The 143,238-nt window shown below is 43.5% G+C and overlaps 2 protein-coding genes and 1 long non-coding RNA gene across 7 annotated transcripts; 1 reads left to right on the forward strand and 2 right to left on the reverse strand.

The window, feature by feature from the left end:
- Window positions 1-6,832: 6,832 nt before the first annotated feature.
- Window positions 6,833-18,818, reverse strand: LOC135413981 (uncharacterized). Of its 4 annotated transcripts, none has more exons than XR_010430527.1 (6): window positions 18,251-18,818; window positions 17,644-17,716; window positions 15,564-15,704; window positions 11,408-11,787; window positions 9,940-10,029; window positions 6,833-7,138 (listed from the first exon to the last, which is right to left on the reverse strand). It is a non-coding gene; the product is annotated as an uncharacterized LOC135413981 (long non-coding RNA). The 4 variants fall into 4 exon arrangements; XR_010430529.1 differs by lacking the exon at window positions 6,833-7,138 and having other exon boundaries at window positions 9,841-10,029; window positions 18,251-18,382; window positions 18,529-18,818; XR_010430528.1 differs by lacking the exon at window positions 6,833-7,138 and having other exon boundaries at window positions 9,841-10,029; window positions 18,284-18,818.
- A 13,245-nt stretch (window positions 18,819-32,063) lies between these two features.
- RASSF8 (Ras association domain family member 8) lies at window positions 32,064-114,572 on the forward strand. 2 transcript variants are annotated; one of them, XM_064654167.1, is made up of 7 exons: window positions 32,064-32,283; window positions 68,187-68,284; window positions 93,336-93,531; window positions 104,976-105,865; window positions 108,192-108,336; window positions 109,452-109,607; window positions 110,522-114,572. In XM_064654167.1, exons 3-6 carry the CDS (start codon window positions 93,429-93,431, stop codon window positions 109,571-109,573), a joined length of 1,260 nt encoding a protein of 419 aa, XP_064510237.1. In that variant the 5' UTR covers window positions 32,064-32,283; window positions 68,187-68,284; window positions 93,336-93,428; the 3' UTR covers window positions 109,574-109,607; window positions 110,522-114,572. The 2 variants fall into 2 exon arrangements, with proteins under 2 accessions (XP_064510237.1, XP_064510236.1); XM_064654166.1 differs by having other exon boundaries at window positions 32,066-32,283; window positions 109,452-114,572.
- Window positions 114,573-127,543: 12,971 nt separating this feature from the next.
- BHLHE41 (basic helix-loop-helix family member e41) lies at window positions 127,544-131,372 on the reverse strand. Its single transcript, XM_064654168.1, has 5 exons — window positions 131,149-131,372; window positions 130,828-130,891; window positions 130,433-130,540; window positions 130,098-130,209; window positions 127,544-129,975 (listed from the first exon to the last, which is right to left on the reverse strand). The coding sequence occupies exons 1-5, from the start codon at window positions 131,208-131,210 to the stop codon at window positions 128,966-128,968; spliced, it is 1,356 nt and encodes a 451-aa protein (XP_064510238.1). The 5' UTR covers window positions 131,211-131,372; the 3' UTR covers window positions 127,544-128,965.
- Window positions 131,373-143,238: the final 11,866 nt, after the last annotated feature.

Raw genomic sequence — 143,238 nt, forward strand, 5'->3', positions numbered from 1 at the left:
GGTGAGTGCTGGATGAAGGACTCACCTGCCTGCGGAAAGTGAGGATATGTGACATTCGTCAAACCCAGAGGATAATGTAGCAAAGCTAAGCTTCTACACCATCGAATCCCTGCCTTCGCAGCACCTCAAACCTGGCCCTGCCATGGTAAGGCTCTGACTGATGGAGTGTAAGATCCAGCTCCCCTTTCTCTCCTGACATCTAAACTATCCAAACTGTGAAGCTTTATATTCCACTGCATCGCCCTGCTGGGCCCAAACAGTCCTATGCCCCCAATCCAAGAGTGCAGACTGGTCTGTCACCCTGACTGAGGATGAGACTGCACAACTTAGTGTAGAAACTTCTGTGTCATCCCCAAAATGATCCACTCCTCTGAGATCCATGTGGGGAAAAGCTACCTTTCCCCAGCACTTTTAAAGATCATTTATTAAGCTCACTGAATAAGCACAGGGCAAAGCCTGCAATATGAACTTTCATTAATGTAATGCAATCGTTTCTAGCAGTAACTGGCAGACCTGAAGCACATCATGTTCCCCACAATCATCAAGCTCTCTGCTGCAAGGTAGAGTCTTGTTTCACTTTGAACAAAATCCCACCTCGCTTCTAATATGAAACTCTCCAGAGGAGAGAAGGCAGAGCTTTTTCTGATGTAGAACAGCTGCTCCAACCCATTGATTCATGTGGGACACCTAGAAACAGGCACAATGGTGCTCTGTTACAGATGCTGTAACACAGATTGTTAAAAGCAACACAACATTAGCACCTCAAAGCTTTGAGAACCAGGGCAGCGAAGAGAGCAGGCTGGTAAAATACACACTGAGAGAGAAACCCTTCTCTGGACAGATGACAAACTTAAACTTGCAAGGCAGAACGTTTTATGGAGTTATTTTGATGTTTAACTGGAGGGCAACTAATGTAGAGTGAAGAGAGGTTTCCCACAGGAGTGCACGTAATAAATTTGGTTGCACACACCTGGGTCTTCAGTTAATGTTTGCTAATGCAGCTCTTGTGAATTAGATGCAAGATGTAAGCCTACTCTCACCTGAAAAAGAAGTATATGGAACAAATCCTATGTTTTCAAGCACTTTTACCAAGTGTTGGTACCTTGATATCCCTGACTTCAGTGCTGCAGCAAGCACAGGTGACTCCCAAGGAACTGATGCACTGCCTCTTATATATGGAAAGAGGGTGAAATTCACTCTGAAGCAGAAGGGTCTGGGTATCACATCTCACTTCAGCCTTCAAAAGACACTCCAGCTGATACACAGATGCTGAGAATAAATTGTATCCCAAGACAGCAGTGTATCAATACCGACATCTTGATGTACCAACTTCTCCAAAGGAACCCCAAAACCCCAGCAGGACAAGAAGCAGCTTTTATTCTTGGCTAGGAGTAGCTATGAGGATTGGAACATGATGACAAATCTAAATCCTGATGAAAAACTGCCAGGGGCCCACAAGGCTGCCAAAGTACAGTAGGCAGGCTTTCACATAATTGCAAGTCTTCCTTTCTCAAATGCCCAACCTGATTGACCAATTAAAGTGTTTAATTCTCTGAGAAAGAGTCTATCATTAACTGTAATTTGTTCTAGTCTCACCGGTCCTTTCATGACTGCCTCTGGTGAAAGAACCATTATGTATGATCTCAATCTCCATATTACAATGTGGAATTCTTGATAGTTGGCTATAAATAGGAATTGATTCATAAGGAGAATAATGAATTCATTGCTAGTCCTTTACCAACTACTTAATGACTGTCAAGATACATTAAACATTCTTAGCCCTACACTAGGGCCTGAGTTTATTCTTGGCTAACACATCTGACTGCATTATGCACTCAGTGAATTAATGCCAAGTGAAAAATAGTCTCAGTGACTACAAATAAATTTTAGAGTGCTTTATTTCATCATAAATATTGACACTGATCATTATAAATGCCTTCCAAAAGAGGTGATCTTATTCACCGGATGATTTATCATAATTAAAAAGAAACAGAAAACCAAAACCAAACAAAAAACAAACCTCAAACAAACAAAAAAACCCCCAACCCAGTCCAGCATATCATGTTATCATCATGCTCTCCTGGTTATTCTCATCCGAAAGAGCTTGACATTGTGCAAGGCCCTATAAGAGTTACAGGCACTTTTTAAGCTGTATTACTTGACAGGTGATTAACAAGGCAGTATAAACTCATCTGTATGTTTAATTTTGTCAAACCTCACTTCCATGTCATGCCCATGCATCAGTGTAATTACCAAAGTGTATTGACAACTGCATTTAACTTGAAAATACAGCAGGCATTGCTCAAGAGTCACATCCCCTGCTCTTGCCCAGCTTCTCCTCACAGAACCAGCTGCAAAGATTGAGCCCAGGCTCTGAGAGCTCCTTAATTCCTGTGCTATTCAGGGGTTCCCTTATGGCATGCTCACAAGTCCCCAGGGAAAGGTGCTGTAAAGGTGTTCAAAAAAGACTGAGATCCGGCCATTGTGACAGGGAGAGCCCAGGGTACAGGAAAAATGTTTTTGAAGGCTGTGTGTCTCTTACAACAGGATTCATTCCCAGCTCTTGCATTTCCAAGGCCCAAGGAGGAGAGCATCTGTTATGCTACAGGAACACAAATCCATAGTTCGTATTTTTGAAGCGAACAAAGCAGAGCCAGGCACTGTGGTCTAGAGGGAAGGTCTGTGATGTACAGTTACACCACAGAACATCCACTTGCATAATGGATGTTGGTACTGGGAGCAACCTGGAGGCTTCTCTGTGATTTTGTACGAATTCAGCATGAGAGCTCATTATTTGTTGTATGCACTGGGTACATACAGTGTGTCAGTTCAACAGCAGGCTTCCAGGGAGCACAGGGAGGATGGATGACTACAGTCCAGAAAAGTCTCTCAATACACCTCCAGGATTACTAAATTGCTACCTTTTCTATTTCCTTTCTCCAGTCACTTTAAATAGGCCAAGAAAGCACAGAGGAAAGATAAAGTTCGTTGATATCTTCAAAGACATTTTCTAAAAGAAAAGGGAACACACTCAAACTTTAGAGTCTACACCAAATAGGAAGTTAGAACTAGCTAATGAAGCCATTTTCTGAAGGACCTAAGGGACTTGAGCACAAATAACTGAAAGCAGCTTGTTTTCTACTGGGAGTGACTGTTGTAGCCAACCAATTGCTCAGGAAAATTTGCTTGGACCATTCCTGCCTTTTCTTGCAGGAGCAGTGCCAGCTCTACCTGACTCATGCTCAAACAGGGCATCCTGAACAACCTCTGACCTGTAACTTCTTTGCTGGGAGCCAACCACTTTCCCGAGTGGAGCCTGGTTCCTCACATTCCCTCCAAGGTCCCACCTCATTAGGTAAGAAGAGCATCAAATCTGGGCACAGAACATCTATTTGTGACTTCCATACGCTCATGCTAATCCCTGCAATGCATTTTCCACTGTGGCTCCTGGTCTCCCACTGATCATATCAATGTCAAATTAAACTTATCCCTGCAATTTTTAATGGAAGTCACCCATGACATTTGAACACCATACAGACACTTGAAGCTTTGCTTCATTTCAATAAATCAGGAAGAGATGGAATAACAAGCCTTGTAACCTATTACCAATCCAAGAGAAAGGAAGGTCTTCGGTCAATATTCCTGAGGCAAAAGCATTAAAATACATATGTTACCTTGTATATATCATGTTATATATTAAGGCTAAGGCTTATATACAAAAAGGAGCTGACACAGCTTGCTGGCAAGTAACACTAAAAATATATATATTATATACAACATACATTATATATATTATATATACTCTATATAAAATATATATTATATACAATATACATTATATATATTATATATATTATATATATATATAAAGAGCTACTGTCTTGGTTTCTTCTTGGAATTTCCTCCAGAAGCATTCACAAACTAGTGAAAATCCACAAACTGTAATCCTACTAAATTAACACTGTTTGCTAAAATAGAGATTATCACATTCAAAAGACATTCTTTTCTAGTTATAACAGGCCCCATGTCCTCCAAAAGCTGCCTGCACCCAGCAACAGCACAAGTAGGAAGAAAAGATTGGAAATCCAATTATTTAAATCCTGATTCAAATGAGGCTGAGGAAGCCACAGTAATAAATCACCTCAAGGCACAAAATACACTTTCATGGAAAATCCAGCATAGGTAAAGAAGCAGCAGACAGTGTGGAAATAGACCCTTCCTGGTGCCCCCAAAAGAGGAAATTTATACAATAGATAGATAGGGTCTAATGTTTACACAGGTACAGAAGAATGATGTATTCCAGTTAAGCCCAACTGCTATTTAAAATGTCCAGTGACTGTTGGTGTGACAAAGACTCTGATTGCTAAGTGCCATTTATCTGACAGGGGACAGGAAGGCTTCAGTGACATCATTTACATTTCCCTCTCCTTTGTACCCCTTCTCAAAGGAAGTGTTCAGCAGACAGCAGCAGAAGAAAGACGTATGGCTCTAAATAATGTTCCTCACAGTCTCAATGCCTCAGCCTGCAGCAGAACCTTTCCAGAGGATGCTTAAATCCAAATAACAGCAGCATTTTTCAGCAGATATACTATTATCAGGCTAGTTCTCCACTCTGGGAATAAAGACTATTCCTGCTATTGGAGCTGTCTTGGGAGCACTGATGAATGTCTTTCTTCCTGCAGAGGGCTGGGAATGGACAACAATCCCAGTCAAGTGAGTGGATGGCAAGGAGCAGGACTCTTCTGGGCTCTGCAACCCAGGGCATGCAGGGAAAATCACCTCATATGTCTGAGCCCCAGATGTTCTAATGATATGACAGAGATAAGAATTAGAGTTGTCTGAAAGCTTGTGAAGCCAAAAGGAAGCCCTGGGTAGAACAGATGCTGTTTGCAAGAAAATTCCTATTTTTGTATAAATGTTTGGGCTGTTTGTAATAAAAAAATCACAAAAGACAGATTTGTTTTTTTCCTTTTTTTATTTCTCTTTTTTGGCATGGAAAATGCTTAGATTTCCAATGAAGTCCAAGGGAAAAATAAAAAATATCCTTTTCCCCTAAAACCTTCCCTTTTTTTTCGTGAAAAAACATCAACAACAATAAGATAAATCTTTGACTGGACTTAAAGAATCTTATCATAGAAAAATATTTTGGCTCAAAGGCAGCATATGAGAGCCAAATACTGTTATAGATCAGCTCTCTCTTAATGGCACAGCTATGCTGAAGTCACAGTCCAGCTGACAGCATCCTGACTTTCACAGGTCAGGCTGGTCACGCAGGTGGAGACAAGGTCAAGTCGTGCTGAAAGCACATTAAAGTCCCGTGCTGCACCATTTTGCTCCTACTTACACAGGCAAGATTAAACTGAGCTGTGTCAAGGTTAAATGACTATTTTGCTTGAGCCAGTGACTCAGACATTAAATCAAATGGGGAGCTGATGGCACCTAAAAACTTTTTCTCGTGATGGTCAAGGAAACCATGTCAGCCCTCTGCTTATTAAATACTTGTTTAAACAGTTCTCACCAGCTTCAGTTTCAGGCACAGTGAAGGCTCTGAAAAGACTGAGGAACCCAGGGTTATCTTAGCAGACCACTAAAAACAAACCAACAGTATCATGGTCTAAACCACTTCCCTACTCCAATACACAAAAGTAGCCTTATTATATGAAATATTATAGCAATGGCTACAACTACACAACACTTAAAAACACAAGGTGTTTGTATGTTGGGACACCCAGGAGCACGGAAATATATTAGCAGTGTTGGGAAGGAGAGATGAAGGGATCTCACATTTATTTCCTTAGCACTTTCCCAAAATAGTTCTAATGGATGGTTATACATTCTTCCCCCCCCCCGGGCCTTCATTTGGATTGCCCAGGGTAAATGATTTTGATAATGTTGCCTCTGCTTTCTGTGGTTTGAAATAGAGCTATTATTTCCAAATGGACTTTCCAAATAACAGTGGAGATGAGAGGCCATCAAACAAACATCTGCTGTGAGCCTTGGGGATGCTGACTGGAAACAGTGTCAGAGGCATTGTTTGAATAGGCAGTCAAGAAAATACCCATCTTGATTAATGTGTACAGGCATTAGTATCAATCACCATTTCCTTCCAAGAGAAAGACTTGGAAATGCAGCACTTGAACCCAGCTGTATACACTGCTTTGGACATGTTCATAATGTCTCTTTGAAAACAGAGCTTGCTGGGCTACTTTCCTTGACCTGTCGGAAGAATAGACAATGATCCGAAGTGTCTTAAATGCAGTTAATTGCTCTAAACTGTGTCTGGGCACAAAACAGGAATAAAAGGCATTTCTCTCTCCCAGCAGAAGTCAGCTATTTATGTAGGGGAGAAAAGTGTCAGTCATTTTACATAAATCAGTTCCCTTTGGTGTTTGCAAAACAGAGCAAGATCATAACATGTGAGCAGACTGAAATTACAGCTGAATAAATTTATAGGCTTGTTTTCATTCATTATAAAAAGAGATTGTAAAGTCTAAAAGCAATCAACTGACAGTTTTGGTCCACTTCTGTCTAATCAGTGCTTCAATTGATGCATCTCCTAAAAATACTTGAAATGGAAACCATCAGATGTTAACAATATCTCTTCTTCTGCCATTAGATAATATGCAATCAGTGATTATGGGCAGCAATGAAGCTTCTTAATTCAATGACTGTGCACCACCTATCTTTGCCATTTTGCTGACGGAAGATCCAGCTGTTTCTGTTCGTATCAATGCACTTCAAAGACTGGCAAGTATAGCTACAAAGCTAAAAATAGGAACACTCTGCATCCCACTTCAGTCACCCTCTTGTAGCAAAAAAGAATTTCAGAAAGTTCTTGAATAGACCAGAAAGAATGGAATTTATTTTTAATAAACAGTAGACACTCACACTGGTAATCATTGTGATATATTTTCTCCAAGTGACAAAAAATGACAACATTACTGGTGGATGAGTTGACTCTTGGGCTGCTTTGCTTCCAAAAGAATTATCCTATGCAGGGAGACTCTTTTATGCTGCTACATCAGTCTTCAAGCTCCTACCTGCCTGCAAAGTGGGTTAACATTTCGTCCATGGAGACAAACTGTTCAGATGTTTTCTCTTCTGCTGTGTCATGGCTTCATCTGTGAGGTTACATTCACTGTAAAAGTTTAAAGTAACGAAGTATTTGGGAAACTCAAACCAGAGACAGCAGATTTGCCTTGATTGACGTTGGGATTTGTGCCTTTCTTGATGTGAAAGGTAGTGACATAGCACATCAACGCTCAGGCAATTATTTCTGTAACCAAAGAGTGATCCCACCCTACAGATCTCACTGCTGGGGCTGCATAAAGATGAGTTGGCACAAGCAGGTGTCAAAATGGCTGCACAGCAAAATCAACTCGCAATTAAATAGGTCTGCTTTGAGGATAAAAACGTTATTAACTTTAAAATGTGCTAAAGAAGTGTCTGACCACTGAATTCCAAGAGCAGAGGACTGTTTTGTCCAAGGTGTGTGCATGACAACCCTGGACACTGTGTTGACTCAAGGAAATTTGTTTTAATCACTGCTATTTTCAGATGCCTGTGAATACAGGTTCCTTGAAGCAGTGACCATGATTACTTTATGCATTTATTCAGGGTTAGTGCATTTATTCAGTTTGTGCAAGATGCCAAGCTCCATTGACACATGTACTCCGAAGTCAGAGAGCACAAGGGCAGTATTGATGTCTCTCCCACTTCCTAGAGTAGATGTGCTTCTCTAGATCTCTCTGTAAGTCCAAGAAGCTGCTCTGATTTACAACACACTCACCTGGCTGCTGTCAGCTTTCCTGGGGCACAGGTTTTCAGTCTGTAGTGGGCTCAAGTCATTCCCTCTCTGTCTCCCAGCCCTCCCACGCTGCAGAGGGAGTGAGGAAGCAGTGTGGAAAGCTGTGACATGCTCTTGGATGGGGAGATCCCCTAAGGTCCTCCCAACCGCCTTTCTGTGATGAACAGAGACCAAAAGGGCTGCAGTCTAGCCTGAAGTACTTTATCTGACTTTTCTCTAGTAAATACCACAGTCCCAATAGCAAATTCTTGCAGAGAACTATTTATGGTCAGTTCACAGCCTGGAGAATAAATGCCATTATAGAATTAAAATACTTTTGAATTACAAAGCCGAAGAAATTTTGTTCTGCTTTCAGAGACCACATTAAAAAAAAAAAAAAAAAAAAAAAAAAAAAAAAAAAAGCTGCCTTCATTGCACAGCCTTTACTTCCAAAATCTTGCAAGGACAGGGGAGAAAAGTAGCACCAGCACTGCCCTCAGGGATCTGCTACAGGGTCTGCCAGGTCATCAGGGTCCCTAAGAGCCCCAGAGCCTGTCCAGGAACATTATACTTCCCAGAATTTGCTTCTCCCTAGGCTGGCTTCAGTCAATTCTGTGAAGTTGTTTGTTCTCCTTTTGTCACCCCCCTTGGGTGCAGATTAACTACTAGGAGCAAGTTGTCCTGAGCAAGGAATGAATCCCAAAACAAAGAAGAATAAATTCAGAACACATTTAAGCCTATCTGAATGCAAGTCACAGGTATGAATTATACTTCCCAAAGTCTAGCATTTGTTTGTACACTGGGTATTCATCTACCACATTGGCACTCAGAGGGCTCATAGGACCTACCCAAGGACTGTGTGAGACAGAAATATGGGAGAAACCAGCACTGAAACCAGACTCTCCAAAACATGGCAGCTTCTGTTCACAAAGATTTGTCAGGCCACCTTCACTCTGGGCTCAAAACTAAAAAAACAGAGCTGAAATAACCGGATTTACCCAGTTTCCATGGCATGGTTAGAGGGCTGTCCCCACAGATAGGTTATATGTTAGGGACAAAGTTCCCCCATGTGAAGCAAAGCCGTGTTTACTTGTGCTGGAAACAGATGAGTTCTCAGTAGTAGGGCAACCAAACAGGAAATTGGTATTTTCTGAAGCAGATAGGAGAGTTGAAATTGCTTTAGCTCTGCCTGCTTCCTTGTATATCTTTTACAGCTAAGTCCCTCTATCCTAGTCTCAGGTTTTGCTAGATATATAATCTAGATCTGCTAGACACAACTGTTTTTCTCCCTCCCGGCCATATTTAGAGCCTTTACATGGAACCACACGAAGCTTTGTGTGCTCATGAATTAGCCTTTGCTCAAATAAGATTTTCCTCAATTATTAAATGTCCTTCCCTTTTCCCCTCCCCACTTGATTCTTTTCTATCTTTATGCTCCGGGGAGATTTCCAGAGGTCTTGTGTGAGGATTACAAAAGCAATAAGCGGATTAGGGAAGAGTAGCTTTTTGGTGTACCCAGCATAATACAAATTAGGATTGTTTAGAACTTTATTCCCTTACCAGTTATTACTGCGTGTATGCTGATGTACTTTGAGGTCTCCAAATAAAATGAGAGGGCCAAAGGTAACTGAATTATTTTAATTGGCACATTAAGGAACACACATGCCAAAGAAAAGGTCATGTGTACAACTCTGCTAACAAGCAAAATTTGTCTTATTATTATTAAAAGAAAGTCTGGAAAAGGGAGTAATCTTGTGCAGAAGGACACAGGACTTTGGCAGGTCTAATTTATCGGTCTGTGAAAAGAAGTCCCTGATTTTCATGACTCTGGTCATGAAGTTTTAAACTCTTCAAAGCAAGGAGTGCCTTCTTACCTAGCCCAGCAGAATGAGAGTTTGAGCTTGATGAAGTCTTCATAATGTTCATGTATTGCTAATTAAGAATAATATTGTTTAATATTTCTCCCTATATCTGTTGGGAAATTTACTGCATACATTCGCTTCATAGTAAATCTAAATAAAAACATAAAAATTCAGCACCCTATCACCAGGAAGTCCAAAGAATGCAAAACAGTGTATTTTATTTTAGGCTCTTCCACTTTTGCCTTTGCAGCACCTCCTGTGTTCAGAAAGGATATTGGTGCCCAGACCTACCAAATGATAGACCAGACACCCAGGTAGTAGAACCTGTTCTGGTAAGTAGCAGTTCCTCTGACTTCAGGTGTTCCTGTAGCTTTCAGACAGCTGTAAAAAGAGAAGGGGGAAGTTAAAAATTAATTGATCTATCAGTGAAATGAATATATGCTCTGGTATTTGATTGTCCAGCAGAAGCAGTCAGGCAGTTATTTGTATTGCTAAGAATGTCAATAACAAGGAGCAGTGCACTGCAATGTGGTTTTGTTAATGAATTGATGAAAACAGAGCTATTTTTAGATTGTGAATAGGTCTGAGGAACTGAGCTCTACAACTCTTCAGGAGAAAAAGTACCCACTGTGTTCAGGTTTACCGGTATTGAAAACCATTCCCCCATCTCCTGATAAAGAATACGAGAGTAAATGTCAAGCCAAGCCAGTGCTGACCTCTGACTTCTCTGAAAATGCCGCGGTTCTTTAAAAAGAGCAGTAGGAGGATAGGCTGAATGACTAACTGGCAGATCGTGCCCCCTGGAAAATCCCGAAGATGGTGTTGAAATTGCTGAACTTCCCTGAAGGCAGGATGAGTTGTACTGAGCAGAGATGCCGGGATCTGCATAACAACAGCTCTGCCTGCCTCCAGCACCACGACAGGCTCCTTCCCCACATCTGGCGCTCAGGGGAGGAAAAGAATGAAGAGAAATCCTTCCCCCTTGAAACCTGAGCTGGTTTTGAAGTGTATGTCCTTGTTTTCCTTTCCCTTCCTCTCCACCCCCTGTTCCCAAAGGCATAGGTGTTAGCACAGGGGCAGCTGCTGAAACCCACACTGCCCTGACCTGGGAAAACATTTTGGGTTTGGGAGGGTCAGAATCCATAATCCCGCTGCTGACACCCACCCTCAGAGTCTGCTGCACTTTTTTTAGACCCTCTCCGAGGGAGGCAGCAACTGGTCGGCGGATAAGGCTTTCGAATGGATATAATTTCATGTGCATTCCTGTGCATTCCTAATTTTGCAGCTCGTGCTGTCTCATTTCACCGTGGTGTAAGGAGACAGAAGGTGTTTCCAGGTGAGCCTAGAGAGGGTACTGCAAACACAAGGACTATCTGGGTCAGGTATCCAGAGTCAGAGATGGTTTCCTAATAAAAAAATACAAATAGACCACACACCCCCCATAAATATGCTATAAATAGATACATGTATCTTCCCCTTACAAGGTGTTTAAGGTTTTACATAACAAGTCAGCAATAATATACTTCAGGCTGTTAGAAGGGCTGACTGTGATATGTCCACTCCTGCAGATTTTTGAACCAGAAGAAGCCTTGCTGAGGACTTACAACACGCCTCCCCTCCACAGCTGAGACAAGCACCTCGTGGTCAGTAGTTTCCAGACTCACTCAGGATCTCTTTCTGCTTTTAGTGACAGCGACTGGGGTGCAGCCAAGCTGGAGGAGACCTCCATCTCACCCTGAAGACATTACTTAATACTTACTTTCTCTCTGAAAGCTCCTACAGGTTGAGTTTTCCTGATGCCAGGAATCCTCAGCCGAACATCAGCACAGCGACAACCACGCACTCTCCATCCCCGCAGTGAACTCGGGCAGATTTGTTGTTGGTTGCTAAAGGCAACTGGTTCTGATTGATGGTTTCCATGAACTTTCCACCAGCAGGGTGGAGCCTGGGCTATCGCGTTTCCAGGGCTCTGCAGACAGGCAGGGGCAGTAGGAGAGAAATGGGGAAAAATAGGGAAACGGAAGGCCTTAAAAGGTACCTGCCCTCATCATTCAGACTTCTGCTTGTGCGTGGTTTGTAACAACATCTCAGGGGGGCAGAGACTCTCTGTGGGAGTTTGTAAGTGATACGAGTTGCATGCTGTATAAAACAGAGTAAAACACAACATAAAACAAAGAGTTTGCAAAAGCTCTTTCAGACCCATTAATATTAAACCCCTGCTCTTTTCTCTTTCTTGTACTAAAGTCATCTCGGTGAGACAAATCACTTTTTAAAATATTTATCAGAAGAAAAGCAAAACGGCAGGAAAGGGATTTGCACAAAACCTGTTTATCAGTCCTGGGCGTGTGAGCCAATCTATCAGCCCTGCTGTGACTCTGGGTGTAGTTTTCTCTGCCTGGCTCTTACACTTCAGATGATATGAAAGGATTTCAATGTGCATTTGAAACATTTTTTTTCTCTGATTTATCCTACCAGCATTTTTCTCTAACATGAGTATTTGTCTCTTTTAAGGTCTGCTTTACATTATGTAGTCTCTTTGTATTCCATGCAGATGAAAAGCACATGCATCCCCACTCCTCCCTCATTATAATGCTACTTTCTGAAGAAAAGCATCTCATGTGCTCTAAAAAAACCGCTGTTATTACAAAGTTTTAAAAAACCTGTTGATGACTCACTGGAAAATAGTGAACAATATAATTTTCCCAGCTTTGCCTTATATCCATTCAATCTTAGATCTTTCTGCCAAAAGGGTGCAAACCACTTCTTGTAGGTGGGGCTGGCAGCTCTATTGTTAATATTGCTTAAGTACATTTACCAAACATTAGATATTTTAGCTAAAAATTTCCACACTGAATATTTACCTAAACTTGAATTACATTGGAAACTCTTAACCAGAAGTCTCTCTTATCTCTAAGACCAGGGCTTGGTTATATTTTGCCTTGTCAAAACACCCTGGTAATCTTTCTCAGAGAGGCTTTAATGCCCTTAGCCTTTGAAAAGAGAACACGAAATTTGCCTTTGTGAAAGCCTGCCCCAATTTAACTACATTAGGAGGCTTTGAAAAACTGCAGGCACTGTCTGACCAAACCCAGAGACTGCAACACTCTGACCAGCTTGTCGAGGGAACAGGATGGGGAGGTCCCTGCCCGGCTCCTTCTCCTGGCCAGGGTGTCTCAGCCCCCTCAGTGTCACTTCTTGCTCTTATCAGTCTCCTTACACAGCTCACTAATCTCACAGAAAATGGCTCTGACAGCTGTCAGAGGTAGGTCCGAGGGATAGAAGCACTGGTGAAAGACAAATGGTGGCAGAAGCCCTCGGGAAGAGGAGGTAGGGAGCAAAGAGGAGGCAGGGAGGGTAGAGGAGGTAGGGAGACCTCCCACTTGCCGGCAGTGAGCTCTTAGATCAGCACACAAACCAGCTTCAATAAAGCCTCACAGCCTGATTTTCTATAGATTTAATAAAGCTCATCTGCACTACGCACTTGGCATCCTAAGGGCGAGCAGGACTTTCAGTTCCGTTGCAGTTCTGGATTTGTGGCTGCCCCATCCCTGGAAATGTTCAAGGCCAGGTTGGATGGGGCTCTGAGCAACCTGGGCTAGTGGAAGGTCCCATGGCAGGGACTTGGAATGAGGTGATCTTTAAGGTCCCTTCCAACCCACACCATCCTAGGATTCTGTGGTTGTGGCTCCTTTAGCCTGTGGATGGGACACCAAAGCAAAGAGCAGGCACTCCTTCCTTCTTGCTTTCCCAGGATTTATCTCTTCCCAAATATACCCCATGAAGAAGGAAGCTGCCAGAACTGCACAGAAGTGTGAGGAGGCTGTGGTCACCAAAGCACATCCCTATTTGGAGGCTGGAGAGGAAATCAAGAGTCCACTGTTTTCTGCTCTCAGCAAATACCTGCTCCAAAGCGCGTCACAACTCTCCAGTGGCAAGTTTACAGTCATTATTGGCATTCCATAAGCCCAAAGAACAGAAATGCTTCAGCAGAAAAGTGTGTCCCTCTCCTGCTGCTGATCACCCTGGACAGCTGTATAATGTTCTGTTAACAAGGCTTGGAGGGGCAGGGGAAATGCTAATCCAGTGTAAAAATAGGTACTTGAATTTCAGAAAACTCCGGTTCTCAATATAGATAATCTTACTTCGTGTTCTTTATGCATATGGCAAGGTTCACTGGAGTAATACCTTTTTATTTCTGTCCTTGTGACCCTTAGCACACAGAGAATGGGTGTGCAATAGGGACCAGTTTGGTCAGGTTTATTTAATGAGGCTGTTGCTTTTCTACAGCAAAAAAAAGTACAAGGTCATGGAAGTAAGGACATGTTCAGAGTGGCTGTGAACAAGGGACCAGATAAAGGTTTCAGTAGCCTTTCCTGGCCCTTAAAAAATTGTCTTTTCAGATTAGAAATGATTTTTTAATGGTTTGTTTAACATTTATGCTCAGTCACACTGTTACGCCACATCACCCTATAACCAACCCCCAAAGGTTTAGAAGCAAATGTGACCCCAAAACTGCCATGTTGGCTGCAAGTTCCCAAGATTTCCCCTCATTTAGCAGCCATGAAAGGCTCTTTGAACTAAGCCATGGGACTAACCCCTGAAACAAATGAACAGATGAAACAAGTGCTTAAATTCCTGCAGTTCTGCTCACATTGCTATATTTCAGCTGAACACCTCAGCATGGCTGTGGACTAGAGTAATTCAATCACTTTCAAAACTGACAAAATTGGTGGAAATCAAAGGGCAGACCTCATCTAAGGAAGGCAAGCTAAGTAACTTCATGTAGGCTACCAAGCATTTTACAAGGAGAAACTTCAGATTCTTCCTCATTTGGAGTTGGGTCTGAATTTGTGATTCAGAACTGAAAGTCTCTGTTTCATGGTTTTAATATCCTCAGATATTTAACCTTATCCAAACTGCAACAATTAACAATTTCTTTCCAATGCCAAAATGCATCTTTAGGCTTGTCTTTTTGCCCACCAAACCAGGCAACCAACACCGCAGCCACTCCAGTTAATAACGCCCTCAGTTAAGGCTTTATTTAGAGGAACCCAACCAAACTAAACAGAGTGACCCAAACCATTAGACAAACAGCCAGGGCAGGTTCTTCAGGTCAGATACTAGCAACGCTTGGTGAGTTTGGGGCTGAGGGAGAAATCTGACCTGGCACACAGGAGAACCTCCAGTTCTTTTGAGCACTCCCTTCAGGCTGGATGTAGTCTAAATAAAACACCTAAACAATGTCCTTTACTTTTTTCCCAAACCCTAAATGTCACCCTGTCTCAGAGAGAGCCTTGCTGCTTTCCCAAATCCTTGAAATCCTGTTACTGCCTAGGCACCAGGCATTACTGCAGTGGGGAAGAATGGTGACAGTACTCTTGTTGTGGTCAAGCTGTCCGTGGTGGAGTGGCAATCTGTGATTTTCAGTTCCCATTGTGTACAGCTGGATTATTCTGCAGGTTTGCAGGGATTTTTGTGGTGTTCTGTCTCTTTGCATCATGCAGCTCATCATCACTTCCATCTGCTGCTCTTTACAGTCCCGTGATGACTCTTAGGACCAGACCAAGCACAGATCTTTCACTCCAAAGCTCCTCATCCATCGCCTCCCATTACCTGTCAGGCTAACACCTTCTGCCTTTCCCCTGGACTGCCTCCCTTCATCACACAGCTCACCAAATCCCTCCTTCCCATTTTTCTCAGTGGCCCCTTGACTGCTCAGGGCTCCGCCCAAAGCCTTTTCCGTGCTGTGTTTTATTAGCTAATATATCATGCTGTAGCTATAATATGCAGAGCAGCATTTCACTGCATAATTTCAGAACTGGATGCATTCATCTTTTCCCCAGTCACAGCTCAGAAAGCGCCTCTGAATGGATGATTAGTGAGTCAAGAAGTTTATTAGAAGACAAACAACATACCAAGGTAAAAGCCATAAATGCAAAGCAAATCACTTATGGCCATTGTTCTTTCTGGTGCCAAAAGGAATATGACCTCTAAAGCTGTGTTTGATGGCCTGTTCCTGGCTCTCATGGTTGTCCTCAGATTGTCATTCTTGTAGGCTTCAACAGAGAGTAGAGATGAGTTCAGATTTGTTAGAACAGAGTTTTTCCCAGAAGACAGTGTAGATCTGCACCTCAAGTTTGGATGTGTCACTATATAATTTTATAATGTTATACTCTGATGGTGCTGGACAGATTGCTCCCCCAGGTTGTCTAAAGTACTCAGCAGAAAACAAGTGTGGGAAGGGTGTCCTTCTCCCCATATTCCAATATTCAATTGTGTTTTTAACATTTGACTTAAAATGCATAGAGGACCAAGATGAAGTATGTAATACCAGCAATACGTCATTACCAACACCAAACGTTCAAAAATTGCAAGCTAAATCACAAAAAATCATGAAATTGGCATTCAAATAAAAAAATTAAATACTAAACATTTTAAGTTTTTTCTAAGCATAAGAACAAGGCACTGCCCTCTGTTTATTTGTTTGGATGACATCAGGACAAAGGGCTCTAGAGAAAACAGCAAATATTTTGAGATATGTCAAAGTTACAGTTTTTGACCTGCAATCTGTGTGTTCATAGGCTGTTTTTAAGGGATCTGCAGAGGGTAGCTAAGAAAAGCAAACCTATTTTCTGCAGTATTAAATCACTATACAGGAACTGACACTTCCACTGGCAAAAAAAAAAAAGCTTTAAGGTACTGCAAATTGTAAAAGGTTGAAAAACATGTTTCTGGTGATTCTGACTCAAGGTTTCAATTATTCAAGCATGTGAGGGCCCCAGTTCTACTGAAGTTAACTGGGATTTGTTCTAAATCCCACAGGTACTTCGGAAAGTTCAAACCCGAGTTTCTGGATGAGTGGTTCCAACTGTGTACAATGTGCAGAGCTCTAAACTTTTTCCCCCCTCCTTTTCTTTTTTTTTTTTCCTAGTGGAGGTGAAAATCCCTGTGTACAGAATTTAGGCCTCTGTATAGCAAGCCAGCATTTTTTTGATTGTGTTCTGCAGACCCTTTCCTGACAGTCTGTGGGCCTTGGTATTTCCAGCTACACAGGCTGCCTGAGCTTTTAGTGACTTGCTCCTGTCCTTCAGCTAATATTTCTGGGATGGATTTCAGGGATCTTTTTTGGCTTGGGAGTAGTTAGTTAAACTGTCAAGGAAATGATGAATGGAATCTGCACCCATGTGTTACCACAAAGATGCCTTGCAGACGTTTCCTCAGATTTTAAGGCATCTGGCTGGGACTTCCTTACGTCACCAAATACAATAGAAGAATAGTAATGATTAGCAGTTGTATAACAGTATCCTTCTCCAAGTTTTTTTTGCTTGGATGTTTATAGAGCTCTGCTGGAAGAAAAACAATAATTCAAATAGGAAAACTAGGGAAGAGGTGAAGTTGAAGTTCCTTGTTTAAGCCAGAAACCCATCTCAAACCAGTGCCCAACACACAAGTCAGACTCTGTGCTCAGATTAAAACTTCGCAGTGAAGGTAATTTTTTTTACAAATGAGGAAAAGAGATTTTAGTTTCAAAACCCTAAGGATTTCTTGACAGTAACACTGAAAAAACTACATTCAGTTCCTCTGAAAGCTGCCTTACAATTCAGAAACTGAGTATTAATTTTTCTGTGTGTCCTTCTCACATTAAAAATTACTAAATACCAGAAGATGAGCATGTGGAAGAAATAAGTCTCATCCTTAAAAAAAGAAAATAAAACCCCCCAAACCTTGCAAAAAGAAAGCAAGTGATTCCTGAATTCAGATGATATCTTGGTGTTCCAATTTTGCCTAAGGCTAAATCACTCCTTTCAAGGAAACATCCACAGGAAGGGCAAGGTTGTTCATACCCTGAGTCAGGGTCTGCCACGGTGTTGCTGCTGGAGAGCTGCCCAAATCCTGCCTCCCTGCTCCTCCTGCTCCTAGGCAGGAGAGGAGGAGGCTGTGTGTTACTCATTGCATGGGATGATGGAGCCTAGAGTAGATCTTGCACGAAAATACCTTTGCTCTGGCCTCTGGAACATTCCTTTCCTGCCCCAAGGCATTCCACCTCTCAGTTCTCAGTGATGGCTCCCTGTGATTTAGGGAAAAGCAGACAATAACACAGCTTCCCAGACCCTCTCAGGGGTTAAAAACAGAATGTTTGGGGAAAAGGTTTGTGCTGACAGTGCCTGTTAGGAGCCAAAGATCTGGAAATGATTTGTGGTCTCAAAACAGTGGACATCAGGTACGGCACTTAATGCTGAACTTTGAGGGCGTTATTTTTAAATTCTTGGGACTGGCTTAGAGCTGCAATAATTAATAATTTTAGCATGAAGCATGGGAGTTTCGTGTTCCTTGCCTCAGCCCTCTCCCTGTAGTCTAGTTTGGTGTTCACAGGAGGGAAATTGTTGAACACATTACCCATCCACAGGAGCAGCTCAGCCTGCACTGCGATACCGTCCCTGCCAGGCTCCGCTCTCAGCCTCAGCTCCAGAGCGAGACGCTGGCAGGAACTCCCTGCTTACACAATCCTGCTGACACAGAGGCCAAGTCCAAGACCAGACCAACTTCTGGGGCCTCTCATGCTGCCATCTCATCTCATCAGCCCTTGCTCTTTCCTCCTCACCCGGAGCCATAGGTTTTCCATCCCAGTTTGCACCTCTGCAATTCAGCATTGATTCCAACAGGGATTTTTTCCCCCACTCCTCTTCCTAGTTGACAGCTCTACTCTCAGCGTTTCTCAGCGACAGCAGTGGACCTGCAGGGATAATCCCAGTGTGCTGAGTGAGCCTGAGGGATCAGCCTTCCTCCAGTTCACATCTGTCACCTTGTCTCTTTGCTGACGCTGCTGCCTTCCAGTGTGTCGTTCCACTAGTGCTTGTTACACCAAAGCGTCTCACTCACCTCAGAGGCTCATCCTCTCTCTGATGGGGTTTGTGTAGCCTTCAGGCTTGACTTCTGAAATTGCTGATGTCACAAGAGCTGGGAACACGACCACCATGCTGGATCTGGGGTCATTTTAACTGCAAACATCCACCAAGAGACAACCTAGGGAAAGGGTTATTTAAATGGCAAACCCTTAAATCTCCTGAAAGGCTAGTTACTTGATGGGGCATCCACACAGGCTTTTTGCACATTGTGACTGTGAGAAAACTCCTTCAGCGCAGGAGCTTTTTATTTGCACATGGCTGGGCAGCATTTGGCACATGCTAAGTGAAGTTAGCAGCCACTCCTGTGATGTGTTGCAATGTTACCCAGTAAATAAGGCTTGATGGGTTTCCTTTCTTCCCTGCATAGGCTCCACTGCCGTGCCTCTCCATGCCACCTTCCCAAACGATTACTGCCGCCGCACTGCACCCCTGTTCCGTGAGGAACAGGCAGCTCCATTAATGCAGCTGTCTCACCGTATGCCGTTATCAGCTTGACTCATCACAGCAAGACCTCTAAAGCCTCCCTGGAATTTCTGGCAGATCCTATCATTTCCTAGATATAATACATTACCTTTTAATAAATTAGTATGTGCCTAACTTTAATGACCCAGGGAAATGTAATCTTTAAATTGATGGTATCCTTTTAAAGGAATTTAAGCAAAGATAAGTCTTATGTAAATTGCGCAGTGTGTGATAGTTATATCCACCTTGAAATGGCTGAACAGGCTGCCTCCAGCTTATAGGAGACTCACAGTTTTTAAAGACACAGCACAGGGGAACGACAGCCCCAACCTTCCCCTTTCATTGCTTCAAACACCATAAGGGGTGTTTGGGTTCACATCCCCTCTCTGGGCTGTTTTGATGCTACGCAATTAAAAAACGTAGTTTTGGAGTTATGTACTGTAAATTCACTTAGTGCTGCACAAACAGAGCTGCCCTTTTCAGGGCCATAAAACCACCCTCAGTCACAGCGTGGGGAGTCACGTGAGTCCCATTTTGGGCACTGTTTGGCCCTGACTGTGTTATGGGTTGCAGGAAACTCATTACAGATCCTATTCCATGTATCAACGTAAATTTGTCAACCAGTAACTGATATAATGCTGCTTTAAGGAACATACCTTCAATTTGCTCCCTCTGTTTAGTTTGCTGGAGTCTGTGAGAATTTAATTTTTCACACCCTTCATTAAAAAAGACCAGAGGGAGGACAAATGAGCAAGCAGAGCCACAAATATATTACAGATGTGCAGAGTTTTCTTTGGGGGCTCGAGTCAGGAATGATTTGGCTGGAGCTGCCTGACAATCATACTATGTCATAGCTGTTCCATGGAGGGATTTCTCTGTTACACAGATGTAAGGGCATGAAGGGTGCAGGTACAAAGGGCACCTGATTGTACCCACAGACTTTTCTAGTAGCAAAGTAGGTATTTTCTCTCAACAGCTTTGAAAACTAATGCTGGTCTGGGGGATTTCTGTGTCTGCTCAAATTAGGAAGATGGAAACATAGATTCAGTCAGCAGAAAGCAAGGGGTTTTGCTGACACTCTTGGAATTTTCATGGTACTGACTGAAAAGCATTTCCATCACATCCCAGATGATGCCCTGCATTAGACTGCCATGTAACCAAGCAAATCATGATGCTCTTAGGCTCTGAAACTACTGCCAAACCCTGAAAAAAGAGTACAGAAGGTGAAATTGGCCCCTTCATTTCCTCATAAAGTGTCTCAGCCCTCAGGTAACCAGACCTATCCAGTGTCACACATTGAAAAGGGGACTCTGCACAAATCACCACTCCACATCCCTCAGCCCCTGGGCTTTTCTCCCATGTATTTACACCACAGGTCCCTGACCTCTCTTCTTCTCTGGGACCATGCCAGGCACAGCTGTTTGTCCTGTGGGCTGTACCTGGTCCAGGGGGCCAAGAATTAAGGGAATGACCCACAGGACACCTACCAAGGCTTCCCAGGGGCAACAGCCCTGTCCTTCGGCTGCAGTCTATCTGGGCAGGCATCTCCCATGGGATGATCAATAGCAGCACTCTTTCACCCACTTGGAAGGCAAATACAGACCAGGAGAAAACAAATTAAAGAGGAATACTTGCTCAGACATGCAACCTGCCCTCTCTGTCAGTGGAGGCCCATAGTAGCACACATTAAATGAGGCTCTTCTGAGAACTCCTTACATTCCATTCTTTTTCACAGAAGAGATGCCAGGCTAATGCTGAGGACACAGGGTCTTGTGGCCATCTACAAATTGCTTGCATGAGGTGGAGGGGGAGGGTGTGTTTTTAAAAAAGGCAAACCCATTGCAGATACTTCATGGCAGCATTTCTGAAATAAAGCATTGATTTTTCAAAGCAATGTTTGGTATTGTAATTTTTTTAAGGTTATTATGCCTTTGAAGTTAATAAACATTTAATGCTGGAAAAGAGAAAAACAGCCCTCATTTGTCCCAAAATTATTTAGATCCTTGTTTTCATCATGAGTCTCTTTGGCACGGCTTGTGAAAGACAAAATATTCACACAGTGCTGGGCATAAATAGGTGTACGACTTTGGCAAACTTCCCCCAAAAGTTTGGTGTGAAACAGGGATGGGAATGTTGTTTTAGGAAGTGTGCCTTTGGATGAAAGAAAAAAAAGCCCTCAGAAACCAAAAGCAGTTTTACATCAGGGTTTAACTGGCAAAAAGCAAACAGGATCATCTTCTTAACCCTCTCACTATTAAGAATCAAAACTCTGTCTAAACCTAATTTTCTTTATAGTCAGCCTGTCTCTCTCTATGTGTTCCAAGTAACAAAGTCTTGTTACTGCTTTCTTCCATTTTTCAGCCTACAGGAACTATTCTTACTTGCCCAAAGTGCCTCTGATTTCACTGCCAGCCTGTGTAAGGGAAGCTGAGCTGGAGCAGACGCTCCTCAGCTCCTACATCTAGAGGCAGCCAAGAAGATATTGATCAACAGGAAAGATTTGGGGGGCGTTTGTCAGAAAATATCTTATCAGCCAATCTAAAAATGTATATTTCAACACAGATTCTGTCAGTGCTCCTCAGCTGTGACATGCTTAAAAATCAGAGAACCCCAAGGACAGCAAGGAGCTGAAGTGTGGGGATTCAGAGCAGCGTTAAACTGCCCTTCCCCAAAGGAAGAATTCAGGAATAATTTCTTCACAGAAAGGGTGGTCAGGCATTGGAAGGGGCTGCCCAGGAAGGTGGTGCAGTCCCCATCCCTGGAGGTGTCCGAGGAGAGACTGGACATGGCACTCAGTGCTCTGGGCTGGGTGACAAGGTGGGGATTGGGCACACAGTGGATATGAGGATTTTGGAGGTCTTTTCCAACCTCAGTGATTCTGTGAAAGCACAGAAGCAAAACAGGGCATCGGCCCCTTGATCTGCTCCTGCTCCCTGTAGGGAACCAGCCCACTGGCCTGGCAGGGAAACGAAGGCAGGCTGAGGTGAGAGGGAACTAATTGCACCCCAGACCCTTCGACCTTTCCTGAGGAATGGGGATGCACATCCCAGTATGTACATTTCAGTAGACTGTAGGAGAAGAAATTTGTTGGCATTTCCAAAATATCCACTGGACTATCTGGAAAACCATTTCTCAGCTGAGTGTAGGCAAAAGCCTCTTTAGAATTGGGAGACCTGCAGAGCATCTCCGAGAGATGCCTGGATCCACTGTTATCTGAGTGCAGAGGGCTTATCATTACCTTACAAGCGGTGTTTGTACAGCACAGATAAACAGAATGATTATCTTATAGCAGCCTGACTCTTCCTTTGTTTCTGTCTTTGGCTGAAAGGCTGGGTAATTAGCTGAGAAACCCTCTTCTGCTACAACGCCTAAAAAGTCAGTCTTATTCAAGACTCGGTTTTCAGCTTCCCATTTGCACATAGAGGTCATAGAAACCAAATAAAAAGTAAGCAAGAACAAAAGATCGGTCTGCCCTCTTATTTAGGCATGACACAAGCCGAGTGACACGAAAAAGCAAACAAACAGCAGAGGAAGTCAGGGGCAGGTCAAAAAAACAGAGAGATTAGAGGTTACTTGCTAGTGCTTGAAAAAATAAAAATTGGCCTAAATCAATTTACTGCGTGTTTACTGCTTTCCTGCTTGGCGCATTGTTTGCCTTTACTTAGTGATCAGACCCTTGAAAGCCGCTTGGAGCTTCGATTTTACAGCAGTGAAGAAAAATACAGTTAGAGGGCTGTGTTTGAATCACTTACACCTCCCGTGCTTACAATTACACAGAAAGTTTTAGGGAACAATATAAGTGATGTCTTTGTGACAGAAATTTCTACCTTGAATTTCTACCATGTCACGTTAACAGATTCCTTTTGCAGTTTGGTTCCTTAGAAAAACATTGGTAATTTAACAAAACTATTTTGCTAGGTTTTGACCAGCTATACTTAATAATATTTTTCCCCTGACATTTAACACTACAGCCACTATTCAGTTTTTACACCACTTTCATTCTCTTTTGAGGAACTACACTGGTGGGCTGTCTGACATAAAAGAGATAATAATAAAAAAATGGTACATCAATAATCAGATTTCAAGGAAATTCACTTACATAGCAGACTACCAGGCAAAAGTAGGTACTTAAAAAAACAAACAGAGCCATTCTCTCTAAAGCTATTACTTTCTCTCTTCCTCTGCTTCCTCTAATAAGAAATTAAAATCCATCATGTTCAGGACATTGGAATATTCATCACTGTTCACTGGAGGGTTGTGCTTCAGAAGCAGTGGGGAAAAAAACTGAAACCAGTGCTTATTTTTACTTGGTATAGAAAATTACAGACTAGATCCTCATTTAGTATAAATCGTTATATGTATTTTTGAAGCAATTCTGAGAAAGTAGCCCTGGACCCAAAATGAAAATTACCCTTCTCCAGGCATTATAGTTACGAGCATGGACATTTTCAGAGGTTCTGTAGTTATATTTTCACATATGAGCATGGTATTTTCCCTTGGACAAAAATAGATTATTGTAGAGCTGAGCTCTCTTGTGGACTTAAAACGAGGAGAAGGTGCCACTTGCCTTTAACCACCAGTAGAATTTCTCAGAAAGAAAGTTCCCTCCCACCAGAACTCTGCTGTTCCTTCTTCTAGGAATGCCCCAGGGGACCTGTGTGCTCCTAGGATGACTGTACCCTACTAATCCTTACTGCAAAGGGACCCCAGGTAGGCATTAGATCATCACCACCACAACAGAATACAAGTAGCAACAACCCCCCTCCTGATACCCCTCTGCAGCTCACCAGTCCTTCCCACTTACAGAAGATGTGGAGCTGCAAATAGGGAACTGGCTGGGCCAGAATGGGTTTGCTATTCAGCAACAGAGCTGCAGTTTTAAATAACTGCACTAAAATACTTCCCTTGTATAGAAAAGAGAACATTGGGTTCAGCTTATTTCCCAGGAAAGTAAATTAGCTTGCCCTGCTCTCAGGTTGGACCTGACCTTACACCACCACTGTTACAGCTATTTAGGCATCACTATACCATGATTCAGTCAATCCTGTGGGCATATCCACACCCTAGTCTTCAGCCAGCCTGGATGAAGCCCTCTCCCTTGTATCAGGATGCTGGAAAATGCACCTTTGTTATGTTCCTGTGAGACTGAGCGCTGGCTGTGCAGAAAAGTGTATGGGAAGAGACGCCAACCTCTGCTCTCTCCTGGGCCAGGAAACAGCTTGTGGGAATATATGCCAATCCCTACTCCCTCCTAGGTCAGGAAACATCAGCCCAGACGTGGGTTAGGTGAAGGTACAAGCACGTGGCTGTGTAAGGCCACCCTGCACATGGTATTAGGAGGGAGGGTCGCACGGGGACACCTCCCCGTCAAACACCTCAGGGACCTTGCACCCCATCCTGGCACAGCCTCTCCCAGGCTGTGACTCTGCATGGCTGATCAGATCCATCAGTGCTCCCAGTGTAGGGTGCCCCACGAAGGACAAGGAATTAGAGTGTTGCACAACAAATTTGTAAAACTCGTGGCTGTGGGAAGAATGTGAGGCACAAACCAGTATCTCCCACCTTGATTCACCAGTGAACTATCTACTCCCAACAGATATTAGAAGCCAAGATACGTGGCTGTAAAAGTTAAATACAGAAAACCCTAATCCAGCGAAGACATGCATAGATCTGTAAATACATGTGTGGTTGCTGTGGATGGAGTCTCACACAGGCGTACGAGCCTTTTGAAGATTCTGACCTTAAAAAAGACACCATCTCAAAGGAAGGGAGTGGACAAGAAAGCAGGAAGGAAATTTTAATCCCAATAACAATCAGTTTATAATGTACGTATATGAAACTTTCTCACAAACCTGCTTTTGCCATTCTCTTTGCTCTTTTTCAGTTGTGTCTGAAGGAGACAAAAAAAATGCAACCTCTTGAAAACAAGGGCTCGATGAGAGAGGAAACGACAGGTAAAGCCAGGAAAGAGCTTTTCACAGCTCTGATTTCCAATAACTTACTTGTAAGGCATAGAACTACCCAATTATCCTAAAACAGTCATCCAATTTGTTTCTCTGTGGGGAAGCTTGGCTTGCTAGGGTCATGAGGATCAGGAAATTAGTTCTTTGTTGAAAGCAGGTATCTTGCCCTCTCGTGTTTCCCAACCTGTGGACCACAAAAGCAGAGAATGAGACCGAGAAAAAGACTTTACAAAACAACAGGGAAACTGTTTTCAACAAATAAATGAATCTGCTGAACTCATGTTAAGTACAGACCTTGCAAAGCAAAGCACCAATTTTTGCTAGGCCAGCCTAAAACATCTATTACAAAGCTACAAAGACCTGGTGTACAGTGAGGTTTTAGTGTTTATTCCCAAGCTTTTCTAAAAATCCATGAGAAGTAAAAGACTCTTTTTCCCATGCAAACTTCTTTATACGGAAACCTCAGCAGCAATACTTTATTCTGGGGTTTTTTCCCTTCTCCATTTTGATGTGTGTTTTGAAAGCCCTCTAGGCATCTATTTGCATTTTCCAAAAGCTTTGGAAATCTGGCCCCAACTTACTTATGAAAATGGGGCTTAAGCTCTGGAATTACTGAAGCGTTTTTGAAATTTTGCACTCTTTGTATTTTAAAGTATATTAGATTTGATTGTGCTGCTTCAGGGGACAGGTAATTCCTATGATTTTCGATGGAGATGAAGAACTGTGCAGTAGGAAAAACAGAGGGTTTAAAGTTTATTGACAAGGGCAAAATGGGAAAGAGGTTCAGTATTTCTTTTTATGTGCATGATAAAAATCTGTGCATAATAAAAAAGTAGGCATGTCTTTTGGCTGGCATACCTTTGCCAGCTTTGGAGAAAAATAACAAAACAGTGATTTATAAACTGAAAGTGAATATAGTTATAAATGTATTTAAATATATTGCTCATAGAGCCATATCTTACACTGGAAATGGTAATTGTTCTAAATCATAAGCAATAGCACCATGTCAGGCCCTTCAAATATTGCTGGTTTGTGAACTTCATGGAAGGACATTTTAGTATCTTAAAGCTTTGTATCACAACTAGAGAGAGAGGGGATTCCTTTATGTTTTACAGAAGATGAAAAACCAAACACCAAAACCAAAGAAACATTCGAATGACAAAGAGTTTAAAACTTTTCTGTTGTCTAAATGTCCTTGATCAGAGAAGGGCACAGATTTCCAGACATCAAGCAAATTAACTCCTACATTAAATATTATACCCGTTTCAAGGGCACATTTCCAGGATCCTAAATTAAAATCTTCTTCTTGTCATTTCCTCCTAGTTAAGTCAACTATTTTTGTCCCCATCATTGGATTTCTTTTAAGGTGTGATTTTTTTTTTTCTATACTAAGCCAGCTCTTCAACAGAAGACTTATTTTAGATAGTTTGATCTTCAGATGGTTTCTCAGTCCTTGGTTGGGGAAGTGGTACTGTCACCACTTAGCTCCTCTAGGGAAGACAGATGCAAATTCCCATAGGGATGTTAATTTTTTTTAACTGATATCTGTCCACGTTCTCAGAGCTTTATCATATGCCTTTTTTATATGTCTTTATCTCTTTTCTGAATTGCTTGAGATTTATACTGATCTTTCTTTCCAGGAATTGGCAAAAAGTAGTTCCATGAAACTTAACAGGCTAAGCACTTTTGTTGTTATTATGTTTAAATTAAATGTCTAAAGACTGGTATTGGTAACTTCTCCCCCCATATCAAACTGCATTTAGATTTCCTCTTATTTGCATTTTGGTTTTAGAACTGTCAAGGTTCACATCTTTCTTGCTCCTCCTTGTAACCATGACAACTACAAACTTACTTATTTCTCTAATGAAAGCCAACACTCTTTCTTGTGCAATGATCTACGACAGAGAGAACTTTAGGAAAAATATTTCAAAAATTGCAGTTTACAATCCACCATGCCAGAGAACTATTGGTTTAAGCAGGTCTGTGAAACCTTTAAAGCCTGGTTTATAGTTGTTCATCCAAATCTTATAATCTTATGGCTAATGCACAGGGGTGAGGTCTGCCAGTAATGTTTTACTCCTCTGCAACCTTCCCCCACCTTAAATTTCAACATATTCCTCTAACTTAAGCAAACTGATCTATCTCTGAAGGAAGAAGATGACTTTCTACTAATTCAGGAAAATCAGAGGAAAAGAGCCATTTGTTGATGAACAGATAGAGGCAGGTTTGCCTGATTCCCATTCCTGTGCAATAAACTGAATAACCACACTCATGAGTAATGAGTATCTTGCCTGTCTGTAATTATATCTTAATATGTTCATGCTGTGCTTAGGCTGGACCCATGAACTGCGGGAGCTACTAGGTATTACTGATAGTACTGAGAACAAAAATAAGAGTACAAGATCACCCTGATTGCTTATTCAAGGCTAGTTCCCTAGTTAATGTGAGTTAACATACATGGCCAGGTCAGGAAGAAGAAGGAGGAATTTGGTTGGGATTTTTTTACTCTTTTTTTGAGCTATTTTGGATTTCTTCCATGGAACTGAGTCTTGAACTCTGCAGTCTCTGGAAGTATCCAGAACCTGTTGTGTGACATGGAAATAGAGCATATTTTACATCTTAGAATATCAGTCTTTTGAATTTCAACCATTTTAAGATGGAGATTGCAATTTTCTGTATATTTAACATAGCACACCACTCACACCCAATACACAGCAAGACAAGACCTAGAAAATACAGAGGACAAACAACCAGGAAATATTGCTCTTCAGGCTCCAAGAAATAAATATTAACTGAAAAGAAAAACAAAACTAAGACGAAAGAGTTTGAAGAATGCACTTAAATTCTAATCTGATGTTTGTTTTCTTCTGAATATCAGACAGCAGCTCTATTAAAAGAAAAAACAGCCTCTTGAAATGTTCATTTTACAGTTAAGCAAATACAGAGCAAGACATAAATTAACCCCACTCCAAATCAGCTTGTTTTTCTGCTTGTTGAGTATCAGTTCAGATTTATTTGCCATGGACCAAATTCAGCAAAGCACTTAAGCACATGCACAACTTTGATCATGCAAGTGGCCCCACTGAGACTATTCACATGCTTAAAGACACGTACACAGTTAAATAATTCGCTGAATCCAGACCCACTTTTCCTCAAGAAAGCATCTGCAGAGACAGAGTTGTTCTATTCTGACCATGAAGAGCAGTAAGCAAATACATGATAGTGAAAGCTGCGTTGACCACTTGTAGCTGGTCACACAGAGCTGTTTCTGTTCTCAGTGAGCCGGATCTTATAGTCTGGATTAAATGTAAAGAGCTCACCGAGACACTGGATTTCCCAAGGTGAAATGACAATGGAAAGAAAAGGCAGAGGTAGCTGAAGGTAGGTCAAGGAGAGGAGGAAACTAAGGAACCTCAGAAACATTCTCTTCCCGATTTTGGTCAAAAAGGCATCATTCTTGGAAAACTTGCATAACCAAAAGGCATGTGGGGCTATTTTCTCCTTTTTGTCCTCATTAGGAACATCTGTGTGAGACTCTGTGTGTGTGTGTGGCTGTGTGGTGTAAGGAATTCCCTGTTCATTTCACCCCTTTCCTGGGATAGTTTAGTTACCTCTTTGGCAAAACCAAAGCAGGATCTTTATGGGAAACCTGCCTCCCACTAAGAACTAGTGATACAGACCTTAAAACTTCTTTGGCTAGATCCTCGAGATTGCCACAGAAGTGCAAGGATGTGCTTCAGTGTTGTACTGAATTGGAATCCCTACCCTTCTCCAGCAACATGGGAAGGAAGGATTGACTGAAGGTGAATGTCACACAGATTATTTAGGATTACATAAAAAGCAACAAAGTTAGGAAGCGATAGGGCTGGGCACCAGTAATGAAGAACTGTCACAGCAGAGTCACCCTGTGCCAGCACAAAGTTGTGCCCTTGGCTGGTACAATTTAGCATCACTCCATAATACCGTCCTAGCAAATCTTCCGGGGAAACAAGGCATCCTGTTCTTTCACTATAGCTCAAAGAGCAGCTGCACTGCTATGCCACATAAGGGAGGTATTTGTACAATTTCAGGCCTATTTCATGACTGGATTTGAGCCTCATTTCCCCATTTGAGTCTCATTTTTGCTTAAATGACCATTGCCATCTTCCTTGAGATATCTGTGGTCAAATTCTTGGTCAAATTTATGCAATCTCAGCAACACAGAAAATCGATTTTCTCTTTTTGCCATCACCTCACCTTCCCAAAGAGTTAGATTTTTGATATACCAAATAGCTCTGAAAATGTATTTGATGCCCTCCCTGGACATACTGGCTTATTAACCTGTGCAAAATTTACTCTGAAAAATTCACAAATGTTATTTTGAAGCAGCAGAAATGTGTTCTCTTCCGTGCCTTCATAATTTAATTATGAAAGGGAACTAGGAAAAAATAAGACATTAGAATATTAAAAATTCCAGCACTCAGCCAGCAAGTGAAACACCACACCAACACTGAACATAAAGGTTTTATGCATGTGCTGAACATCCAGAAATCTCTTAATCGTGGCCATTACTTTCTCCTCTATAAAAGGGTGATTTTCATTCACTAAACTTTCTAACAGGAAATTATATCAAGTGTATAAAAATCATCTGTTGGGCTTGAGAAACTAATCGGAGGGTGAGTTTTCAATAGAAAACTTGATGTTTTAGGTTTCGGCCCCCAGTTCTGCTGAACACCTGCAGTGGCAAACAATACAAACTCAATGACTTATCAAGTACTTGTTTTCAGTAAACCATTAACTCCTTGAAAAAGGCTTTTCTCCTCCCAACAATAATTTCCCAGGTCATATAGTTTCAATAGCTTCCCAGATCACTCCTTTCATACGAGTCCCTGAAAAGCCTGGATTTTGAGAAAAGATCTTCCATGAGTTTTACAGCCCTTGTGGAGTTCACAGGCTTCATGAAAAAAAAGGAAGCAGTATATTCTGAGAACAGCAATCCACGGGAGCTTTACAGCAATATTTGGCTAAATATCTTGCAACAAACAATCTACCTGGAAAACACATCCTTTTTTTCCCGATTTTGAGTTGTCCACTGGCACTCTTGAAAGTCATAGTTAGAAATCCCCGGTGCAAACAAATCTCTTTGGGTAGACTGCAGAACTGGCCATCGGCGCCATTCTTTTCTCCCACGGTTATCCCTCGAGTGTTGTTTTTTAAAGTTTCTTAAGCTGAAGGCGTGTTTGTGTGTAGCTGACCATGTAAAGCACGTGGTCCCTGACAGAATCACCTGATCTTAACGATTTCTTCCTAACCACACCTAATTTCATGTTGTGCTTAAGGCCTTTCTCACACGCTACTTAGCACCTCTTCCTGTGCAAAAGAGGGTAAAAAGGCATAGACACAGAAAAGAACTAAAAGTGTCCTTCTGTGCCCTGAAGACTTTTTAAGCAGGAGCTTTACATCTTGCCAGGTGTGCTTACAAAAAATACACTTGGCAGGCAAGAAGCCTATGAAGGAAGATGTGATCATAACCCAAGATCCAGACGTACTGGAAGTATTTATAGAAACATCTCCAAACACAAATCGTGAAAATATTTATTTGCTTGCATTTAATGGAAGCACGTGTGTGCTCTGGAAAAATGTCCTCCATGTAGCATCAATGCAGAGTTGCAGAGAAGCAAAATCCTGCTCTCCTCTGTAAGATCAGGAATTAAAAAAAAAAAAAAAAAAAAAAACCACAAAAAACTCACTTTGCTACACTCAAAACCCATAAGAGGAATGGTACAGGAATATTGTTAAAACACAATCATAACAAAATCAATAAAAAGAGTTCCCTTGATGAGACTCTTCTTTAAATGACCAGCGTGCCCTGACCTCTGGACATGGTGCACAGGCAGTTTTGGAAAGGCCAAGAGCCCAGGGAAGAGCTGGGAATGACGGCTGCTGCTCTGCTGCTGCTGCTGGTAGCTGAGAGCAGACCCAGCGCCAATGTTTGTAGACAGTGAAAAATGCCTGTGAATCACAGCTCTGAAGTTCATTTTCAAATAGGTTTCAGTTTGGTTTTTCTTTCTAACGGCATTTTTTCTTATTCCAAATTGCATAAAGACAAAAAACTGATTAAAACTTCTCATTCAAAACTTTTTTTGCCCCAAACAGCGCATCTGCAGTGTTCACTGCTCCGAGGTTCATAATTTTTTTTTTTTTAATTATTTTTTTCTCACAGGGAATTTTCCATCATCAAAAGCCCGAAGCAGAAACAATAGGAAAAAAACACCCAACACCCTGACTGCCGGCTTTCCTTTAAAGCAAGCACCAAAAGCATTCATTCTTGCTTCTAACAGAAACAATAGGGGAAGATCTCGGGGAGAACAAGAATACAACCGGATTGGAGGGGGGACCCGGGAGGGCGACCGGAGCTCCATCCCCGCCGGGGTGTGAGGGAAAACAAGAATACAAATCCCAAGCCTACAGCCCAAGCCTCTCGTTGTCCTTTGGGACCGCAGCGGGACCCCAGACCTCCGTCATCGCCGGGGGGCGAGGGAGCACAAGAATACAACCCCAAGCATACAGCCCAAGCCTCTCCCTTGTCCTTTGGGACCGGAGCGGGACTCCGAAGCTTCATCCCCGCCAGGGTGTGAGGGAAAACAAGAATAGAACCCCAAGCCTAAAGCCCAAGCCTCTCGCTGTCCTTTGGGATTGGAGGGGGACCCCCAGGCTCCGTGCCCGCGGGGGTGCGAGGGAAAACAAGAACAGAACCCCAAGCATCTCGCTGTCCTTTGGGACCGCAGCGGGACCCCAGGGCTCCATCCCCGCCGGGGTGCGGGTGTGTGCGGGCGGCCCGGAGCTCCCACCGCCCCGCGGCCGCGGGGGCTCCGCCGAGGGGGGGCCATTTGGGGGCGACTTGGGGCGATGCCGCTCTCCGGAGGCCGCCGGAGCGGCCGCCCCGCGGAGGCGGCGGGGGCGGGGGTGGCGGCGGGGCAGAGTGCGGGGGTGGCGGGGCAGGGTGCGGGGGCAGCCCCGGCGTGCGGGGGAGCGGCTGCGGCTTTAAGAGCTCCCACAATGCCGTGCTGGCGTCCCAGTTCCGTTACATGTCTCCCCCGGTGAAGGGGAGCGAGGGAGCGGCAGGAAGGAGGCGGAGGACACCCACCCACTCACCCACCCTCGCCCTGCCTCCCACCCGCGGGGCCGAGCCCCCCCGGGCTCCGCTGCGGCCGCGCCGCCCCCCGCGGGCAGCGAGGCGGGGCCGGCGGGCGCTGGCGCTGCCCCGGGAGCCGCCGCGGAGCCGCCGCCGGACGGAGGGGAACGAGCGAGGGGCAGCGGGAGCGGTGAGTGCGCGGCCAAGCTCTCGCCCTCCTTCCTTCCTTCGCTCCCTCCTCTGGTCCCTCCGTGCCTTTCCCGCAGCCCGCCCCGCTCCCTTGCCTCTCGCTGGTGGCTCGTCCCCGCTGCTGCGGGCTTGGTGACCCTTCCCTGTCGCCCCGTTCCCCGCTGCCCCCTTCTCACTCGCCAACTTTCTCGTCCGCTTCCCACCTCTCCTCGGATTTCCATTTTTCTTTTCTTTTCTTTCTTTTTTTTTTTTTTTTTTTTTTAAAAGCGTCTGCCCAGCCCTCTCGCGCCCGTTCTCGTCCTTTTTCGCTCCTTCCTTCGCTGCTGCTACTTCCCCGGCTTCCTCCGGCTTTTCCTCCCTCTCTCTCGCTCTCTCTCGGCGTTCTGTCTTCCTTCCTTCCTTTTGGGCATCGCGTGGAAAAAAGTAAGGGATATTTCTCGTGTCCTTGAGGAGGGGAGTTCAGAAGCTACTTTTCTTTACCCAGGGAAATCTTTGTAGTAGTTTTCTTCCCCACCCCCCCTTTTCTTCCTGTGCTCGAAAAGAAAACTCAACCTATTTTTTTCTTTTTTACCTCTCCTTTTTTTTTTTTTTTTTTTTTTTTTTTTTTTGCGACGTGGACTGTTTTGGTGGGTTTTTTTTCCTCCCCCCTCTCCAGGCAGTGTCGGTTTGTTTCACGATTAATCTCTTTTATTGCTGCCCCAACCCCTCCCTCTCTCTTTTTCTCCCCCAGTAAGAAAAAAAAGATTAGCAGAAAATCTGTTTTGCCAGCAGCGAATGTATGAGACTTTTTTTTTTTTTCCCGGGGTACTATTGACGAGAAAAACTTAAGCAAATGCAGTACGGTGGGACAATAGAGAGGCATGAACTTTAAAGGGTAAGGATTACGGTCCTTGGTTTCTTCAGCTCTGAAGTGTTGTTGGGAACGTCTGGGTCAGGGTCCGGTTTGGGGTTGTGTGCCAGCCTGTTTTCTGTTCAGCAGAGGGGTGATTTAATATGCCAGGAGAGTGGTGTGCTAAATTGCAGTTCAGGATTGCTCGTGGGTTTCATCAGCGTGGAAAATCAGGAGGCATGGGAAGGTTACGGATTTCGGTGTCCCCTTTAGAGTTACACCTGTCACGCCTTCCATCCTCGAACTGCAAATGTATCGGAGGCAGATACATTAACAGAATGGCTGGAAACTGCTTAAATCCGTGTCAGAAAGTGCTGTCGTGTGGTTTTAAGCAGTCTGGTTCGGAACTTGAGAGCTTCTGCCTGAGCTCTAGTCAGCATCACACGATAAAATTAAAGTATGTGCCGGGCTGTGGAGAGCAAGTAAATCAATTGCCTAATGATTTCTGCGAAGACACCTGTTTAAGGGCTTTCAGGCTCCCAGCTAATTGTGTTTTGGAGCGGTGTGATTGTGTTAAGTGTTGTAGAAGTAAAGTGCTGTATCTTTTTCAGTAGAGAATATGTAGTTTGTGAATAAGATGTCAACTCTTTTAATCAGAAATGGGTCTTGGTTGTATTATGTTACCTCTATTGATAGATACCATTTGAAAAGTCCTTAACATTATGTGGCTAAAATGCAAATAAAGTCAGCCCTACTTCCCCCCCCCCCCCCCCCCAATGAAGAGAGAAAACAACTTCAGATTAACTTTTGTGTGATGATATCTAATTAGAAAGTAGGCTGGACATTAAACTGGAAGTACTTATCTGAGTCTTAGAGCAAAAAAACTATATGGGATGAATTGCTGAGGGAATCGAAATGACTGCTTGGGATTCATTGTTTAGTTGTGTACCCTTTAGGACAACTGAGGTGTGAGGTGGTTTGCTTCTTGCAATTACTTAATCCTTTCCCACCCTCATGAGCCCGACAGAATTTGATCAATTGTTTGAATAAATCTTGTGTTTTAATCTTTCCTGGAGATGAAAAACTTTGGGATGGGGGAAACAGAAGGAGAAGCATAACAAGTTATGTTAGCAAGTCATTTAAGTCTTTCTAAACTGTACCTTGAACTGTTTCTGAAAACACTACCCATAATTCTAAAGAGCCAAATTGAATTGATTAATGTCACTTTTTAAAACCCTTTTGAGGGAAACCCTGAAGAGGAACGTGTTAAAGAAGATGCAAGTGCTGGAAGTGCAGAACTGAGTATTGAGGATGGTGGGTTCTGTTCCTGCTTCTGCCATCGCATGGCAGTGTGACCTCTGCCTGAGCTGCCTTCCTGCCTGCACCTCATAGGATATGGAGATTTTCCTGAATCTCTTGAGTGCTTTTACACATGATTTTTAAGGTTAATTATGTGTAAATATATTACTCCTTGTTCAGTTGTCCCTTTGAGATCTGATCAGGTGGTAGTTTGACTAATACTCATTCTTTGAAAGTTGTAAAGTAGAAATCTTGAGCATCACTGACATGAGACTTTTGCATTGCTGTAAAGGTTTTGAGGTTGTTTTTATCCCCTGTGTATCTCTGATGGTATCAATGCATGCTGCTTCTATGTTACCTTAAGTCTGCCTCAAGCAGAATATGAAGGACGATGTTGACCTCTCCAGAAAGAAACTGTTAAATTGAATTGCAGGGTGGAAAACTGTTCTGTGGGGACTGGGCTGAGGACCCCCCTCAGTGTGATGCATTCTGTTCCTGGTAATTCTATTTTGTGAGCTCTGTAATTATAAACTTAGCTTAGCACACGTGTGTGTTTACATTCTAACTTCAGGGTTTTGCTTGAGTTTTTAAGTCTTTAAGACTTCTGTCTTGAAATTAAATGTATATGTGTGATTTTTCTGGAGCTCTTTTGAAAGCCTAGGTTTTCTTGTTTACTTTCTTGTACTTTTTTTCATGATGGGGTTGGGACTTTACAGTGTAATGAGACTTATTATAATCTCAATGCCTGCCTTCCTGTAATGTTTCAGACTTGCATACTTCGAAAATCCAGGGCTTTACCTTGTTGAAGGGAGTTGTTTCTCTTCAGTGAAAACGAGACTTGGTTCTATAGAATGTTGTTATTAGGCAAGTGTATGTGTGTGTATATATGTGGGGGTTTTATATAAATAACTTACTATCTTCTTGCATATGCATATAGCCAGCTCCGTGCTTCTGAGTCTGGACAGTCAGTCTAGATTCAAACTTAGTTTCATAAATAATTCTTTCTGTCCTTCCTGACCCCCTTCAAAGTGAGTGGTGATCTCACAGCTTTGACAAGAATAGTTTTCTTGGCTGATAAGAGGATGTTCATGTTGTTTTCCTCCCTCCCCCCCAGGACTGTGTGTTATCTTTCTCTGCGCTGATAGAGTGTGGGGAGGGGGTTGGCTGGTCTGTGTGTGCCAAGTGGTGCCGTCCTGCTCTGTTTCTCTCCAGTTCATCACCTGTGAAGTTGAGATCATGAAACTTGTCCTGCTTGGGAAGGGAAGGTGGATTTGACACATCTACCATGGGAGCTGCAGGCTGTGCTACTCTGGGTTGTCATTTCACTGGGATCTCAGTAAGAATCTTTGTGGTATCATGAATATGGAGAGTGTATCTGAGAGGACTCGAGACAGGCACCGTAAGCTTTCAGATGGCAGGCACTTGAGAAATCTGCTTAATTCACCTTTCTGCTTTTGAGTCGCTCCTTAAAGAGAGAGGAATCTGTTTACTTTATTGTGCTTGATAAAAAAGGGCGTTCCTACAACAAAAGACATTGTAATGCTTTCTATAGTCCAGGCTTATTGAACAAAAGCATCTTGCTGTGCAATATTGTCGCTGCGCTCAGTCTGTATGATAACACATGTTTCTCAGCTGTTGTTGATTCCTCAGTGGCACAGACTTCAAAGGAATGTGCTGAAAGAGAGCCGCAGCCAGAGAAAAACGAGTTATGTTCCAATGGCCTGTACCATCCATCTGTTTAAATACTTTGCTGAACTATTCCAGAGTGTTCAGGCATCCAGTCAGGACTGACAAGCAATTATAGCTGGGAGTACAGCCTGCTGCGAGGAGACCACCTAGGGAAGGCTTAAGTGCTACCTCCCCTCCATGGGTCAGAGCCACCCTGCCCTCCCAGCCAGGGAGGAGAGATAAGGCTCGTCATTTGGGGAATCTTTCAACATGACATTGTCTAATTCCTAATGCTGTTGAGGATTTATTTATTTTTACTCTCTATGCTATCTTTAGCACAAGAAGGGAAGAATGGTAATGAGGACAGATGGTCATCCTGGTAGTCTCCTCTGTGTGCATGTAGTAAACTAGGTCTGTAATTTAAATAAGTAAATATTTATACAAAGTTAGTGAATTCTTATTTTCCCCCCCCAAAACGACTGGGATAGTTCATAGAGAGTGATCTGTTGATCACTCGTGTCTCCAAAGGTAGTAATACACATTACTGGATTAATTTTGGCTCCAAAACACGACTAGTAAAGTTAAATTGGAACCAGTTATGTTGTGCTATTTCCAATTGAGTTTGGGGAAACACTTCACAACTTCATCCACAGTAACTAAAAAAAACCTCCCACTGTACTCCTGCATTATAATGCATTAGGATGCTGCCAATTCCAAGCATTATAATTTGTTTTTACTTAAATTCCAATATTGGAGTCCACATGCAAGACATGTCTACACCTGTAGTTGCCAACTGAATCTTCAAATCACGGCCTGTATGCTCTCCATAGTCCCAAGTACTGGAACTTGGAGGGAAATATTAACAGGGAGACTACAAGTGATAACCTGTTGATAACCTGTGAAGACCCTTGAAGTTTTTCCATGTGGGACTGACCCTCCTTTTGAGGCTTGCAATGAGTACTGTAGGTAGAGCAACGTGTGTTTCAGTTAAGAGGCTTTAACCTTCTTTGTCAAGGGAAAATGCTCATGCAGATGCACTAAGAGGATATTTGAGCTTGGGAAAACTGTGAGGCACTCCAGGATTTGATTTTCACCTGCAAGCAAGCAGCACAGCTCCGAAGGTAAGCTTGTATGTTGTCCTCTGCTGTAGTATTGCTCCTGCCTTTCTGCTGCAATGTGACATTTATGCTTTTGAAAGGATAGTTCTTTCTCCCAGTGTTGGCAGTCCTGATGGTTTTTTGGTATTTTGAGACGTCAGATTTTAATGCCTCACTACCCCTTTGAGCGGAAAGGGGAGGGAGACTTCCAGAAATATGTAATGCAACTGACTTCCAGCTTCTGCCCTTGCTCCAGGGTTGACATTGTAGTTTGAATTTACTTACTTGCTTTGAAAGCTGTACTCGGCGTAACCTTGAGTCTTACTCTCTTTACCACAGCAGCACCTGATGTGTTTCCAGTGTGCACCTTGCTGTGTCTCTAGATTGTCCAGGCCGTGTTAATGCTCTCTCTTTATTGTCCTCAATAACTTTAAGAGCTGTAACTTCTGTTTCAACTGAACTGAAAGTGTTTTGCCAAAAGAATTTTTTTTTTTTTTGGGACCCCTGAAGTATTTGTCAATGTTTTCAAGCTGTTATTCAAAAGGAGTTTGGAGTTTCCAGAACAACTTTTTAAAACTTTTAGGTTTCACTATCAGTCAGCAGTTTCATGAGCATGGATAAGGAAAGGCTGTAATTCCACTGGGTAGCCAGATGTTTTGTGTCTGTGCCGAAGCGAGGAGACAGTGTGGCTTTTTAGGAGTTGTAGGGTCTGTTGGTCTTGTCACAGGACTGTTTGCGGATCTTCAACAGATTGTATCTGCTTTCTGTCCTTTCCCTTCCCCTCCCTCCTGCCATGTCTGTACTGATTGTGATCACCTCCTTCTAAGGAAAATGAGACTGAGAGCAAAGCATTCCTAGTTGCTTTCTAAAAAGTAGATATTTTCCTTGTCGGTCTGTGCTTTGTAATACTAAGCCGTTTGCAGTTTGACAATTAGTGAATTTAGAGCAATTATGCAGTAGATTAATACTAATGTTAATTCTGACTAATGTGGGATTAAATTAACATTATAAAGAAAGCAGTTTTCGTTGCAAACAGAGGGGAGAGTACTCTTAGATGCAGATTCCCCCCCCCTTCCATGCTAAATAGCACCTTTTTTTGGCCAGTACTTCTTAAGACTTGTAAAATCCTTGTCTATCCTTATCTGTCTTCTGACTCTATGTGAGATATGAAGGAAGGGGAGAAAGGAACTCCTCAGATGTCTGCAGGTATTGGATTCCTCCTGGAGAAGAAAGTAGGAAGATGCCACAGCTAATAATACTTTAAAGTTGATATTGGGAATCAAGAGACCAAATGCTTAAATGTGCCATTGCAGCTGTGTGGTTGGCAATATTAATTAGCACTTGTACCTGGAATAATAATTCGCATCTAGAGAGAAACATATGGCAATAGTTGAATGTCCTTGTCCTTGCCCATCGGAAAGAGGTTTTTGTGGTGGAATTTTTTGTTGGTTTTATTTTTAAAAAATATGTTCTCACCCATCAGAATGGCCCCCTCCACATCGGGTTTGTGTGCTTGCTTTGGGCATCATCTGTGCATCCAGGTCAATCAGAGCGTTTTGCACTGGTTTCGTTGGGAGCAAGGACAGAAACTTGGAATGAATAAGCTGCGTGTTTGAGACTGTGTGTTTCCAGTAGTGGAGTTGGCACTGATGAGCACCAGGACTAACAAAGAGCAGTCACACTGCATACAATGCAATGTTTTCTTGCGGTTAATGGGATTGGAATTGGTAACCTGATACTCCAGAGATAAAAGCTATTTAGCATACAAGAGACATTGATTTATTTTTTTTTTACTACACTGTTTATCAGCTCCTTAAAATCTTTTGTCAGAACTCATTCTAGTCAACAAGTTCTGTTCGAAAATAACTGAATTAACAAGAATTTACAAAATAGTCTGAATAGAAAAATAAGTTCCTTTCACTGCAGTTCCTGTATTTGTTTAGTAGTTTACGTGCTCATCTCATGTCCTGTGAATTTAGCCTTTGCTTCAAACTGAAATATGTAAATTACAGTTGTTTGTGCTTTTCTTTTTCCAAGAATGAAAGACTTAAGGGGATAACAAAAGAAACCTCCTAACTCAAGAATTAAGATAATGTTCTACCTTAAACCTGCTGCTTACCAGCAGGGGAAGCTGACTACTTGCCTCCTTGGTAGTTTTAAATAATCAGAGGAACTTGCAGTCCCTGTGGGCAAGGTAAAGGGCACATACCTTGAGGAGGTGGTACATGCCGTAAGAGGAGAGCTGAGTGTGAGTTTGCTGATGGTGAGCTGAGGCTCTGCGGGCAATGGATCGGTCGTGTTCTGAGGCAGAAATTAAGGGAAGAGGCTCACCTGTCCTAGGGAGGATGGAACTGGGCTCCTGCCAGCAGCCCAAAATCATGCTTTAAAAAGTACTTCAGTGGTGGGCTTTGTTTTAAACTCCTAGCAAGACAGAAGGGTTCTGAGGTGTTTGGTCTATTAGGACTTGCTGGTCTTCTGTTTGTTACACATTGCAAAACGCCTCATCAGGATAATTCCTTACTCCAGAGTTGGGAGGCGTGGAGTGAAATCCTGACCTCTGTGGCTCAACTTGGTGAGAGGAGCCTTCCTCTCCTACTGTGGCCAGTGAGAATGTCAGGGTGACCTGCCTGTGGGGCTTGGCAGGGAGCACTGGCAACGTGGTGTGGGTCTGCAGCCTTCCTGGCCATTGTCCTGCTTGGAGGCCACTGCCCTGGGTCATCTGTTGCAGGTGTGTCTGCAGTCCAGAATATCCTTTCCTGGTCTGACTTGACAGATGAAAAAGAGGGAGAGTGACATTTTACATGGGCAGGTAGTGATAGAACAAGGGGAAACAGTTTCAAATTAAAAGAGGAGAGATTTAGATTGGATATTAGGAAGAAATTCTTTATTGTGAGGGTGGTGATGCCCTGGCACAGGTTGCCCAGAGAAGCTGTGGCTGCCCCATCCCTGGAAGTGTTCAAGGCCAGATTGGATGGGGCTCTGAGAAACCTGGGCTAGTGGAAGGTGTCCCTGCCCATGGCAGGGGGTTGGAACAAGATGATCTTTAAGGACCCTTCCAACCCAAACCATTCCGTGGTTCCATGATTTCTATGTTGGATTTGCAAAGTGCCTTTTGAAATAAGAGGCTCTTTTCCAACCCTTGCTGGCTTCCTGCTGCACTCACTGCCATTCTTGTAGCACTTCTCTTAGTGACTTGTTAATGTGCTCCCTATGTCTGGCAGCATGGGCACCTCTTCCTGCTCTGCCAGTGGGATTCCTAAATACTCTTCCATGAAATAATGGCTTCCTAGGTGCTTCTCTGGTTGCTGCATAGCATTTGCTTTTTGATGGGAGGGGAAGATACTGGCGCTTTCCCTCACAGCCACAGAGAGAGGCATTCCTCTAATTCCTCTGCTGCTGAGCTGTTCAGAGCCAGGGCGGGGGAACACTTGCTTTCCCATTTCCTTGTCCAGGAGTTGGGTTTAACTTACATGGAGCACCTGTCCTGCTGTGATCCTGACATTCTGTCAGTGCTCATTCCCCCTGCTCCCTGGGAGACAGTGTTTTTGTTGCTGGCAGTTCTCTGCCTTTCCCTTAAAAGAAATCCCACTCAGGAATTTTCTAGAATCCTTCCTCTCCCTATCCCCTTATCCTTCATTGACCTCTAACCACATTTTTATCTTTCTTGACAAGATGCTTAGTTTCATTTATCAGCTGCTTTTTCCTTCACTCTTTGGCTTTGATTATTTTTCCAGGAGCTGCTTAGAAACATTATCCATTACAGATGTGCAGGACAGTCAAATACAGTCACATTCCTTAGTGTTTTGTATTTTTTTTCCTGACTCTGATACTAAAATGCCCATGATAGGTAAATATTTTTTATGTATGCTACTTCTCATGATAAAAATATCCATCCTTAGCAAAGGGTAAGGAACTGCAGTGGCTATATATCTATATTACAATATACCAGTATTACCAGTTGCAAGAGCCCTATGTTTCCCTCCCTGAACATAACCACTACTGTAGTAAGGACTCGTGAGTTCAGGCTTAAAATATATTTGCACACTGCAAGATAAAAATGAGACATAAATAGAAGGAAATGGCAATTGCACTTTCCTGTCTTAGGCTTGTGGCTTCCTAACTGCTTGAGAAATGCTCTGTCACCTTGAGACAATATTATTTTGTTCTGCAAAACTTAAATTATTTACTTCAGCTTTTGTAAAAAGTGTTTGCTTTAATCGTGGGTAGCAGAGAAGAGCATGACTGGATTTATTTAAATATACGCTGCAAGGATATTTTTCCCTGTTTTGTGGTGCCCTTCATGCTTGTCATCCTAAGTGTGTATGCAAAAGCCTGAATAACTGGAAGTCTGTATGCTTCCCAACCTTTTACTTTAATAGTCCGTAATGATCTCTGGACAAACTGTATTCTACTTTGGAACACAACATTTCAAACTAACTTCAGCTTGACCAGGATGAATGAGGATAGCATTTGATGTATACACCATTTTTAAGATATACCCTTCTTTTTCTTGCTCACATGGACATAAAGCAGGTGGTAAGCAAAGACAGTTCTATAATAGAGTGAAAAATAAAACAAGAGGGAAGAAGGGGGAATGGCTTCAAACTGACAGAGAGTAGGTTTAGAAGGAAGAAAGTAGGAAGAAATTCTTTATTGTGAGGGTGGGGAGGCCCTGGCCCAGGTTGCCCAGAGAAGCTGTGGCTGCCCCATCCCTGGAGGTGTCCAAGACCAGATTGGACGGGGCTCTGAGCAGCCTGGTCTAGTGGAAGGTGTCCCTGCCCATGGCAGGGGGTTGGAACAAGATGATCTTTAAGGACCCTTCCAGCCCAAACCATTCTATAACTGTGCTGTGGTATCTGAAATGTCCTCCCTGCGTTCCTGCTGCAGTATGTTTGTCCTCTGAAATTGAAAAAGTGGGTAATGACTTTCCAGTTTTCCATCAGATGGGATATTTCTCATCATCCTCTGGTTCTGAGAATGGATCCTATTGCTCAACAGAGCAACGTGGGTAGGTGGCTTCTGTGAATAGACAGCGTTTCCCTCGTATGCTCCGTGATCCATGTGGAGTCCTGAGCCCAACAGGACTTCTGTTTCAGCTCTGGTGCTTTCAGGAGTTTGGCTTCCAAACCTTGCAGTTAGGAAATGGAGATAATAGAATTTTGGACACCATCCGAAACTGGGCTCTCAGGGGAAAAAAAAAGAACTTGTTTAGGTCAATGTATTATTTGATTCCCTTGTGGTGATCATAAAAATTGTGATGTCACAATGTGTAGCTGTAATGTTGAGCCTCTTCCTTGCTGGGATTTCATGTACAAATTAGATGAGAATCTCTCCGCTTTGATTTTAATATTATAATACCTGGCACCCTGAGTGGGATAACAGCAGGCCTGTAGCTAAGCTACAGCATCTCCCCTGGCAAGAGGCTCAAGCAAAGAGAAACTTAAAACTCAGTGATCTCATAGCATACTTAACAGCATTTTAAGGAACAAGTGTCAAAGCAAAGGTTCATCTTGTAAGTGGACACAGTGATGTGAGAAGTGCCAAGTAGAAAGTCAGTATTTGTTACAAGCCCCTTAATTGGTTTTGGAGGCAGTGGTGAATTGTTAGCTTACCTTGTTGATTTTAGTGTATATGTAAAGTGTAATTTAGGTGTTGGCACATAGATACTGTGTGGCAAATAAACTACTGGCTATTCTTACATCTTTTCCTGCAGCTCCTACTTCAGCTTTTCCTACAAAATAATAACTCTCAACACCAGTGCTCCTGTTCAAGCAAACACAGCTTTTTATGTGCCTTTATGTGTTTTTATCCCTGATGGAATTTCAAAATAATATTGTTGTGTATCCACTGTCTTCATCTTGCTCTGTGTTGTGTTTTCCTTGTCTTACTGACTTGTGCAATTTTGTAATAAAGTCAGCCCTGTGCTTGGTGAACTGTCACTAGAAAAAGGGAATAATCGTATGCCCCAACATGGGTCCTTTCTACTACACTTGATGTTCAAGTGAGTCATTAAAGCCAAGGTAAATTCAGTGAGTAGTTTGAGTTCTGTGCATTTTTTTTTAGCCCTTTTCCAAAAATTGTGACCTTGTCATATGATTTCCTGCAGTCGGTTTATTCCTGATGTTGAGAATTGATACACACCTTCAAAAGAGATCACAAAGTAAAGAATCAACAATATTAATTTACAAATTTTTACAACTTGTTTTTTAAAATCCATATAATAGCAAATTCATGGGAGAGAAATTCTTAACATCACTTTTATTAAAAAAAAAAAAAGAACTTTAGGTTCTGTTTTGCTCTGCTGAGCCCATCACTAGGGTGTCTGACTGGTTACCTTGTAGTTTTTAATGTTCTTGGGATGCAAATGGTTTTTAGTCATCTCAAAGGCTTTATGCACACTGAAACCTGTGGATGTACTGAGATATGTTCTTTCTGTGCTTTGTTCATGTGACTTAATTTAATTAAAGCAAAGGCCAAGCATGTCCTGAAATTTGTCAAATTGGTGACTATGAGCAAATAAGTACCAGCAGTGCAAACAAGAGTGTTACAATGTGTGAACCTGAGACAGAGCTTGAATATGTGGGAATTGGTGACTTCTGTCTACATTTGCCTCTTCCTATGGAAATTTCAGGGGTTTTGGTTTAGGTCTCCGTTAATTAAAAATTTCTAGTATTTTGTTTACTTGCTTACTTTTATTTAAGACTTCTATTCATTACTCTGCTGATATGGAATATAATCACTTAATCCAAAAGGGACTTTCTTTGAGGACTGTGAGTTGACTGTGAGGTTTTGAGGAAGAATCATCCTTGTTCTCTGCCTAAACTGGACTCAAAGCTTGTCCTCATTACTTGTTGATGGGATCACCTCTTACCTTATTGCCTTTCCTGGTTTGGTCTGAGAAAAGATGCAGTTTGATTGTGGGTTCACACTGATACCCTGCTGGCTGTTTCTGTGTCTTTTTTGTTCTTTTAAATTAATTATTGCCAAGTTTTGCTCACTGAGCATTGAAACTCCCAAACTTGATCTCAAGTCACTTATTTTATCATCTGCATCCTGGGATCTGTATGTGGAATGAGCTACTTCATACGCATTTAAGAGATGTGAAGACTTTTATTTGAAAAGGAAAAAAAAAAGCTTAAAATATGGATTTATATAGACCTGTAAAAATGTGTTACTTTGTCAGCTTATGCTATCAAAAGTACGCTGTGTGTAAGAATTAATGTGTTGGTCTTCATGTGAGATGGTCTCACAGTCAGTAAGTGTTGAAGCTTATTTGAAGCATCTGAAATGTATGTAGAGTGAGGTAAGGAGCGATGTGGTGCAAGTCAATTTGAGCCAAACAAATACTGTGACACAAATCACTTGGGTAAGTTTGCTTTTGTGTGTTTACTTATTTGGGTTTGCCTGTGGGAACTGATCTTGGACAGAGGGGAAAGCAGTGCGATTGTGACGATTCCTATTAAAAACTAATGTGCAAGCTTATTTACATGGGTTAATCACATGAAATTCAAGTTGATTCATTCCCCTTAAAAACAGTGGTTCCAGGCAGTGAGAAATCCAGTTACTCTCTTAAATAAGTGAACAGTAGTTGTCGTCAGAGATGAGACTCCAACTCTGTACCAAGGTACCTATGACTCACTTGTGAGCACAACTTGCTTAAAAATGTATTAAGCATTAATAACAGGGGATACTTTTTGCACTTCAGTAAAAACTGTTTGGAATGTTTTGGGAGACTGGAGTAATTCAGTGGCTCTGAATTTCATTAACTGTGAAAGTATTTCACAAAGAAAATTAAGACTTGTCACTGGCTTAGGGCGAGTGGGAGTAAATGGTCTCTGAACCATGTCATTATTAATGACCATATGTAAGGAATCAGAGGCTTTAATTTTCTAAGGAAGCATCTTCATCCTTTGAGTCAGTTTTCAAAACCCAGCTGGTGAAAGAAACCTGGTCTGATTTGAGTGTTGTCCTTGCTTTGAGCAGGACTGAGCTCTGGTGGGTCCTTCCAGCCTGAAGGATTCTGTCTTGTTTATTTTCTTTTCCTTTAAAGAGTGTTTGTACTACACAACCACCATCAGCTGTAATGGGATTGCTTTGCTGATACTGCCAGCAGTTAAACCAGAGGGGTGAATAAATCTTTGTTTGTAAGTAATTTTTTTATAACTTTTTTTTTGCTTGTCTTTATAGATAAATGCAGAACATGTACGATTTTCTTTGCATCTCTTGTTCTACCCACTGCAGAATCTTTTAAAGGTTTAAAGAGGGGGAGTAGGGCAAGTTATTATGACCTTTCTCTAAATTCTAGGGTAAGTTCTCAGGTTTCCAGAAACTGAAATTTTATATGGAATCTAATGATTCTGTACTTGAATGCAACAGACAAACAAACTGTGCTTTAGGGAAACTTGTCACAGATGTATAATATATTGAAGTTACCTGTGAATTATTTAGTTGGGGAAAAAAGCTTTAAACACAGTGAACATTAGAGAGGATAAAGAAGAAAAAAAGCTTCAGGGTAGTTTAACAAAATACAATGTATATGTTTACCTGATGAGACCTGTAATGAGGAGTTGAAAATACAGACTTTTCTATAGGAAAGGAGCAGTGGGATCTTTGTCCTAATTGATCTGTGTACCTGCTTGAGTAAGATGCATATTAAAGGGAAAAATTATGCCTAGTAATGAATCCAGGATTTCAGGTCTTGCTCACACAACTTGCTTTGTGAAAGGAAGAGTAGAGTGGGTGTTCCTTTGTGTGTTTAGGTTTGTGCAGGCTGTGTCACAGACGAGCCTATCATTCACTGATGATAACTCTGAGACTTAGAGAATCATCCCACTCTGGACCCAACATGATAAATCAAGCTTTCAGCTGCAAGCTTTGAAGTGGGAAGAGAAGAACAGGTTTTTAATGAAGTTGAGGGGGAATAAGTGATTAATAACTCTGTGCTTCACTGGGTGCTACATCATCAGAATTTTTTTTCCTGAAATTAAATCCTTGATCAAACCATTCTAGTGTCACTTTATTTGCTGAGGGAAAGGATTCCCCTTTGGGTCAAGTGCTGGAGTACAATTTTGATGTAGTTGATGTTGGGTAGGTTGCTTGGTGTACCTTTTTTGTGGTAAGCTGATTTTCTTCCTTTTGATTACCTGATATTTTTCTCTTCTGGTAAAACAATGCTAGAACATGCTGTCAAGAGAAAGGGGGCAAGTTAATTTGTCACTATTTTACTTTTAGATGAAGTAACCCTGCAAGAGGTCAATGGTGGGTGGAGCAGGGATGAATGAAACTTTGCAGGAGTAAGAATAAAAAGGAAATTCCCTAAAAGGGTACTTGTGCAAAAATACTCAGCAGCTGCAGCATCAGTTCTTGGACATTTTGGCAAATCCCTGGGCATGTATGTATCATGTATAAATACATGAACAGCACGTGTTTAGTTATTTATGTAAAGGCACCTGAATTTCAAAATCTTGAGTTTCTTAATTTAAAAACCGGTAGATTAAAAGTTCATTTAATAGAACCTACGCCATAAGTCAGGGGAGTTTTAAAAGGGGAATCTCAGGACAATGGTATATTCTGGCATCCTCCGCTGATTGTTTAGCTGTGTGCATCAATAGTTATCTACTCTAATGATAACTTCTGCTTTCTAAATTAAGATTAGAGATTTGGAGCCACTGTGGTGTCTCAGGTGGTTTCTTGAGGATTTTCTGGTTTTCTCTTGCTTCCTGATTTTAGTTAAAGAAGTAAGACTTAACTGCCTGTAGGAGATAGATGGGAATAGAAGAGTTCGAGTAGAGCCTGTGTTTGTCTGGAGGTGTAGGTGTAACACTTGGGAGCTGACATAAACACTGTAGTACTTTGGTGCTACCAGCACTGCAATAAGATGCAGGCTCCTTGCCAGGGCTGTTGTAAAAGCAGTTGTACAGCCCTGGTAAGAAGGTCTTGGAGGTCAGTTAAGTGTCTGTCTGGGATGAGTAAGCCCTTATTACAAGCAGGACATACTAGGGCTTGGAGAGCCTACTCTGGTAGTATCAGTTGCAAACCATAGTATTCACAATGCTGGAGCCAGTGTGTGTGGAAATGCACTGCTGTTACTGGAAGCTTTTACATGGCAAAGGGTGTTGAAAGATCTGGGAGCTCTGAGCTTGTCAAGTGTTTCTATAGCGTATTTTGGCCAACTTTTAGCCTTGGTGGTCTGCTAAAGCAAATAGCTTTTTGCTGATGTGATTCTCTTAAAGGGATCAATTGATTAAAGTGTTTAAAAGTTCACTAGTCCAGCAACACCTATAAAATCCTGTCTTCTTTTGATGTGACTTTGAATAGTAGAGCAACTGTGCACTTGCATATCTCTTTTTCAAAGGGGAGAAAGAAGCTTCCATGCTTTCACAGCAACTGTACTTTAAAAATACCTATAGTTGCTTACAGAGCTTTTTCTAACAGCATCTTCTCATGTGAGTTTTGCATTTCCTTTACAGTGACAATTTACAGTGGAACAGCAAGCTTTAGGTTTGACAATCTTCTTAAAAGAACCTAGATTAAGATCTCTGACCTACAGCTGTGGTAAATAGAAGTCTTTTTTTTTTTATAAAGCCTTTCGGAGTTGTTCCCTTTTTTGTGTTAATTGATTAAAATATGTATTGGGTTGGCCCAAATTCCTCTTGCTAATTGGATAAAATGAAACCACAAACTAGATAAAAAAATCCAGACTATAGCTTCCTTCTGAGGAAAGTTGACTATTATTTTGATGGACTGGTTTTGCCTCTTGTGTGTCTGTGTATATATATATTTATATATATGTGTGTGTGTGCATGTTCTAGCCCTCAGACTGACATGCTACTTTACCAGGTCTATCTGTCTCAATGTTACAGAACAGATGGTTAATTCAAAACCGAGAGTATTAAAGCTGAGTAGATAAATCTGATCTCCTAAAAACGAGGTTGCCAAAACAAGCTGCTGTATTTGATGTAGCTGCTGAATTGGTCTTTTCTTTGCTATGAAGGCAAACCTCAGTCTAATGCCTGAGTGCAAAGGGGTTGGTCACTTCAAGATTTTTTTTTCAGCTCTCAATTTCTCTCAGAACCTGTAACTTGAAGAAGTAAGTTGCTTACATATTGTAGGGATGCTGGAAGAGAAGGCGACTTGTTTCAGATTTAAAATTTGGGTTTTTTTCTGGGCTTATCACTGCAGTCCGGGGTTTTCAAAGTAACAAAGACAAATTGCAGCAGTGGAATAAGGCTGATGCCTGTTTTTAAAATGCCATGATTTGCTTTTTTTCTTCTATTTAAGTGGTCAGTGAAATGAGAATAAAAAGGCAAATTGTTAGAAGAAAGGATTATTGTGTTTACAGACAAATTCTCTTTTTGTCAACAGATAAGAGAGATAATTTGAGACAGGTGTTGTCAGAAGAACCCTTTAGATACCTAATCCAATCTGCACTCCACAGATCCAAGCTACCTCTGGACAGGGCCTAATAAATGAATCCACACTCATGTGTGGCTACAAAAGGGATCAAAGCATTTATTTTCTGCGTTCATCCTGTTGGGATTATTTCTTAGGGACACCATTTCACACTAACCTACTTTCCTGCTTTCAAATGAACCAGGTGAGCAGGACGATGCCCTTTATCTCAGCCCTTGGGGCTTTAAATACTTGTATAGATTCTTCTATGAGCTGCTGGAAGTCATAGTCCCTTTTCAGGAATCTCTGACCTTGCAGTCCATTTTTCTGTGGTGGATTGAGCATTTCATCTGTGTGTGACTTTTGGGCGGTTATTTTTCACTTACATGGTGCTGTAACATGAGCTATTGCATTTTTTGGGAATACTTTATCTTGAATGATAACACATGACATCCAGGTAGTGTAATCATTGTATAAAAGTTGGAGAAAGCAGTGATGTTATTTGTGTGTGCTTCTGCCTTGATAAATGCCTTAAAGTTTAAAAAATTCAGGCTTTCAAGCCTTTCTTTGCTTTTGCTGGTTCTTTTAATGTTTAGCTCTGTATGAAAGGTGACAGGCAAACAGGTGGAAACTGAATCCTCCTATCTGTTCGATTTACACCACAGGTTTTGTGTGTAGAATTGCACTTGTTGGATAAGAATTTCAAGTCCTGTATTTTTGTGGAGTGGCTCAGTCTTGGCTAAAGAGAAGACATTGCTTTACTTGGCTGCATATTTAAATGCCAGGTAAAATCTTGATTTCCGTGGGACTTTGGGGCTTTTCTTAAAAGAATGAGTTGGGTTTGGTTCTTTTTAAATTCTTCTGCTTCTAATTGGCCTCAAGACCCTTTTATTTCAGGAATTTTGGCAGCTCTGGTGATGGTATCAGCCATATCTTCAGGCTTCTGGAGGTGATGCTCTTGAGAGGGGGAGTAATTTGAAATACCATCTGTTTTATTTCTGATCTGTGGTTAGGGCATAGGGTTAGATGTTCATACTTCAATTTGGAATGCCCCCTTCAAACCTGGTGGAAGAACAAAGTTAGGAACTAGAGAAACCTTGGCAAAGCCTAGAGAAAGCAATGCATTAGGGAATAAACTGGCAGAGGCACCAAAGTATCTGAGAGCAGATGGAGTGTTGTCACCAGTTGCAAAATCAGTATAAATACTTCCAGAAAATTATCCTTCCTCTGCTCTTGTCAAGCAGAAGGGACATGAGCCATAAGTACCATTGGCAAATTGTTTTAGCTGACAGTGAACATCCTTGCAGTTGGACTCAACAAGTTGGAATTCTCCCTTGCCAGCATTGGTAGGGATGAAATGCATCTTTTTGGTTCTTGCCTGAAGATGATGGATTTTTATGGCTGGAAAATCTCACAGTTCTGTTGCCTTGCAGTTCCGTTGGTTGTATCAGCAATAAAAATGATGTTTTTTATTCTTGTTGCTGATTGTGGTTGCGTTGTTATGGCACAACTTCCCTGGTTGAGTGTGGTTCAGAGCGGGCCTGTAAAGCAGTTGTTTTACAGGTATTACCATCACGTAACTAGGAACCAATCAGTCCTCCCAAATGCACAGTTTTTGGGATATTGTCATGTTTATAAATGTGTCTGGCTGGCTGCTGCTGAATTGATGGCTCTGGTGCCTGGTTTGTAAGGGGCTGGCAACCTGTAAATGAAAATGGGGAGCCACAAAGCAGGATGAGTTAGTAGAATCACTGCTGTGTGTAGCATTTGTGTCTCTCTTGAACCCTTATTACCCAGGAAAACGAATGTAGGAGTAGAGAGCGTAAGAGGGGAGAGCGTTTGGTTTTAAATTCTGAAATTCCTGTTTGTACTGATCCAAATTCCATTTCCATGGAAACTGGAAGTTTTAGTACTCTCACTTCATCTGCTGGCTGGCTTTGGGGAGACTAAAATTGTTGATTTACCCTAAACCTTTCAGAACTGAGAGCCGTGTTGGTGTATTAGCACCACATATTTTGTACAGACTGAGAAAGTGTAACTATAATTACTCATGCATTTATTCTCTATGAGATGCTTAACTTTTAACTGTTTCCAGATCAGATATCTAAATGTTCAGAGCTTGTGCCATGTTATCTAATTATTGAATGGTCATAATAAGCTCATTTTTTTTTTCTGGTGTGGGTAGTTTCCTCATTATTGGTTCTCCCTGCCTCTGAGTGGAATGAGAAGATTGTGGAGGATATAAAGAATGTACTACTATGTTGAGTTCAGGACAAGAGTTGATAGAAGAAACTCTTAAGTGTGAGAAGGTAACTTTTCTGTTCTTGAAGCTCGGCTGGTTAAGTGAAATTCTTTCTAGCAACTTAGATATACTTTATCAGTGTTCCACTTTCACTTAGAGCTGATTTGGGACTGGCTGTCCTGACTGTGTATGAGCAGAAACAAGGCTGCAGGAAGAGATCCTCTCAGTTCTTTTGGTCAGTAATATGGTAGTTTAAAAGAGGATAAACTTTTTTTTGGTAAGTAAATAGCACTAGCTTTAAAAAAAAAATTAAAAAGAAAAATTTAAACTTTCAGCTTTGTAAATGGGTTATGGCAAGATGGCATTTTGAATTCAAAAAATGAGTGGTTCTGAAGCAGTACCTGGGATCTGAACTTGGCAGAGATGTCTCCCAAACACTTAAGAAACAACTGCTTGCCATTAAGAACTTGCATGTAATTTCGTGCATTTTGGGATTTCTTTTATCTGATGGAAGCATCAGTTTTATCTTTAGTACTAAAGATCATGAGGTCAGTAAGCAAAGTAGTATCAGGAGTGAAAAGGGAGGATCACTTGATTTGGATATAATCTTCTGTCATGAGCTGGAACCTTCTGGAGATCTGTCTTCCTACCTGGATTCCCTGAATACCAGATTTTGGTGTGCCTGCTTGTTTAGGTGCAATATAGCAGGTTTAAGGGGAGGTTGTCTTGGGAACAGGCAGCATCACTGCTGTGATGGCCTTGTCTGTCTTCAGGAGGAAGGTTCCACGTTCATTCTAAACTATGGGGGACTCTTCCCTGCTGTGATGGCTGGAATTCCACTGAAATTTGCCAGTATAAACTACGAGCTGGTATAAAAGAGAGAGCCAGGAAGGACCATAATTAAATAATTCTGCTACCTGTAAAGCCAAGGTGTAGCCAAGACATCTTATTTGTTTGTATTGAGAAATTTGCCTCATGGTGAAAGGTGCTGCCATAATGATAATTTGGCAGTCACTTTGTTCTCTGTTCTAGCAATCAGTAAGTCTAAAAGCTAAAGACAAGTTTTAAGAAGGTGCATGTACAAGGTAAGCCTTTACTTAGTGAAGATATTCCCAGACTACCTGCAGCTGAATGGAGAAACATTAAATAATCCAGTGGGCTTCTAATCTTTAAAATGTTACTTGAAGAGGTGCTTTAACATAGAAAAATCCTTTCCTCTTGCTGATGTTCTTGATCTTGTACATGAATTTAAATGAATAAACAGGAAAAATTCAATTGAACTTCAGCACAACTTGTTTTTGTGTGTCACAGGCGTTATTTAAAGGCTCAAGACAGGATCTCTGTGTGCCCAGTTGGGTGGTTATTCAGCTGCTTGTTTCATCCCTGGTGCTCAGTTCTCCCCCGATTTCTCTTCACTCACATAGGTTACAGATTTAAAGAAAAAAAATGAATTAGAAAAGAAAATCACTAACACTGAACAAGATGAGTATTATTGCATAAAAGCTTTGTGTGGTGGAAGTGTATCTTAACTAATTGACTCAAATCCTGTCAGGTTTCATTCCTTTCACAAGTGGGAATTATCTTACATTGTTCTCACTGAAAATGGTTTTCTGTCCATGCTGTATAATGCTGTATAATAATTTTGATCATAAAAAGTGATGTTTACCAGGGATTTTTAGGGTTCGCTCATTGTATGTAGAAAGTGAAGATGCAAATAAGCAACTTCAGAAATACAGAAATGCTGAACTCTTTTCCACCTTCATGTAATATGTGTGGATAATAGACATAAACATAATAATATATAAAAACAAAATCTAGTTTCTGGTGCTATTAGTTGTTGATACCTGTGAATAGCCATCTTTCCCACACAGAATCTAAGAGCCAAGATTCTCATTCACATCATCCTTGGATGCAATTTGCTTACCAATAGTCACACTATTTACATGATATTCCTTATTTTTAGAAGGCTCAAAGGGTTATGGTGTAACTGAATTACTGTAAAGAGTGTTCTGATCCATTATCTAGCACATTCAGTCCTGGTCAAATGGGTTTTAATGGCATTAAATAATAACCTCCTTAGTACTAGGAATATATGTGTTTTCCCCAGAATCGTAGTTTAAGGATCACTAGCAAGGAAAAAAAAACCAGCAGCATGTCACAGTCTTGTAACAGCTGAATGCAAAGGGAAGCACTCAAGCTGCTCTGGATCACAAATATTTGGCCATTCTGCCCCTAAAACAGATACAGGCTTGTACTTGACTGTAGCTGATTATTTTACTTTGTTATGAGGGCTTTGTGTGCTATGCTATCAGCAAAAGCAGACAAAAAGAGCTCTCTCGTGCCTCTTGCACTTCTCTTGAACACATGGGACGGTCGGTGGTGGCAGATATTATATTTGCTTTCACGAGTAGGTGGTGACTTTTAACTCTGACCTTGAAGAGATGAAAAGCTCCCTTTGCTGGTGACAGTAACACCAATTCATTCACACCTTGGATTAAAAAGCTGGGTTTGTCCCGTGATTTAGCTGAATCTTAACGTTTCTGAGACTTATGTAGATCATAAACCATGCTATAAACATAACTTTTGGCTTTTCAGCTAATATAGGTAAGAAGCCAATTCTGAAGTCCTTAAAATAGTAATTATGGCTGGTTTATGGGCCTATTTCTTGAACTGATGGATTCTCCTGCACCCTTTATGACACTGTACACCGTGTGTGTAGTTCCAGGTTTATTTTAGGCTATATATATTGAATTAGTATGGTTGACTAGTCAAAATCAACCTCTCAGCCCCAAAAGCTAGTTCCTTTTGAAGTCTGAACAGCTGTTTGAGGTATTGTGTCCTACTTTGTTTTTAATGTGAAACATTCTTAGAGCTTAACAGTGGTGTCAGACCAGTGCTTAGTCTGTTCTTTTTCTTCACAGGGCATTTAGAAATGGGATTTTGACTCCTGTAACAGAATTATGAATTGCCATTTGGGGTGTTTTGTATTTGCCCATGGCAGGAAGGTTGGAATGAGATTATCTTCAAGGTTTTTTCCAACCCACACCATTCCATGATACCACAGGCACACCTCTCATGTTTTCAATATGACCATCATTTTGCTTAGAAGAATGACTTAATTTCCTACCTACTACCTAGCATTTTGAACATGATTTAATGAGCTGTTCTTTATTTTGTTTTGTCTGCAACTCCACTTTAATGTTTCCTGGAAGGTATTCCAGAGTGGAGTAGCTATGGGGAGGGATATGAGTGCTTCTCAGAGCAGTTTCAGTGACCTTCTCCAGAACATTGCTGTGTTCTCAGGTTGGTTTTAGGTGAGGCTTTTTGTGGGTGTGTATTATTGCTGTGATTTTAAAGAACACGTGGTGGTTTATGTATATGAGGAACTTTCTGAACTCTGCATTCAGCCTAATTTTTTATGTTTCTATTTGATTAAGATGCACATAAGAGAAATTCCTTTTCTGAGTAAGCTGCTTTATTTTGGTGAAGGAACTTTCAACTTGAAATGGTGCAATGAAAGCAAGCATTTGCATGGGGAAATGATGGGTGTGTAGGTGTGTTTTACCCTTCAGGTTTCCCTGTGGGGTTGCAATCTACAGCTCAGACTTCATCTATGGCAAACCTGTTGCTGTGGTCAAGGGCTTTCCTAGGACAGAAGGTGCTGCAATAATAAATATTGTGGAATTCTTGTGCATACATATAAATTATATTTGTATTTCAGCTATGCAGTAATGGCCAAGGGATGATGAGCTCTTCTAGTCAAGTGACAGTAGTCTTGCCTTTATTGCATTAGTCACATAATGTAAACCAATTTCAGTTAATGTGGGGTAAGAAGCAAGGTTGAAATGGAATAACTCTTAAGTTGGATTGCTACCAGCTTGCTACACTGGCAGAAATGAAATAATTATTTGTCTGTTAATGGCAAACTGCCAAGAAAATGCTGGTTCTGATTTTAATGCATTTCAAAAACTTATTTATTAAGAATTATGTAACAGCATATAAACATATTATTGCTGCAGCTTTGGTAGCTTTGGAGGCTTCACTCTAAAAACTGACTTTTTTTTTTGTGTTTCCAAGAACAAAACATAAAAGAGTGTGGGGTTTGTGTTGTATGGGATTTTTTTAATTGTGAATACGATAACTTGGTAAAATGTCACACCTGAATAATATTTTCTTATTATAGCAACTTCTTTTGGAACTGACTGAACCAATGTTTTTGTCCTACATTATTTCCATATTAAAAATACTTTGTGTAGTAAAGAAATGATTTCATGGTGATGCCAGGTCACTTCTCACAAAATCTAGAAATTGTTCTCATATGGGGTGTATTGTGTCCTATGCAAAGTATGTGCTTTTCCACATCACATTAATCTCAAGGGCAAGAAGGAATAAAGACTGGAATAAAGAGCAGAAAACCACAATTTACATTTTAGAAAGGACATTCTTTTTTTTTTTTTTATTTGAAAATATATCTGAGAAAATGAACAATAGGAGTGTCTGGGTGAATTCATGCTGGTGGAGTTTAAGGTTTGGGGTTTTTTTCCCCTCTGCTGCACATCAAATATAGATAACTCTTGTTACTCCTAATGCTCATCACTGTTGGACATGGCCTTAAAAAATTTAGCTGCCTCTTCTGAAGATCTGGGCTAATTAAACTTTCATTTATCTTCTGAAACAAAAGGAGTAATGTTTCACTCTGCTGTTGACCACACAGACAGTCCCACTTGACTTCAAGTGGAGAAGGTACCACAAGTATGAGTTTATCCAGTGCTCGGGAGGGTGGGACTCCTGGGGTGTTTGTGCTGTGAGTTTTTTGGGGTTTGTTTTGTTTTGTGCATGCTGTGAATGCTGTGGGTCTGTTATTAGACCTTTCCATCGGTTCCAAGAGGAACTGTTGCTTGTTACTTGCTCCTGAAAATGCTGATAAGAGGCCATGCTGAGCAGTGAGTGCACTCACATTTGATTTCTGTGTAGCACAGGTTTGAAAGCCAGTGGTTTGGTGTTGATTTTTTCCCCCCTTAGATCACTTCTGAACCCCTCCTGTGAATGTTTCAAAACGTTATTGAATGCTTTGCCAGCTGCATTTGTCTAGTCCTTTTGGAAGACTTATTACCTTTCCTGTGATAATCAGAGACACACAGAATTATTGTTCTTGTAGTCATGCCTCACAGACCTGGCCTAACACAAAGAACAATTAGCTACAGTGTTCCTGAAAGCAGTTTGGCAAAGGAAACTGGTACTAACCTAAACTGTTAGATTTTGAGAGCAAAATATGTGTCTTCTGTTAAATGATAGGTAAGTTGGGAGTGCTTCTGCCCATTAGTGTTATCCCGTGCTTGCTTTATTTAGCACAGAGCATCCACTTGGAAAGTCAAGGTTATACCCTTGTAGCTGGTTTGTAGAGCTTTATTCCAAAAATTCTCATTACCAGTAGTTTCAGTTAAACTCTGGTAGGGAAGTCTCAACACAGGCAGCTGATGCTATGGCAGAAAACCACCTTTCATTCTATAGTATGGAATTATTTAGCTGCAGTTGATCAGGTGAAAAATGAATAATTTTTTGTGCTTCTGTCAGTAAAGAGAATTCTTAATCACTGTAGCTGAATTTTAATATTGTGTGCAACTGGTGTATTGTATTATGGAAAGAGCTATAGGTTGATACTCTTTTATGACGCTGAATAAAATTTTCATTGCTGTAGATGCCTCTTCTTTCCAACTGGAGAGCCTGCCTGAACTGAGACGTTGTCCAGCAATACCTAGTAAAAATGTTTGAATGTTGCTTTTAACTCAAACAATTAAAATCTCATTAATGTGTTGAAAAGTGGCCCATTTTCTAACCATAAAGTTGTATTTTCATTTAATATTTGTTTAATCTTAGAAACTATGTAAATGTACTTTAAAGCTTTTTATAGTTATAATGTGTAACCATGCTAAGTCAAATGAATTGGTGTGTTCTTAATGTAATACTTAAGGATTAATATTAATAACTTGACTGTGCTTTGTGTTTTTTTCACAAAGCATTTATTTAAAAAGGAAGCAGTAAGGATTTCACTTGATGCTGCAACAAGAAAGAAAATAGAAGAAAAAAAAAAGGAAAACAAATGCAGACCCTTTGGGGATATCTGTATTTTTGCCCAATGGAACTTTAGGTGCCTATATGACACTTCCATAAGGGCCTAATATATGAAATATTGCCCACTTAAGGGCATCATTGAGGCTCTTTGTAGCTGTTACAACTCCCTACTTGGTTTGGGGATTGATGCTATCAAACTACTGGTTTGTACTGGTCTCTGGAGATAGAATTGTCCTATGTCACCGTGGGAATCAGCATAGGAGTGAAGGAACTGGATGACTTCATGGTCAGTGTGTGCCTTGAGTGAATATAAAAAGATTTGTGTGTGGATTTTCTCGTTCAGCTCACAGCTATCCTGTCATGGGATAGCTCAGGTATTGGGGGTACCTTTTGGTTCAGGTTGTTTCGTTAGTTTCCACTTGATATCTACAGATTGTTACATTATATGAAGCATAAGGAGGAAAAATACAGCTTTCCTCAAATAATTTGCACTGTCCTGCAGCTTCATGATGGAGAGTTTGGTCACTATGCAACTCTCCTACTCAGACTTTTTGTTTTGTTTTTTTTTATGTTTCAACTACTTCATTTACTCAGTGTACTCATCCTGCTTAGATGTAGTAGAAAGAGAATATTTTTAAGTATGTTTTCTATAAAATACTTTTTATAGAAACAAGATGTGCATCTCTTATCCCCCAAAAGCCTTTTAACTTTGTTAGTCTCTGTCTTTTTTGAAGAAGGTCATAGCATCCTGTTCAGCCTCTTTTTGTCTGTTACATTTGCCATTTCAGAAACTGTTTCATTGATTGTGAGTGTTGGTTTTGGAAAATATCCACACTTTGCTATTGACTATTTTGAAGGTTTTGTGTGTAGGTGGATTCCGTTCGCTCTCAAGAATGAAGCTCTGAGGCCTTAATTAGTTGTTTCTTGATTTTGATTGGAATTCTGGAAATTGAAAGTGTCAAGGCTCATCAGAATTGGTGCAATTTGAATGGGATCCAAAAAAATCCTTCCCTTTGAGGGTGGGGAGGCCCTGGCACAGGTTGCCCAGAGAAGCTGTGGCTGCCCCAGCCCTGGAAGTGTCCAAGGCCAGGCTGGATGGGGCTCTGAGCAACCTGGGATAGTGGGAAGTGTCCCTGCCCATGGCAGGGGGTTGGAATGAGATGATCTTTAAGGTCCCTTCCAACCCAAGGCAGTCCATGATACTGTGATTTAGATTTGTAAGACCTTACAAAGAAACATTTGCAGGTTGGTAAACTGAGTTTGGGGAGGAGAGGAATTTATGAAATCATGTCTAGATGTAGTTGAAAAAAGAGCTTTGATTAAAAACACATGAAAAAATGGCAAAGTCTTGAAAGCAGACTTATTGTCATATATTAGCAGGATCTAGACAGCTTATTGTTTGGCCATGTAACTTCAGATCTCCCTTGACTGAATGGTGCTCTGAGAACCAGAGGAGGATCTCCAGATTCAGGAATGGATGTCTGAAATTGCCTTTTTTTACCCCTACCTGAGAGTTGTCACACTGCTCCTGGGAAGCAGCCAATGTCAATGGAAGCCTCATGCATTCCAAGGAGGGCGTTGCTGTGGGGAAAGAGTAAATCTGCCCATGTGCTGGTGTTTACATCTGGCACGTTAACACTGCAGTACATCTTCACAGCGTGTTGGTCTCGTGTGTTTGCAGCTCTTTGACTTTGAGCTGCAGAAGTTTAGACCTCCCGCATGTTTTTACAGTGCATGGTACCTTTTCAAAGGGAATTTGGGGAATTTTGCTGGCCAGTGCTCGAAATCAAGGGAAAGACCTTGCCAGGGAAGTCTGAAAACAGCAAAACTGACATGATGGGCTTTATTGCTGCTTTTCTCTTTATCTTGATTCTTTTCTTGTTTATTCTGCTAGTGGCAGCAGGATCTGAATCCTGCTTTTGAACTTCAGAGGAAAACTTTCCATTTCCCCTGGCTTGTGTTGAGCACTTAATTTGAGGTAATGGTCCCTTACCAAAACCAACCAAACAAAGGAAGTAAATAAGTAACTGGTTGTTCAGCTGTAAGGAAAGGTCTTTGAAAAAGTGTTGACTTCTGCCTTGGTCTGATTCTGGAGTTAATGTGAGGAGTTGATTAGTCAGTTAGGAAAAATTTGAAAAAAGAACTTGAAGTAAGGAAATGCTTTCTGAGAAGAAAAGGCCTTAGGGAATATGAAGGTTGTCTCTTTCTGTTGTTCCAATGCTTGGAGTCTGGTTAGCATAGAACCACAGAATAGTTTGTGTTAGAAGGGACCTTAAAGATCAGCTGGTTCCAATCCCCCTGCCATGGGCAGGGATGACACTAAGCTTTTACATTTATTTTCACTTTGTTATACAACATACTTTTTAACCAACCCATTATCTTTGTGACAAACCTTTTTATGGTTACCTCCTATTTTTTATTTGACCTACTGATCTTGAGCAGCCATCTATAAAAATATCTTCTCCCTGTCTCTCATCCCATACCTTGGATTTACCCCCAAAAAATGTACCTTTTTCAGAGAATTCAAATACTGAATGGTAGGGGTCATGTTTGTGTACAAAAACTTAGGCTTATTCTTTTCATTACAGCCACAATTAATTATTTGCACTTAACAACCACAGTGGTTTGAGATGTGAAGAGATTGATTTAAAAGTGACAGCACCAGCCTGTACCATGAGCTGAGCTGTAGAACCTCTCACAGGAGAGCAGAAGCAGTGAGCTAATAATCTGCCAGGTTCAATTTACTTAGATCACAAGTTGCTATATTTTTTATATCTTAAACTCTGCTTAAAGTAATGCCACCTACATACATTTAAAGTTTGCTTAGCCTCATAGAGTATCTTCAGGGTTGGTTGTTCCCCTCCACTGTAGGCAGAATATCTTGAGATTTATCTCTTTTATTTGTTTTTTGTTTTTTTTTTTTTTTTCCTTTCTGAGATGAGCAGCCCAACATTTTCTATAGTTAATTGCTGAAAACATCTGATTTTTCTGTGCTTCTGAGTTAGGATCTTTAGATTTAGCCCTGTGGTTGGTTTTGTTTTGTTTGTTTGTTTATCCCCCTGAGTGAGTTAGATGTTATAATTCTGGGTGATTTAAAGACCTAGTCATCCTGTCGTTGTGAACTAGGAACTAAATTCCAGGCATGTTTTCATTAATTATAAACTTAAAGTAATCTTGGGCTGGAAAATGTTGCTTTCCTTTTGGTTACTAGTGGCCTTTTAAATGTTGATTTATATTGCCAGTGACACAAATTAAGTTTTGTAGTAGATGACGCAAGAACTTGCTATTTACCTTTACACTATCAAATAAATAAATTTCAAGGACTTTAATGGCATAAATTGCCTCGGGGCATTTCCTGGTAGCTGGTGCTTAGTTGGCCCTCATATCTCCCAGGTGCTATTTAACTACCAGTTAGCGTCCAACTAGAGATGATGATTAGTGCTGAAACTGTTGTTGTGATCACTTTCTACAGGGTTTTTCTTAAGTTAATGTCTTCATTGAGACAAAATACTGTGGCTTCACTTAGTGCTGGTTGAGAAGGAGGTAATGGGTTGAGATGGAGAAATAAACTTTCTCTCACATGTGCCTCACACTTGCATCTCTGCAAGGTCCAAGTGCACTTGACACTGATTAAATTTCCTTTGACAGAGTGCAGGAAACCCAGCAAAAATCAGCTCTTTGTCTTCCATTGACTCACAGCTGATTGCAAGGAAAAGAAAAAGGTAGTTTGGCATCTATTGGCTACACAACAAAGTAAGAAATGAAAGCTCCAAACAAAAAGAAATCTATGTAATAGCAGTAGCTGCAATAAAATGCTTATTCCTTTGGTTAGTAACAATTAAGAAGTGGTGCATTATAATCCCCCTCACATGCTCAGGGAGGGGGGACACGTGGGTGTTGGATGAAGGTCTCATGGAGGGTGCTCATCCTCAGCAAGGACAAATGCTTGTGGAGGCAGCTGGAAATCAAGCTTGCAGGCCCGACTCTGCTTTCTGCAGGTGCCATCTGTGCCTTCCTACAGCCATGAAATTCATAGCAGCTGTACACTTCAATATTTTACCTGTTATTATCCAGCATGGACTTTCAGTTAGAGACATTTCAAGTTCATTAGATAGGAGCTGACTATTTGCAGACACAAGTTACCTGAAAAAAATTATTACTTAACAAACTTGCTATATTATTCTTATACTGAAATCGAGTTACTTTGAGGGTGTTTCAACGTATACAACAAAATGATTTGTTGTCTTCTACTTTTTCATGTGCATAAGCACAAAACCCCCTCTTAAATTAGTGAAGTTTTTTTAAAAACATCTTCTGAAATTAAGTTCTCTTAACATATGGATGATATGAAGTCTCTTTGACTCTTGAGCACTTTAACGTTGCCTTGTGTGCAAAGGCACAGCAAAGAGGTGGGCTTTTGATGTTTCTCATGATTTGAAAATGGTTTGTCATCTGCAAGATGGCAATCACAAAAGAGAGCACTGTAGGCCTTTGGAAAAGGGGCTGGGTTTCTGTCTCCCACAGTTTTTGCTGCTACTGAGCACTGTCTTAAGTCCTTTGCTTTGTCCTGTGTAAGAATGCTGGAATTTGGGGGGGTTATTAGCAGTGACTTATAACTCTTTTTGCCAAGCAAAGGGTGATTGAAGTTAACCTTTAAACCCTTTGGAAAATCACTGGTTTGCATAAGAACTTCCTCGTGTAGAAGGGGTTAGTTGGAAACGCAGAGCAATGTTGGATGTTCCTGATGATGTTAAAGACAAAACTGACTTGAAACTGAATTTTTTTTTTTTTGTTGGTTTGGGTTAATGCTAAACTGAACCATTTCGAATTTACAAATTATCTGCGGTGACTGCTTAATCCTGGTATCTTAATTATTTTATGTTCCTGATGCGGACTCCGCAAACTACTGTTACCTCAGTGCTCATATAAAACCAGGCTAAATGATCCTACAATGTGTAAACAACCTATGGTAGCAGAAAAGAACAGCCTTTGCTTGCTAAGATAGCAGCAGTCCTTCATGATTTTTAGAAATAGAACAGGCTCTCCAGAACTGACTATAAATTGATATGATGTGGAAATCAAAATTGTCTGGCAGTGCCTGGGAAGTGGAGAATTGTTTACTCAGGAACTGCAATATCGACTGTTTAAACAATCTGAAGGGACTGTTGGATTCTGCCTGTAGTGCAAACACAGGCTGCATGGTCAGCTCAGTGGCAAAGGAATTGTGGAATCAGAGTGGTTTGGGTTGGAAAGGACCTTAAAGATCATCTTATTCCAACTCCCTGCCATGGGCACGGACACCTTCCACTAGCCCAGGTTGCTCAGAGCCCCATCATTTTTCATTAGTTCTACTTGTCCTTAACTCCACTGGTGCAAATAAACCAGAATTTTATTCCATTTTTTTTTTTTTTGCAATTGCTGTCAACCAGACTTATCCTAAAGGAATGAAATGAAAGCAAATGCAACATCATCATGCTACTGGTTTTATGTGCTACCACTTTTATGTTGCCTAAATACCTGGATGACTTGCCCAACTGTACTTTTTCAGAGATGTGCATGATTAGTGACATACATGTTTTAACTTGAATTGTGCTTTTTAAAATGCCCTCCTATGGTTCTACCAGCTACAATTAATAACAGGAGCTAATTCAATGTGCTTTCTGATAACCTCTACAACCCAAACAGCTCAATGGATGTATGAATACACAGACCTAATTCTGATTTCTGTTAAAAGGCACTCAAGTGTATTACTCAATCACTTTCTCTTTAAGTATGCTTTCTCATATATGCTTTTTGGAGAATTGGTGCAAAATATTTAGTCATATGTAGGCATGGCAAGAGTTTTTTGCTGTGCTTGAAGAATTAATAGTCAAGAGTGAAATTGTATGGGTAAGGCAGGAATGTAAACTCCTTCTCTCTCTTTTCCCAACAGCTGTAACTCTGAAGGCTTAAAACTGCATTAAATAAATTCAAACCTGTTGTTCCTGGAAAGAAAATGCCCTTCACACACTTGCAAGGAGAAAAATGATGGGCAGAACTCTGAAGATCACAGTTAAAACTTTTCTTTTATATCAAACTGCTTCATAATATTCATTTCACTCTTTTTGGTTTATGTATCAACATGTTTTTGTAGCACTTACTTTTCAACATTCAGTAGAGCCTGAGGGAGTAATTCAGGGTTGAATTTGAAGATATTATCCAACTTTTTTCTCTTTCTGAGAAGATCTTAATAGTAGTAACAAAGAAGCAACTTCTTCTCTGGCTCATATGGAAAGGGATGTAAATGCTTTTGCTCCTGATAATGCAGGATATGGTTTTTAAAAAGCAAACACACACAAAGCTATATGGGAATCACAGATGTAGGCTTCTCACTCAGGTAAGCAGGACTTGAGTGCTCCAGACAAAAAGGACACAAGTAGATGTGGGATTAATGGTGCAGTGAAGTCTGGGCTGGACAAGTCCTCTCTTAATTCTGGTTGAGGTGTGGGGTTGCTCAGAGGAAGATGGGAGTAAACCCCTTTGATCTTCTGCAGTCAGGTGAGGATATGAACAAGTCAGTGAAGACAAACAGCTTGATGTTCTTTGTATTCTCTTAATAAAGTGTCTTGCTTCCAGTTTTGTCCCCACAATTAAGAGCAGTAGCCAAAACAGGCCGATTAACAGATCCTGTTAATTTGGGAGCACCTGCTGTTTATCCATAGGGTCAGAAAGAGCAGAACAGTTGATGTAGCAGGACCTTCTCCCACTGGTACACACTTAAATTCTCTTGTCAACATTTCCTGTGTTCCACTTTCACACTTGATGTGGAGACACCACTTTGCACTTGCCACAGGCTTTTAAAACGCTTCCAGCCAGGGTGCTGCTTGCACTGATTTGTGACCAGCGAGCTTTTTTCCTTGCTAGAAGCCAAACACCAATGCCAGATGTACTTTTACACAGGTCATTATAGAGCTGCTGAAGGAGGACTTCTGATTAACAGCGATGAGAGGATAATTGAGACCATCTGACCCAGATGTGGTAAAAGGCCTCCCTAACTTGCAGCACCTGATCCTCCTCACTGCTCTGTCCAAAACAAACATACCTTTCACCACCACTACCTCAAGACATTTACTAATCCATCTGTACTTTGAATATGATGGTGCATCTTTTCAGATTGTGGCCTCAAAGCTAATAATTCATGGTGGTGTAGGCTCCCTGTGTATCATCCATTACCCAAAGGAACTGACTGAAATGTTCTGACCTTGTTAAAATTACAGATGTGTCTCCTTGGAGATAATGACGCGAAATTTGAAGGCTACGCTTTCATTTTTATTTTTTTTAATGGCTAATTGTTACTTAACTTCAACAAAGACTGAAAGGGATTTAATTTTAAAGATTCCCTGCTTTTAATGAAGATGCTGTTTTCCTGTATTTAAAAAAAAGCAAACAACCACTAAACCCCCAAAAAAAGACAAAAAACCCACCTAAAGTTTTTGAAAGCAAACTTCACTCCTCTTTTTTTTTTTTTTTTTTTTAGTGCTTTCTCTGTAAGGTTTTTGTCAGTGTCATAAACTGCTTTGTGTTTCCTGAACTTCATCTAAACACAGGGTTACTTTGGTTGACATGAATTATGACATAGTTTTGATAACCCAGTAAGCTACAGAACACCTGTGAAGAAAATAAAACATGATTTTAAGGTAAAAAGATTTGTTACCACGCCAGTCTAGTTTTCCTTCTGTGTGAGTGGAAGGGTCGCAGTTGCTTTGGAAATGTGTGACTGAAAGAGACCACTTGAGTTTGAAAGCAGTTTCTTGTTCTTCCCAGTTTTCTTCCTGCACTGCAGACTATTGATTTAATATGTTTAGTCAAAGAAGTTTCAGAAAAAAACATCAGTGGGAAGAGATAATCAAATCAGACACTTTGTATTATCATGGAATTGGGATTGTTCAGCCTGGAGAAGAGAAGGCTTCAGGGTGACCTAATTGTGACCTTCCAGAACCTGAAGGAGCTACAAGGAAGATGGAGAGAGATTGTTTCCAAGGGCCTGGAGTGACAGAACAAGGGGGAATGGCTTCACACTGACAGAGAGGAGGTTTAGGTTGGATATTAGGAAGGAATTCTTCCCTGTTGAGGCCCAGGCACAGGTTGCCCAGAGAAGCTGTGGCTGCCCCATCCCTGGAAGTGTTGAAGGCCAGGTTGGATGGGGCTCTGAGCACCCTGGGCTAGTGGAAGGTGTCCCTGCCCATGGCAGGGGTTTGGAATGAGATGATTTTTAAGATCCCTTCCAACCCAGGCCAGTCTATGACAGTCTTTAAACATATCAACCTTGTTCAGTTTGTTGGTAATGCCATTATACATTCAGATGATGAACTGTGTCTTGGTCCCCCCTTTTCCCATCATCACTAAGAAACCCCTTGCTTTGCTGTGAAGGCTCCAGGGTGTGATGCAAGTAGTTGTTTGGCTTAGACAGAGGTAGCACAGACTTCGTAAATGTCTATGAGTGACATCTGAGGGTACGAGAATCATCTGATGTTGTAAAAAAGCTGTTGCAAGCAAAGGAAATCAGGTCTTAATCTTAAAAAGGGATTTTCCCACCTACAAGAGCTAAAAATCTTACTCTTCTCTCTCTGTTTCCTCCCTACCATAGAGTTCTTTGCATGTGTGGTGTTTATTTCCTCGTGATCTGAGATGCACGTTGTCACCAGTGTGACTTTACAAGTTTAGAGGTGCCAAACAGGTCATGTAGCGTGTTGTGTGGAACTGGTCATCTTGGTTCCCCTTGCAAAGAAAGTCCTTTTCTGTGGCATCTCTTAAAAGAAGCTCTTCCTTTCAACTGCTCGTGGCCTACTTGTGGCATTTATTTACATCTACATATCTCTTCAGAGCTGCCTCTCTTGTTTTATCTATTTGTGTTAATTACAAAAAACGGTAAGTTTTGTTGCTTTTTTTTTTTCTTTTTGGTACAATATACTTGGGAGCCCAGGTGGCAATTTATACTGCATCCTTGCTAAATATTCAACAAGGCTGGACTCCTTTCTTGCTGGTTTGACTCTATTGCTGTGTCTCTTTGCATTTTAACATGCGAAGATCTCCTTCTACAAGTATGTACTAGAAATGCAGCTCTGGCCTACAAGGCTGCAGTGTGTGAACAAAGACTACTTTAGTATTTTCCTTGGGACTTTCATAAAATAAAATACATAAAACATCTCCATTAAAATGTCTGGATTGATGAAGGGAAGGGGAAAAAAAAAGGCTTTTCCTCCAGCAGTGGCTTGATTAATGGATTTATTGTTTGTACAGATTTTGTCAGGAAGCCATATGGCTTGAGGAAAACAAAGAGGAAGTGGCTGATGTTGGGAATCTGATTTAATAGGGGTCCCTAAGGACAGAATGTGGCTCTTATCCTCACTCCTTCCCACTCAGTTTGCAAAGTGGTCTGAGAAGAGCTTTAGGGCTTTAATAGAGCAGAAGATAAAGCGGCTCTGTTTGAGTGGAAGTGTCGGTCCCTGCTGCTGGATCAGCATCACAGCTGCTCCATTCTCAGGTTAAGAATCCATTGTTTGGCTGGTGTGTAAAGTATCCTGGATAATTAACAAGGAACAGCAACTGAAATGTTTACTGCTTGTATATTGGCAGTTGATCAGTTTGCAATAGTTAAAGACAACTCTTTAACATCTCAAAGCTGAGCTTTCATAGTTTGGAGTGAGATGATACTTCTCTCCTCTACTGCTCCCTCCCCCAGCAAAACTCAAGCATATATGCCTCTGGATTAACTAAATCACCATCTGTATCCTAAAATCAGATCTATTTTCCTAATCTAACGTGTATAAGTAACTGGGGCTTAAGCATTGGGGATCTAACTTGATGTGGAGGGTTAAATGAATGTTCTGCATTTTCTATGACTGTTTGTAGTTATGGCTATGTGGTGAATAAACCTAAAGCAATGACTTATAATGGAACTGCAATCAAATACATTAGGGATTTTTAACAAGCATATCTTCCTTCTATGAAATTATAGGTTCTCAGCTGAGAGGCATAAACTCACCAAAAATTGTTATGGTCCTTTCAGAGCTGAAGTAAAAGGCCCATGTGATGAACCATTACTAAATGTTAGTGGGTCCACAGAGTGGAGAGCACAAAACATCACCAAAACATTTTCTGACAACCCAGGAATTTAATTAATACTGGTTTGTGAGTGCAAGCTACATATTCAGTCAGTGGTGGTGAAAATGATTTGATATGAGATTTTCAGAGCTCCTGAACATCCTATTATGAAGTTTTTGGCCATAATGAGAGAAGCAATTACCCCTGCAGGGCTTTGATGCTCAGTGTGCATGGTCTAGTGTTTTACAACAGGCAAGTCCTTTCTTTCCAGATTTTTAAGAGGTGTTTGTTGCTTTTTGAACTCTTACAGCATTCTTATGCTGGAGTTGGTACTTAACTGCATCTTTTCTTATAACTCTGAGAGATACTGGGAGACAAACATTTTGCCTGGACAAAATTTAGTGTGTGATAACAGTGGAAGAGGAGATGCCAAAATACTAGAAGCAGGTTTTTCTGATATAGATCAGTTCTTTTATGCTAAAGTTCCCATTTTAGAGTTACACATAATAGATAAGTTCCTTTAAAATACGGTTCAGAAAGTCTTTGGTGATGAATGTTTGTAAACAACCACCTCTCACTATGACATAGTGTTAGGCAATGTTTGTAAGGCTGTCACGATGATGCTGTTAAACATGGCTGTAGTAAGCATCCCTTCCAAGCTGATTAATACTAGTCTTAATCAGCAGTTTGGGATTTGTTACCCTTTGCTTAGTTTGTGTGACTGTTTATGCATTATTGGTTGTGATTCACTACTCCAAGGGAGGCAGGGTATGCAGTTCGAGGGCACTTGGAGATTTTTATGTCTGGAACAGCTCCAGTCTCAGGATTATTTTCCTTAAAAAGAAAATTAGGAAAGATTATTTCACAATCTCCTATATTTACAATTTAGCAGTGGTAGATGCTCATGACCACCTAATACAGGGCTTAGTTTTTTTCCTAGCCTTCTGGAAAGCTGTTGAAATGCTGTTTACCACACTTGGTTATTTATAGCAGGAAAATGTATAAGAAGCAGCAATTTAGGTTCAGTATTCCACATTTCTTTTGAACTAACTTTTTAAAAATAAACTTCTATTTGTATGTAGCAGGCTGTCATAGATCTACAGATGCTGGGAGAACACACTTTTTTTCCAAAGCATTAAAAGGGAGGAGTGGGAATAGGACTTTATCCTCAAGAAAAAGTAGTTTTACTAATGTATAGCAATATTTCAATTTCTTTCTTCTAGGAACTGACCCTGTCAAGCAGAGTTGACACTTATGCCTGGAGCAGCAGGTCGCTCTAAGCCCACTGCATAAAAAGATCTCTGTCTGTTTTCATCTGCAGGTAAGTTATGAACAAAAAGCTTCAAATTGGGCAGTAGATCTTCAGGAAGAATTTCTTCACTGAAAGGGTGGTGAAGCATTGGAAGGGGCTGCCCAGGGAGGTGGTGGAGGCCCCATCCCTGGAGGTGTTCAGGGAACAACTGGACGTGGCACTCAGTGCCATGGTTTAGTTGACAAGGTGGTGTTTGATCCAAGACTGCACTCAGTGATCTTGGAGGTCTTCTCCAGCCTTAGTGATTCTGCATAAGGGTTTGTCCTCAGCTCTGCAAGTCAGACATTGCCAAAACTCCAGAAAAGCAGACAGGAAAAGTAAACAGAAGCAGGTAATGGTTTTCCTGACAACATGATTAATTTTTGATATCAGAAATATCAGAACTTAGAATCCATTGCTGTAAAAATATATACTGTCAGACTATGTATTGGTATGACTTTTCTTATCTGTTTGATTTCCCCCTCCCCCCCAAGCCCCCTGTTTTATGATGTAAATGAGATTGATGAAGCAAGTGAGAGAAACTCAGAACGCACTTTCTTCTCTGGCTTGTCACCATTGACAGGCTTTGCTTAAAGCTGGTTTACCTTATGTACACATCAGCTTTGCAGTGGTAGACTTCTATATGAGTCACACCTCCTGTGTTTCTGTGTGTGACTACCATTCTGCAGCTCCTGCTGCTGCAATCTGTAGTATTATTCTATTGATAACTGGAGCAGGTGAGGGAACATTATAACTAAAGAGAATAAAATTCCCTGGTCATTTGCCAAAATGAAAGCTTGTCTCTTGTTGAAGTTCTGTGTATCAGAAGTACAGATGAGGATAAATGTACAACAGCTTTATCTTACTGCAGAAAAAACTGTGTAAGGATAGATAGTAATATTGCATGACTGAAAGGATTTACTTGCATTGTCCTTAATATAATGTAGAACTAGTAGAAATTCTTCTGCACATATGTAGAATGCACTCTATGCTATATAGGAGCATTGCCAAAGTGTAGCTTGTGTGTGAGTGTGTACAGCATAAAAAATGCTGTGTTGTCTTAGAATCTGGCTTTAGACACTGTCTTAAGCTGTCGTGTATTTGAGAAGGGTTTTTTTGGGTTATTCATTAGAGTACTTTGTCTCACATTGTAGGCATGTTACATGTCTCTTTAATGTACATCAGTTGGTCATTTTTCTTCTAAAACAAACATTTTCAGGGAAGGAATTGCTGCTTGCAACTAACAACATGTTCTTGCTAAAGATTGTGGCGGTTCCGTGTGGTGGAATAGTACCAGCAATGAAGACTGTCCTGCTGGCTAAAACAGGGTGCAGAATTTGTAGAGACACTGGTCTCTCACTTTTCCCATGTGGCATTTAGCCAGAGCATGTATATGTTAACCTGTAACTCCAGGAAATTTGGAACACAGTGGTGTTTGGGCCAGGTTTTCTCCCGCCAAGTTAAAACATTTAAGAATTTGTTGTTGACTGTATTTGAATAAATTTCTTTCAGTGGAGCCAGTTTGTGGCTATCTGCCAGGTGACTGCAGTGTCACTCCTTTATTTGTCACTTTGAAACAAGTCATAGTGAGTTACAGTCTTTGAATGATTTTATTGTGTGAGAACAGAAGGTATGTGCCTGCTGAAAATTCATCAGGATGGTGCTTGCCCATCCTCATATGGGGAGAGTTACTTATTTACCTCTACTTGTTTTGAATAAAGCAATTTGGTTTGTCATCATAAGCATCACTAATCTAATTTGTTGTTATTATATGACTTCCTTTTGCTATCTGTTTTGGGGCATGAGACAAAGGGTCAGCTTGTAGTGTGTGGTTTATTAAAACATTTTTTCCTGCTGAAATCATGGAGTCAGATTTTTGTACTTCAAAAAAAAAAAGAGATCAATCCACTTTTATTCAGTGTTGATAAATAAAACAATGAAGAAAAGCAACGTTATATGTATATAAATCAGTGGTTCCTACATGTTTTTGATAGTCTTTGCAGCCTGGTTCCCTCGTCTTGGAGAGAAGGCATTAGAACTGAAAAATGCTTAGAGTAAGGTAGTAAAGTTGAGAGATGTGAGCAATTCAGCAATTTAGGAATTTTCAGTCCAAAAAAAACCCCAGCTTAATGTGGGAGGGAAGCCTATGAAATGCTGAATGAGGTGAAGGCAGACAGAACTTGTTTTGTTCATTCTGGCAGCACAAGAACCAGTGAACATCAGATAAAGCTGGTCAGAACCTAGATCAGAACAAACAAACAAAAGCAGGTCATTTCATACTGGCAGGAATTAGATCTGTAGAATTCCTTGCCATGCAGCTGTGGAGACTGAAGAAAGGAAGAGAATTCCTGTGGATGATAGTAAATACATCACACCTCTGGTCTTGGTCCACTATGCTGCCTCTTACAGCCTTTGGGTGTTGTAGATCCTCTGGAGTTGTCTCTGTGACTTTGAAAACAAGGATTTTTGGGGGCTGCAGTAGGTGATTTGGGGCCCTTCTTCATGAAACTTTCAGTTGATAAGTTAGAATTTCAGTCGTGTCTCTACTTGATTTCAGAACAGAGGAGTGACTTTGGCAAATGCTTTTCTTTCACAACTTCAAATATGAGAAGTGGACAAAAATACACTTTTTTTTTTTTTTTTGAAGCTCGGTGTAGGTCTGATGACCCTCTAAATTGCATTAACTTGCACAAAGTCTTAAATACAGTTGACAACTTGTTTCTCAAGAGACATTTCAGAGGCATTCAGGTTTTTTGCACAGTGATATTGCATTCATCTTTGCTGGTGGTATCTGCTGAAAGAAATGAATAGATAGGACAAGGTCCTGGGTGCTCTCTAAAAGGATCTGTGCTTCAGGGAGAGTTTTTCTCTGACATGCCAGCAAGTTCTGGTTGAGGTGAGAAATAATCTCAAAGGAAAAGTGCTGCCTCTCACATTTTCATTGCTTCCCTTGCTTACTGCATGCACACCTTTTACTGTCTGGATTGAGTCAGCACAGGAAAAAAAAACCCAATAAGATTCCTTTGACAGTGATATCACTGGGATCCTTGACTCTTTCTGCATTCTTTGGATTACAAGAGATACTTTTCATCTCTTGTCTCTCTTGAGTTGAACACTGCACAATGTACCTCTTGTTTCCTTGCTATCTGTGTTGCACTTGTTCAGACTGGTGGGATGGCAGAGCTGAAACTGAAGATTCCATGGCTTGTGCATCTGTTTCTTTCCTTTTCCTCACTTGTTCACATTTTTATTACATGTAGCTTCTTGCTTTCTCATGAAAAGAAGCTCGTGAGGCTTCTTTTTCCTCACTTTCTTTGTCTTATGTAAATCTGTCCTTACATAAAACTTGGATTTTATATCCACATCTGAGTGGTTTGTTTACATTTGGAGCACCAGTACTTCAAGGTTTTGGAATGCATTTCAAGTGGAATTCTGTGACTGTGATTCTGAGGAAATATACTGGTCTAATGGTTAAAAAAAATCAAATTAAAATTCTACCAGTGGTTTTTCAAGGTTGAGATTCATCTCTTGCTTGCCAACCAAGGGCAAACTGAAAATGGAATGTAAGTGGAGACAGTATGTCTGGAAAGAAGGACAGAACTATTGATAATGAATGACAGGGAGGGTGGTGTGTGGAAATGCCACTTACATGAAGAGACAGGAATCCCTGGCTTTTCTGCTTCAAAAATATTTGATTCTTGAGACATGGGTTGCCTTGGCCAAGCCCTGGGTGTTGCAAGCAAACCATTTCAGATTTTTTTTGTTTTTTCCTATTAATTTATTGAGCATTGGCAAAGTTTGCATCCTCTCACTGCTCTACTTCCTGGATTGTTGTTTTCTGTAGAGCAGTGAAAAGAATGGGATCATGTGTTTTCTGTGGACTCTTAACTTTAAATTTAAAGTTAACCTGACTTAGTCTGTTTTTTATTAATTTATTGATCACTGGAGAATCCTGCAATATTCTAGTCTTTGCAGTAGCAAGATATAGAAGACCTCACCTCAGGGGTGTTTAATGATTCACTGTCATTAAATATTTGAGAGGAAAAATGTGCCTATTACCCAACTTCTAACAGTAGCTCAAAGTTTTCCCACTTCATTTACTGCTGTGTAAACATCAAAATGTAGTTTTCCCAGCCTGCAACTGCAGAGATAGTATTGTTTTTCACACTAATTGCAGTGCACATTAGTCATTTCTTTCTCTGGCAGGAAAGAAACTCAGCTTTTTGGAGGCATGTCATTCTGATACAATCTTTTCTCTTTGTTCCACGAAGGTTTGGCAAGTCTGGAGACTGTGCAGCTATCCTTTGTAGGAAGCAATGTTTAAAAACCAGAATTTCTAGACTTTAAAGAAATAAAAGTTTACCTTTTGAGTTTTAGTTGTTAAGGAAACATGCTTTAGTAGTTGATATCTTGGAGCGAGGAAAAAAAAATAGCAGCTAAATGAAGTCAAATTTAAATGCATCTCACTTGTCAAATCTGCAGAAAACTCACAAATACCTCCAAATTAATATTCAGGTCATTCATAACTAAATATGTGAATGCCTATCTTACTTTACTCTATAAGTCTTTGTACTTTCAAGAGTCATTTCAGGTTTCTTTCGTATAACCTTTCCTAGGTCTGAGGAGATTTCTAATTGAAGTCTTAAAGCTTCTTCAGGAAGCAGTAGAACCACACAGCTTGTCACAGAGCTGGCCAAGCCTCACACCTGTCACCTGGAAAAGGATTATTGCATTTTGGACAAAGCATCCCTTTGAATTCCATATGGCAAGGCTTTGTTTCTTCACAAAAAAGCCCCACCAAAAACAAACCCAAACCCAAACCTGAAGGCCCCTGTGCTTTCAAAGAAAACCAAAAGGTCAAGATTCCAGATTCCTTCTAAAAACAAATATTCAGTGTGTCCTTTTGTCCTGGATGAAGAACAATCATTGTTTTCGGAGTGGTCTTTTTCAGTTCACCAGCACAGTCCTTTTCAAAATACAAAAATTAAAAATTAAGGGGCTTTTTTTTTTTTCCACACACAGCCCGTTTTTTTTTTTCTTTTCTCCCTTCAGCTCCCTGTTCCATCCCTAGGCTTTCCCATCAATTTGGATTGTTAGGAAGGAAGGGAGGCAAAGTGTTAGACTGCCAGAACTCATTGCATTGTATTTTTGCTTAAGAGATCAGTGATGAGCACACTTCTTAGTAAGGTCAAAGCCTCTCCCTTGCCAGAGGGCCTTTGAATTGGCATTTCTACCCCAGCCAGACTGCAGGGTTGTCTAAGCTGCATCTCCTCAGCTGAGTACATTGAAACAGTTTGCTCCTTTCCCTCTTGAGGGCCGTGTCTTTGGGGTATTCATGGAGTTCAGGGAACACCTTAGTTGTGCATGTGAAATGGGAGATTGTCTGGAATGGCTTTCCTCAGAATCCTGTAGCCTCATCATTGGCACAATTTCTTAGGGCATGTGAGATACTCATTTCATGCTTTTGGGATAAATATCTCTTAAACCAGGGTGTTGGCAAGGAATTGGTCTGTGCATTTGTGCACTTGGGCATTTCCTTGAGAAAAACCATGTACTTGTAGTGCAAGTACTCAGTCTGAAGTCAGAACTTAGTTTAGGAGTTTATAACTTTATTTCACTTTCCTGCCCCTCTGCTCAGCCCTGTGAGGCACATCTGGAGTGCTGTGTCCAGTCCTGGGCTCCTCAGGACAGGAGGGACATGGAGCTCCTGGAGTGGGTCCAGCAGAGGCTGTGGAGATGATTCAGGGACTGGAGCATCTCCCTGGGGAGGAAAGGCTGAGGGAACTGGGGCTGTTCAGCCTCCAGAGGAGACACTGAGAGGGGACCTCATCCATGTGTGTCAGTGTGTGCAGGGAGGGGGCAGAGGATGGACCAGGCTCTGCTCAGGGGTGCCCAGTAATGGGAGGCCATGGGCAGGAACTGATGCCCAGGAAGTTCCACCTGGACATGAGGAAGAACTTCTTTGCTGTGCAGTGACCGAGCACTGAACAGATTGCCCAGAGAGGGTGTGGAGTGTCCCTCACTGGAGATTCTGTGCCATGTGCTCTGGGATGACTCAGTTTGAGCAGGGAGGTGGGACCAGATGACCCCCTATGGTCCCTTCCAGCCTGACCCATCCTGTGATACTGCTGGTTTTTAAAGGTGTCTGTAGCCAGATCCTTGCTTTCAAAAGGTGTTATGTGCATGCCTAATTTCCCTGTGAATCCATCAGTATGTATGAAGTGAAGCATGTGTTCCAGCCTCTTTAGGCTTGGGGCTCTCTCCTTGTTTGAGTGGAAAACAGGAGCTTGTAAACTGATAGATTATGCAATAAAGATTGGCACTATATCTTCTCTTGCCAAGAACTTTACTTGCAAAGTACAGACTCCATCACTGTTAGAATAATTTAGTATCATAAAGTATATTGCCAGTAATTTGCTGTTGTTAGTTGAAACAGAGATATCCTGTTCTGGAACATGCTTGGGCAATGGATGTTTAATTTTGTTGACAACCTTTATCATATAAAAGGTAAAAAGAGATTAACTAAAACATAGCTACCGTGTGAATATATGGCCCACTCCTCTTCTCCATGCTGGAAAAAGTTGTTAGATTTTATTGAGATGTTTTTAGAACCCTGTCTATCCAGAAAGGAAAGCAGATAATAATTACTCTGCTCAAGCAGAGGGTTTTTTAGTAAGTGGAAGAGGAGTGACTGTATGGTGATGGTCATTTGTGGATAGGTTTGCATTTTTTCCTCTGAAAATAATGCTCTCCTATACGTTTTTATCTTGGTTTAGAGAGGCTCAGACAGTGTCAGATAGCTGTAATGCTACTTGAAGAGAAAATGCTGTTAGTGCTCTTTCTGTAGCAGAAACCAACAGGTTATTTTGTTGTCTCTGGACAAATCCTTGTATAAATATTAGAAGACTTGCATCTGAAGTAGGCACATAGTCAGGAAGCTGAAAATTGTTGTTCTGCTGATGGTCCTGCAATGATTGAAGTTTATTTACCATTTTAAAGTATTTCTAAGTATAATCTGGATGAAAGTAGCTCTGGCTCAGGTCTTGGTTTTGCCTATGCACAGGCAGTGCAAGCTGGAGGCACAAATAAATGTACGTGGTAGTACAGACTCTCAGACTACAATGTGACAGAAATGCCTGTTTTTTTCGAATTTGTTGGATGTATTTACATGCTTTATGTGCATTTTAACATGGTTATTTGAGCACACGAGAAGCATCTTTGACACACAGTGTTATCAGAGACTTTCAGGAGGGTTTGTGTAAGTTATTGATTGGGAAGCACAACGCAGTGTGGGAGTCCTTGTCAGATAAAGTCGTAAATCTTGGCCCACTATTCAGAACATGTGATTCCCTCTTTCCTACACCTACTTTTATCATCTTTTTCACATAAGCATAAAGTGTTGGCTGGAATACCACAAAAAATATGTAATATTATATGTAATATTCAATAATCTCTCAAAAATCCTAGAAGTAAACTTCTGATGAACATATGTAATGAAAGCTTTTTGGTGAGAGATTTAAGACTATTTCACATCTTGGTATTGAAATCTGCTTCAGAATTTGATGAGGAAAAAAAATCTTCTTTCTTGTTTATTTTGTGTCTGAAACACTAACCTTGTAGAACAAGTACAGTGGTTTTACTAGAGAGAAACAAAGGAAAAGAACATCAGGAGTGTATTGTGCAGTTGAGCGTTCAATCTCTTCAATAAACCCTTAAGTTTCTTTAGAGGATTGAGTTTTTTGGGGGGAGGAGATTTTTTGAGTGGTGGGTAAAGGGTGAGGGGTGAATCTTTGCCATCTTCATAGCTAAAGAACCTCATATTTTCTTTACTGTACGAACACAAAAATTAAATGAGAATTTTGGGAATCCCTAGAAAAATAAGTTGTAAGTAGCAGCAATTTCCATCTCACAGCTCATGTGGTCTGAGATAGAAGAAAATACAGATTTTCTGCGAGTAACATAATAAACTTTCCATTTTCAAATCCAAGTGGGGATATAAATCTTGCCCTTGTATGTAGCTGATGCAAAAACTGTGGCTGAACTGAAGAGAGAACTTTATTTTCTAGAGGTTTTCTAGAAAATGCAGTTTTACAGTGGAATCTCAAATGCCTTTACTTTCTTGGGAGATGTGTCAAAAGTACCTACAGAATTACCTAAATCACCAGCTTCTCTTTACTGTCTTGGTGCTTCTAACTTCCATGTTATGGAAATGCTTTTCAGGTAAAGGAAAACAGAGATGTTAAAATAACATGGAAAAGGACCTGTGTGTCATAGTCTGTCACAAGTGGTTTAGATTCTTTTTACTGCGACATGTGAAGTCTGCTGTGTTAGGCAGAGATTCTGAATTGAATCCATGACTTCTGATATTAAAAAACAACATCCAAAATCTGAGATACGCATAGCGATGGTAAAATATGCCCTTGAGCCTCAGCAGACCCTTCTATGGGGGTATAAAATGGGTATAAAGGCATAAGTTATAACAGCACAGTCCTTTTCCTGGTTATGCCAGCAAGGCTTTATGGACTAAGTTTGCACTTACAAGCTTGCAGAAGTTTAGGAATAATGAGATAAAGCGCTTACTGGTCACATGGATATGGTATCCACTCACTTTAAAGCTTCTAGGAATGTATAAGATGGTGGGGGTTCTGGGGGCAGTTTATTTTTTTGAAAATAAAAGTCAAGTAGCACTGGTTCTTCTTAAAGACGGAAGACTAAACTAAAGCTGCCATCTCATCTCGCCTTCAGTATCAAAACCACAGGGCATGTATGCCTTGATAAGCTTGGAAAAGTGGTTGTGATGCTGAATTCCCTGGTTTTAAGGTAGGAGGGCTGGAGTGCCACGGTGTTCCCTTGGCAGTTGGGTTTGGTTTTCATTACATTTGCTATTTAACAAAATTTTTCCCTCAGTACTCTCTCCTGACACCTGACACTTGTCTTACTTGGATGGATTCCTCCACGGAGTGAGAGGCTGTGCCTGTCTGACGGTTTTACATGACAAGCTCCATTGGCAGCGATTTGTGCTGGACTGGGTTTGAATTGAATTAAGATTTCCTATTTTTAATTAGGCTTTACACTGTGTTTTAGTGTTTCCCATTTTCTTCAGCTTTCTCTTGCTGCAGTGAGTGAATACCTGTGTGTAATGAGTCATTATGGCCTGTGAGCTGATTTTTATGTTCTCTTGGGATCATGCAGGGGATTTAGAGTGTGGGGTTTGGGGATTTTTGAGTGCCAGTGCTGGCTAAATATTGAGACTGTAGATTGACCTGTGCAAGAGGTTTCCTGTAGTCTCTACACAGGTATTGCCTGAGGCCAGTTTAAGGATTATGGAGCCTGAAGCTCAGTCTACACCTTTGCTGATGCAGTTTTAGTCTCTTCCCACATGTTCTGGCAGTGAGGTGGCACTAACATCACAGAACGTAAGTAGGTTAAAGTTTTGTGCAGCTCTGATAAGTTGTATGCTAAGAAAAACTTCCTCATGCTGGGCTATTTCAGAAGTTTTAGGGGGAATCTGGTGTCTTTTCAGCGAGGGTACAAATAATGTTGCTCTGTGGTGGACTCCTCCATTTGGCAAAATGAGCGATTATTTTTTTTTTACCATTGTGTTTGGGCCAAGGCGTCATCCTTGGCACTTCTGTCTGACAGAGACAACTTCAAGGTTAAAACTAACCATAGATTAGATAACTCGAGTTGGGCTTCAAGGTGAAATCCTGTTTCATAAGGTACTTGAAGGGCAGCTTGACCTCTGCAAGGAATTTAAAAAGAAAAAAAAAAGAGGCAAAAAATGTGGAGCCTGAACATTATCCACCAATTATATTGTACTACACTCTACTTTTCTGCTCATCTTGCAACATCATAAGGAGTGTTGGCAGAAGCAAGAAATCCTAATAGTTCTCTTTTAGCATAAAAGGACTGAAAGTTTAACTGATCCCACTGCTCCCTGGATGCTGAAATGTGGGGACTTTTTAACACTTTGTGGTGCTGATTCATTTGAACAGTCTTACTTGATCCACAGCTTAAATGTTGCTTCAGGTAAGCTAAACACTGGCTGTTTGACTTCCCAGTTAGTGTGTTTGTAGTAACCTGTTCTTATGTGCTGACAGGCAGTGAGAATCACAGAGCAATTTAGGATAGAGAGAACTTCTGAGATTGGACTGAGATGATCCAGCACTTGTCCAAAGCATGTCCTAGAATGAGACTGATACACTGTATTGTTTTGGAGTGCTTTTTTCAAACCTTACTGTCCCTGTGGTATATTTCATTATATTAAAATACAGAAAATCTAAAAGGTTCTCAGTGAATTATATGTTGAGTTTATTTAGTGTGAAGGTGTGTCTGTTTTCAGGTTTTTTCCCTCTTTTGTCTTAATCCTTTGAGAATACTAAAATGATTGGAATTTGCTTCATGAAGGTTTAACTTTGTTTTCCTGCCATTGAGTAACTGATGCAGGGATATGCATCTGGTCCTGGGTTTAGTTAGTCCTTGTTGGTCTTTTAGGGTGTTTGAGAGAGAGCTTTTGTGTTTTACCCTCTGGAAGTTAATTTAACCATGCACCCAGTGCTGTTCTGCAGATCCTGGTGCACACTTTTCTCCCTGTGCCATGGGAAACCTGCAGTGAGAGCCTCCTGTGTTCCCATCTTTGCTGCCAGGGCTGTGTAAGCATTTCTGTGAAAGGATTTTTTTTTTTTTTTTAATCCAAAGTCTGTAAGCAGTATTAAGAACTGAAAATTCTTCCATACCATAAGAATGCCTTTAATTACCGGATTTGTAGAGCTAAAATCCCGCTTGCATTTTTTTTTCTAGTGTAATGTACATTGGGGGTATTCTTGGCTTCATGACAAGAGGAATGATAGATGCAATCAGCTAAGATAATACTTATCTGAAAGTAGAAGATGGGGTTTGAGGCCCTTCAAACAAAGAAAGACCTAGAACCCCGCTCTCCCCTTTCAGAGGTGAATGTTCTGAGCTGCTACACACGGTCTTCTCCTCGTCCCTGGGTCTGGTGTGCAAATGCAAAGGGAAGAATTAGGTACTAAAATTCCTGAGAAGGACTTTGAGCTGTGAACATTCCCCATCTTCACCTGGCCTGGCCAAAGAGCCTGAACAAGGGAGAGGTTCATTTGCAGGTGCCTCCGTCCCTGGGCACCGTGATGCTCGGTGGCTGTCCCCAGATATTTCCCCCTCTCCTTTGGCTGCACTCTAGGGAGCTCTGGCCCTGCAGGTTTTGTTGAAATCCACTCCTGAAGCCCAGAAAGGTTGTAGCCATGTCCAGCATGCCTGTGAGGAAGTCTTCCTCTTGGTCTGTCTGTACCAGAGAATGTAACCCTGCAGAGCTGCTTCCAGAAAACATCCTTCACTGTTATCTTAAATACTGCTTTCAAAATGCAGATTTCTGAATTTCTGGATGCTGAAGTACTATCAGCTGGAATTTGGTTTCAAGCCTGAATCCATGCTGCTCAGATATCTGTTCTGACACTGTTACTCCTGCTGCATGAGCACTTTGAAGAATATGTGTTCTGATGGCAGGTAAGAACTCGTACTCCCATTTGCTTTTGCATTTCTGCAGGAGTAATATTTGGGAGCTGATGGCATGTGGAAGAAAACATTAGAACTTGGGCAGGGCTGGTGTCTGATCTGCAGGTTTTCTTAGCATGTTTGTCCTTAAAAGTATGTTTTGACAGAGCGCAGCAGTTTCTGTTCAGCTGGTGGTGGATTACGGTGATGTTGATTTAGGCTTCAGAATCCTTGTATTAGATTGCTGCTTGTCAGCAAAGTGCAGGATACACCACATGGAAACAGTGTGACCCCAGCTCCAGCAGTGGAATTCAGATGAAGTGATACTGTTTTCTCTCCTTTTCTAAATTATTATTTCTCTGGTAAAAGGCATGAGTTTGCATGAGCATAGCTGTGTGTTGCAGTTGAATCTGCCTTAACTTTGTGAAAGCAAATATTTCAGGAATAGCTTTCTTAGGATACACCAGGAGTTAAAGCACTACTAAAGCAAAAAAATGTATTACTAACATTGAAAGCTCTCAAGTTTTGTTACTTCAGCCTAAACATTTTGGCTTCCTATTTCTAGGATCGCAGTGAGCTTTTGTAAGTGGAAGAACTGAAAACAGTTGAACAAGCAGGACTTGAGCTCCAAAGTTGTTTTTAATTAAAAGCTCTCTCTTTTGCAGACTACTCCCACATAGAGGGTTGGAAGCTCCTAAATTTCCATGCATAGAATTTTTCTTTATTCCCCTGGGACGACAATGGACTTGACCACCTACAAAGAATGCAGATATTGCAGTGAAAGCAAAAAAAAAAAGCATCCTCTCCAGGCAGAGATTGGCTGGGAATGAAAATAAGAGCTGGAAGTTTTTGGTTGTGCTGTTCTTCTTGCAATCCATGTGCAACACAATTTCATTTTACAAAGAAATCCAAGCTGTCCAGTTTTGACTGTGCTGGTTGCAAACACACAGAGGAATTCTCAGGCAATGAGAGTAGATGTTCCAGGTCAAAGTTTAGGGTGGTCAGTATGTCGAGGAGGGAATTGCACTCAATTTCAGGTTATGGTAAAAATGCATTAAAAGTGACCTTACTGTGATCTTTAATCAGGGGACCAGATTTTTACCAGTGAGAGCAGGTTTATTCCTTTTTTTTTTTTTTTTTTATCTTTTCAAAAGATAAAATTGCTTCTAAAAGCAAAAAGGGAAAACCAATCAAAACTTTGTGATTGAAACATTGTGATGAGCTTGTTCTTATCAGTTACCAGTGTGTATCTGTTATGGTTCATTTGGGTCCCTCAAATTTATGGGACAACATCCTCTGTAAATTAAGCTTTATTTTATGAGCTCATTAGGAAAGAAAACAAACATGATAAATAATTGTGTCTCTTCCTGTGCCTTCCCTTCAGAGGAGTGCCGCTTTATGTGCACAATGTACACAAGAGCATTCCACTCTAAAATGATAAAGGTTTGGGCAATCCGGTTCTCCTGGTTTTGAAAGGATGTGGGTACGCTGAGAAGCGGGATAATGCAATGCAAAGAACTGCCATTGCAAATCCCGTGACAATGCCCAGTTTTCCATGCTTGGTTTCTAGCAGATAACCATTAAATTATTGCAAACATTCCCTCTATATTATATAATGGACTCTGGTATAAAGTTAATCATAACAACTGTTTCTGTGACTGAGAGGAGGAGAGAAGAAAGAAGGAGGAGGGTTCTTTAGGTGACTAAATTGCCAGGGGTTCCTTGGAAAACTTGAAGCTCACTCAATAATTAACATAAAAGTTGTTTGCCCTTAAAATGAAGGCATGCAGTGAAAACTTGAAGCAAAAAAAAAAAACAAACAAAACCAGAAGATGGGTTTCTTTAGCAAATGAGATCAAAATTTTGAGTCACTGGAGTACATCTGTTTTGGGCAACTCCATCTGAGGTGTTTGACACGATTGAAGTTGCAGGGCCTGAGGCCTCAGCACTTTCTGGAAATTAAAGCCCCTTGAAAATTTGAAACACACAGGAACATGTGCTATATGAATAATCTTAAAGTAGCTCTATTGAAACTATAGGCCTTTAGTGTCACCTCTTCAGCAACACAGATGTCCCAAGGACTTGAATGGTTCTGGGGTTTTTACCCTCCTTTTTTAATATAGGCCTGCATTATATTCATATAATATAAAACTTTATTGCACTCTGTGCTAAAGGTGCCCAAGACACAGACTGTTGAACTGTTCCCCAGGATTGCTAATGCCTAATACCTTCTTCAGGGGAATGGATTCCATCTTTTTGATAAAGACACTTAGAAGCACATGGGCAATTTGGACATGGATGTTTAATGTGGCTTTTCAATTTGCTCATTAGAAAAAACCCAACCAACCAAACCTTAATTCTCTTTTCTGGTACTTGTGTAACTGGGGGGGGGGGGGGGAAGGGTGCCGGTTTGTTATTTTGTGTGTGTGGGTTTTTTGTTTGGTTTTTTTTTTTTTTTTAATTTAAATGTCATGTTTTGGATGTCTGGGCTCATGAATGCTTTATATTTTGGTAATTTTAATCTTCATTTGCTCACTAGCTTATGATCAGCACAAACTTTCTGTGGACGCCTCCCCTTGAGTTCTTTCCAGGGTTTGGATTGCTTGCTAGGTAACTGTGCTTAATAAGCCATTCTGCTCTCCTAATGTTACCTGGGATTGTACACTTCCATAGCTGCACAGCAATAAAGACTAGAAATCCCAGCAACCACTTTCAGGCTCCTTTTGTTAAGATCCCTCACACAGCTCTAAATCCTTAACCCTGCCTATTAACTCATTCACTGCTCCTGGTGGCTCTCCAGACTGTGTTTTCTTCAGTACCAGTGTCTGGCATCCCAGGTATCTCATAAGTTCAGAAACATTTGGTGAAGATCCATCGTGATAAGAGGAATGATGATAAAATTCCTTCTGGAGGGACAAGCTTACTTCCAAAAGGCTTGATTAATTTGCCCATCTTCTGGGTACTTTCCAGCTCTTTACATCAGAACTATGTTTGTCTTGGCCTCCCTGAAAGGCAACAGAACACCCCCCAAAAAAGGGATGCCCTGTCCAAGGTGTGTAGGACACACGGAGATGAGTAGAGTAAGCTCATCATCATGGGTTTGGGTAGGCACTCTGCAGAAGTAGGTTAAAAGGGAGAATTTGAAGGAGGACAGTGAGATTTAACCAGAGTTTCTCCTCTATGGTGTGTCTGAGGTGACTTTTGCAAATGAACCATAAAGTGTCAGGAGTTCACTTGGGAAAATGCACGTGAAACGAGAAGGGCAGAGATGAGTGAGGAAGGACTTCCTGAAGGAAAATAAGTTGATCACATATGATGTACTAGAGAAGGGGGAGGGCTGCTTTGTGCTCTCTGCTTTTGACAGGTCTGCTGACTCCAGAAATCTGTCCTGAGGTCATTGTTCTGGATGAGGTGGCTGAGGGTGCAGTGAGGAAGAAGATGTAGTCATTAAGAGTAGAGATGAAAGCCTGGAACTGCATGGCCAGTAATGAATGGCTGTATCTCAGAAAGGAACAAAATGTAGATGCTGTCTGGAAACACAGAGGGGAATCAATAAGTTGAAAGTCGTGCTAGTTTAAAAATTGTTGCAACAGAGAAAGAAAATAGGAACAGGTAAATGAAAGCCTTTTCCCCCCTCCCTTGCTGTGTTGAATTTGACCTGACATCCATTTTCCATTGGCATAGCAGACTGTGACTTCTGTTTAATTGCAGTCAGACTTTTGGCATAGAATCCTGTTTGTCCTGAAGAGCTCTTTGCTGGGTCATTCTCTGAATTCTGTGATGGTTGTAGGATTTCCAAGGGGATGTTGCTCATCTCTATGCTTCTCGCTCCTCCCAGTGAGTTTTGGACCTCTTAGATGAGTTATAGCCAAAGTTAAAGAGAATTAGTGGTTTAGAAAATGTGAAGTTCATAAGTTTCCCTGAAATTATGAGCTGAATAGAGAACCTAAGCACACACCACCTGGTGGCATTCACCTCCACATCCATTTTAAGGAAGTGTGGCCAAAGATGTGTAGACTTATCTTGGAGCTGGTTCTAGCACTGCCACTGAAAGCAGGACTGTGGCAATTCAAACTGAAAACTGTGGGAATTTCAAAGTGAAAGAGGGCAAAGTTAGATTGGATATATGGAAGAAACTCTTTCTTGTGAGGGTGATGAGGCCCTGGCACAGAGAAGCTGTGACTGCCCCATCCCTCGAAGTGTCCAAGGCCAGGTTGGATGGGGCTCTGAGCAACCTGGGATAGTGAAAGGTGTCCCTGCCCATGGCAGGGGGTTGGAATGAGATGATCTTTAAGGTCTCTTCCAACCCAAACCATTCTATGATTCCATGAAGATTACCTCAGATTTTGCTCTAATAAAATTAGCCAAGCTCACAGTTGTCTAGAGAGGGGAAATACTTCAGTGATCCAGCTGAGTCCATCTTTGCTTCTTCTATTCTCTATTTATAGTTCTTTTGTGCCTGGGGAAATACAGAAGCAAGCATAGCCGAGTGTAAATTTTAGAAAGTGATGGGTTCCCCCCACTCATTTATCTTAATTAACAATTTAAAGACTCCTTGTAGAAATAAGCTCTGTTCTGTCTTGCAGACTCTTCTAGGTTATCAAGAGAGTGACTTGGAAGTTCTTAAGTAATGTTTAGTGAATAATGTAGCTGCTCACTGAATAAAGCTTTGAGATTATAATTTTTTTGAAGCAGTTATGTTGATTAAGTTGAAAGTGCCTCACCTTATTTCTGTTTTAGGAATTGCATTTAATTACAGTGAGATTTCGGTAGTCTTGCAGTACCATGGCTTTAAATCATAGGATTAACTGACTTTTAAAACTTCAGTTAATGCAAATTCAAGTAGATCTGTCAGTTGTAAGATGCATTTTATTTCCTGCATCCTTCAGTGCAAGCATGGAAGTGGAGGCATGGGCTCATTTATGTGCAAAGTTCCCCAAAATATAGAGGGGGAACGTGCTGTGTTTGGGTTCATACCTTAAAATGTGGGAAATATAATGAGTTTTTAGTGTGTTTTCCTGAAATGTGCCCTCAGTTCACATTTAAGTCCAGTGAACACCTCTCTCTCGCAGCTGAGGCTCAGTGGGATTGTAGTCGAATGACAAAACATGGCAAATGCTGCATGTGGGCTTGACTGAAGTGTAAAGAGCAGAATCAGCCCTACAAAACCAAGGGTTAATGCAGTTCTTGCCAAAACAGAGCTGATGATCTTACTGCCATCAGTGTAAATATTGGCATTGCACACTGATGTCTTCAGTCCCTCAGCGGGGTGTGTTTGTGGACAAACGTGAGCAGAGAGGGGAAAAGTTGAGTGGGTGGAGCTGTGCCTTCCCTGGAGCCAGCTAGGACAATGACCTCTTTTCTCTCCTTTGAAGCGAGGGCCTCTCAAGGTGTAAGGTACCTTTGAAGTTGTGTATTTTGTAGCTTTTGTATGAATGTTTCCCCTACAATGAAATAGCTTGTTACTCCTCTGCTTTCTTGTTTTCTTTCACTCCCACACACTATTTAGACCATATTAGAGATGTATAGATGTAACTTGCACTTAATGTTGCTGTTTATTAATAAAGTGTTGTGTAATAAAGCTGCTTTTTCAAATGCACTATATGTTTCATACTAATGAGGAACAAATACTTACACGGCTTTGGAAGACATTGCAGTGCAGTAAATGTATGCCTGGTGACTGGGATGATGAATCATGAGATGTTTATTTAATACACATGACTTTTTTTGAGCTATTTGTCTCAGCATTTATATGCTGTGCAGTCTCCTTTGCATGTGGAAAAGGATATTCCTCTGGCACAGAACAAAATGCATCCCAGCTGCTGCCTTAACCTCTGCTGTGCTGCATCCATCTCTCCTGTTGGAGCGAGTCCAGAGGAGGCCACCAAGGTGATTAGAGGGGTGGAGCACTTCTCCTGTGAGGAAAGGCTGGGAGAGCTGGGATTGTTCAGCCTGGAGAAGTGAAGGTGACCTTCAGGGTGACCTAATTGTGGCCTTCCAGTACCTGAAGGGAGCCCACAAGATGGAGAGAGACTGTTTACGAGGGCCTGGAGTGACAAGGTGTGGGGAATGGCTTCACACTGACAGAGAGTGGGTTTAGATGGGATATTGGGGAGAAATTCTTCCCTGGGAGGGTGGGGAGGCCCTGGCACAGGTTGCCCAGAGAAGCTGTGGCTGCTCCATCCCTAGAAGTGTCCAAGGCCAGGTTGGATGGGGCTCTGAGCAACCTGGGCTAGTGGAAGGTGTCCCTGCCCATGGCAGGGTGGTGTAGTTGGATGATCTTTAAGGTCCCTTCCAACCCAAACCATTCCATGATTCTGTGATCCAACCCTTTATAGAACAGTGATGTGCAGTGAGCCTGTCTGAGATGGATCAGTTCACTCCAGCATCTCTAATGGGATTGTTTCACATTGACACTTCTATTTCATAGAAGCTGGAATACAGAGCAAGGGGAAGAAGTGCTTCATGCAGAACCACCTGCAGGTGATACTTCAGTCCTAATCCTGAAACAGATTCAGAGTTGGGTTTAGTGATTAAGCCTGCTTGAATCGAATTCAGACTTGTATCAAGGTAAATCCTATCTCAAGAGCTGAAAGAAGCCTTACATCAGATACTGTTTTGATTTGCTGGTACATATCCTAAATATAATGCTCTTAACTTTTAAAACTTCTGCTCTCTAACTGAAATCTAGTTAGTTAGAAGCAAAGATCCTTGAAACTCTGACTTGAGTGCTGTCAGCATTTCCAAAATGCACTTGGGTTTTTGTACCTCAAGTCTATGTGGAGTTGAGATGCTTTTTATATCTAAACTGAGGGAAAGGAGAGTGTTAATTTCGGAGTTGTTGTTCCTGTTGAATTAATTCAAGTGCGAGAGTGTGAAATTTACTGTTAAAAATGCAAGGTTATGTTCTCAGCAGTGACCAAATACAAAGGAACTTTAATAAGCCATCTGTTTCCTTGGCTCACCTGCTGGCTTGTTTGCTTTCAGATCTTTTGTGGGGATTTGAAAAATGTTTCAGAGCAGAGTTGGGTCAAGCCTTGAGGCTCCAAACTTGAGTCAAGATATAAGTCTTACAGACTGTGAGAGGTTTTGAGAGCAATAGCACTCCAGCCATCCATAGGTGTTTGTGACAGAGGGTCAGAACTTGGTTTTCTATGAAGGCATGTGAATTTTAGACACAATCTGTGATCATGTGCAGGAGGGAGATGTCCTAAAGGCAAACATGCTTGCTGAAGTCAGAGATCATTCTGAAAATTAAAACACTGAAGATAAAAATACAATTTTCAAGGTGGAAGAATTATTTCAACTGGTAACTGATAGTTGCCATTAACAAAATGTATCTTTGAAAGAGACAAGAAGAAGCCAGGATGAAAGCTTTGCCTCCTCTTATCACTCCCTCACCTCCAAAAGAAAACAAGTTAATTCTTTCTGGCTAATTCTCACCAATACAAAGAGAAGAGAGACTGACAATTTGGTTTTTTCTGTGCTGTAAAGATTGCAGCTCAAGGAGAGATTTGTAGCTCAAGGAGAGGTTGGGGATGTTCTGTAATTATGCAAAATACCACTTGTAGCATCCCCTGCTTCAAAACACTGTTTCTTTCCCTCATTTTTTCCCACCAAATTGTTAGCTGTATTGCACCAGGAGAAACTGCCAAGCAAGCAGGAGTTCCTGTTCGAGGCAGTTGAAGGTTCTTGGATGGAAGTCAACTCGTAATTTGTCTGGGAAACTGCGACTTTGGGACTTCTGGGGGATTTGGGGTTGTCCAGAGACACAATTTTTTGTAGTCACAGTTGCTAGAAACAACCTCCTGTACTGTAAGGTTTATACAAACTCGTGTACTGGTGCTGTCCTGTCCTCTCACAGGTTGTGTGTGTGTTTGGGTATCACTTGTGGCACCTGGATTTAGGCCTGTTTCACAGACATGTGTTAGACCATCTTTTGGCCAGTCTAACAGAGGAAAATTCCTTGGTCTTTAAGTCTCTCTCAAGCTTGTTCTCAACACTGTCATCTTCATGGTTGTGGGACCTCTGGTTTGTTTGTTTTAAGCAGTGCTCATTATCTCAGAGGGTTCTTCTGGAATAGCAAAACAATAACACTGCATGAGTGTTAGTCCCACAAAAAAAAATTTGGATGCTACCTCTGTATAAACACTTGCTTCTCAAAGAAAGTTGTACACTGATTTCAAAACCAGCCCCTCATCCTTTCTGATAAAATTCTGTGTACAGAAGACCTTCACTTGATATTTTTGATTTGAACCTGCAGTGAAAGATCTTTGCCCATTTACTGGTGGGAAGCTGCATGTCTTGTAGGATATTTCTTCTTCCTCACTCTAAGGGAGGAGACTTTTTGGAAAATACTAGCGAGCTGGTTTCTAGCAGCCAGTTCTGTATTTGCAGTCATCTTCATCTGGAAAAATGTTGCTTTGCTCTGTACCAGGATTCTTAGGGTGGGGAAAACCTGCCAAATATGTTCCCGTTCACGGGGAGGGCACTATCATGCTCTGCTGGATGGTTTATAAGCTCTTTCTTAGCTGGATAGCTGGGCTGGCTTATTTGTACTTGTTTGTTTGGTATTTTCTAACCAAGCCTTACTAGCATGGACTAACTATTCTTATTAATGAATGGCTTCCAGCCTGGGTGGAATAAGCTGCCTGTTTGTCCAGGGCCCTACCTCGTGTCATAATAGGGAAAAACAAGGAGCACAGCTTGGCCATAGTGCACAGAGAGTGAAAAACAAAGAGTAAATGCCAAACTCCAAATGATGTTTGGTTACAGCTAATTACAAATGAAAGCACTCTGACTTTCAAGTGTACTAAACAACATGCTGGGTCCTTGCTGGGCTACAGAAGGTTACTGAACTGGCTGGTCAAAATTCTGCAGCAGGATTTTAGCTCTGATTTGAGGTACATGACGCTTTCAGGTGGTGTGAACCTAGAAATGAGGTGAAATCAGCATCTTAATTTTAGCTCTCAGGGTTTCTTGTGACTTAACACTTACAAGAAGGTGTTTTGCAAACATCTACTTGGAATATTTGTTTCTTAAATAGAGTACTTATTTCTGCCTGTCTTCTGTTGAGCTTCAGCCTTTTCTGTATTTTGTAAACTAGCTGTGGAGAGGTAGCCAAATAGTAGCATATATATATATATTTGTATTTGTGTGTGTGTATATGTGTATGTTGGATTTTCTTTACACTTGAAAACTGACCAACTATTTGAAAGAGTAAGATACCATCAGCCAATTAGGATGAAAGGGGAATTTAGGGAAAATGTTGAATGCATGGTAATTGAGGAGGCTTCAGGTAAGGTAGTGGAAAAAAAAAGGGAAGAAGAGGGAAGAAGTAGCTGGGGGATGCCAGATTTCCAGTGCTTGGTTCTAGTCAGAACTACGTGTCACTGTGGAGCTGATGACTGACAGGCTGGGGAAAAGCTGTGATCAGAGGCGTGCTTTGGCTTGTGTGCCTCTCAGTAAATTACTTTTGCATTCCTATTCCCAGTCATTGCTAAAATAAGAAGTTGTGCATAAAACGAACTGGTTTTGAACTTACGGGATGGAGAAACCTCAAGTGAGATTTTTTCCTCCAACCCCCTCCATTGGCTTCAGAAAGAAATTTGTACAGTGTTGGAGGTAAGGATTATTTTGCCTCCTGTCATGTAAAAGGACCATGTGCATTCTGGACAGAGACTTCAGGTCAAAAAATATATTTGGGGCTGTCAGAGTGGCCCTCAGTGGAAAGACAAATAAGATATTACTGATATGCAAGTTAACTGTCAGCAAATAAAGAACTGAATACATATGAAGGAAAACCAAATGCTGATAAGAGAATGTTACAGAGCTATAATTGGGAAGCAGAGATAGGCACATTGCCAGAAGGTTTTTGGTTTTCAGACCTCTCTTTAAACTTCTAATGGATGGGCCTAGAAACCAAAACAGTCCTAGATTTATTTTTCTTTTTTTTTTTTTTAACCTATTGTAGGAGAGCTTTGCTTAGAAGTTATAAGGTGATTTCAGCACATAGATGTTCCACTTTGGATGTGTGTGTATGTTCCTAGTGACAGGTCCCCAAAAGAATCCCATGGGCACTTATGGGGCACATGGAATCACAGAGTCATTGAGGTTGGAAAAGACCTCCAAGATCAGAGTCCGACCTCTGAGCAAACACTACCATGTCGACTAGGCCAGAGCACTGAGTCCAGTCTTTCCTTAAACATCTCCAGGGATGGTGACTCCACCACCTTCCTGGGCAGCCCTTTTATTCACACACTCCTTTTATTCACACACTCCTTTAATTCAGCCCTGCGTGTTGTTTTACCACAGGCTTCTATTGGTTCTTCATCCCTATTTAGTCTACTAAAACTATTTATCCTGTAAGAAATTAACAGGGAATGTTTCCCCTGAGCCTGAACTGTTTCAAAGACACTTTGTTGGGATCATTTGCAGCTTTGGTGAACGTTATTTTCAAACTTGGAAGTGTCAGCAAATATTCCATTATTACACGGTGCCCCTCTTTAGTCCATTCTTTTTTAAAGATGGATGGTAGGAAAACAGATGACCAAACCTGATCAGCACTGAACACAAGACATTGTACATTGTGTGCTGACTGGGGGGAAAAAATGCACTTGCTGGCTTGCTAAATAGAGATAATACTTTGGGTGTTGACAGGCAGAAAAACAATTAGAGCTGTCGGATGCTTTGCTGACATGTGCGTTGTCACACGGAGAGATGGCTTGGCCTGTGCCAGGAACTCTGAATTGTTCAACCCTCAGCTAGGTATTAAGTTAATTAACAAAGTTCCTTATGGCTAGGCTTGGAATGTGAGGTCTGTTTATTTGGGAAGACAACTGGTCCAGGAACAAACAGGGAAGGTCACTGATGGGGCCTGTGAGGTGTTTATGTCAGTCATTGTTGTATTACTGGCTGGTAAAAGTGTTTCTGTATTTGCACACTGTGCAGATTCTTTGAATTATGTGATTTTATGGGGGAAAATATTTATCAAGACTTCTTTGGGTTTTCAGGTGCTTATTCACGTCTCAAAAGGCTATTTTCTACACACTTGGCATTCTTAAAAGCTGTCACTTTTTTATTAAATGTATGAGCATATTTGAAATCTAGTTTTACTTTATTTACATATATATTTATTTACATATAATTCTGGACAGGTATTTTTGGGCAGGATACACATACACACACAAATATATGTGCTGTACTGAGTTTTCCTGCACCATTTCTGCCTCCACGTGCAGTTCTGTTAAATCCATCAGCATCATCAGATTCCATGTTCTGTGTGAAACCCTACCCTGCCTGTCTTCACTAATCCTCTAGATAATTTTCAGATATCTTTCACTTTATCCCTGTGTTATCCCTTTTCCTGGTACTTAAAACTACAGGCAATATTTTGGAAGAATTATCACTTTATCCATATGGGATTACCTGAATACATGAGCTTCTTTTATCGTATTATCATGGTTTATTTTTTCTCCATCTGCTTAAATAACCCAGCTGTCTGATTAGGTTTTCTTTATTTGTTTTTGTGTTTTTCTGTTGGTGGGTGGTTATTTTGGGTTTCTGGTTTAGTTTTGAGGGGTTTTTTTTAAAGAATAGTCGTTATTGGTGGTTTGGTTTTTGTTTCAGCTTTGGGGAAAGGCTTTATATTTTTAAGACAATAATTCTTCTTGGAATTTTTACCTCAAAATTTTTGAATTCTGAGGCATCTCAGAATCTCCACTTAGAGATTACTTCTTGTGAGCCATGATGCCCATGGATGTATATGCAGAAGGAAAGCAGCTCCTGGAAAAGCTGAGTTCAGATCAGTAGTTAATCTAGACATTAACATGAGATAAACCTTGAGCAGCTTGACTCTTGGTAACCAGACAGCAGAACGCAAATGGCTGATTGCTCAGTCCCAGTTTAGCTCCCTGGGCTTTAAACTTTATTTCTGTGCTTCAGCATTTTCCTGGCTTTCGAGTGCAGAAAGAGATTTTTTTGACTCATGGGTTTTCTTTGTTTTAGGGAAAAAACCAACTCTCTGATCATTTTATTTAATTAATAATCTGGGGAGTTTTCTTTTTTAAAATTTAACTGGGAGCTGGTATACCAGACATGCTTAAAAGTGAAAACTGAGTAGATGAGGTGTGGTATGGCTTCCTTTTTTGTTTAGTATCATTGCAGTGCCTGTGGAAAAACTTGGGATAACAGGTTTATTTATTATATTAGCATATAATTAACGGGTTCATTCATTTATATTAGCTAATATCTGTCTCCTCACAGAACCAGCACAGTGCTGGCAGGGGTTAAACCACCTCTACAACACTTGCCCTGATGCGTCTCCTTGTTTTGCTCACTTTCCTTTGTGGGGTTTGATACTAAATGCACAGGTTTGTTGGGAAGAGGAACCTGCAGCTGTTTCTGTAGGGAGACAAAAGTTGGGCTCTCATGGATGGCTGTAATTAAAAGTGTTTCCCCCTTGTTTTGCTACAGCACCACCTGCTAGGTATTGTTGAACAAACACTGAAAGCATCCCTAACCAGTCCCTTGAGACATCCAGGCAGCATACAAAAAAAAGAAGAGAGGCACTTGTTACTGGAAACTGTTACAAGTTTACTCTGGAGCACTCTTTAGTGCTATTTCTCTGGGTGCTCTTTTTATAAAACTTTTAACATTTCAGGAAACAAACTGTAATGAATGTAACTAGTGTGTCTACACAACAGGTAGATATTGCTGAAGTGTGGGATCACAGAAGCATTAAGGTTGGAAAAGCCCTCCAAGACCATTGAGTACACCCTGTGCTGATCCCCACCTTGTCACCCAGCCCAGAGCACTGAGTCCAGTCATTCCTTGGTCACCTCCAGGGATGGGGACTCCACCACCTCCCTGGGCAACCCCTTCCAATGCCTGACCACCCTTTCAGTGAGAAATTCCTCCTGATGTCCAACCTGAACCTCCCCTGGCACGGCTTGAGGCTGTTTCCTCTTGTCCTGTCCATTGTTTCCTGGGAGCAGAGCCTGACCCCCACCTGGCTACAACCTCCTGTAAGGTCCCCCCTGAGCCTCCTTTTCTCCAGGCTGAGCCCCCCCCAGCTCCCTCAGCTGCTCCTCATAGGACTGACTCTCCAGACCCTTCCCCAGCTCCATTGCCCTTCTCTGGACACCCTCCAGCCCCTCAATGTCCTTCCTGAACTGAGGGGCCCAGAACTGGACACAGGATTTGAGATGAGGCCTCACCAGTGCCCAGCACAGGGAGGCAATCCCTGCCCTGGCCCTGCTGCCACACTATTGCTGATCCAAGCCAGGTGCCATTGGCCTCTTGCCCCCCTGGGCACACTTGGGCTCATGTCCAGCTGCTGTCACCAGCACTCCAGGGCCTTTCCCAACAGGCACTTTCCAGCCACTGTTTCCCCAAAATGTGAGGATGTGTGTGTGGTTCCTGTTGTATTTAAAGAAAGGAGGCTGAGTTGCTTCTCCTACCAAATAGGTGACAAGCTGAAATTGTTAACTTTCAGCTATGAAAATGCCTTGCTATGAACAAGCATATTGTAATGCCTTGCTATGAACACCAGGATTTTTCTCTCCTGTAGCTGCTGCAGGACATCTGCTGCCTTCTCTCCGGTGTAGCTGCAAGTATGACTTGACGGATGCGCATCCATGGCTCTTGGATGATCTGGTGAACCATGGAGCTCAAAGTATGGGTGGATGGAGTCCAGAGAATCGTGTGTGGGGTCACCGAGGTCACAACATGCCAGGAAGTTGTAATAGCCCTTGCTCAGGCCATTGGTGAGTAGCTCTGCCAGCTGGGAAATGGGGTGAAGCCTTTTTTTACAGAGCTAACATGAGGGGAGGTGAGGGGGCACTGAGTATGAAAGTACAATTTGCAGGGTAAACTTGTAGCCTTTGATCTTTCACCTGACAGATTAGAAAGAAAGCAAGGAAACACTTTGAAATCTATAAACTCTCATTCGATACAAATTTATTCTCTAAATAATAATAATATGCTGCTGTTTGTTATTGTAAATACAGCCTGAATAAAGAAGGTGCTAGACTGTCAATGTTCTGAGTACCAAAGAATATGAAAGCAGTGCATTCTAATGCTGTTCATTGAAATAATACACATTGTAAGTATCCTCAGTTATACTGGGAATAGCATAGACCAGTGAAATAGATCCTTCAGGTTCTCCTCCTACCCTTTCATTGTGGTGTGCAGGAGTAACTTGGAAGTCTGTACAGTGTTAGCAATTTGCAGAGCAGTTTAGAAGGAAAAAAATAAAATCTTTCAGGCTCCACAGCCTCGTCAGATCTTTCTCAGTGACTAAGAGCATGATAATTTTTCATAGCTTGTCTTATCCAGATGAGTATTGAGCTTAATTTTGGTACTCATCTCTTTGGAATAGATTATAAAAATTTGTGTGGTCTTATATCTGAAAATATCTTTATCTGAATAAGCCTCAACTTCATCCCTTCAGTATTTCCCATGCTGATTCTTATTCTTTGCTCAGAAGTTATAATTGGCTTTAGATACTATTTAAATTTAGGCATTAAAGCCTATGTTTTACCTAAAATTAGATTAATAATTTAAAGGCTAACTTTTGCATTTTTCAGTGTGCCAGCAGTTTTGCAAATTGTATTAGCAGTCTGAACCAATTTAAAAATAATAACTTTCTAATAAAAAATAACTTAGGCTCACGAATGTCAACGAGATATTCCACCTGTAAGCATGAAGTCAGTTTCTCTGAAATTGTGATGTTTATTTATTTAAATTTGTACTTCTGGACATCATTTCCACCTGCTTTCATCAGATGAAGTAGAAGACTGGAACTTTTTTATTTTATGATCTAAGGGGATCGAACACAATGCTAGCATGTGTTTATCTATATGCATCAAATAACTTTTAAAGCTTCATTTAAAAATTTCAAAAAGTTAGTTTGTCTCTCAAATCTTGTGTTTGATGTTTAACTGTTAAATGTGCTTTTACTGGTGGTGCTACTTGCAGCTTTTCATTTAATGCTAATTGGTTCCTGAATAGCTTTCATATCTTATTTTCTGCCTGTAGGTTTTTTGGGACACAATTATGCTGCCATGGTCATTTCCTAGTAATGATTAAGTGATACGTATTTAGAAATAATAAAGTGGTTGTGATACTTTAGTTCTTCACCTTGCTTTCAATATCTCTTTACTCTGTTTCCTTCGCCTTCTCCCACAACACATAAAATGTCAGACTCCTGGGTCTAGACAGTAGTTTAATGTTCTCCTGTGTAATTTCTCTTTAGGTTTTTTCTGTATCCTCAGCTATCAGCCTGAACTCTTGTAAGGCCTCCATGAGCCTTGGAAACACACAGGTTTTGTCAGCTCTTCAGGCTTCCTTTTCTGTAGCACATCCCCAGTTCATCTGGGGCAGGCGACTCTGGTTCCAAGTGGAGATAAATTTCAGTTGCAACCAGAGCCAAATTAAGAGAATCCCTTGGAAATTCCTTCCTGAGGCAAATATCCTCCCTGGAAAACACCCATTATAACTTCCCTCTCACTAGGGCAGCTCAGACAGTATCAAACACCACCTAAATTGCTCTTTGGCAGGTGGGGCTTTCCCAGCCCTCCTGTCAGGCCATTCATCACAAAAGCAGCCATATGTCTGGTCCTTTGATTTGGCTGTAGGTACCAGCTTACCAGGAAAAAATGTCACTGGAATTTGAATAGGAATCTATTAAAATGTATCCCTCTAGCTCTCACCTGACACTTGGTGGTGGAAAGTAGCCAGTCTGAGTTGGCGTTCTCCTCACTTGGCTCTGATTGTATTTTCCACTTTGCAGTCTGGCTCCTTCAGCAGTCACAGAGCTTGGCTGGATTCAGGATTGTTTTGTCTGTCTGTTGGTCTGTCTGCAAAGTTTTTGAGATGCTCTTTTTGTTTTATCACCTCTTACAGTTTATTGACTTAAAAAATACCCCACACACAGTGCAGTCTTCTTACCTGAGCCTGAAGTGTGAACTGCAACAAGTATGTAATTTTCTTGAAGTGCAGTGTCTGGATATCTGCAAATTAACTTATGTTACAGTCATATCCACTGTAGAAAGTACAAGCCAAAGATATCTGAATTAAGACAGCCATGGTTAAGAAGCTTCTTGTGGACAAATGAAGCTGCCTCTGTTCTAGAGATATGAAAAGTAAAGCTTTATCGTGTATTTCAAAAATCAAAATCAAAATTATTATAGAATGGACTGTGGTTAGATGGCACCTTGGAACATCTGCTGTTCAGACCAGGGTCAGCCAGACCAGGTTGCTCGGGACCACGGGCAGTTGGGTTTTGAATCTGGCTGGGCATGGAGACTCCTCCACCTCTCTGGGCCACCTGCTCCAATGTCCAGTCACCCTTCTTTTGTTTGCCTTAAATGGAATTCCTTGTGTTGCAAGGATTGCCTTTTGCTGTCACTTGATCAACTGCAGGGCCCTGTCTGCTGATCTCCTGCTGTGATAAGAACAAGAAAAAGGTTTCCAAATGTGTACTTTCCAACTCTCCCCTCCTGTCGTGGAAATTCAGTAATAACTTCGGGATACAAAAGTATTCTTTTTTTTTTTTTATGTTTTATGGCTATTTTAATAAAAAAATTATGCTGGGTGCTGGTCTATGCCCCTTTGTAGGAGATTCTGTCCCATACCCTAATTCTGCTCCTTTGGCCGTGGTGTTCTGTCACTTAACTTGCCTGGCTAATGCTCCTTAGCCTATTCCTTACAAATTGGTGGTCTTTCAGTGAAAAAGTCTCTCTTTGGGGCTGTTCTCCTGATGGATAATATTTATGTTACCTCTTCTTGCATTATGATGTCCTTCTGCTGCCTATCTGTTGATCATTGCAGAGTAGGAAATGATTCTACCCCAAGTAAGAGGTTTAGGGAGGTTTGGGTTGTTTGTTTTTTTTTTTAAATTTCCATTTGGATTGAAGTTAAAGGGTCTGCATTAAATCTCAAAACCCCCTCATTCTTTAAAGCAAAAAAAGAAGGGAGAGTTGTCTCCTTCAGTGATCCCAGCAAAGATTATTTTAAAAATACATGTATATAATTTAATGAATGTGAAATAGAATAATATAAACTAGATCTAATTTTGGATGCTAAAATGGATTGTTTCTCTGATTTAGGAGGAGTTAGAAATGCCTTAGATGGAGGGTGGGTCACTGGAATTCTGTTCAAGACAGACATAAAACTATTCAGGTAGAAGTTTTCAGAGAATGAAATCACCTCCCCCTGGGATCTTGAAGAACACTTGATACTACCTTTTATGAGTTTTATCCAGGCCTGCTTTATTTTTTTATTTTATTTTTTTTTTAACTCAAGCTGCTTACAAGTTACAAAAATTTGGCTTTTAGTACAAATAAGAGGAGTGATGGTTTCATCATGAAAAAATAAGCCCTCACCACTTTGGGAATGGAAAGTAGGATATGGACTTAAAGTTGAGTGTGTAAGTGTAGTGACTCCTCTCAAAAAATCATTATAATGCTGAAGGGAAAAGCAGATGGGATCCTAAAAGAGAGTGAGCATATCTTTGGAGCTGATGGCTTAGGCAAATGTAGTTAAACTATGGATGGTTTGGTTTTGTTTTGTTTTTTTGTTGTTTTTTTTGTTTTTTTTTGTTTGTTTGTTTGGTTGGTTTGGTTTGTGTTTTTGTTTTTGTTTGTTTGTTTGGTTTGGTTTTTTTGGTTTTTTTTTTGGTTTTTTTTGTTTTAAATTGGCTTTTACTGGTTGTTTTCCATTCAAATATGAAAAATAAAAATATCTTCCAAAGGAATGTGGGACTAATGCTGGAGTCACAAATATACTTGTCTTGTTCCATCAGAAGTGTTCTCCCATTTCCAGCCCCTGTGAGGATCTTTAGTGCATTCATTATGATTTCTTTTACCCCTGGAGACTAGAATGCATCTTTTGTAGTCAGAACATGTTTCTTTCCTAGAAAGAGAATATTTCAGTTTAGAGACACAAAGTTTGAATTTCTTGCCCAAGTGCACTTTTGTTTTCTGCCCTCCCCATAATTTCTGTGGCAAATAATTAAAATGGCAGACTTGCTTTAAATAGTGCTGGGGGCTTGGGGTTTTCTGGCTGGAGAATATGAGCAACACTTCACTGAACAAGAAGTACAGATGTCTCTTTTTAAAATTAAACAAATGCAGCTGTCAGGGTTTTTTGTTATTTTTTTTTTATTGCAGTTGAGTATTTTCCCCCAAAGATAAATGGGGTGTGTTTATGAAAATAAAGCACAGATTTGTCTGTGCTGTCTCAGACGTGTGTTACAGCATCGTAAGGCTCAGCCAGAGCTGTGTCTGGAAAGATCACACCACTCCTTTTACAGGAAGTAAATGTAGTGACAGGACAAGGGGGAATGGCTTCAAACTGACAGACAGTAGGTGTAGATTGGATATTAGGGAGAAATTCTTCCCTGTGAGGGTGGTGAGGCCCTGGCACAGGTTGCCCAGAGAAGTTGTGGCTGCCCCAGCCCTGGAAGTGTCCAAGGCCAGGTTGGATGGGGCTCTGAGCAACCTTGGCTAGTGGAAGGTGTCCCTGCCTGTGGCAGGGGGTTAGAATGAGATGATCCCTTCCAACCCAGGCCATTCTGTGATTCATTGATGCCTCTTATGTTCATCTCTTCTTCCAAATAATTTCTGCTAAAGCAAGTGCCAAAGGTGGCTGTCAGAGAGAGGGAAAAGAGTCTGAGCAAACTGAACCTCAGCACCAGCTCTGAAGAGAATTAGAAGAAGGGAGAAATTCTTGGTGTGTACAAACTAAGGTTTTTACTGTTAAATTAATCATGTAGTTTACTGCTAAGAATCGCTTAAAACTTGTGGTGTTTTGACCCCAAAATTTCGCTCTCTACCACTTCAGATAGCAACCTTGAGGGATAAGAAGTACGAGAAAGCTGTGTGCTGTGATGAACTTTCTAGTTCAGGAATCTGGTGACAGTAACCTCTCTGAGAGGCACAGTGGCTGGGTGGGGTGATTTGTCTCCACCTTGAGTGATGTGATACCTCCAGAGCAGTGCTGGTGCCTGCAGCAGAAACCTGGGCTGCTTGATGTGCTTTTGTTGTCTGACTTCAGCCAAACTGCTCCTCCACGTTGTTTAACCTACTTGAGACACGAGTCTAAAATAAATGTGGTACCTCGGGGTGCTCAGAGAAAAAGACAATTGAAAGTATGAAGTGAGTCCAAGTGCTTTGTGTTGTCAGGGTGTGATAACACTTGTATACCCTTCTTTTGAGAGCCAGGATAATGGTAATAAACTAAGGCTGCAGTTCTGATAAAGATGCTGGGAGCACAGCTCTGCCCAGAGAACTCAGCAGGCCTTCAGTGGAGCCTGGATATCTCTGTGGAGCCTGGATATCTCTGGATATCTCTGATTCTTTATTTTCTGTGGAATTCATACATGTGTGTGCAAAATATGGCACAAGTTGAGAAATCTGAGTAACACAAACTCTAACCTCTATTTTGAAGGTTTTTTTGCTCTTAATCTTGGGTATTTAATGAGTTCTCAAGTAGCCTGACTGGCATTTTTTAAAAATTGCTGTGGATGTTAAGTATGGCATAATGAATGTAATATCAGCTTCATAATTCACAGATAGAGAGTTCAGATCACCCTGGACTGATTAAAATTGCCAGCAATTACTTTTCTATCAGTCCTGTCAAGGATTCAGGAGTTGGTGCTGTTGTCCCTTTGGCAAGGCAGAGCATTTTCACCCACGTGTTCCACATATTAGGAGTTCTTAGAAGTTTTTACCCACATACAAGTATGTTTTACTTTACATGGCCTTTTTAGGGAAGACAGGATCCTTCAGCCTGTGAGACCAGGGCAGTGACTCACCTGCTTGCACTGACTCACTGCTGTAGGGCCTGGCTCTTGAAGCATGGGAGACACTTACTGAAAAGATCTTGCTTGGCATAAACATTTGTAGCCTGATGGGAAAGATAAGGCACAGTACTTTTTTTTTCCTCTCGTGGTGTATCATCCTACCTTCATACCAAAAAAATATAGTGCCTGAAATTCTTTAAATGTAGAGGATGATGGACTTCTGGGAGAGACTAAAGGGTTGAATCATTCCTGAAAAAGAGAATTGATGACCTCTCAGGTTACAGTCCTGCTAGAAGTGTTGCCTGAGAAACACTGCTACTGCTTCTTTCCTTTGGAGTTTCATTTTCACTTTTGCCAGCAGAAGCAGTCACTCATGTCTACTGTGTCAGCTGCAAATATTAAAGCACATAGAGAACCTTAAAGTGAATAATAGTTACAAGTCCTACTGCCTTCATGGAGTGTAATTTAGAACTCTGCCACTTGAGAGTCTAAAAAAAATGTTCAATTACCTTGTTCCTGTATTTCATTAGTTTAATTACTGTTCATTGTGATGGAATCTGTGTTTAAATTACCAAATTACATCAATCCCAAGTTTGTGTGCTTATGGAGCTGTAGGTGGGAACTTAACCTCTTAAACTTGACACTGGCCCTTTGTGCAGATGCAGTGTGCTGTAGAGATGTAAAGATACACCTACTTCTCTTACAGCTTGTCATTTGCTGTCTTGCAAAACAGATATAAATTCTTGATGATTGGTTTGAGATGGTAATATCATATGGTTCATGTAGGGTCTGGGGACCATATAGTAATCATAGAATGGTTTGAGTTGGAAGGAATCATAAAGATCATCTTGTTCCAACTCCCCCTGCCATGGGCAGGGACACCTTCCACTATCCCCAGTATCCCCCCACTATCAGAGCCCCATCCAACCTGGCCTTCAACACTTCCAGGGATGGGGCAGCCACAGCTTCTCTGGGCAACCTGTGCCAGGGCCTCACCACCCTCACAGGGAAGAATTTCTTCCCAATATCCAATCTAAACTTACTCTCTGTCAGCTGAAGCCATTCCCCCTTGTCCTGTCACTCCAGGCCCTTGGAAATAGTCTCTCTCCATCTTCCTTGTGGGTTCCCTTCAGGTCCTGGAAGGCCACGATTAGGGCACCCCAAAGTTTCTCTTTCCCAGGCTGAACAATCCCAACTCTCTCAGCCTTTTCTCCCAGCAGAGCTGCTCCATCCCTCTGATCACCTTGGTGTCCCTCCTCTGGACTCTTTCCAACAGCTCCATGTCCTTGCTGTGCTGGGCCTCCAGAGCTGGAGGCAGCTCTGCAGGGAAGTCTCCCCAGAGCAGGGCAGAGGGACAGAATCCCCCTTTCCCCTGCTGGCCATGGAGAAGGGTGTAGAGGCTTTTTGTTTCCACCAGCCCCTGAATTGCTGTTTTTTTGAACAGGAAAACATGGAACACAGCACTGCTGATGCTTTTTTGGGGGCTATCTGGGTTGTTTTCTCTACCATTCGCAATAACACAAAGCTTTGATAGAATTATTAAAAAAAAAAAAGAGTCCTAATAATTTCTAGTTGTGCATATTCTTAAAGTTAGATTTCAGAAGTCACAAGGGATCCACTGGCAAGGCAGGTACCTACCCATGTGAACATAAGTACAACTAAGGCTGTGCTTTGGCTGCTCACTGAATTGACTCCTGAACTGGTCACTGACCTTTATCTGGAAATACTGCAGAATTCTGCATGAGATTTAATGTAATCTGGAGCTGGGAGAAACACTGTAGTTTAGGGGATACTGTACATTGCTGGCACGAGGCTCATTACGTGAACACAACTGTAACTTAATTTTTCAAATGATAAGGTTTGCATGAATGAGGTGGGGCTGAGTTCTGCCAGGTGCTTTTTGTGTCCAAAAGCTCACGGACAACATGCAAGGCAAGAAGCAGCATGCAGCTGTGGAGCTGCTCTTTGGCATCAACCCAGGCAAGCTGGTTTTTTTTTCCCTTGTCAGTGGTAGCACATCAAAACCAGCAGTTTGTTGCAGGGACGCCTGTGTTCTGAAACACTCTATCATTAGTTCTGAATTAACTCATTCACCCTTTCATTTGTGAATTAATCCCCTCTAATGCAGGCAAACATCACAGTTGTGGTTGTCTGGGTGTTGTTAATCTGCATCATACATAGGCTGAGCACTAAACCTGGGTAATGATCTCGGATGAGGACAGCTTTGTTTTAGACCAGTCCTGAACTCCAGGTGTGGTTGTTGAACTCTGTAAGTATTACCTCCACAAAACACTTTCTTTTATGTGGCTCTTGAGTGCTGAGTTCATTATTTAGGGCTGTGTGTTGATTTGGAACCCTGAGCTAAGATGGAAATAGTTCTTGGCAAGTGCTTTGCTTAATTCTTTAATTCGCTTTTGGTCGAGATTGTTAGAGCTTTATTCTCCTCCCCTCCTTTCCTTTTTTTTTTTTTGTCTGTTGTTACATTTCTTTTAAATGATGAATTTAATAGCAGAGTGAATAGAAACTGCATGCTGCTCGTTCCCCTAGTGGTACCTACTCCTGTTTGCAATTTTCAGACAGCTTTGAACTTGACTGTTTCTGACACAACACAAGCATTAGTAACACAGCCATGATTACAAGCTGAAAGCTTCTAAGAGTAACAAAACAGAGCAGCGAAGTGCAGCCTTTGTCCTGGGTTCTGGGGTATGTTTTTACTGAATTTTTCTCTCAGGGATTTTATTGTTAATATGCTAGGGCAAGCAGCGCTAGGTTTATTTTTCCTACAACAACACCAATGCCTGCAACAAACTATAAATCTTCATGGATCAATGAACAATATTGTGAGCTGGCAAAAATCTCTCACTTTATATCTTGGCATGGTAAACTTGTTTTTGAAATACTTTATTAAAACAAACCTTAAATCTGTTTCTTAGAGTGTTGGCCAAGCATGTTAGTGCGCTGATTTTTTTTTTTTCCTTTTTTCCTCTTTCCCCATCCCCCAGTGCCTGCCTACAGTCACTTATTTATAAGGCTTTTGGGGTGGTGGATTGCTGTTCTCATGCTGCCTGGTTTTGTTGATTTCTATCCGTCAAATCCTTAAGCTCTCACTCCTGACTTGGAAGTGAACATGGACATTTTGGTCTCTGAACTTGACCAGCCAGCGACCTCTGGGTTAAGGCAGGAGCCAAAGCTGCCCGTTCTCTAGGCAAGGCCTCCAGAGCCAGTTTTTGTTGTTGTTCGTGCATCCTGAGCTAATTGTGAGAAAGTGAGATCAGAGGAGCCATTTCCAACACAGTAGTTGCATCTTGGGAAGCTCTTTGTAAGGCAATATTGAATTTTAGGGGGGTGCATAGCAGGTTAATTACCACAGTCCCCTACAAATCTGAGCTGAGGAGTCCACGTGAGTGTTGTGATTGGAGGTGGGAGGCAGATCTCCAGCCTCAGATTAGGATATTTTTGTCCTTTTGGAAAAAGTGTGGTGCTTGGGCAGGTGGTATGAGGAAAAAAAAATGCATTAAATGGATTACCACTGATATCTACATTTCTTCCAACTCTTCCACTCTGTAGTTGTATGTATGACAGATATTTTAGGCACTTATGTGCTGAAATAAATCATTTGAATGATCATCTGTCATGGAAATGGATATAGGTAATGCATTAAAGTAGTTAATGATGTTTTTAAGGTTAATGGCAATTGTGGAGCTGTTCAGAAATTCATTAGCATCGTGTGCTTTAAAAGCAGTTGATCTTTCACATCTTTCTGTAAACACTGTTGTGGCTTTTAAGTGAAGTCACTTTGATAAGGGAAACTCTCTTCTGCATTTGGAGCGTGCTGTATCTCAGAGTAGTAAGAGGAGTTTGGAAAAATCCCATGAGGGGTATCAGAGGAAGAAGATTCCTGAGCTGAATTTAAGCATGTCAGGTGGCAGCACAAATGAAGACTTAAACGTAAGTCTTGTACTGTTTTGTTCCCAAAAAGCACACCAGACTGCACTCACTGTATATCAAGCTATCACCAGAGTGCTCAAAAAAACTCCCAGCACTGTTAAAGGACTTGAGCTGCTTCCTGAACGATGAGTATCCCAGGGGGAATGTGGGAGCTGCTGTTCCAGAGGAGCAGCCTGTGCAGGGAGCCCCATTGCTCATTTGCGGTTCAGGCAGCCTGTGTTACTCTGGTCCCTGTGCTCTCCTCAGTGAAGGTTTGTCACACCAGCAACAGTGCCAGGGGCCATCTGAGCTGGCATCACACTGCTGGGACCTGGGCTGGCTCTCCCCAGTGTCTGAGTGGACAGGGGGGGCATGAACTGGGGGACTGAGGCTCTGTCAGTCATTAACAGCTGCCTCTCATTGATGAAACAGCCTAACAGCAAACACTCCTTCCTTAAATTTGATGTTTCTCAGTGGCTGAAACATGTGGGACTCCTGTTCATGTTTTCTTCCTCTAGAGCTTTGTACTGGGTGTATTTACGTGGTGGTTGCCAGCATCACTGGGTCACTTGCTTTAAACTTTGCTGGAGGGTGGTGAGGCCCTGGCACAGGTTGCCCACAGAAGCTGTGGCTGCCCCATCCCTGGAAGTGTTCCAGGCCACGTTGGATGGGGCTCTGAGCAACCTGGGCTAGTGGAAGGTGTCCCTGCCCATGGCAGGGGGTTGGAACGAGATGATCTTCACGGTCGCTCCCAACCCAAACCACTCTGTGATTCTGGGAATCCAATCCCTCCAAACCTGGCGGCAGCCCCGGGGGTTGTGTGGTTTCCCTGGTGTGTGGGGTGTGAACTGCTCCTCGCCGCTGCTGCGCGGGAGAGGGTTTGGAGCTGAACTCAGGGATGTGCGGGCACGTCAGTGAGGCAGCGTGTGCTGTGACACGCAAGAACAGCGCGGGGGGGACGTGGGACGGGACACGGACACTCCTCGGGGCTGTGCGGGGACGGGACAGCCCGCGGGGCTGTGCGGGGGATGAGGGATGGACAGACACCCCGTAGGGCTGTGCGGGGGATGGAGGATGGAGAATGGGACATGGACGCCCCCGGGGCTGTGCGGGGGGATGAGGGATGGATGGACGCCCCGGGGCTGTGCGGGGGGATGAGGGATGGGTGGACACCCCCGGGCTGTGCGGGGGGATGAGGGATGGATGGACGCCCCGGGGCTGTGCGGGGGGATGAGGCATGGACGGACACCCCCGGGGCTGTGCGGGGGGATGAGGCATGGACGGACACCCCCGGGGCTGTGCGGGGGGATGAGGCATGGACGGACACCCCCGGGGCTGTGCGGGGGGATGAGGGATGGACGGACACCCCCGGGGCTGTGCGGGGTGCGGGACACGGACGGTCCCGTGCCGCGCTGTCCCCGCGGTGTCCCCGCAGCGCCCTCCCGCGGCCGCGCTGACGCTGCGCTCTCCCCGCAGGGCGCACCGGGCGGTACACGCTGATCGAGAAGTGGCGGGACACGGAGCGGCACCTGGCGCCGCACGAGAACCCCATCGTGTCCCTCAACAAGTGGGGACAGTACGCCAGCGACGTGCAGCTGATCCTGCGGCGCACCGGGCCCTCCCTGAGCGAGCGGCCCACGTCGGACAGCGTGGCGCGCATCCCCGAGAGGACGCTGTACCGGCAGAGCTTGCCGCCCCTGGCCAAGCTGAGGCCGCCCGGGGACAAGTCCATGAAGAGGAGGGAGCCCAAGAGGAAATCCCTCACCTTCACCGGGGGCGCCAAGGGGTTAATGGACATCTTCGGGAAGAGCAAGGAGTCCGAGTTCAAGCAAAAGGTGCTCAACAACTGTAAAACGACGGCAGATGAGTTGAAGAAGCTGATCCACCTCCAGACGGAGAAGCTGCAGTGCATCGAGAAGCAGCTGGAGTCCAACGAAGCCGAGATCCGCTACTGGGAGCAGAAGTACAACGCCAGCCTGGAAGAAGAAATCCTCAAGCTGGAGCAGAAGATCAAACGGAACGAAGTGGAGATTGAGGAGGAAGAATTCTGGGAAAACGAGCTGCAGATCGAGCAGGAGAACGAGAAGCAGCTGAAGGAGCAGCTGCAGGAGATGAGGCAGAGGATCCTGGAGTGCGAGAACAAGCTCAAGGACTACGTGTCTCAGATCCACAACATGGAGAGTGGCCTTGAAGCAGAGAAGCTGCAGCGGGAAGTTCAAGAGTCCCAAGTGAATGAAGAAGAGGTGAAGGAGAAGATCGAGAAGGTGAAGGGTGAAATTGATATTCAGGGCCAGCAGAGTCTGAGGCTGGAAAATGGCATTAAAGCTGTAGAAAGGTCTTTGGGCCAAGCGACCAAGAAGTTACAGGTAAGATTGTGTGTTTATCCATAGCTAAAGGAAAGTCAGACATGACTGTGGCAAATTTCTCTCAACCAGATTTAGAGCCCGTGGAAAAAAAAAAAAAAAACACATGAGAAAGTTTCCACTGTGACTTGGGGTAAAAGGAGGAAAGTGTTTCATTTTCAGATTGCATTTCAGATTTTTTTTTTTTTGAAGGGCAGACAGTTTTCATTTCACCTGTGTGTAATTTGCTCATTGAAACCATCTGAGATGAAAAACAGTAATTTACACCATCATAGCCTTTCTTGAGGCTAAGCTTCTGATCCTTGCTAGGTTTGTCTGCCACCAAAAGAGATGAATTAAAAAGAACAGTCCAAAAGCAGCACCTGGATAGATGGATGTAGAGCTAAAGTAGCTGTTACCTTACAGAGCTTTTGTTTTAAAGAACAGCATCCCCCTTTTCCTGGCTGACTTGCTGGTTAAATTCAGATCTTCCAAGCTTGTTCTAAACCTAAAGATGCACAAATCTAAAGTCCAGGAGGAAGTAAACTGAGCTCTGTATTGTGGAGTTTAGGGGGGAGGAAATAGAGAAATATTTTCTTGCAAGCTGAAATTTAATGATTAATATTCACAGAACTGCTGATTTGAAACAGGAAAGTTGAGCATGGGTGTTTTTTATAGAGTTTTCAGTAAGGAAAGAAAGAAAATTTTGATTCACTAAATTTTCTGTGATAAGAGCAGGAAGGTGGCATTTTTTAGTGAGAACTTTTTAGTAATTTGGACTAACTCTTTCATCCCTTTCCTGTAGCCACCCGAGTAATGTAATTTTCCAGCCATCTGAGGTTATGATCAGTTGCGGGTCAGATGCAGCACTCTGGTCTCCTGGTTTGTAGAAGAAGATTTTAAGTGCAAAAAAACCCCGACCCCCCCCAAAGCAAACAAAAAAACAAAAACACCCTTTTTCAGATAAAAGATCCCAATAAAGTTTCATGATTAGATACTAAATTTAAGACCTTAAAACATACATAACATTTCAACCTTACTTTCTGTGAAAGCTGAGAAATGTCAAGAACAAGTTACTTATGTTAGTTCTGCTAACCTGTGTATTTCAGTAATTTAAAAAAAAATAAAAACCCCGGAATTTCCTTCAGTGGCAACTTTGTTACAATCTCATAAAACACGGAGCTGCACAATTAACACTGTAGTAAGTAAGTAAAGACAGTTGAGAATTTCCTGTGTCCCAGTTGTAGGGTTTAATGGACCTGAAATAAAGCGAAGAATTTTTCTGTAGAATAGTCTTAAAATTTTGTTTCCGTTTCTCCATCCAGTTCTCCAAAAGCTCGTAACAAATGAATGATCTGTTCCTAGGACAGATCCACAAAACTGTTCCTCCACAGTCCTCGTGTGAGTTCACATCCCGTTCTGCTGACACAAGATAATTAGGGAAAAGAAGGTCAGCCCACCCTCTGTCTCTTGCCAAAACAAAGGTGTAGCAGTACCTGCTGCATTGGAATGCCCATGGATGTGCTGCCTGGCATCAGAGTAGCCTATTCCCTCTGTGGCCAGATAGCAGGAATTCCATCCTGGCTGGGGAAAGAAAAAGTACCAGATGCAGCTCTCTGCTAATGAAGCTCAACCTGAGTGTGGAGGGGAATAAATAAGTCTAAGACTGTTGTAACCTCTCAGAGCTGTAAGTTTTGCATATCATGCCAGAAGTACAAAGCCTTGAGGAAAATCCTAAATTATCTTCTGTGCCTTGAAGGGCTGGTGAACCAGCCAAGCTTTGGCCTCGTTGCACAAAATACTTGCAGAGAGAGAAAGTTCTGTCCATAAAAATTTAGGTAGAAAATGCAAAGAACAAGAAGAGAAAGCAATTACACTCCTTTTAGTATCAGAGCTGTCCAAGCCATGCTGGACACTTCAGGAAGAGCTAAGATTTGGTGCCAGACTGCTGCTCAATTGATTATTGTTTCAGAGGGCACACCGTTACCTTTATTTGCTTACATCTGATGCACCAAAATTTTTCTCAGGTGATATGAGTAACATCTGCTAGTCATCCCAGGAGCAATATAAAAGTATAATATATAAAAAAAAACAGTAGTCACCTGTACTTAGAGTTAGACTCAATGATCTCAGAGGTCTTTTCCAACCTAATTGATTCTCTGATTCTAGTAAGTCATAGTGAGTGTTGACTCACTTTTTAAATGATGAGATTAAAAAACCTTTAAATTCTTCAGTTTGCATTTGAATTCAAAAATTGGAGGCTTTCTCATCAAAAGGAGTTGTCCAGTTGTAAGTGGAGCCTTGAAATGCTGCTTTATATGCTCAGCAGATGTTTTCTCTTTCCCGGCAGGACAGGGAACAAGAACTGGAGCAGCTGACAAAGGAGCTGCGACAGGTGAACCTGCAGCAGTTCATCCAGCAAACAGGAACGAAGGTGACGGTGCTGCCGGCAGACCCCGTGGAGGTGGAGGCCCCACATGTGGAGCTGGAGAGAGGTGCAGCCCTGGGAATGCCTTGGCTGGGAGGGAGAAGGGGTTGGCACTGCCTTTACCTGCTGCTTAATGCCAGCACTGGTCCGTGAAGAGAGCGCTCTGTTAGCAAAGGCCTCAGCAAAACACTAACAAAGCACGTTGTCGGATATTCCTTTTTGTTCCAAGGATTCAGCAGGCTATAAATAAAGAGCAGTGTGTGGATAACTTCTCCCTCACTGTGCCTGGGCATGTGTTTGTCCCATCAGCAGCCAGTTAAGCCAGTGGCTTTCAAGAGTGGCTGTGGGCATGTAAAGCTGGCATACAACATCATTGCACTTCTAACACTGCTGCTCATCTGGGTTCTTCCCCTTCTGGTGTTGTCAGAGTAGGAAAAGGAATGTGTCTGGATCTCCAGAAATCCCAGACAGCAGCCACACGGGAATAGGAGCTAATCCAGCTGGGCTGCCAGCCATCCAGAAGCCCTGCACAGATGGCTGTTACGGCATGTGCAAATTGACTGTGCACCCAGTGAGAGCAGGGCAACCTGCACGTGCCCACAGCTGGATTCACATTTTCCTGGGCAGAAACATGGGATGTGTGTCAGAGCTGTGGCACAAGCACAGCTGTGTGCTTTGACAATACTCTGCTTTCAAGGGGTCTGTTTGCCTCGTCATTCTCTTTAGCTGGTTCTGTTCTCCTTTTGGAAGACTTTCCAACCAAAAGCCACTGGGAGCATAAGGGGGGGCTGGGGGGAAGGAGCAAAAGACAACCAGGCCTTAAAATGTCAGTGTGAACTTGTGTGAACTGTCTCTTTTGAGTGGGCAGGAAGCTGAAGCTTTGAGTTATGTACAGGTACAATCCCTTCTTGTGCTTTACCATATAAATGGGTGCATGTTTTTCACAGGAGAGTAATTGTTGTGGATAGCTATTTCTGGTAGATATTCCTGTTTCGAAATGAGTAGGAAGTATTATACTCCTATATACACCTTATATCTCATCCCTTCCTACCCAGGCATTTCAATTGTTTGTTACGTGTGGTGTTAGGTTTTTTTTCTTATCACACTAAGCAGGAAGAGAGGAGGTGTTTTATGGATGTACCCCTGATGATGACTTTTCTAACTGCCTTCTTTCCTGTTCAGAGCCAACATTTCAGTCTGGGTCACTGAAGCGCCCTGGCTCCTCGAGGCAGCTCCCCAGCAACCTTCGGATCCTACAGAATCCCCTGTCGTCTGGTTTTAACCCGGAGGGCATTTATGTATGACAGTACATACCTCTTCTGGAGAGGACCTATCAAGGTACCCTGGACAAGATACACTTTATTTTATTCTGCCAATGATGAATGGAAGAAGTTTTTCCTTGTTTTATTTTGGGCTTTTTGTTACGCCACCGTGTTTTTGTTTTTTTTCTTCTTCCTCCAACACGCCACTCGGAGCCATACCCTGTGCACTGATGCTAAAGAGATAAAGCTGTCTCGATTCCTAACTGGCAAGGATGACCTTGCTGTCAACACAGCTAGAGTGCAGAAACCTTCGTTGTTTTTGCCACTTCAGAAGTGTTTGGGAAAGTATTGTCGCTTGTATAGGCATAAATGGAAGACTGAGGGTGAAGGAAACCGTGTATGCAACTTCCCTGAGGTTTAATTTATTCCCTTTAATCAATGGACCCGTGAATGTTGACCTTTTATATTTTTATTTTTAACTTGTGAATAATCACATATGGCTGTGTGTCAGTCTGACAAGGTGACTTTAATTTGTGTGTGCATACACCCCCATTTGATCAAGTACAGCAACCTGCAATGCAGAGTTCTGTGGGGTGCTGAACCATTACAGTGGTTTCTCACCACTAACTTTGTTCATTTCTGTTGTGGGTCATAATATGTCATGTTCCATCCATTGCTACCTTTTGAGGCTTGAAAAGTGAGCTTGTGGGTTTTACTTGCTGTTGAATCTGCCTTTGAATGAAGCACCTAGTGTTCAAAAGATTTATGGATTTTAAACCTTGGCTTGGTAAAAATATTTCCAGCATATAATTGAGGATGCACTAGTTAGATGATATTTTATTACATAGAATGTATATTTGAAATATTTTGCCACATTGTATATGCCTTTTGAGAAAAGAACAATGTAAGAAATTGTCTTCATATATCTTACCAAAAGAGAGTAGGAGGCTTTTCACTGTGTGTGATTTTGTACTTTATTTTTTCCACTAGCCATTACAGTGTTCTTGTTTTGAGGTAAATCTTGCTGTTGGAGGAGAAGAAAGACACAAACCAAATAGGCATCCTCTTCCAGCCTTCCAGAATTCACTCAAGTTTTGTGGAGGGAAGAAACCTGGCAGAGTCCCTGGCAGAGTCAATAGCAGAGCTTTCACTGAAGTGAGTGGGGCCAGGATTTCATTCAAGTTTAGCCCCTCTGAAAGACATGTTGCTGCTCAGTCACTTGCAGAATGTAAAGCTCACAAGCAGGAAATTCACACATTTGGTGGTCATTTTTTGCAAAACATGTGAAAAGAGAACATTTTTGTATCTTGGTGTTGCTTTAATGCAATCAAAGCTAAGCAAGGATTAAACAGAGTGGTTTCCCAGCAGAAAATTAAGACAATACCAGGTAATTTGTTGGTTATAGACCTTGATGTTACATTGCTGAAGTGGACACCAGGTTTGTGGAGAAAGTGACTGCCATCAGTGGGACACTGTAAACATTGGAGGCTGGCCTCATGGATGAGTTAGAGAAGGGATGGGCCTTCCCTAGTTGTGTTTGGATTTTCTGTTCTAACAGCAACTCATAGCACCATCCCCACCTTGGAGATCCCCTTGGCATGAGAGATGGACATCGTGCTCTCACTAAGTACTGAAAACTTGGGCTTAGTGGCAAAATGACAGAGCTCCTGATGGCTTTAGTAGGGTCAGGATTTTACCACTAGTAGGAAACTCCATGCTTTTTGCCACAGAAAAATACTTAATTCCTAGCATCCTCTCGTGTTGATTTACTGATGTGCAGATAAATGTTAATTTAAGTCTCCTTTTTAAAAAAAGGAGCTTCCCGACAATGGAAGTTTTAAAAGATATAGTAGAAGATGAAGGATTCTTGAGTGTTTATTGCATCTTTTTACCTTTCCACTTATTAATGGCATCATATATTCTAAAAATGCTGCTGTATTTAGACTAACAGCAACAGATAAGGCTGTGAATATATAAAGGACCTTTCCAAATGGACTCTGAATTTTTACTGTTTAACTTATCATCAGGTCTTTTTTTTTTTTAATCTTCCATCTTCCCTTGTGAGCAAACTGGAAAATTATATGTTCCTACCTGAGGAATCTTTGCAGTGCTCACAGATTTTATTGTTAGTTTATCACAGTTCTGTGCTCATGTTTACTGTGCCCGTAACTTTGTATTAAACAAAAAAGAAAGAATGTGTGTACATATATATATATATATATCTATATATTAAAAAAAGTGTAAAATATACATAGTTTGGGGACAATATCTGTCCAAGGTACTTGAGCATATATGCCTTACATTCTGGGTTCAATTTACAGAAGTGAAATGGCCCTCTCCAGTGGATATCTTGCATCTTCAGCACCTCTTGATGTTAGAGAACTGAGGCACTCAGCACCTTGCAAAGTCTGGCCCAAATTATGCTGCATGGGGGTGGGGGGAAACAGTCTTGTCCTGAGATGAAGTATTTTTAAGGCAGATCAGCATACTTACCCCAGCTAATGTTTCTGTCATACTTTGTGACCGGTCCATCTCCCACAGATGTCAGTTGGAGCTGAATTGGGCTCTTGCATCATAACAACTGCTCTCTTTCTCTGCCAAGTTATTCTTTAGGATAGAGGGAGGAAGAAAAGGATTAAAAGGAATGGTAAGAGCAGCTTTGGAGGGCTTTAACTACGTCTCTGTAATAGAATCAAAGGAGGAATTTGCCATTTAAGTTAAAAGAGTAGCACCTGCTGACTGCAGCAGCTGTTTGACAGAGAGGCCAGCCTGGAGCTGGCTCAGGAGTGGCCACTGCACCATCCCTGAGTGGACCCTCCCTGTCAGGGCTTTGGCACATGTCAAGGTGATCTGAAAAACGTTCACAGCTTCAGCCACTCTTATGGTCAAGGAGAGGCTTTGGTATCCAGACCTGCCATTTGTGAGACACTTGACAAATTCCCCTGCCCCCACCATACTCTTCTTGCTTCTTGAATTTCACCCAGGCTGAAGTTCTGTAGCATTTTCACCCTCTCTGTAAATAAACCAAAAAGAAATGGCATGCCCTTGCATTAAATGTGAATTGAGCAGTGTGTAACAGTTAGAAAAATTCCTCACTCTACAGCATTTAGAATTTTGCTTCTGATCAACTGCAGAACCTCACTCTTTCTTTACAACTGTAGAAAAAATTCATTTTCAGAAATGTTCCAAACCTACTTACGGGGCATTAGCAGAAAGGAAGCAACACATACTGATTTTAACAAGTGCCATATTATTTACTGGGCAGCATGATAAAAATGGGGTTTTTTGCTTGCATTAAATAGTTGAACACACAAAGCACTATTTTCCAGTGCACGGGGAATTTATATGGAGAACTCCTGTAATTTATTACTAGTGGAAATTAACTGTGTTATCTCTCTCATCCATGAGGATACAGGTTATTTTTGCTGGAGATGCTATGTCGTTAGGAGAAAAGGGGGGGTGACCATTTGAAAAGCCAGTAGGTTAAGGCTAAGGTGAACAATCCGAATGCCCGAGCAAGGAGAAACTCAAGTCCCACTCTGAAAAGTCAGCTAGGAACACGCCTCCCAGGATCTTTTAGTGGGACTTAGGTTCCCAAGTGCCTGAATTGCTTCTGGAAATGGTATGTTAGCTTTGAGATTACTTGCTTTTCTTGAACCCTTGCAAGTTGGGAGGAAGTTCTTGAAGAAAAGAACTACCCCTACTAGCATTAGCAATATGCAAATGTGTGAGGTAAGAGGGAAAAGATCCTTTAGTGAAATAAAAATCTCCTCTTGGGGCAGCAATTGCCTTGTTTTTAGCGTGAAGAGTATTGCATTATTTTAGTGAACTGGGATCATATGAGTATGATCAAAAAAAAAGAATTGATCCTGTAATTTTTAGTGAGTTACCTTGAAGCATATAAATTCCTGATGTGCATTAACTTGAGTGAATTGGGCCTTAATGATCCATGTAAATAACAAAACTGTATTCAGATATTTTTTTCAGAAAATAGTCTCTAATGGTCTGTACTGTATTAAAATAAGTGTCAAAGTGTTACTTTTATATTACACCTCTTTTTTTTTTTTTTTTGAACATTGAAATGTGCATGTTTATTCTATTTGCTACAGTATTTTAATGTTTTGGATGAAGGCCATCGGTTGTATGGAGATGACAAAACAATCATTCTGTCTATTTATTCAGTATTGCTGCTTAAAGTTTTCAAAATAAAGCTTTCAATGCCAATATAGTGACTGATTGAAAGCTGTTCTAGCTCTCTTCAGGTGTTTTTTCCTATGTTTATAGAAAACTAAATAAGTGAAATTTGGTATATATAGGCTGTTATACCAGCAAGGAATTATTGCAATAATACTGGGGGGAGGTTGGGGGTAAGTGTGTGTAGTATATACATAAATGTATGCATGCAGTGAATGCCTTTAGGCCTCAAGTAAATGGAGTGCTGAAGAATGTTAAATCCTTTGTGGTCCTGCAAGCACTTTACACATGTGATCAAGCACTGGTTAGTGCTTCATGGTGCTTGTGAGGGCAGAACAAGGTGGTCACAAAGGATCAACTGAGAGCTCTTTGAACCAAAGGAGATTTAAGCACATTCTTGAGTGTTCCAGTTTCTGACTGGGGCCTAAAAACATGTTCTGATACAAAAGTCTTGCAGTTGCAGCAAGGATGCCTCAAGCATAGCTGGTACCTCTGAAAATTTTAGTAGTTCTGCCATGGATGGAGTGTGCCTGCTCTACTTGTAAAGGGTATCAGAATGCAGAGTGTTCACCCTCATGACCATCCTGTGAAACAACTAACTAGGGATTCTGACTGGAAGATTTGGGTTGCTGGCGCTTTAACCTAGAGAAGCAACGCAAACTAACTGTGAAAACACGAGTGAGCGTTTTATTACTGCTCTGCTTCAATGCAAGATGAAAATCTGTATTATATGTAACTATATTTTTTGTCACTTAAAAAGCTTCTATTTTTTATTATTCTCATGAATGGTTGACAAAAAAAGATATTGGATATGCTCCCATACAATAAATTCCCCTCTGAAACTGTGGATCTTTCCAGTTCGTGGTTTGCTGGAGTTGCACCGTTCATCTCGCGCACGTCTCACGGTACAGCTGCTGGGACTCTGTCAGAGAACACTGGGCCTGAAAGCAGGGCCAAGGTAAAGCTGGGTGTATCTGCAGCTCAAACATCTTCAGAAAGGGCTGTGTGTTGAGCATTAGGACACTGAACAATCCTAAATGGCAGCTTACTTGGTGTGGGATACACAGCTGGTTGGGTGTGGGGCCTCTGTGGCAGACAGGCCCTCTGTCATAAGCGTGCACGTGCTCTAATCTTAATCAGATAAAGCCCAGGCACTACAAGAGAGTAGAGCATCTTGTTTTGAGCTGAGGAACTGCTTCTAGGATTAATATGAACCCTGAACAGATAGAATTGGCCAGCAACTCGCAAGAAGTGTAACTTAACTTAAAGCAAAGGGGTAGAAGTTTGCTTGGAGGTGATCAGGGAAGGGAATTGAATGCTCAGAATCTTCACACAACAAATGCAGGGTGCCTTGATCCTTCAGGGAGCAGAAAGAAGTTAAGCTTTGAAAAAGGAACTGCAGGCCTGATTCAGGTGTAGTTAATTGTGCTGAGGACCTGAGGGGGTGCAAAGATTGCTTGAGATCATTTGAGTTAATCAAGGCAGGGAACTTGCTACAGCTTGAGACTTGTGATTTAAGCCATCCAAATGCAGGCCTTAGTCTGATATCCCAACAAATGGATTTTCCTAAGCTAACTGGAGCCTAATCTCATTAGAGGTGAGGAGCAATGAGCTAACACTGTTGACTGGTGATAAGACAATGTCATGAACTCCACTGGAACCCTAGCACGTGGCACTCATGTTGTCAGGGCTGTGTAAGTTGTGGGGGCCCTCTGCTCCTGAAAGGTGCCCTTTTCTGCCCCTGTGCAAGTCAGCTGGCTGGGTTTTGTGGTACCTAAGGTTTCCCAGCGTGCTCAGCAGAGCCAGGGCTACAGCTGATGGTTCTGATCTTTTGCTTTGCCTTCAAAGAACAAAGTGGTGTATTTGTATGTGGCTGCTGCAGCACTAACTAGCTCAGTGTAACTGGGCCACTAATGATTGCAAAACCAGACCAGATTAATGGTCCATTTTGTTCAGAAGCTGTACTGAATTCTTCTGCCTGTCACATCTGTGTCAGCTAGGTGGTATTTCTTTATAATCCCAATTTTTAATGATTGTTTCAACTAAGATGTCTCGCGTCTGAAGTAGGGCACAATGAGCAACAGTCCCCATTACTGCCTTTATTGAAAATGATATATTTGCTACCTTTGGTATTGTAGCTAGTGTTAATGAGTATTTTCTAGGTCAGCCACTGCTTCATCATTAACTTTCTCCAGAAATATTGGAAGGAGGCAGTCTCAACTGGTCTATTCTGTTCCACTTTTCCAGGTGGGTATGCAGTGTACTTTTTTCCATCCTTTGCGGTGAGCTCCCTGTTCCATGTGCTGTCAGGTCAGCAAACCCTGTCAGCAGGGTTGATGTGTTAAACATGAACGACTGTCCAGGGGTTGACTTGGAAAAAACCTCTTTGGCATGTGGCAGTGCAACAAGGAACTGATGCAAACGGGGATAATAAACTTAACTGAGCAACCTCACCACTTTTCTGATCAGCTTAGGCACTGCCAGTGTCCTCGTGTCACTTCTGGTGGGTCTGTCTGTGCCTCCCCTGGGCAGGAAACCTCCTTGTCATAGACAGCCCTGGAGTTTCTCCTCTGTGAATGTGTATTTGCTCTGCACTGACTCCTTCCTAGGACAGACGTTTGTCCCTTGTGCAAACTGAAGTTTGATTTCTGGAGGCTTTTCGGATCTGAATCCCTGGCTGTGGAAAGGCTGCAGGGATCTCTGCTGTCTCTGGCAGTGAGAGAGTGTCATCACGGTACCATCACACTTCTGTTCAGTTATCTAGAAGCTGACAGAGGTAAAATACAGCTACACCAGACCGGGTTTTTGGCTATGGGAGCTGGAGGTTTGATGTTTATCTCCAGTATTTGCGGTGATCTGCACAGGTTAAGTAAGTTTTGTTCCTGAAAAAGACAGAATGATGCTACTGTTCAGGCTATAGTTTTCCCTTTCTCTCCATCACTGTTGCATATTTTGTGCTTGTTGTTTCAGCTACGCACTTTGTCTTGTTCTACCCCTCTGCAAAAGGAGGAAAGCAGTAAGTAATTGGAAGACTTAGTGAGAAAATGCAGTATAGAAGATCTAATATTCCATCCTGAGTCAAGTTGTAGGGAAGAAATGTTTGCTATTATTTCTTTTTAATGAGCAAAAGTTTGGAGAAAAATATTCAGAAGAGCTCCAACTGGACTTCCTCCACTTCCTCACAAGGGGACTGATCTCTCCTCTCTGCTGACCCGTGACAGGACCCAAGGGAACAGCTGGAGCTGGGTCAGGGGTTTGGGCTGGATATTAGGAAAAGGTTCTTCCCCCAGAGGGTGGTTGGGCATTGAACAGGCTCCCCAGGGCAGTGGGCACAGCCTCAAACCTGCCAGAGTTCAAGAAGCATTTGAACAATGCCCTCAGACACATGGTGGGATTGTTGGGCCATCCTGTGCAGGGCCGGGAGTTGGACTCAGTGATCCTTGTGGGTCCCTTCCAACTCAGGATATTCATTCTGCAATTCTGGAAAGGAAAGTCTACTTAAAACAAACCTTATCCAATGCAACACATATGAGTGGAAATAATTACCTGCCTAGGTATTTTAAAAAGGAGGGCTTCTGGTTAAAACAAAACAAGAAGGGGAGGGTGGTGGGAGGAGGGAAGTGAGATGTAGACCAAGTGAAACACCTTGAACCTCATTCATATTTACCCTGAAGTCCCTTTCACTACTGGTTTGATGGACAGTGAGTCATCCAGCTTTGAAGCTGGTGACATGGTATCACAGGGTACCATCAGGAGCTATTGCTAAAATGAAATTCAGGCCAGCCTTTAAATGGGGAATAACTGGAATTTCTCCGTGGTTGCCTATGGAGCTTCTCCTAAATTACTGCCTGTCACAACTTGCAATAGCATATCCCTTTTATCAGGTGTACCAAACTGCTGCTCATGGAATGTTATGTGCCCAGAAAAGATGATTTGGCTTTAGCAGTCACAGTCAACCTGAGGTGAACTTTGGTCAGTGAGGTAGAACTGGCCCTTCTGGCAAGCTGAAGAGAAACCCGAGAGCACCAGGCGACCTTTAACTACACTTTGTTGCTACAAAGTTGTCTTAAGCGTTCCCTTGACCTGGCAAACGTGCAGCGGGATTGCCAAGACTATGACCTGGATTCTCCATTGTCATGTAGCTGGCGTCATGTAGCAAACGAGCACAGAGGAGAGACAGTGAGACAGTACATGAGAAAGGCAACTCAGCTGCCCTGAGAGGTTTGCTGGGATGCAGGGCTCCTGATAAATTTGTCCCCTCGGCTGTGCCAGCACTGCAGTTCCCAGCAGGCCCACACGAGAGAGCAGCAGCACACGCAGCAGCCACACAGCGCCAAGAGAAGCAGGTTTTCTAGGAACACACAGCACATGATAGAGAGTCGCGTGAGACACCCAGCATTCTGTCCTTGAGTAGGTTCTTTCAGAACGGACACAGTGGTACTAACAAAGAACCACATCCCAGTCCCAGTGTGTGTGTGTGTAGCTGACACCCAAATGATGCAGTTCCTGCAGTTCCTGTGCAGGCCTGGAAGCTTTTGGAAACCTGCACAGATGGGGGTCGAAACATTCCATTTCAGGGATTATCCCATGCCTGGAATTTACCTGTGCCTGGGAAGCTCTTGTTTCATTTCCCAGCTCTGCCACAGATCTCCTGTGTGTGACCTTGGGCAAGCTACCATAATCCCTCTGGACTGGAGTCCCCCAGCTGTAAGCTTGAGATAATACTGCCTCATCCCCTTTGACTTTGTCTATATATACGGAAGGCCCTGTGGGGAGCAGCATCTCGTTTCCTATTTGTTTGGCAAGTAGTCCTAAGAACAATGTGGTCCTGAACTTGGCTGTGCCATCCAGATACTGCTGCATGAAGTGTATTTTTATATCCTATCAAGAGGATGACAAGAAGTCACTCTGAATTAGTTTTACCTGGCAGGGAGAGGAAGATGCAGGCATGCAGAGGGAAGCCAGGGGTTTCTGAAGGTGAATTTTTGTTTAGCTTTAAGTAGATTTCTTTTTCTAAACCGGTAAAAAGGAAAGGCAAGTAAAGGAATAAAACCTCATTTCAACTTTTTTTCAACTCTCTTTTTGCAAAGCTGTTATGCTGTTACTAGAGGCAGCGTAAATCCTTTTGCAAGTGCTGTTTTGGGAGTGTGTTGTGCCTAATCGATAGAAATGATTCACTAAAGAGGCAGAGATTTGCTTGGTGATGCTAAATGTTCCAGTGTTCCCACAGGTCTGATGATATTCTAACAAGGTGCATGTAACCAGTAAAGCACGGCAACAGTTTCCCATGTCACAGTTTTCTGTAGATACCCAAGTGCCCTTGGGTATTAGGAGCTGAAGAGATAAAGGGCACCAGAGTTAGAATTGTAGGAAGGTGCCTTTTTTTGGTTGTTTCCTGATTCCAAAGCGTTTCCTACGTGCTCCAAATAAATTGAATTAACTCACACTTCAGCTGCACTTACTCTGGAGTCCTGCACAGAACGAACACCCTTCAGCATGGCTTAGGACAGAGACTCAGCTGTGCTGCATGAAAGATCATTTAAAGATGTTGCCATCTGAACTTGTTTCAGTAATAATTAGTGCAGCTGCTGGCATTTGACAAGGCAATGAATAATCAGTCCTGCTGCATCTTATCTCAAGTCCTGCTTTCAATAAAGTTCTTGCTGCTACCTTTGTCCGTCACCTGAGGAACTGTACAGCAGGAGCCACCTACTTCTAGGAATACACATCTCCTTTGGTAGGATGGACTTGGCCTGCCCCCAGTGCAATCATACAGGATAAGCACAAATTTCAGGTGCTGTGGGCAGCCACAAAATGCGGCTCAGTAGCCTTGAGAAGTGTCAGTCAAAGTTAACAACAATTATAACAAGCCATTCTATGCTAAAGTGTCAGGTTTGTGTTTTCTTGTAGTGCAGATCATCACGACTCGAGTTACCTCCATCAGTCTTTCACCTTCAAGACTTAAAATATTTTTAGAACCTGAACTAGGAATAAGGGAATCTCTCTGGCATTGTTCTGTCTCATTTTGGCTATAGAAATACATGCTCTTTATGATGAACAAGAGATAGGCTCACTGCATTTCCCTGCCTCCTTGTCTGATTAAAACCAGAAGGTGAAAAGGTAACTGAGGCTCTTTATGGACAGGAACTCCACCTGAGTGATGGAATTCTGGGGTGGCTGTTTTGGGGTTAAAAGTTTGTTCAGGTGACTGTACTAAGCTTATTGCTTCTCTTGTCAGCCAGAAGCTTGAGACTGTCCTGCATGGTGGAGGTGCCTTCAAGTCAAGGGGTTGGGCTTGCATCTTGAAGGCACTGCCACACAGATGCATCAGGAACATCTGGGGAAAGGAGGAGATCCCCTCTTACAGACTCCTTACAGGTTTGTACAAACATATTATTTGACTGTACCTCTTAGGGAAAATGCTGGGTCAGCCCTGAACTAAAGCCCCAGCCCAGGCAGCTTTGTTGCTGAAGGTACAGGTGATCCCTGAGGAAAACGAAAGGGTCGTGCGCTACCTTCTCACTGACTTTGGCAGGCAGCTGAATTACCCTCAACCCCTATGAGTGTACTGCCCTGGGGTTACTAAACTCGAGTAACTCCATGACGTTACTATGTACTTTTAAAAGCACTTATTGCAGACTCGGCATGTTCAGCAATCACAGCAAACAGCTGGACTCCTGGAAATACCTTCAGGGCCTGGCAGGGCACTGATGGGAGTGTGCTTCCCATGGATGGCTCCTGGGGCACGGCACACAGATTGCTCTCAAAGGTCATTTTAAATAACTGTACTTGCCTTGTAATTTACAACACTGGAATCAGCCCCATGACCAGTTGCATTAGGTATTTTGCAAAGCCGCTACACACTTTGCAGACATGGATATACCTTTGCAAATCTTATTTCTCTGCTCTGTTGAACAAACTGCAGACACACAGCTGCTCTCTGGTGTGCCAAGGAGCAGGAACATGTGCAGCCCAGGTTCACACAGATGTGTTTTTCTTTACCGACAGACTAGGAACGCCCACGAGTGTTGTCTCACGATGGCAGCTTGCTAAGCAAAGGTAGCACCTTTTCTCCCAGGTATCAGGAGGTGCTGAAGCAGCCTTGACTCTGACCCTTGTCCACATACATTCCTGTACTCTTCAGTTACCTTGGTAGCACCTGTAGTAAGGAGTTTTTACGTATTGTACACACTTTCTAATTTTTTTAAGCAGTGTCATTAAACAGTTTTTTCCCCTATATCTCCTTCCTGCCTTCACTCTGGAAAACGAAGTCCTGATTGAGCGCATTCAGCGTGACAGACCCAGCAAACTGCCTGCATGTGTCCAAACCAAGCATCTGTAGGAGTCAGCAGTAGCAGAAAAAAACAAACCCATTGTGGTTTCAATTCCCTGACTCCCAGCAGCTTCTCCCTGCAACAACAGAGGGCACCACTCCTCACACAAAAAGCTGAAGCTGGAAAAGGAGCAGCCCTGCCTTTGAGTCATAGTTTGGTAACTGGAACATTTATCTCACAGTAGGTGATTGGGAATGAATATTCTTCCTCCAAGGATATTCACCTCCGTCTGCATCTCCTGCTCCCTGTGCCAAAAGCTGCTCTCAGAGATGTGTGTGCTGTTTCTCTGGTTTGCACAGAATAATTAAGCAGTCGCCTTTTAGCTTTAGCTTGTTTGATTAGAATCTTCACTTGGGGGAAGAGGAAACCAGAGTGCCAGTTACTACCACAGCTCCTGTGAAGATCTGTTTTTATTCCAGTGGGTTTACAACATAAAATGCACAAACATGCTACAAAGCAGGGCTGGAGCCTAGGTTTCTCCTCTTAGGTGACTGTGATATCTCTTCTGATCATGCTGTGCTGTCCAACAGGTGCCACCACGTGAGCGCTGCCACCACCAACAGTTCTGAAATAAAGGGAGCAAATCTAGTTCAGCCCTTGAAAAAACACTGATTTGTGCATCTCCCTCAGAGAAAGCTCCAGGGCAGAGCTCTGAGTAGAAAGCAGTGATAATCATCTGAGCCCAGAGCAACCGGAGGGTGGAGATATTAACTAATTTGTATGTGGCTCTCTCCTGGTCCCACAGGCTGTGGTGAGTCTGTGTCCCAGGCAACTGGCTGGAATCACATGGAATCTGGTGACTCTTGTGTCCAGACTGTGTCATGTGAGCGGCAGCAGGTTTATGGTGTGGCTGGGATCGATGGCTGCTCCCAGGCCCTGAGGTTGTGGTAGGAAACAAACCAGCAGGAGCTGCTGGGACTGTATCCCTGCTTTTCCCTGGCATGAGCAGGAGGGCCCATGGGATGCCATCTTCCAGCCTTGGGCTTGTGGAGGTATGTCTGTAACACACGTGGGAGGATGTGACAGGTGGGGTAAGGGATGACTGGCAGCTCCTAAATAAAAAAGTTCAGGTATATAAAACACGTAGCAGTTTCAGCTAGGGGGACTCCTGGTCTTTTTGTGCAGCTATGAAAAGACTGGGGGTGCTTCAAAGCTAGTCTGGTTTTCCAGTCTATTTTTTCCAGTTCTGGGTTTTATTTTTTGCTAATAAAGGGTCTTACCTTCACCTACAGACCTCGTTTTGCTATATCAATAGACCTAGAAGAGCCTACAAGAAAAATGGAGACTATTTACAAGAGCAGGTAGTGACAAGACCAGGGGGAGTGGCTTCAAACTGACAGAGAGCAGCTTTAGATTGGATATTAGGAAGAAATTCTTCCCTGGGAGGGTGGTGAGGCCCTGGCACAGGTTGCCCAGAGAAGCTGTGGCTGCCCCATCTCTGGAAGTGTCCAAGGCCAGGTTGGATGGGGCTCTGAGCAACCTGGGCTAGTGGAAGGTGTCCCTGCCCATGGCAGGGGGTTGAAACTGGATTATCTTTAAGGTCCCTTCCATCCCAAACCATTCTGTGATTCTGTGACAGTAACAACACTGCTATTTAAGAAGAATCTAAGTGAAAAAAGAGTCTGCTAAGGTGTTCCCTGATGACATTTTATTATCCCTCCAGCTGATGCCCTCTAGGGCTGTAAATCTCTCGGTCTTTGTTATTTTCTGTACAGAATTGGTCCATACCTGCATCATATCCCATCAACACGCATCAAGAAAACCTCTTAAACGCCGGAATTTCCAACTCCCCGGCGACCCTTTCGGAGGAGACAGAGCAGGTTTAGGTTGGGCATGAGGAAGAAGTTATTCACAGAAAAACAGTGGTTAGACATTGGAACAGGCTACCCAGGGAGGCGGTCAAGTCACCGTCCCTGGAGGTGTTTAAGCAAAGAGCGGACGCGGCACTTGGTGCACCACGGTCTAGTTGACACGGCGGTGGGTGTTCGGTCACAGGGTGGGCGCGGTGATCTCAGAGGTGTTTTTCCAACCTAATGCACTCTGTGATTGTCGGATGGAAGCCTCATCCCCCGCGCCGTGCCCGGGCCGCCATTCCTGAGGGGAAGAACTCCCCCCTCCCCTTCTCCCCTCCCCGCTCTGAGGCGCCGCGCGCGGCCCCGCCCCCGCGGGGGAGGAGCGACCAATGGCGGCGGCAGCCGCCGCTGGTGGCCCCGCCCACTCACGCCCCGCCCCGCCCGGGGCAGGCGCGGCCCCGCGCGCACGTGCCGGGCAGCGTGCGCGGCGGTCACGCGGGCGCGCGCGTGACGGGACGGCGGCGGTGGCCTGAGGGGCGGGCGGGCGCGCGCGCGCACTTTGCACCGAGGCGGGAGCGGGGACAGGGAAACGGGGAGGGGGAGAAAAGGAGAGGATTCCTGGGGAAAAAAGCCGCAAACCGGCCCCTTATCACCCCCACACACCCCGAGGTGCCTCACAGGAGCGCCGTCCCGCACTGACGCCTCTGTGCGAGCCCTGGGGTGCGCAGGGAGCGCCGGTGCTGCCTGAGCGCTTTCCAGCCGTCCAGACCAAACCCAGTGGGACAGTCCCTTCCCTTTTCAGAGAGTCAGTTAGGTTGGAAAAGACCTCTAAGATCATGGAGTCCAACCTGTGACCGAACACCACCGTGTCAAACAGACCGTGGTACCAAATGCCACATCCAGTCATTCCTTAAACATCTCCAGCAACACTGACTCCACCACCACCTTGCCACCCCCTTCCAATGGCTATTCACCCTTTTTTTGCGAGTAACTTCCAACCTAGTGCAGCTTAAGACTATATCCTCTCATTTCAAGCACAGCGTGAAAAGATTTTTCATCTTTAGTTCTTTTCAGCCTCTCAGTCCCTTGCAGAATAAAAGAGTTCAACTTCCACGTTAAAAGGAGATGCTCCGTTTCTCTGACTGGCAGTCCTGCAAACATATTTGGAGATCTTGCTGCCCGAAGAGAGTATGGAGTCTCCCTCACTGGAAATACTCCAGAACCATCTGGACACAATCCTGTGCCATGTGCTCTGGGATGACCCTGCTGGAGCAGGGAGGTTGGACCAGATGAGCCACTGTCGTCCCTCCCAACCTGATCCATCCTGTGATTCTGTGAAGATAAGCTTTTTTTTTTGTGCATCACCAGGCTGCTTTATTGTTACAGAGTTTGCCCTTTGTGGTTTATGATTGTTCCCACATGTATTTGATGGAGATACTGATATTCCAGGTCCTGCAGCTGGAACCCAGGGCCCAGTCTTATGAGCTTTACTGGAAGCTGTGATCACTGTACAACAGAAATACTGATTGGGGTCACTGCTCGCAGGATCCAAACCTGAAGCCAAATCAGTGGGCTCTAGCCAAGTCTGGAGCCCTTAATGTTATAATTAGGCCCATGCAGAGGGACTGCTGCTCCCACGTAAATGGGCTCCTTTGCAAACAACATCATGTGTAAGAAAATCGTGGGCCTGCCTGCCACCCACTGCAGGGCTGGAGCCTTGGCAACCTTGTGGATAAAGTGCAGTGAGAACAGAATCCACTTCAGTGTCTGTCAGCTCAACTGGCTCTGTGGGGCAGGTATTACTCCAGACATGCTCAGGGAGGCAATTTTCTGCTGAGGAAGAAGTTGCCATATTTACTTGGCTCTTTTCCTGAGGTTGTTGTCTAGAAATTGCTCAGCCGTGAGAGTGACTTGGCCACCTCCTTTGAAAATACAAAGTAAAACAACCCAAACCAACAACCAACAGGCCTTTAGGGAGGCAGGAGAAGGAACTCTTCCCACCCGTCCCGGGCATCGCCTGCCTCCTCTGGGGCCCCAGGAGTGCCAGGCAGGAAGGGGAATGCTTGCATCCCAGGAAAAGGCAGCAGGTGCACTGTGAGTTCAGTGAGGCAGAGCAGCCTGGTCCGAGGCAGAGCAGCTCCCTGCAGCAGTGATAGAGGCTGTGATGAATTTAGTGCTTCTGACAGACTGACAGCCCTGCAGACTGAGATGCTGTAGCCACAGGAAGATGCAGAGAGTGAAGCCAGAGTGGCAGCTCACATTCACCCCGCACGTGTCCAGGACTCACGCAGCTGCTGCTGGCGGCAGGTGAGCCACTGGCTTCTCTCTGCTGCATCTCAGTGAGCTGCTCTGAGCCTGCAGTAGAACCAGGGGAGATTCAGACTTTCTCGAGTGAAACTAGCTCTAGAAAAATCCGATTTTTTTTTCTTTTTTTTTTTTCTTTTTTTTTTTTTTTTTTTTTTTTTTTTTGGTGGAGGGGTAATTCAGCATTTTTGGTAGTTGTTTTCTCTGAGGTTGTACTTCCACATTCATTTCTGTAACTATCAGGCAGGAAACATCTCAAATAAGGCAGGGATCACATGACTCCAGGAGCTGAGGTTGGAAGGGAAAAGGAAACACGTTGCAAGACCCAGGTTGCAGGGCAGACTAGGAATCTACTGGTGCTGAAACACACCTTGCACACAGTCCCCAGGCTTGCTGGATGTCAGGCAGTCTGCCCTGACTAGGGGTGAGAATTAAACAAGCCCCAAAACACAGGCTTAGGACCTACTCCAAGGCCCCATTACGCTCCAGGATAGGACTCACATGGCTTAATTGATAGGTCAGGCTTTTCTTAAACAGGGCTAATAGCTGAGTTCTGTAACTGTAACCCTTCCAAATGTAAAAATTCCATGTCCTTTAGTGGGAAGTACATGATATTACCTTCCATTGACTTAACAATCTCAAACACTCTAATGGAACCTGTCATATATACAATATACTGGATAATAAGATGTTTTCAAAGTTTATTGCATAAGAAATTTAGCTTGCATCCCTTATCTTGTGGTTTATGGGACAAGAGAGTATGGACTCCAGTGTATACAATAAATGTAGCACCCAGTCCTGCACTCTTAGCACTCCCATAAGTGAAAATATATTTAAAGCTGTGAGGCTCTTTTCCAGTGTTTCTAAGATATTTTTTTTTCAACAAAACATACAAATTGATTTGGGCTCCAAACAGATCTGAAGAAGCCTGAATTTTAATAATTAAGGTTGACACTAGGGTCCTTCCTGTCACTTGCCTTTTGCCTCCAGCATCAGTGGGTTATCAGCCTCAATTACAACCCTTTTTCTCCTGTGTTTGCTTTTGTTAGGCACTGGGATTATCAGAACGCACATATTTTGTCTTTATGTTTTATGTCATAAAATTTAATAGACTCCACTGATGCTGCAACTTGGCGTGAAGTCATTTGGCACATTTGATTCAAGGGCTAATAAAAACAAGCCTTCCTGTTATTGTACATGGTAAATACTGAAATTGATAAAACCCCTTAAGGAGTTAGGTTTATAGCCCAATGAAATCTAAACTGATTCATAGTCCCAGAGGCTGGAAATTTGAAAGATATGTAAAGCCTGGCCTACACTCAGGTGTTTGTACAGAAAGCCTGCCTATATCTCTAATAGGAATTGTTTTTACTACAGCTTCCATGTGAAGACTGGAATTCCATATTTCTTATCAATCCTACTCCAGTAGTGTAAAAGGCCTGCTTATTTTTCATCCAGTTTATAATTCCTCCTATATTTTAAAGGATTGCTGGAATTAACACGAGTCTTGGGAGGTTTTTTTTATTCCATTCCAACTTTATTCCTTGTCAGCGTAGTCAGCGGTACTGGAGAACCAGCAGAGGGAGCACGGAAGGCTTCCTTCATCTCCCTCTTATGTAAACACTGGCTACTGTCTGAGGGGTTCCTTAATTTCATTTCTCTGCAAGAATTTGTTGCAAGAAAAGGTGATCTACGGCTCAAACATTAAATCTGTGGAAATCTTTAGGGTGCTGCATTTCCATGCTGATTACTTGCCTGCTTCCACCACTCTATTCCCCCTCCTGCTCTCCCTCCTCTGCAAACTGTTCAGTTTTCATGGAGTATTTCTGAGCTGGGACATCCATCATTCATTCCTGCAGAGATTATGATACGTCATTAGGTTGTCAGGCAAACTGGAAAGTTTGCTCCTTGTGAGCAAAGAGAACTCCCATGCAGCTCCAGGGCTGTAAAGTGTTAATTTCAAAGATCAATATTTTGCAAAAAGAAAGAGGAAAAAAGTAGAAGTCAGGAAGAAGCACAGTGTGTTCTACACACATGCTTTACACTTTGCTTTGTAAAACAAGCACATCTTAAACCAGAGTTTGCTAAAGAGTTAAAGGAAACCAAGCAAATTTGAACCCAGATTAAAACTGTGAATTAAATTATCATCAGCCACACAGTCATACAGTTTGAAGCTCAATGCACCCATTATTATGTACTAACATTAATTTTTTAATTAGTAGACAACCCCATTTTGTGTATTAAAGTTTTTATTCCTTAGTAAGAATTTTTTTTAATCACAAAATAGTGTGGAAATATTTAGATAATAGAATTCATGGAGTGCTGGAAAATACTGAATATAAAGATTGATTTCTAATATATCACATACTAAACTGTTCTAAAACAGCTGGTTTCTTGCAGACAGGATTTATTTTCTTTTTAATAATTTAAGACAGCATAAGCTTGTATCAAGCATAAGCATTGTAACAAAAGTGCAACTTTTTCAGCAAATCCTCCCAAAAGATATTTAACTCAAAATATCATTAACACATATTTTTTTTCTCCCTACAAAAATAGCATGTCAGACATCATTAATTGGATGTATTAACAACTATTTACATACAGCCACTCTGTAGGCTAGTAAGATTTTTTTTGTTTTTAACGTTGTTTAAACACAGCGTTTGAGGCAAAACAGTAGCAACAGCAGCAGCAGATGCACCAAACGGACTGACGGACTCCGGACACGCACACACTCCTCGCCAGGCTGTGGTGTCTCACCTCTTACATAACATTCAAGTGAGATTTCTCACAGTGCTACCTTGGCAACAAACTAAAAATATCTAGGCAAGGTCTTGGTTTAAGCCTTATTATAAAAGACTTATCTGTGTGATTATCTGGCGTCTGGTTTGTCTCCAGAAAGGGAAATCGCAGTATTTTGAGCATGGGATGAGGGGAGAACCCATATGGGAAACTTACCCCAGCTGGTTTAATCGTTCCTGATTGCACAGCGAGGTGTTTACCTACGGCCTCCAGTTTGTGTCACTGGGAATTTAGGATGAAATGAGTTCAGGCTGATGAGTTGCTCTGTGTTTTCTTGCGGGAGGGAAGGGGGGTTCTTTTTGTAGTTCAGTGCAGTAACATTCATTTTATACAGCAAGGTTCAGGGGGGGAATCTCTCGGGAACATACTGAATTAAATAAAGACGGGGTGAGAACAAATGCACTTGCCACACCTGTATACCTTAGCCAAAAAAAATAATGAAATAAACACAAGGTTATGTAATGGGTCTGACCCTCCTTCCCTTGCACACCCAAAACTCGCTGGAGCCAGCGGCATCCCCGGGTGCTCAAGGCACTGCAGGTTTGGGCTCAGGGTGCACCCCTCCACGCTCCGGTCCTCGATAAAGTGCTAGCACATGTGCTGGGGTCTGCCCTTCTTCCCTCGCCTCGCCCCTGCCCTCACCCTGAACCCACCCAGGTCTCCCGGACAACAAGTGCAAGTTCCCAAGTGGGACTTATGGACACACTGTATAAACCCATTCCAAATAAGGTGCCACATTTAAGTTACTCGATATAGAGAAAAAAAAAGTATCCTTACTATGTCCTCTTCCTTCTTCTTTTTTTTTTTTCCTTATTTACGCATTTATAAAGCCAAACATTAAAAAAATACTGAGTAGCAAATTTTATCCTCGACGGTCCTCTGGCGGGGGCCGGGCCCTGGCAGCCCGGCGACCCCTGCCCTCCGCGGCAAACCGGGGGGTGCAGGTGCCGGCCCGGCAGCCCCTCGGTCCGAGGGGAGGGCGGCGGCGGCGGGGAGCCCCCGGGGGCGTCTCACGGGCCCTCGGCACCGGACTCCTCGGCGGCCGCGGGCTCGGGCTCCTCGCCGGGCTCGGCGGCGGCAGCAGCGAAGGGGTGCGGGAGGTGGGGCGCCGGGGGCAGGCCGGCGGCGGCGGCCGCCGCTGCCTTCTCGGCGGGGCCGAGCACCGAGGACAGGCAGGGGAAGGAGGCGGCAGCCGCGGCCGCAGCGGCGGCCGCCTGGGCAGGGATGCCCGGGTATAGCAGTGGGATGGGGGCGGCGGGGTAGAGATACTTCTCCAGGCTGCTTTTATCCAGGAAGGGCTGCATGTAGGCGGCGGCGGCGGAGGGCGAGATGAAGTAGAAGGGCAGGCAGAAAGGGGCGGCCGCCGGCTGTCCGAAGGGGGCCCCGCCGCCTCCCGCGCCCAGGGCCATCAGCGAGCCCAGCAGGGCGGCGTCGGGTCTCACCAGCGCGGCCGCCGCCGCCGCCTCTGCGCCCCTCGCCGCCAGCCCCGGCGGGCCGGGCAGGGGGCTCGGGCCACGGTCCAGCTTCCGCCGCTTGGGCGCGGGGGGCACCTCGTCCCCCGACGGCTCCTGCTTGATGGCCAGGGCAGGCAGCGCCCCGCCAGCCGCCGCCGCCGCGGGGCCGCGCTCGGGGCGCGCCTCGCCCTCCCCGCCATAGCCGCTGTCCGTGTCCGTGTCGGTCTCGGCGCTGAGCTCGGCGGCGTGAGTCCGCTGGATGACGGGCACGCAGTTAGCCTGGCCCTCCGGCTTGTGGCCCGGCGCGCAGGGGGGGGCAGGCGGGGAGGAAGAGGAGGAGGATCCCTTGCTGAGGGGGCCCGGCGGCGGGGAGAGGAGCTGGGGGCCGGGGAGGAACTGCGAGGAGATGGAGTGCAGGTGGCCGAGCAGCTGGGCGCATCGCTGCTCGCGGGGGGTCCAGCTCTCGAAGCGGGAGAGGTACTGCAGCACTTCCTTGGCGCACGTCTGAAAGCCCGAGTGGAAGGCGTCCAGGTCGGCCTGCACCGGAGACTTCATGGACCGCTCTCCTGCGGGGGGGGACCGAGCGGGGACAGCGTTTGCCCGCGGCTCTGGCTTGGGATGCCCCGCTCCGCGCCCCCCCAAAACCCCCCCTCGCCGGCCCCCGCTGCGCCCCCCGGGCCCCGCTTACCATTCTGCAAAGCAATGATCTTCTGGTGCTGCTGCTCCGTTAAGGCTGTGAGCGCTTTCAAGTGTTTCAAAGTCAGTTCCAGCACCACCGCTTTCTCCAGGTGTCCCAGCGTCTGCAAAGGCGAAGGAAGGGGGCGGTTTGGCTACCTCCCGGCGCGCTTTGGCTACCGCCAAACGCCGCCTCCGCTAACTTCGGGGAAGCCGGTCCCCGAGGGGCATTAGGGCCGGGACGGCGGGCAGGCAGCGGGCAGGCAGCCCGGAGTCCCGGGGGCTGCGCAGCGGGCAGGCTGCCGGCGCCGGCATCTGCGTGTACATATACGCCCCCCTGCACCTTACCGTCAGTTTGAGATGCTCGGGCAGCAAATCCTTCAGCTGGGCAATGCATTCGTTAATCCTGTCTCGCCTCTTCTTTTCTATCAGTCTGTGTGGCAGTTTGTACGTTTCCTAATTAGCAAGACCCGGAAAAGCCGAGAGTTAGGCTGAGTCCCTCGGAACGCCGATCAAAACCAAAACAAATGTCATGCGGACCACATGCCGTGCAAATTATCGCCAAGGCACCGCTTTCCCCGCCGTGACAGCTCGCTCGTAAACCCCTTTGCAATTCGGGGGGCAAGTTAAACGCTCAGCACCCCCCCCCGGGGATGCTCTTGGGAGTGAAGCTGAGCCGTAAAATTCAGCGAACCCCAAATTAAGCGTTTAAGCGAGAACAGCCCCAGAAAACTTACTCTTACCTTGCTGTCGTCCCTCTTCACGCCTCTTTTGGGTTTGCACATATACAGGGCAGGGTAGTCCAGCCTGGAGAAAAACACAAAGATCCGGCATGGGCGACTGCAGCGGGAGCTTGCCTGGCACCTCCTCGATGGGCACACGGGCGCCGAGCGCTCTGCCCGAAGGGCTGGGCGAAGGATCGCCCGGGTCCGCCCGCGGAGGGAGGCGGCGAGCCCCGCGCCCCGCCGGGGAAGCGGCGCCGCTCCCGGCGCTCCGCTGCACTTTCCCAAGAAGACGAAAACGCCGTAGAGACACGAGACAGAGATACTGCTCCGCTGCCTTACCCTATAAAATCCCTATGCTCCAGTAGCTGCCTCTCCGGCAAGCGGGAGATTCCTTCATCCATGTCTGGCAGCGGCTGATGTTTCGTCGCTGCTTTTGACTGAGCCTGCGGGATGCTGAGATCAGTCTCGGGAGATCCGCAAGCGACGCTGCGCACATGCAGCCTCCGTCCCCCCTCTCCCGTGCAAGTGGCCAAAAGTGTGCGGCGGCTCGTCCTCTCCCCCCCCCCCAACCCCAACCTCCCCCCACCCTCCCCTTCTTCCAAGTGCCACCGCCGCTCCCCCCCTCGCCCGCCTTCGCTCCCGCTCGCCGCGCACACGCCCGCAGCTCCCGCCGCCGCCGCCGCGCCTGCCCGCGGGGCACGCGCGCCGCCAGCCAGCCCCGCACCCGGCTCACGTGCGGCGCGGGCGGGGGCGGGACCGGGGAGGGGACGGGGCGGGGGGGAACCGGGGTGGGGGGGTCCCGGGGCCGCCCTGCGAGACAGCGGCTTCCCCCCTCCGTGTGTCACTGCCGCTGTCATCGTCAGCGTTACTGCCGCGACTGCTGTCGCTCTCGTCGTGGTTTTATTATGTTTTTTATTATTTTTCTAATATTATTTTTAAAATAAATTTACTTTTCTATTTTTTATTATTATTATTATTTATTATTTGTGGCTGAGGAGGAGACCCGCCCGTGGAAAACATGCCCGGAGGGGAGGCGTGGGAGGATGGAAGAACGGGGAATAATCGAGCCCCTCGCTTGCGGAGAGGGCTATTAGGGGGTCGCGTTCGCCATACGTTGTATATAGATTTAAGGATGCGTGGGCACGGACACGCGTGGTTTTTTGCGCGGGGCGCAGCTCTCGCCCCGCGGTGATCCCGGCGGCTCCCCCGGCCGACCTTTGGACGGGAGCCGGGCCCGCCTGCAACGCCAGACCGCGGCAAAAGCGCTCCTTATATACACGCGGACTCGCGTATAGAGCCCTATATACATAAAAACACGTATATCTGCAATACAAACATATCTGCTGCTGACTCTGCCCTCGGGCAGCCCGCACCCGTGCAGAGGGTGACACTGGCAGGATTCGTCCCCGGTGCAGCGTGACCGGCCCGCGGCAGCCCCGGGGCGGGCCGGGCCGGGAGAACCCCCCCACCGCGGTTCCCCCCGCCCTCCCTCGTCCCTGCGCGCCGGGCGCGCCCGCGCAGCCCCCGCTCCCCGCCGGCGGCGGCGGCACCGACAGCCGCCTCCCTAATCCCGTCTCACACTGGTACGAGCACAGGGCCGGCAACGTGACGCGACCTGCTGCCACATCACTGCCGCCGGCGGCACCGGGCGGCCCTGCCCCGCCGCCACCCCCCCGCCGCAGCGGGCGCTGGCACGCGGCGGCACCGGGCACCCCCCGGCTCGGGCAGCCTCGAAATCCCCCTCCCCTTGGGCCGGGCAGCCTGCCAGGACCCCCCCGCCAGCGGGAGGAGGGGGTGCCGCTGCCCGAGGGAATGGGATGCTCTTCCCCGCGCCCCGTGCAGCGGCGCTGTGTGTGCGTGTCCCCGCGGGTGCGTGTCCCCGCGTGTGTCCCCGCGTGTCCCCGCGTGTGTGCCGTGCCGTGCCCGCACGCCGGCGCGGCATGTGTGGCCCTGCAACGTGCGGGGTGTGCGGCGTGTGCGGAGAGAGGAGCGGCCCCGGCCCCACGTGCGGTGCGGGGGGAGAGGACACCACCACCACCACCCCCCAGCAGAGCCGGGCTGCCGGGTTTCTCTCCGGTATTCCCGGTGGGAAGTGTCAGCTGAGGCGATCCATAGCGATGTGTTTATCCCACGCCGCCAGCCCAGACCGCGCTTGCCTTTCATTTGGTTCGGTTTTGCTCCCCTCCGTCCTTGAGCTGCGTGACCCCCGAACCGCGGGATCCCACAGCAGCTGGCGGAGGGGGGCGGAAAGGCGGCGGGAGAATTACCCCAATAAACAGAAAACACGCCCCCGGCTGCCAAAACAGAGACGGGAACCTCACATTATTACTTGCTAACGATTACAGGTAATCTGGCCAGGAGGGTAACTCGTGATTTCTGTATGCGGGGGGGCTGCTTGAACCGCACTGCCCATATGTAAAGTGCGAATGAGGTTTTAGGAGCAACGAAGGCTCTGATGAGGTGTTTGAGGCTCCTGCTTGGCAGGCAGCAAGCGGCACTGCGGGCTTGTACAGCTCTCTCCCTGTTGGCCTGATGGCATTTCCACGCTGCCCGTGCAGCTAAACTGGGGGTAAACATGAACAACACACATGGGTGCCGCATTCCTATAGGTTATAACGGTGGGGGTCAGAAGGAGAGGCTTTTGGGCTGCTACAGAGGCAGTTGGGAGAATCTGCTGCTAGTGAGGAAAGCAGACTGATACATTGGTTCATGGAAGCACAGAACATCCTGAGTTGGAAGGAACCGTCTCCTGGCCCCGCACAGGACACCCCAACAGTCCCACCATGTGCCCAAGAGTGTTGTCCGAACACCTCTTGAGCTCTGTCAACCTTGGTGCTGTGACCACTGCCCTGGGGAGCCTGGTCAGTGGGAAACTCTGCTCAGTGCCAGCATGTGACAGCAGTAGTTGGCCATCAAGGATGCATTGGTTGCTCCAGGTCAGGCATCCATGTGGGACATCGAAGATGGAGCTATAGGCTGTCTTGCTAGTCAGCAGAGAGAAACAAGCACCATCAGCATGAAATTCCTCTCCTCCAGACTGGACTGGTCCTAGAGAAAGCATCCAGAAAAGTGGAGGCATAGCACAAATAGTAGAAGGAGCCCTAATCCTGAAATAAAGCACATGGAGACCTCCTGGGGGACTAGTGACTCAAAGGGAGCTTGAACCCTGGAAGAAAAGAGTTGCCTCCAGCTGATTCCTCCTATGGGCACGAAAGCAGGGCTTTGCATGGTTTCCATAAGGAACATAGGAGGTGGGGAGCAAGGGGTCAGCATTTCTGGAGCACCTCCTTGTGGAACACCTGGAGTATTTCTGGAGTGTCTTTGCCAGCTTCGTCCTCTCTGGAACAACCTGCGAATCTTCAAATTATGGAAAGAATGTCCGGGGAGAGACTCAGTTCTAGGAGGAGAAGTCCTAATTCTGGGATTCCTCTGGAACCAAGTGGGAACGGAAATTGAAAATTACCAAAGATGCAAAACATGAGCTGAGACAGCTGGAGACTTTGCAAAAGGAGTTCGACATCTGGAACTTCTAAGAGAGGTTTATAAGAGGTCACCTGCAGACAAGGATAAAAGGCTTCAGTGTCCAGAGAGAGTGCGAAATTCTCCTGGAAGATTCCCAGTTTAAAAGGGCAGGACAGATCAAAGAGGTGATCAGCAACATGACTATCACGGAAAAATAATGTTTTCCAGAAAATAAGAGGCACAACAAAAGCTTTGGCCCATTTACAAGCAAAGATTAACCGCAGCAAAGAGTTAAGAAACTGAGAAAATCAGTCAGAAAAGGAAATAAAAGGCTTGCAGGTCACCGCAGGAAAAAACAGCCTCCTGCTGCAGACAAGAGCTAGCCAGCACAACGCCTACCACCAGCACTCACCACCATTCCCAGTCTGCAGGAGGAAGGAATCAGACGGTTTGTCCCAGCTGAATCAGTGCAAAAGCCACAGTGTTTGAGGAGAATACATTTTGGGAGGTTTATCCAACTCAGCCCATAACCACGGCGTAAGGGAATGGCTCTGAAATAGGGGCCTAGGAGCCAACTTGATAGGGTCAGCTCTTATGTTACTGAGCACTTGCCTTCAGGAAAAGAAATTGAATTATCTTGGCTGACTGTGTGACTGGAATCAACCATCAAATTAAAGCTGGTCAGCGGTGTGCAACAAAGTGGGGGACAAAGAGAATTCAGCTGAAGGATTGGGATCATTTTGGTTGAATAACAAGATATCCAACCAGGGGAAATTGGACATTGACCTATTAATAGATTTTTCAGTTATGGGATGACCAGATTGAGACCGAGGAAAAAGTGAAAGGAGAGTTTTTTATAAAACCTGAGCTGGGTAAGAAAAAAAGGTCCTGCTGTCCTGGAGAGCAGCAGGAGATGCCCTGGGAGGAGCAGACAAACAGAGCATGCAATGCAAGCTCCCCAGGCCAGTTTCCCAGGTCCCGGTGGCCTGCGGTGCAGAGACTTCCTGAGCCAGAAATGATATCCCTGTGTTTAATGGGAAGCCAGAGATGCTGTGAGAGGCAGAGGAATGTGCCAAGGTGCTTAAATCATGGGCTGCAGCAGAGCTTTGGGCCAGGAAGCAGAAACTGGGGAGAAGCTGGTCAGTCACTGGAGCCCTGTCAGCACAGCTCTGTGGCTCACACAGGGAGGAGAAAAGAGAACTTTCCATTTCAGAGAGTACCACACGTCCCCAAATGTATGTAAAGCAAGAGACAGTGGCCATGCAAAAATGCAGCTGAATTCAGAAGCAGAAATAAAATAACCTGAGTGTGGGAAGGTGGTGGGCCAAGACAAGACACAATGTGCAACAAAGCCTCTGCAGGGTTGCAAAATGGGGAAATGGGGGTAGATCCAGCTTGGAGGACAGAGTCAGGACCATGTTTTTGTGAAGGACTGATACAAAAACCTTACAAGGGGGACTTTGGTCACAGAGGCACTCCTAGGCTGTGTGAAATGGGCCAAAGTCTACCAGACTCGCCAAGCTAGACCAGCACTTGGGCTAACGGTGGCCCAGCTAATCACTCAGGAGAGTGTAGACACTTCCAAACCTGGGAAAGTCAGATTGGTGAAACAGGGGCACTGGAGCAAAAAGTCAGGCGTGGTGATGTCCTGATAAACACCAGGAACTGTGCCTTACTCCATCACTTTGGAAATTCCCCTTAAAGACCTGCTTCAAGTGAAGCAAACTGTTTGCAGGCAGCTGGTCTGCGATGAAAACCTGTCCTGCCTCCCGGGACAGCGAAAAATAAAGGCGACTCCAGTCTGAGGTCCCTCCCTGACTGATGGGAGGGTCTGGAACCTGCCTGGAGCCCTGGGACCTGTCACCCAACAGGTCAGTGACATCTTGTGCATGTGAAACTGAAATGATCTCCATTTGTCTCCCGGATGTTTTCCAGGAGCAACAACCAGGAACAAGTAAAACACCCTTCCCCGTAAGTGCCCCCTCCAAAGTCCCTGGAAAGGAGCTGTGTCTGTGAGTGAAGATCCATCCCTTGGATGATGCCATTTGGTTTGGTTTGGTCAGTCACAATAGATCTGTAAGCTGTATGTCAGCAAGCAGAAAAGAAGAAGCAGAGAAAGGTGGGAAAATTGCCCAATTTGGCAGTTTAGTGATGGTCAGGGACTTAACACAATGCACCAGCTACGCTGGAGAGGCTGGTGGGGAAGGTATGGCCATGCCAAGAGGAGGCCTTGGATGGCCTTAACCTTTCAAGAGGTCTGTTGTGCTTGGGCTATTTATGGGTGCACACTGAGACCTTTGAACAAGTGGTAGGTGCAGTTACACATGGCTTGTGATAAGTTCAAGGCTGACAGCCTATAACTGGTCCCAAAGGAAAGGAAGGTGTTCCAAAAGCAGGTAACTTCTGTCTGCTGCACAAGCTGGTGATGGGGAATTTCCACTGACAAAAGCAAAACTGAGACTGCACTGAGCTGGCAGGAGGTGCAGGCCCATAGGACTCTGCTCCTGTTACAGAAGGTTTCTTTGTAGATTTGTTTGTTTGTAGCATTACAAAACCTTGCACAGGCACAGTGGCCGAGGGAGAGCATTTCAGTGGCCAACAGGATGAGATTTAGCAGTTTCAACCTGTGCAATTCTTGCCAATGGTTAAATTTAGTGATGATTTCTGTTGATTCTTGCACAAGAGGAACACTCTAGTAAGGGTAGGCCATAAACCCCTGCAATAGCTCATTCTGTGGACCTTGGAGTTTCCTTTGCCCAAGGAAAATGGCCATTTTGCAACTGCACAATTAACTACACCTCTGGGTGTAAGTGGGGTGGTGGTGATGCCTCATCCAGGCTCACCCTTGGGGCTCAGTGCAGCAACATCATGGATGCAAAATAGAAGAGTTGGTTCTTCAAGGGGATGAATGAAGAGAGGAAGATGCTTGTTTCCTCTCAAACAACTTGTAGATGTGCAAATACTTCTAGCTCACACAACTTGTAGATGTGCAAATACTTCTAGCTCACCCAGGAGAACCGAGGAGAGGCGATGCCAGAGAGGGAGTATGGGCTCCCAAACGAGTTCACACCAGAAGGTTCAGCACAGAAAGAATCGCAGTAGGATAGAGCTAGAAAATGAGCTGGGAAACTCAACTTCCTGGTATGGGGTATACATTTGGAGCATTATGAAATCTGTCTTTGCAGTACAAAGGGAAAAGCATTCTGGTGCTGCTGAAAAAGGTGAAATGTGGCATGAAAGTTATAGTGCATGGAAACAACCTGTAGAGCACAGTTATGTGGTGTCTGGAGCAGGAGGTTCTGAGATTATTATTTTAAAACTGGAAAATTTTTTAAACCATAGTGTGTTTCTGTACATTTCCAACAAGCCTTAACTGAACTAAGGAGAAAAAAATCCTATACTGGTTAAGAATCAGGAAGGATGTAGAAAATGCACGCGGGAGATGAATGCTCCTGTTGCAAATGACGGTCCCACAGAAACACGGAGACTCACCATGAAACAGTATCTGACAGACTCATTCCACTGATGGGCTACACTGCCTGGTTGTCCTTGGGTTTCTGTCTGAAGCAGATTCTGAGAGCTGCAGACTATTTCACAAAATGCCCTGGAGCTTGTCTGTTAGGACACTAGTGCCAGATGTCCGAGTGAAAGGCGTCCTCTCCCTCCAAGTCCTAGGAGGTATGGGAGGATTGCACAAAGCTCAAGGGAGAAACACTAAATCCAGAACATTTCAGCAGATCTGTGAGGTGGTTGGGATCCCTAAAACATCTCCATGTGACCACAGCCTGAAGGGTTGGTGGGATGGGGGTTTTTTGCAGACTCTTCCAGTCAACTGACTTGCTCCTCAGAACTGCATCAAGTGGTAACACCCAGCATATTCCAGTCCTTTTGGAGGCCCCAGGAGTAGCAAAACACTTCCTCACCATTTTGGTGAAAACCTAAGGATTTCTGTATGCCTTTTTATGGACTTTTGGGAGAAGAACAAAGAGTTTTGGATCATGCATAGAAGCACATGTTTTTTTGTTTTTTTTTTTTTTAATTAAGTGGAAATCTGGGATATTTTATAGTCTTAGAAAAAGCAGAGTGAGAGTCTTAAAAAGGACAAACCTAGAGCAACACTGTATAAGGGCATATGGTACTGACCTGGATATTTATGGTGGTATACATAGTACAGGGGGGGTCCCATGGTATCACAAGGCCCATTAGAAAATGTACTGGGAAAAAAATATACTGGGAAAATAAAACTTCTGGATTAGTTCTATTCTTTCTTTGCTCTTCCCTCTGCAAATGTAATTGTGGAAAGCCAAGGCTGGAGAAGCTGAAGCACAAATCCCCTTCCTCCCCACTAGCTCCAAAGGGCAGAGATTTGGAGGCAGACTGAATGTACCTCAGGAGCACTCTGGGAGTGGCTCTGGAAGGGAATCAAGGAACAGAAAACTACGAGAAAGGGGAGTACAAATGTTTTGGATTAGTGATAGGAAATTACCTTGCTGAAGCACACTGTGTAATTACAGGCAAGTAGGAATGTGTCATTCATCGCTTCTTAAATTATTTTCCCTTGTTCCCTGTGTAGTGGGTTTATTAAAGCCTTGTCATTTTGAGCTCCTTCAGGATAAAGGAGGTGGCTGAGAGGTCAAGTGTGAGAGGGAGGCCAAGTCCTCCTAAATCCGAGGGTGCAGGATAGGCAGGACAGTCTCCCCCCTCTGAAACAAACCCCACCCCATTCCAGACACTTGGCTGCAGACAGATAAGTGCTGGGAAGATGAGAGAGATGACAGAGGAAAAGCCCAGTGTGTAGTTTTGGGTACAGATATTACCTGGCTCTGAGCAGAGACCCAGTCTCCTGTCGTGTGACTCCTCCTGGGTTCTGGCCTGGAAGTGTTGAGCTTTTTAGCTGGAAGGATGGGAGGAGGAACCAGGGAATCTGTTGGTGCTTGTCTGCTTTGGTCACCACCTGAAATCTGCCTGGAGAGTGCAAGCAAGGAGAAGCCCTGTGCATCGTATAAACAAACAAACAACACTTGACAGGCAAGCCTAACTATTCCCTGCTGGCCTCGGACAGGGACCAACTGCAGTCCAGCCCCAGAGCACAAGCAGGACAGTACAGAGCCCAACACAGAGAAAGGACAAGCATGTGATGATCACTAAAACCCCTTGTCCCAGAGGAAAGTATAAGACAGCACTTAGACCCATCCTAGCTTGTCAGGAGGTATCCAGGATACCTCTGGACCTTGTACCAACAGGGAAATACCCCCTCAACCATCCTGCCTGAATTCCCTGCTCTTTCCGGGGTGGCCTTTGCTCCCAGCCCAGATGGCAGGCATGGTTACCTGTGCTGGCAGTGCTCCCTGGGATGTGCAGTGCCACAGGGAACTACCCCGTGGTATGTGAGGCTCTGCAGCTCTTGCAAATCCTGCTTGCAGGGGTCACTTGCCTGCCGTGTTATTCACCCGCCCTGTGTTGTACCAGGCTGCTGCTGCTGGAGCACCAGCTCTGCACAGCGCTGGCTGTACGTGAGCGATGGCAGTGGCAGGCCTGGCAAGCCTCCCTCCTTCACAGGGAGACTCTCCTCCCCTCGGGTGAGCAGGTTTCCAGACAGCTGCCTTTTATGAGGACAGGCTTTCAGGAAGGCTCTGAAAACCAGCCTCGTTTAACTCGTGTCCCAGTCCTGTCCTCTGTGTCCTGCTGGGGAGGTATTGCATGACCCCCTTCAAGCTGCCAACAGCCAGGCTTTCAACGTGGCAAGGGGCCGGGCTGTGTCTGGGCAAATGTTTTCCTTCTGCGGTCAGAAAGCAGGGCTGGGCAGAGGCGCCGTGCCCGAGGCACATCCTGACAATGAGCCCCTGCCCACCCAGGCCACGCTGGGTCCCGATCCCCCACGTTGACAGCAGGGACAGCGAGGGTGGCAGCGACCTTGGGTCATTCCCAGGCTCAGTGCTGTTCCCTTGGGACCCTCACCCTCGGAGAGTGCCAGGAAAAGAGCCTGGGGTATGTCACAGGATGGGGACAGGCTTGTGCCACCCACACAGCCCACCTGTGAGATGCGCTGGCATCTGCTGCCTCCAACAGCTTGGCTCAGCATCGATGCCCAGCTAAAAGGCAGCATGCAGCCTGTGCATCCCAGCAGGATCACTGGGGACCCCTGCTCTCAGGCAGGCATTGCTGTTGTGTCATTCCCCCCACACACACTCCCCTACAACTGTGAAGGTCCAAATCATATCTTCATAAAAATACTTTGCATCCCAGGACCCAAGCACAAACCTGCCCTGCCTGCTGGTGGCCTTGGCAAGGAGCAGGGAATTAAATCACCAAACCCAAGTCTGCAGTGTGTTCCCATTAAGGCTCGTGAATTTATGTCAGAGTTGGAAGAGGTCTGTGATATGGGAAGGTCGGTGTTCTGTTTTATTGCCCTTTATTTCCTTTACTGTTCTGAACAAGGTGTGAGGAGGAAGCAGGATGCTGGAGAGGTGCAGGACTCATGGAAGTGAGCAGGTGAGGCATGACATCCAAGCCAAGGAAAGCAGTGGGTGATCCTCATCCCACCCTCCCATTCAGAGCAGGATAGGCAGCAAATCCCCACTGATCTTCTCTGCTGTGAGAAGAAACCGTGCAGCCTTTTCAGTACTTTCTTTGAACTTCACTCTGTGACTTTTCTAAAACAGCCATGGCCAAAGCTCAGCCCATGAAGCTCTGCACAGCGGTCCAGGCCTTTGTGAGGAGGTCTCACCTGTGGGCTTTGGTGTATGGCAAAAAAACCCTCTTTAAAACCCCCAGTGTGGTTGGAACTAGACCATTTTTAAGGTCCTTTTCAGTCCAGGCTGTTCTATGATTCTCTGATTCCTAAGCCCCACAAACCTAATGGTGGAGGAGACAAGAAAGCTTAGATTTTTTTTTTTTAATTACTTTCCCATTTTGCAGATTACGATTATCATTCATGTCGTACTTTTCATTTTAAGCACCTTTTCTTGGTGTAGCCAAAATCATTTAGAGGACTTTCCTGAGGCACCTGTACACTGGGGAGCCCCTAGGAGTTTGGCTGTCCCATAACAATGGCTCTGTAGGAGCAGGACAGGAGCTGAGTGCCAGCACCAGCGTAATGGCAAGTGCCTGCAGCAGGACAGGATGTCTCCTTTAAGTCTCCATCTTCTGCAAGGCCAGTTCACCCACTCCCAGGAACATCATCCTCAACAGCTGGTTTTTTAGTCTTCTTTCTGAGGTTTTCCAGTGGAAGAGTCTTCTCAGAGCATTTGGATGTATCTCAGTTTGGCAAAGTCCATGCTGGCAGCTTGAGATCCCACTAGTACCAGCAGTGGATGCCAATCAGGCAAATTTCAGATCTGTATCTTCATGTCTGTAGAATTCAGGTCACAGATGAGACAAGAAGCAGAGACTTTCTCAGTAGAGGGAGGAAGAAGACCCCTGGATGCAGTGCTGGCATCAGTCACCCTGCTTATGCCACTATCTGGCAGCTAAAACCCCAGCAATGTGAGAGCTGGTGGCAGTTTCCAGCCTGGTCCTGCATGCAACATGGTGCCTTTGGGATCTGTAATCAGAGTTTTGATTATTAGTGTAACATTGGTCATAAAGAGGAAATAAAATGAAATAAAATGAAAGTGCAGCTATCAGCTTCCCTTGAGTTTAACTTGACCTATTTTAATTTAAATGGAAAATGTCACATAACTTATCTATAACACTTTAAAGCCCTAGTCAGGAACATATTGCCAATGCTAGATAGTGGCATGTTTTAGCAGCAATATGATGGACATAAAGCTCTTTAATGCACACAGAAAACCAACCCTCAAAAGCTCTGCAAGGAAAATCATTTGGGCCTTGTCAGGAAAGTGCAGAGCTGGGGGCAGGAAGAAATGCACACTGCCTGGCACGGCATCTCGTTGTGTACCTTGGCGTCTTTTTTATCTGTTTCTAAAATTTCTGAACGACGGGAATAGAAAACATCCATCACAAAGGTGCTGTGAGGCAACTTTGTGTACATGAAGTGTTTCGAAAGCCCTGGGAGCCTTGCCCAGCTGTCGTATGGTGTCCTCGGGCAGGGGGTGGACACGGCGAGCTCCTGATGTCCCGTCACCAATTGACCAGGGGAGGTTCACTCCAGAGCAATGTGTGCCACGGGTTCTGAGGGCGAAAGCTCTCGACTATGTGGGCTTCTCTGAGATTGTTTTAATGTTCATGGCACATTGTGAGTGGAATAAAATTCCCTTTCCCTCCGCGGGAAGGCTTTGGAGAGGTGCACAGGGATTGTGCCTCTGGAAATGCCCCCTCACGTGGTGCCCAGCTGACACGGAGCATCGCAGCGTCCTTGTGCCGTGACCCTGGGAAGGCAAACCTCTCACAGCTCCCAACAGCACACTCGAGCTCCCACTCCACGTGGAGAGGGCTGAGGATGGTGTGGAGAGCACTGCTCCAGCGGCCTGGCTTGGATATCAAAGGCAGGTGCGCGGCCTGATTTCCCACTCGAGGCGGCTGCAGGACGGCGCCTCTTCCCCCTGGAGGGGGAAGCTCGCGCGAGGGGCAGGAAACCATCATGGAACAGCCAGCTCAGGAAGGGGCCAGGGCCAAGATTTTGTTTTTAACCTGTTTCTTGTTTATTTAAGCCTTTGAGGAAGACGAATAAAAGCAGACACTGGCAGAGGCAGGCTGTGTCGCAACTGGACCTGCGTGTGCTGGCTGGGTCACGGTGGCGGTGAAGGCAGGCTGTGTGATGGCAGAGACCACCTCTCTGGTCATTTGTCAGCCTCACAGACACACCAGTCCTGCACAGGAGCCAGGGTGCTCAGAGAAGGTATCCTGTGCAGAGAAGGTATCTATCAGCAGCCACCTGACACTGGGTGTGGGAGAATTGTGCTGCCTGCCAGGCAGGGCGTTGGCATCACGGCTCTGAAGTTGCCTCTGCTGTGAAGGAGGAGTTAAAGGCAGGGATATTTTGGTCCTGGCTGTTTTGTGCAGAAC

The sequence above is a fragment of the Pseudopipra pipra genome, chromosome 5 (genome assembly GCF_036250125.1).
Source record: "Pseudopipra pipra isolate bDixPip1 chromosome 5, bDixPip1.hap1, whole genome shotgun sequence".
Taxonomy (NCBI): domain Eukaryota; kingdom Metazoa; phylum Chordata; class Aves; order Passeriformes; family Pipridae; genus Pseudopipra; species Pseudopipra pipra.

Coding starts and splice junctions, on each gene's coding strand:
- RASSF8 (XM_064654167.1), top strand. CDS start 93,429: ATGGAGCTCAAAGTATGGGTGGATGGAGTCCAGAGAATCGTGTGTGGG. Junction 93,532..104,975: donor AGCCCTTGCTCAGGCCATTG/GTGAGTAGCTCT, acceptor CTCTCCCCGCAG/GGCGCACCGGGCGGTACACG. Junction 108,337..109,451: donor ACATGTGGAGCTGGAGAGAG/GTGCAGCCCTGG, acceptor TTTCCTGTTCAG/AGCCAACATTTCAGTCTGGG.
- BHLHE41 (XM_064654168.1), bottom strand. CDS start 131,210: ATGGATGAAGGAATCTCCCGCTTGCCGGAGAGGCAGCTACTGGAGCAT. Junction 130,892..131,148: donor GAGCATAGGGATTTTATAGG/GTAAGGCAGCGG, acceptor GTTTTTCTCCAG/GCTGGACTACCCTGCCCTGT. Junction 130,210..130,432: donor CCGAGCATCTCAAACTGACG/GTAAGGTGCAGG, acceptor TCGCCTTTGCAG/ACGCTGGGACACCTGGAGAA.